Source organism: Pipistrellus kuhlii, unplaced genomic scaffold (genome assembly GCF_014108245.1).
Source record: "Pipistrellus kuhlii isolate mPipKuh1 unplaced genomic scaffold, mPipKuh1.p scaffold_m20_p_68, whole genome shotgun sequence".
In the NCBI taxonomy this organism is placed as follows: domain Eukaryota; kingdom Metazoa; phylum Chordata; class Mammalia; order Chiroptera; family Vespertilionidae; genus Pipistrellus; species Pipistrellus kuhlii.
Window position 1 is genome coordinate 721,004 of NW_023425571.1, and position 131,847 is coordinate 852,850.

The following is a 131,847-nucleotide window of genomic DNA, read 5'->3' on the forward strand; positions in this document are numbered from 1 at the left end:
GCATAACGGTCATCCCATTGGCAAAACGGCCGTCAGATTAGCATAACGGTCATCTCAGCCACGCCCCCTCACTGGAACCTTTTCTCCCAGTCCTCAGCTGCCCACTCCTCAGTCTTCGCTTGAGGTTCGCCCTGGTAAGACCGTCGCCACACCTGCCCCAGAGGCCCTTTCCTTCGCAGCACTGGTCAGTACTGGTCATTGTTTGTTTCTTCTGCCTCGTTAGGGTGAAAGCCAGGGGCAGCTCCTCGGCAGCCATCTCCGTAGCAGGTGTTCAAAAACACGCGTGGGGCCTTCTGTTTGCGGTTGTCCTGTGGTACTCGTATTGTGTGTCTGCGGTCCTTTAGTGTATCCTGCCACCGAAATACAAAGTTTACGGACTCCCCGAATTTGCAGAACTTAATGCGTCCTTTTTCTGTCATCCAGAGGATATCTTTTCCTTCAAACGCACGCTGATTGCAGAGTAGGTCTTTAACGGAAACAGAAACAAGGGGGGAAACTCCTTCGAGGCCCGCGGCCTGCGGTCCGGCCTCCCGCAGCACCTGAGGCGTCGGGGACGGAGAAGGACTGCGGAAGCTCAAAGGTAGGCGCCGGTCCGCCGGGCCCTGGGGAGGCGCGCCGCGTCCTCCCGGCGAGAAGCCGTGGGCAGGGCCGCGTGCCCTCCTCTGGGCTAGCTCCGCCCCCACTGCGCGGGCGCTCCCGATTGGTCGGCCCCGCGGCCCGGAAGTGACGCCAGCGCTAGGTATCGGTGTCGCTGGGCCAAGCACGGCGCGGCTCTCCCCACGCTCCGCCCCTCACGCTCCCCACGCCCCGCCCCTCACGCACCAAAACACAGCGGCGGCGGGGGCGGGGCTTGCGGCCGGCGGGCGGCGCGCTGGGGCCGGACCTCCGCTCGCCGCGCCGGTGGGTTGGGTTGGCTGGCGGGGTGCAGCCGGCACTTCCGCCTTCGCCAGCCTGTGGCGCGGAGGTATGGAGGTGGGCTAGCGGCCCGGCGAGGCCTGGCGAGGTGAGGAGAGCGGCGGCTCGGAGGAGGGTCGCACACGTGGGCAGGTGCGCGGCGGGTGCGCGCGGGGCCGGTGGGCTAACGGGGGGAGGGGCGGCGGGGGGAGGGGCGGCGCGAGCGCGGCGGCTGGAGGAGGGTCGCGGCGCCGCTGGCGGAAGCGCCCCCGTGGTGTCCGGGGGATAGTCCCCCGCCGTCTCCCGCACCCCGGGGTCCCGGGCGCTGGGACCGCCTTCTCCGCCCCTTTCCCGCGTCTACAGGGCGGAATCGCCTGGGCATCGCGTAGTGCCCTCCGGGGTGCAAGGGAGAGGGTCCAGCTGCAGAAAGTCTCGGTCCTCTGGGCGCCCTCTTTTCTCCTGCCCCGGAGCCTCTCCCGTCGGAGGGTGCTTCTCTCCAGTGGCTCCTGCTCCACCTGTTGTTAAATTGGCAGTAGAGGAGCCGTGCCTGCCCAGCGCACTTCCCGTGCGAAAGGTTGGCGTGGTCCCGAGGGGAGCAGGTACGAGGCTTGAAGGGAAAAGAACCCTTGGGTTAGAAGGAAGAGTTTGACGTTTAAAGGGAGAGATGAGTTAGAGATGACGATCCCAGGGCTGTCATACCTGCGTTTGCTCGGTTGGGGGACTTCTGACAGACTGCCAGCTGTTCCGAGTGGGGCCGGCCCCAGTGAAAGGAGTCCCCCGCCCCGCCCCGCCGAGTCAGAATCGCAGTTGCATCATTTCTGCAGTATTTGTGTGCCCACAGGCTAGGGGTCTGATCTGTGAGCGAGCTTTTTCATCAAAGGTCACTTCTGGACCCCCTTCACAGGATTGATGTGAAAGTCGGTTTTTTACTTTTTCTTTATTTCAGAAATGTGCTTTTGAGACCAGAGGCTGGGTATATCTGAAAGAAAATCCTCACCCGGGAATCTCAACGGAGAGGCTCACATCTCTGTAAGCCATTAGACCAGGTATTATTTTTTCAGTTTTTCAGTCACCTAATATGTGCCCAAAGGAAAAGGCACATACAGAAGAGTCCTTGCCCTGCAGATTCAGAACTGCTGAGAATAACAGCTCAGCCCAGCGTGGAAGTGAAGTGCTAGAAACATACCAAGGCCTGAGATGATGGAGAAGGGAGAGTGTGGGTCAGACAGCCCCAGACAGGACGGCACTCAGGGATGGGTTGGTTGCACATGGATAGTTCTCAGATCTGGCTTTCCTTCAAAAATCACTGATGGAATTCTTTGAAAAAATTTAAATCTGAATTTTATCAGTAGTATCATCCCCCCACCCCCTCATTTTTAGTTTCTTTGATGAATTTGATGTACTTTCGGGGTTCAGAACCAGGGAAGAGGGTGAAGGGTGGGTGCTCAAGGCAGATGGATGAGCTTCACAGGGGCAGGGAATGCCGAACACCAGGAGGCGTTTTCGGGAGAGCAGGTGAGGGTTCGGCACGGCGGGAGATGATGCTGAAGCCAGATCAGGCAGGGCCTTATGTGCTGAGTTCCGAAGTGTGAGGTGGATCCCAAGACTTCAAATGACTTCCTCTGGAGGAGTCATTTATGCTTTCAAAGTCCGGCTGTCTTCTTGCCCTTTGGCAGCGTTTGGTGGTGGATCAAAACAAGAGAAGAATCCCATTTAGGCCTCTTCTATAATCCAGAGAAATAACGAGGACGTGCCGAGACCGGTTTGGCTCAATGGATAGAGTGTTGGCTTGGGGACTGAAGGGACCCGGGTTCGATTCCCGTCAAGGGCATGTACCTTGGTTGTGGGCATATCCCCAGTAGGGGGTGTGCAAGAGGCAGCTGATTGATGACTCTCTCATTGATGTTTCTAGCTCACGCTCTCCCTTCCTCTCTGTACAAAATCAATAAAACATATTAAAAAAAAATAATGAGGACGTGTTTAAGGTAGGCAGTGCAGTCTCTCGGGGAGCAAAGGTCAGATGTAACTGAGGAGGTGGACTCTTTGGAACCCCGACAGGTGGGGGCTCAGGGAGAGGACAGGGTCATCCCCAGGTTAGTGGTTTGAAAACTAAAGGGTGGTGATGCCGTGAATATAGGAAACGCCGTATTTAAGGGAAGGACTTTGTTCTTGTTCTGTTTACTTTGAGGTGCCTGGCCGGTGAGTAGAGATCACTGTGCAGTGGGATATTGACTATCTTTGTGGACTTCTAGGCTAGGCAGGCATTTATTGAATAGCTGAATTATAGTGAAGCATTGCATTAAGAGTTTTAACGTACGTTCTCAGTCTTTGGGAAACTTCAAAATAGGGTAGCTGAGGCTGTGGTTTGAGTTGGGTCACCCAGAAGGAGGATACTAAATGAGGTTCCAGTCCTGAGGGCCACCCCTGGAAACGGAAGCTTACAGAGGCAGAATGAGGAGGAGATTGTGAGGGAGACTGAGAAGAACTGAAAGGAGAATTGTGTTGTCTTAGCTAACGAATCCATGGCCAGTATTTTCTTTTGCACATTTAAGAATTTAATCTGCATAAGAAACATTGTCCACCTTCTTTTTTTAAATTTAATTTTTAAACATTGGATTTATTGGGATGATATTTGTTAAAACTATACAAATTTCAAGTGGACAACTCAGTAACACATCCTCTGCACACTGCATCGTGGGCTCACCACCCAAAGGACAGTCCCCTTCCCTCCCCGTTCATCCCACTTTGCCTGCTTCCCACCCGTCCCCAGCATTGGCATATGCTTTAGAGTGCAGAACCTGCTGGGTTTGGTAGAACAGATTCTGAAGGGCTTCCCTGAAAACAGTTAGTCAAAGTAAGGGTAGAAACCAGAGTGCAGAGGAGCTGAAGAAATGAATCTAGGTGATTTCCCCCCCAAGAAGTGTAGGTGGGAAAGAGAAGAAGGTGATTGTTATTTGAAGACTCTGGCTAGCTAATGTGAGAGATGATGTCCCCAGAGTAAATCTGTGGAAAATTCCAGCTACGCCTCTGGTGTGTGATGGATACATCACTGTACAGTATGACATCAGCTCTTTTTGATGCTTGGGGAGTGGTTTTTCTGTCCTATCACTTGATTCTATGGTTCAGCAATGGTTCCAAGCAGTTAAAAAATACCATGAAATTAACACAACATACTTTCAGAAGAACCGAGTTGGGCAAAAACTTGACAGGATTCATGATCTACCCTGGGAATTGATCATATGTCCTATTCAGAATTTGCTGGGCTTCCTATCAGGACAGTGATGATTCACATTTGGGGATGTTAATGAAAAAAACACACACACACACATTGAAACCTATAAAGAATTTCTGTGAGTTTGAGCCAAACTGTCAACATATGCCGGGAAGCAGAACCTCTCTCATTGATGTTTCTGACTCTCTGTCCCTCTCCCTGCCTCTCCGAAAAAATGAGTTGAGATAATGCTCCAGAGAATGGCAGATTACATCTGTATTTATTCATTGCAGTCAAAGGGAAGGGACGTAGGTGAGTTACATGAACTTCATTGGTGATAGATTAGGGAGGTGGGACAGAGCGAAGCGGGGAAACATCTGGGATAGGATAAAAGGTGAAATGATGGATGTGTGCTTCTCTTACAAAGATGTGTACAGGATGCTTTAATGCAATTAACAGTTGACAATTAACTTGATAACAATAACAATGAGGGGATATCCCTGCGCCTTTTGTTGTGCCCTGAGGGATCCAGGGGAAAAAAGGAAGTTATAAGTTACCGGGACATCTCACTGACTAGTTATCTTAGAGGCAAAAAGGCAAATGGGCTCAGGAAAGATCTGCGGTGATCATTGTCAGGGAAAATATCGGCCTAGGACTTGACTACCCACTATAACCTGTTTGTAGTTAAATATTTAATTTTCAAACCATCTTTTGTGGTTAGTTTAGGTTTCTGAGTTCGAAAGACTGCCAAGCAGGCCGCCCCTGAGCTTGTCAGGTTAGTATGTGGCTCCTTTCGTCCTCAGTGACATAACAACACACATGACAGCTGAGAGGAAGCACAGAAGTGTGTCTCTCTCTTATCTTTTTTTTTTTTAATATATTTTATTGATTTTATACAGAGAGGAAAGGAGAGAGATAGAGAGTTAGAAACATCGATGAGAGTCATCGATAAGCTGCCTCTTGCACACCCCCTACTGGGGATATGCCCACAACCAAGGTACATGCCCTTGACTGGAATCGAACCTGGGACCCTTCAGTCCCCAAGCCGACGCTCTATCCATTGAGCCAAACCGGTTTCGGCAGAAGCGTGTCTCTCTTGTTGACGTGTCCTGCAGCACCGTTCTCCGTGTGTTGTAGATCCCGTGGTGCTTATCTCTTACATGGGAGTAACGCCCATGTACTTGGAGAAAAGGCCTACTTTTTAAAAATATATATTGATTCTTTACCGAGAGGAAGGGAGAGGGATAGAGAGAAACATCGATGAGAAACACCAATCAGCCGCCTCCTGCACACCCCCCACTGGGGATGTGCCCGCAACCTAGGTACAAGCCCCTGATCGGAATCGAACCTGGGACCCTTCAGTCTGAAGGCCGATGCTCCATCCACTGAGCCAAACCGGCTTTGGCAAGGCCTGCTTTTGAGTGTGGAAGTAGCCTAGCTCTGAGTGGGGGAATAAAGAGCAGACTCCATAATTTTCTTAATGGAAGGGTCGTTTTACTGACTGCTCTGTTAACATGTGACAAAGTTAGTGTTTTACTTCATTCACTTTTTTCCAAGTTCCAGTTTTCCCTGTCCAGTCATGCTCAAAAAAATGTTTGAGAACCCTCTTAAGTTTCAGTTTCTGTTCTTGAATCTGAATTCACGCTGCATGTTGAATTAGATCACCAGAAAAATAGCTTCTGCAGATTTTCAACTTCCTGGTGGTCTGATGCCTTTCAGATACAAGGAACTCTGCTTTAAAGAAAATGATTTAAATTCTGCAGAAACTAATGCTGTTCAGTGTTACTGTTGTCCCTAGTTCGCAGCCCCCTTGACAGATGTGGGCACTAATCACATGGAAGGGATTAGGATCAGTGCCAGGGCAGGGCGTGGCTCCGGCTGAGCTGCATACTTTCTCTGTTTTTCAAATGACGACTGTACGACTCCTCATGGGATCTTTTTGCTCAGCTTTTCAGGAAGCTCCTAGTTTAGGATTTAGTGAAATTAAATTTCTTTTAAAGAAGTTTGGATTGCTATCTCTTTTTAAATCTTTTAAAATGTCCTTTTTTTATATGTAATACTTAAATATTAAAAGCTGCCCTGAATTATTTTTAGGAGCATGAAGTAAGTACACAATTAATACTTAATAAATTCAAAAAATTTCTAAGACAAATAGATGTATTTGATTATAAGTACACATGTATGTATAAATCTTTAATCATGGATTATTATGTTGTAGGTCTCTCAGAGAGAACAAAGGGTAAAATATGTAACTGCAGCAGTGTTTGACTCTATTCTGGGCAGTGAGAAAGCCTGAAGTCATTTTCAAGGTCCACCATTTCTTTTCAATTGGGTCAAGTTTCTAGCTTTCTAAATGTCCATTTCCCGGCTAATGAAAAGAAAATAGGTTTCCACTGAGTCTCCTATCTCAGTGGTCGGCAAACTCATCAGTCCACAGAGCCAAATATCAACAGTACGACGATTGAAATGCCTCTGAGAGCCACATTTTTTAAACTTAAGCTTCATCTAACACCACTTCTTCAAAATAGGCTCGCCCAGGCCGTGGTATTTTGTGGAAGAGCCACACTCAAGGGGCCAAAGAGCCGCAAGTGGCTCGCGAGCCACAGTTTGCCGAACACTGTCCTATCTCCCTACTCCAGGACTTTTGTGAGGATCAAATGAGATGAGGCATGAGAAAACGCTTCACAGACATTTGATCAAAGTATGAATAGTTTGCACCTGGCTATAAAGCAAGTCATATTCCTGGGCTGAAGAAACTGTAAGGAAGCTAGTTGCTAAGGAGAGGATGTGACATCATTACCCAGACTGCCGGACACAGCATCTTAGTCCTGTATATATGTAGATGACATAGTTTTGAGCCTTTTTAATAGCACACCTGTATTGCCTTATGATGTTTACAACTAACAAAGTGCTTTCATTTTATTATATTTTTCATGTGTCAAAGGAGGTTTTGAGGAGTGGGCTCAGATTTGAGTTAGTCCATTATTGACAGCTGGCCAGGAGGTGGTCTCAATGTGGTTGAGGTACGTTCTCAGTTGAGGGTGATGGTCGTTTGAGGAAGTGTACCATTCTTCACACAGAACAGGCCTGAAGTGTTATTTTGTTTATCTTTAGTCTTTGTTTGTTTCCTAGATCCAGGAGCAGAATGAGCACATGCTGCTGGTGTACGCCAGGTGGCATTTCCGCCGTTGAGTTCCTACGGCGCTATGCATTCCGGACCCGGGCCAGTGAATTCCGGACGGCAGATGATGACCTCTGCTTCTGCTTAGAGTGTGTGATTGAGTATCACAGAGCAAGGGACGAGCTGCCATTCTTGCATGAGGTAAGTTACATTACAGGGGAATGTTTTTCGGAGCTTGAGAACTAGGAAGAGAATAAATTTGAACTCTATTTTTTTTATTTTATTTAAAAAAATATATATTTTATTGACTTTTTACAGAGAGGAAGAGAGAGGGATAGAGAGTTAGAAACATCGATGAGAGAATCATCGATCAGCTGCCTCTTGCACAGCCCCAACTGGGGATGTGCCCACAACCAGGGTACATGCCCCTGACTGGAATTGAACCTGGGACCTTTCAGTCCACAGGCCGACGCTCTATCCACTGTGCCATAACGGTTTCGGCAAATTTGAACTCTTTAGAAGCATCCAGGGAACTGATAGTTTAAACTTTAAAGGCTGATATATACCTCTAGTACCTAATTTATTCCCTGCTATATAGTAGGTGCTGAATCAGTGGCCATTAACTGATGGAATTGAATTGAAACCTAAAACAGAATTATATGACCTCTCACTTTTAGTCATCCTAGTTGCTATGCCATGCATTAGCCACCAGGGGGCAGACGCTCAAAGTAGGAGCTGCCCCCTGGTGGTAAGTACTCTTCCACAGGGGGAGCACCGCTCAGCCAGAAGCTGGGCTCATGGCTGGTGAGTGCAGCAGCGGTGCTGGGAGCCTCTCCCAGTATTACAAATTCATGTGAATGGCTTGGGCTGTTTTTATTGATTTTTTTTTTCTCTTTTCATTTATTTATTTATTTATTTATTTATTTATTTTATTTTTTAATATATTTTATTGATTTTTTTACAGAGAGGAAGAGAGAGGGATAGAGAGTTAGAAACATCAATGAGAGAGAATCATCGATCATCTGCCTCTTGCACACTCCCTATCGGAGATGTGCCTGCAACCAATGTACATGCCCTTGACCAGAATCGAACCCGGGACCCTTCAGTCCGCAGACCGACGCTCTAGCCACTGAGCCAAACCGGTTTTGGTGTAACACTGTCATTTAAAAAAGTAGCTTTGAATATTTGGTTTATCACATTTATGTGGTGAAAATTAGACACTGCCCTGGCTTCTGTGGCTCAGTGGTTGAGTGTTGTCCCAGGCACCCAGAGGGCACAGGCTCAGTTCCTGGTCGGGCATATGCCCAGATTGCAGGCTTGAGCCCCAGTAGGGGGTAATTGATGTTTCTCTCTCTTTCTCTTTTTCTAAAATAATAAAAACGTATTTTAAAAAATAAAATGCAGACCATAGAGATGATATATGGAGAGGAGGAAGTACGGTTCTTAGTTGGGGCATGTGCCAGGCTTGTGGACTTGATCCCCAGTGTGGGACATACAGGAGGAAGCTGATCAGTGATTCTCTCTCATCATTGATGTTTCTGTCTCTCTGTCTTCCTTCTTCTCTGAAATCAATAATATATTTTAAAAAATGATAGCAAAGGAATAACAAAAAATAATATTTGTAAGCAAATGTTGGTTAGAAGTATTTTAAAATTAACAGCGTGTTAATTTTCACATATGACATATGGACTGGAAATTTTATTTTTTTTTATTTTTTTTATTTTATTTATTTATTTTTTTAAAATATATTTTATTGATTTTTTACAGAGAGGAAGGGAGAGAGATAGAGAGCTAGAAACGTCGATGAGAGAGAAACATTGACCAGCTGCCTCTTGCACACCCCCTACTGGGAATGTGCCCGCAACCAAGGTACATGCCCTTGACCGGAATCGAACCCGGGACCTTTCAGTCCACAGACCGATGCTCTACCACTGAGCCAAACCGGTTTCGGCTGGACTGGAAATTTTAACTGTTAAATCTAAAGTCTTTTAAATTGAGGTCTGCAAAATCAAGGGTTTACTGTGCTCATTCATGTATCATAAATGTGGCCGTGGTTAGTGACTATTTTCTTCAAATATGTGATATCTACTTTATTTATTTATTTATTTTTTACATTAAATACTAAACACAGATTTGGCTTCCTTTCTTTTTTCTTTACATATTTCTTTATTGATTTCAGAGAAGATGGGAGAGGGAGAGAGAGAAACATCAGTGATGAGAGAATCATTGGTTGGCTGCCTCCTACTGGAGATTGAGCCTGCAGCTCTGGCCTGTGCCTTGGGCTAGAATCGAACTTGGGACCCTGCACTCCACAGCCTGATGCTCTATCCATTGACCCAAACAAGCAAGGGCTGTGATGTCTCCTTTAAAATTCTGCATCTTGAACCAAAAGATAGATATAGAGACAGTAAAGCAACAGGCAGACTTTCAAATTATAGCAGGGAGGGTAGGGAGATCTGGGGGAGAAAATAGGTCAGCGGAAGGACTTGTATACATGCATATAAGTACAACCAATGGACACAAAACTTTGGGAGGGAGGGTATATATGGAAGGGGAGAGCAATGTTAAAATATGTACACAGATAATTTAATTAAAAAAATGTAAAAAAATAAAAATAAAAATAAAAAATTCTGCATCTTTATGCTTAGGAAAAGGCTTTTAGAAAGATCATGACATCCAGGATATTTTGTTGATAAGATATAAAGCACACTGCCCATTTTTCTTTTCCTGTAGGTTTTATGGGAATTAGAAACTTTACGCCTCATAAAACACTTTGAAAAATGTATGAGAGGAGAGATCGATGACGCTGAGGATGAACTATATATCATAGACAACAATGGAGACGCACAGCCGTTTGACTTCACTGGCCAAGACTTTGAAAATAAGCTTCGAGTTCCTCTTCTCGAAATCCTGAAATACCCTTACCTGCTCCTACATGAGCATGTCAGTGAGTATCTTGGGTGTTCCACAGGTTGTATCAGTTTTATTATATCAAGGATTATAAGAATTAAGTTTATTTATATGAAAATCTGTTTGTTAAACATATAATTAGGATATTTAATATTGTCCCCAACATTTTGTTTCCAAAGTTTCCAAACATAAAGTAAATTATGTAGTAAACACCATGCACACAACACAGATTCCATGGTAGCGAACATCTTGCTGTATTTGCTTTATTACGTGTTGTATTCATCTCTTCATTCCGTTCATTTTTTTGTGTGTTTTGTTTTGTTATTTTTATGGATTTTTAATGACAGAAAGAAAAAATATCTAAAACCGCAGCTTCTGGAAGAACCACTTGTTCTTGCTGGTCTTGTACCTCTCTTCAGGCTTGACTTTGGCCTCCCGTTTGGCCTTGCGTTTTAGAGCAGGGTGTCTGAAAACGTCCTTGTTGACACCAGTTTTGTCCAAGGGGATGTCCACAGAGTACCTGGTGGGCATGAGGTGACTGTAGTTATAAACTTTCACAAAAGACTGGATCTTTGACCTCTTGGCAGTTTTCTTCTTGCCCATGGCAGCTGTCACTTTTCGGGTGTAGCGGTCAATTCCAGCCACCAGAGCATGGCTGTAGGGGCAGTCCGAGGTGCCATCGTCAATAATGTTCTTTACGAAGACGGCTTTGTGTCTGGAGTAGCGTCCAGCCAGGACCAGCACCACCTTCCCGGGTTTCATAAACTTGCCCTTTCAAACGCAGCCACTCGGGCCTAGAGCAGAAAAGAAAGCATTCCGTTCATTCATTTTTATTCTTGTGTTTTTCTCAACCTTGGCACGATTGACTTTTTTTTTTTTTAATATATATTGATTTCAGAGAAGAAGGGAGAGGGAGAGAGAGAGAGAAACAGCAAGGATGAGAGAGAATCATGGATCAGCTGCCTTCTGCACTCTCCACACTGGGGATGGAGCCTGCAGCCCTGGCATGTTCTCTGACCAGGAGTTGAGCTGTGACAACCACTGAGCCATGCCAGCCGGCTGGCACTATTGACGTTTTAGGCTGGATTGTTCTTCATTGTGGGGACTGTCCTGTACACTGTAGGATGTGTACCAGCATCTCTGGCCTCCATCTGCTAGATGCTTTGGTACCCCACTCTCCCCGACCCCAGTTGGAAAACCAAAAACATCTCCAGAAAGTGCTCAGATGCCCCTTGGAAGTTGGGGGAAGGGCTGTGGAGAGGCAGAATCGTGCCTGTTAGGGAACCACTGGGCTGCAGTGGTTTTCAGTAATCACTATGGCATTGAATGTAATGGCTGCCTAGAGTTTGGTCATGTATGTTTGTATTTATTAATATGAATCTCTTAAAAGTAAAAGACATCTTTAGAGTCCAGTCAGGGATCATACATTACATTTGGCTCTTTTTTCTTAGATCTCTTTTAATCCAAGGGTCTGTTCACGCACACATGCCCACACCCTTTTTGTTGGTGTGACTCTTTTCGTCCTTAAGTGTCTTGTTGAGACTGGAGTTGCCCTATAGAATAATGCACATTATGGGTCTTTCTCATTGCTTTCTCATTGCTTTTTTAACTTATGTCAGTAAACTGGAAAGTTGATTTAAAGATTTGGTTAAATCTAAATACATTAGAAATAGATTTTTAAATTCCAACAAGTCATTTTTAGGATATTTATTAAAGAATACTGCATCCAGGAAAATATGTATGCTTGATATTATTTCACAACCAAACACAGCTTTTGTGGCCACCACTCAGCTAAAGAAACGATGTCAGTGCCCGAGGAGTTCCCTTCATGCTTTTCAAGCCATTATCCCTCCTCCCAGGCCAGCCACCTCTCCTGCCACTGTTTTTAGAAGCTTAACAAACTAAAGGTGCTTCATCTGATAGAGTGAGTAGAGAGTCTGTTTTGAAGGAGAAATGAAGACGTTTCCATAAAGCAGCAGGACTTAGAACAGTGCTTACATGGAGGAGCAGCGGAGTGTCTAGACATCAACCAGGTGCATTTGAGGAATGTAGTGTCTGATGATGGTAGCATTTCAAATCAGTGGAAAAAATGGATTTTTTGATAAATAGGAGCCGAACAGCATAGCCCAGTGGTCGGCAAACTCGTTAGTCAACAGAGCCAAATATCAACAGGACAACAATTGAAATTTCTTTTGAAAGCCACATTTTTTAAACTTAAACTATATAGGTAGGTACATTGTTATTAAATTAATAGGGTCCTCCTCAGCTGGCCTTTGCTAAAAACTGAAGGGGCCAAAGAGTTACATGTGGCTCGAGAGCCGCAGTTTGCCGACCACTGACATAGCCAATGGGAGTGAGAGGGAGGGAAGCTGACTTTCCTTATCGTTCCAGATAAAGTCCATATGAGTCAAAATGTAAAATTCTAATGGAATTGGACCTACAATCATACTTCTAAGAGGATACCCTATGGAGATAATTATGCCAGGAGTAAAAAAGAAAAAAATGTACATATTAGTAAAGTCAGAATAATTGATAGGAACCATACTGGGATTAGTTATTTTTTTCAGATAGGTACATAGTGTTCCTACATTTACAAGGGACAGGTTTTCATTTACTTACAAAAAGATTTAGGTTCTCTCGATAAGTTGATAGAATGTGTGTCTTATGTGTACTGCCTTATTTTTCTCTTTAGATGAGTTATGTGTTGAAGCACTTTGTCGGATGGAACAAGCAAATTGCTCCTTTCAGGTTTTTGAGAAACAGCCCGGAATCTATTTGTTTTTGGTCCATCCCAATGAAATGGTGAGTATGAGTGCTAGATGACGGAAGGACATACGGTATTTTTGCTCGTGTGGATAGCTGTATTGGAGGTTTCGATGTGTAGTTTGTTTAAAATGTTGGTTAGAATACTTCTGACAGGTGCTGCTTCAGTTCAGAAGACAATGGTCAAGGGGACAGCTTGCATATTAGCCTTTTTATATAGGATTTTGTTTTTTAATTTTAATTAAAAAAAAAAGATGGATTTCAGAGAAGAAGAAGAGAGAGAGAAACATCAGTGATGAGAGAGAACCATTGATCGGCTGCCTTCTGCATGCCCCCTATTGGGGATGTGGCCTTGACCAGAATCAAACCCGAGACCCTTCGGTACACAGGTGATGCCCTGTCCACTGAGCCACACTAGCTAGGGCTCCATTGATTTTTTTACAGAGTGGAAGGGAGTGGGAGAGACATAGAGTGGGAGAAGTGTGAGTAACATCGATTGCCTCCCACACTTGCCCAAACTGGAGCTGGGGGTCCAGCCTGCAACTCAGATATGTGCCCTTGACCTGAAGGGTCATGGGCTGATGCTCTGACCGGTGAGAAACTGGCTGTGGCTCTGTGTTTAAAAACATTTAAAAAATGTCTATATTTTTAATGATTTCAAAGAGGAAGGGAGAGAGAGAGAGAAACATCAATAATGACAGAGAATCACTGATCAGCTGCCTCCTGCATGTCCCCTCTGCAGGTCCCCCTTTAAGCATGTGCCTTTGTCGGGAATTGAACCTCGGACCCTTTAGTCCGCAGGCGACACTCTGTCCACTGAGCCAAACCAGCCAGGGCTCTTGTGTCTTTTTAAAAAAAAATTATTTTTGTCTTTGTCTTTTTTAAAATTGACTTGAGAGAGGTAAGGGAGAAGGAAAGGGAGGTTGGAGAAAGGAAGAAATATCTGTTTGTTCCATTCATTGGTGATTTATGCATTCATTGGTTGATTCTTGTACGCACCTGACCAGGGATTGAACCCGTAACCTTGGCCTGTCTGATGATACTCTAACCAGCTGCGCTACATGGCCAGGACCTAGTGTTTTGTGTCTTTTAAAATCTGTAGGGAGCCCTGTTCTCTGAAGTAGGTTTTGGTGTACGGAGACAACCGTTAGTTGAATGAAGTGACGAATGTGTTGTGCTTACAGGTTCGCCGTTGGGCTATCCTGACTGCCAGAGGCTTGGGGAAAGTGGACAGAGACGATTACTATGACTTACAAGAGGTTTTGACTTGCCTTTTTAAAGTCATTGAGTTGGGGCTTTTAGAAAATCCAGATATTTATACTACTTCTGTCCTTGAGAAGGGTAAACTGATCATCCTGCCACCACACATGTATGACGCTTCCAACTACAAAAACTATTGGCTAGGTAAGTACTGTCACTACACAAATAGCCTTCGTATTTGCCTGTAGCTCTTATGGGTATCCTGCATAGAAGTGATCTCTTTTGATATTCTTTTCAAAGTTGCTAAATACGGGATTTCATAGTTTCCAATTCTTTTGTCATTAAATTGGCATAAGTACACATTTTGTTTTTAAATATTTATCCTAGAAACAATCTGTAAGAGATACATTTCAAGTATAGCAAATAGATATTTTATTTGAAACAGTATTAGATATAAAAATATTGATAAAGTAATTGACTTTGATAGAGTTTGATCTAGTTTAAGAAAAGGTTTAATGCCTCTTTTTCCATCTGTAAAATATTTCCTGATAGGAAGAGATACTAGCTTTGGTTTTCAACAAGTTCTAAACTGACTCAGAGTAGTTCCCCCCTACTTTATTGAATTGAAGTCTTACAGTCATGGGTCCTATTTGGCAATGGTCGGTACTTGAAATATGATGATCTTAAAAATGAAACCATGAAATACAGATTGTGTGGTAGTCATCTTAGAGATTGTTTTCTAACCAAATATATACCATGTTCCCGTTGTATTCTCAAATTAGTCTGAAGTCCTTTTACTTAGGAATAGATGTCTATGAAGACATCAGCGTTGTTAGAGAAACTGGATTCTGCTTGCTTTGTCTCTCTGCCTTGGTGTTCTTGTCTCCTGAACGAGAGGAAGCATGAGGACGGTGCTCCCTAACCCATTAAAGAACCCGTCACCAATCTTCCAGGTATTTGCATGCTGCTGACCATTCTCGAGGAGCAGGCCATGGACTCCCTGTTGTTGGGCTCAGACAAGCAGAACGATTTCATGCAGTCAATACTTACCACCATGAAGAAGCAGACAGAGGGTGAGATGCTTGATTTGTTAAGTGCTTTTGTACGCTCTGATGATGACGCACTTTTATTTTATTTATTTATTTTATTGATTTTGTACAGAGAGGAAGAGAGAGGGATAGAGAGTTAGAAACATCGATGAGAGAGAATCATCGATCAGCTGCCTCCTGCACCCCCCCCACTGGGGACGTGCCCGCAACCAAGGCACATGCCCTTGACCGGAATCGAACCCAGGACCCTTCAGTATGCAGGCTGACGCTCTATCCACTGAGCCAAACCGGTTTTGGCGATGATGCACTTTTAAAATACTGGTGTTGCTGCAAGAATTGTGTGTATGGTGTGGAGGAAGGAAAACATTTTATGGTTTAGGTCACAGATTCAGAATCCTGAATTGGGAGGGACCTTTAGAGTTAATTCAACACCTTTCATGAAAGAAGAGGTGGAAGCCCAGGGAAGTCACTTACATTACGTGGTGAAACACCCGGTTAGCGGTAGGGTAAAGAGTAGAGTCTATAGGAGGTCCGCGTTTCTAATGGCAACCTAGTTAAATTGTACAGGAAGTCTCCCTGTCCCAGTCTTCCTCTTTCCCTGGTTCTTCATTCATCTCGTTCTCGTTCTCGTAATAGTCACCAGCATGGTGACTGTTAGCCAGAGGTGGCTGTTTCAGTTACAATGAAAGTAAAAATTTAGTTCTTCAGGCCCCTCCTCATATTTCAGGTACGGAGCCCCACGTGCCAGGTGGCTCCTGTACTGAGCAGCCAGTACGGCTACAAGCATGCGCAGCGCACAGGACCTGCGCTGGCAGCGCTGCTCCGAGAATCCAGAAAATGGGTCTGCGCCATGTGCTCAGGTTATCCTCCGACCAGCTTTCTTTTGCTCATGGTTGTATCAAGGGAGGATTTATGCTTAAGTGTTTCTCATCTTTCTCCTTTATGGAGGACTGGATCTATAATAAAGACCAAGCAGCCAGATCCTACAAAAACATTGTGAATATAATTTTCCTTTAGGCAACTTCAGTGTGGATACTCAATTGTGGGAGATTCAAAAATATATAAATGTTATTCTTTTTTGCTAGATTATTCCTAATTAAGGTTTTTACGAGTTTGTTTGCTGGCATTTACTACATAAATTGTTCATTTCTTTCTGAATGCCTTGCACACATAATTTTGTTCTCTCTGTTAATCCCCTAACCTTCAGAATGCCACACCTCTGAAACCTTTCTTGTCTTCACCTAACTGATGACCTGTTTCCTTAATCTGACAGTTTACGAGACATGTGTCAGCTGAAGTAAAGCATTAGGAAAGGAATTATATGGGAGGTTAGAGCTTGTCAGTCATGAAAATTCTATTTGACTCGGTGGATAGAATGTCGGCCTGCGGACTGAAAGGTCCCAGGTTCGATCCACTAGTAAGGGGGCGTGCAAGAGGCAGCCAATCACTGATTCTCTCCCATCATTGATGTTCCTCTCTCCCTCTCCCTTCCTCTATGAAATAAAAATATGTTAAAAAAAAAAAAAAAAAAAGGTACATGATATGGCCTACATGACTGAGTGATGAAAAACTAGACTCTAAGCGTCCCGAGGGCAATAAAACTGGAGGTTCAGGGTGACTTCACAACAGCAGTCACAGAGCCGGAGCATTTGCCTTCGAAGGAAGGGCACCTAGAAGATGGCGTGGCGGGTAATGTGTGACGGAAGCTTTGGAGCTGGACCTGGGTGAGCAGGTTTGGAGGCATGGCACCAATAGTGAAGGCATTCTGGTTCTTCTTTTTTTTTATATATATATATATTTTATTGATTTTGTACAGAGAGGAAGGGAAAGAGATAGAGAGTTAGAAACATCGATGAAAGAATCATCGATCAGCTGCCTCTTGCACACCCCCTACTGGGGATGTGCCCGCAACCAAGGTACATGCCCTTGACCGCATTCTGGTTCTTGTTTGGGAAAAAGCGAGCTGTTAGTTTGTGCGGTAGCCAGGGAGTGATTCTGGGAGGGTGACAGGTAAAGCAGGAGAAGAACAGTAGAGGAAGGCTAAGTGCTTGACTGAGACTTTGAGTTTCCTTAGAAGACATTCAGGAGCAATTGGAGGTCTTTGAGGGGGTGGTGGTGGGGGTGGCAGTATCTTGCCACTGCGTGTCTGATAGAGAAGAAGGGAAGGACTTGAGGTTAGAGCTTGTCAGTCATGGGAATTCCTGCCACTGGAGGAAAGTAGATTCCAAAGAGCCATGCTGCAGTGGGTGGATAAAGGCTGCGGCTCTGCTTACCCGTTAGCCTTGGTGAATCCTAGGCTTTGCTTACATCTGGAAATACCAAGTTTTTCTTTCCTCTACTTCTCTTCTGTGATTTATTGAAGGGAGTTCTGGGAGAAGGTGAGTTAGATAGAAAAGATGGCTTCAGGTGTGGCAAATGGTGGAAAAGTCTTATCAATTTGTTCTCCATTTAAAATTTTTTTACGGAGGTGTAGAGTATTGCTTGAAAAAAATTCAAAAACAATTTAAAAATTTGCCAGCTTTTTTTGTTGTTAATCCTCACTGAAGGATCTTTTTTCCATTTTAGAAAGAGAGGAAAGAAAAAAAACACATTATGCGAGAGACTCTCATCAATTGGTTGCCTCCTGCACTCAGCCCAACAGGAGTAGGGAACCTGCAACTCAGGTATTGACCAGAATCGAACCCGGGACCCTCAGCCCTGTGGGTCTCGGGCCGATGCTCTAATCACTGAGCCATGCCAAACAGGGCTTGCCAGCTTTTTAAAACCTGAAATTGGCAGTGCTTTGCTTTCAATTACTTGCTGCTTTGTTTTAAGATAAAGATGCTTAATTCCTAGATATTTTAGTATCTTTTCTAATTGCTTTGTAATTTGGCAATAACTCTATTCTATTTCAGATGATAGTGAAGATCCTTTCTGGCCAGCATTGCACTGTTTCATGGTCATTTTGGATCGCCTGGGATCTAAGGTCTGGGGTCAACTTATTGATCCTATCGAGGCCTTTCAGACCATTATCGACAACGCGAGCTACAACAAAGAGATCCAGAACATACGGAGAAGCTCTGTGAGGTCAGTTCCGTATATGTCAGGAGCTCAAATTATCTGTAAGGAGCTCTGTTGTATCTTAACAATAGGGGTTTTCTTTCCCCCTTCATGTCTGTAATTTCTATTTTTTCTTAATATTTAAGGGCCAAGCCAGAACCAGAGTCGTGTCTGGATGATATGGTGACTTGCAGCCAGATTGTGTACAATTATAACCCAGAAAATACCAAAAAGGTATAAAATAGTTTGAGCATTTAGACAACATTCTGTAACCTTTGCATTGTAAGACCATGGTTTACATAATTAGTTGACTTGCTGATTTTATGACATGTAACTAATACCGAATTGGTTGCTGCATAAAGGCTTTAGGGTTGAACCAGATCGTGCACAGGAGAAATTAATTTTTAAGTGCAGTTAGTAAGAGTAGAAAGTTTATGGGAATGGGGGAGATAAGTTACATGACTGGAATGGAAAGAGGGTCAGAGTACATGGAAGTGTTGTAAATTTACCATTACATGAAAACCGCACCTCAAAATTGAACTATATTTTCAATTTCTTGGGGCTATGTGTAAATCAAAATCAGAAAATTGAGCCATGTATTTTTTGTTTACAACTTGTGTGCTAACCTTGTCTTGAATAATGCTTGTTTGTCTGAATGTCAATATTTCTTTCATTTTAGGATTCAGGGTGGAGATCAGCCATTTGCCCAGATTATTGTCCTAACATGTATGAAGAAATGGAAACATTAGCCAGTGTGCTTCAGTCAGATATTGGTCAAGACATGCGTGTTCACAACAGCACATTTCTGTGGTTCATCCCTTTTGTTCAGTCCCTCATGGATCTTAATGATCTGGGTATGGCTTACATAGTGGAGGTCATTCACCATCTGTACTCCCAAGTCAAGGATGTTCTCAACCAAAAAGCTGTGGTGTGTGACAAAGTCACTGAATTTTTTCTACTAATTTTGGTTTCGGTGGTTGAACTGCATAGAAGTAAAAAATGTTTGCATTTGCTGTGGGTTAGCTCCCAGCAGTGGGTAGATGCCCTTGTGAAATGTGCCAAACTTCCCACTACTGCATTTGCGCGAAATTCTGAGAAGTCATCTGCCAGCAGCTCCAAAGGAGCAGTGATGATAACGTCTCTGTCACTGCATTCAGTGCCATCTAACTCTGTCCAACTCGCTTGTGTGCAGCTGATTAGAAGTCTCCTTAAAGAAGGTTATCAACTTGGGCAGCAGGCTCTTTGTAAGCAATTCTGGGATAAGCTCAACTTATTCCTGCGAGGAAATTTATCTCTAGGTTGGCAGTTGGATAGTCGGGAAACACAAGACTTACAAACTTGTTTAAAGCAAATTATTAGAAACATAAGACTTAAAATGCCTCAGTACACTGCCTTGGCAGAGCCAGCTCCTCCATGTAAAACCTCTCATGCCTCTAATGGTAAAGAAGAAAGTGAACAAGTAGGGAAGGCATGTGAAAAAGACATCCCCTGTCTGGAAAGTGGCAGCCCAGTGTGTTCTAAAGAACCATTGAAAGCTGACGTTTGTCAAGAGCAAGAGAGTAGTGCAGTAAGCAAAACAAGTAACACTATAGAAGAAAAAGTTAATGAGCAAAATTGCATAAAAGATTTGAAACTAGAAGACCATCTTTCAGCTGAGTCACACTTAAAGCAGAGTAGTAAAAACCTTTCCAATGAAAGAACCCAAGATCAAGTGAAAAGACACACAAGGAAGCAGAAGTCTGTAAAAAATAAATCCTGTATGCCACAGAACTGTCCTTCCAGAAATGATCCAGAAGAAGGATGTGACAGAGGAGTAACTAGGTCAGCACATTTGTTGACTGATTCTAACACTGATTCTCTGGATAAGGCACCCACATCAAAGGAGGATTTCTCTCTAAAGAATGATGTTGGCAAAACCTCAAAGGCAAAAACTAAAGCACAGAAAAGTGAAATTTGTGCTAAGTTAGCCCATGTAATAAAGAAGCAAAACAGGAAAAGTGCCTTGGTCAAAAATACTGTGGACTTAAAGGGAGAAGTGACTGTCTCCGACCCTGAGAATTTCTGTTCAAGGATAGATCCTGCAGGTCAGAACGGCGATAGCTTCATACAGAACTCTTCTTTAGACTTTAATGATAGTCTGGATCATAAAAATGAAAAACTGAAATCTCCTAACAGTTTATTGCTGAAACAGTTGAAGAAGGAAGAGTTAGATGTTCCTTCTGCCCATGAGAACGATTGTCAAATACAGGAATGTCATGTTAATAAAGTTTTTAATTCATTTACTTTGATGCCTAAAGCATCTTCCTGTAAAGATCCTGTGATTTTACTTGGATCAAAAGACAAGGAGATTAATAAGAGCACTGATCGTGTTTCTTCTGACCTGACAGAACAGGCCCCTAACAGTCCTCAGTGTGACATCCTAACAGATTCTCAGATAGACAGAGACCTCCACAAGTTATCTTTAATAGCTCAAGCCAGTGTCAGTAACTTTCCATTAGATTCAACTCAAAAAAGCTCATCCCAATTACAGAGAAAAGTAAAAGATAAAAGAAGTTTCAGAGCCAATCAAAATCATGTCAGGGAAACCTGCAAGGAACAAGTTATTATTATTTCAGATGATGATGATGATGATGAACAAATTCTAGATTTTGAGAAACACATGAAACAAGATAAAATGTGCCTTGAGAAAGAATGGCCAAGGCAGGATACTTCAATAGTTAATATGAATGTGGACATGAAGCCAACAAAGGAAGAAAAGACAGAGGAGTTTGAGGACTCTGGTTCTCAGCTTTTTGAGTTTGAAAGCCAACAGAAAGTGTTTTCAGTTTGGCAAGATCAGAAACCAGACAATGGGAATTCAGTTCAAGAGGATGAAAAAAATCCATGTTTGACTTATATAGCAGATATCACAAACGATTGGGGTTATGATACAGATTACCCTATGTCTGAAGAAGTTACTAAAAATGAAGCAGAGGGCACTGAGCATGCAAAACCACAAAGTGGTAGTTCTTTTGAGGAAGTTTGTGAAATTCAAGTAAAAAAACACAAGAGAAAACAATTAAAGAAAACAAAGGCCGAAGATTCTTTAAGGCCTTCATCTTCTGTCAGAAACAAGGACCAATCTGATACTCTTCATGAGAGCGATCGAACTGAAAATGATACTAAAATTGCAGACATAAGGACATCTCCCGAGTCAGGTGTTGAGAGAGCCACTCGAGTTTCCCTGAAGAAGTCACCTCGAAAGCATCGAACTTACTCCAAAGTGGATCGGAGAGCCTCCTTTTCTAAAACGCCTAAGAAAACCCATTCAGATACTAAAAAAGGGCAGAATAAAGGTTCACATTACATAAGTTGCAGGAGCACTCCTGCTATCATGCTACCAAAAAAATCTCGCCATTGTCCTGAACCAACCTCAGTGGCTGAGAAACTTGGTCTGAAAAAGGCTCCTCGTCGGGCATTTGAGTTGTCTCAGCGATCTTTAGACATTATAGATAAGTTACGCAACCATGGCAAAACGGTTGGAGAAATTGGTACTCCAAAAAAGACTAAACTAATTTCTCCTCAGAGTCTTCCTGCGAACGATAAGAAACTGCTCGTGAGTCAAGATCTTCAGTTTCAAAGGAAGAGGAGATCAAAATCTCATCGAAACAGACAAGGACTTTATGACAGCACAGACAGTACAAGAGCAGGCCCACATGCGGCCCAGAATTCTGACAGTGTTAGACCAGATACAGATAGGGCAGATGACAGTAACAAAGGAGGAACTGAGGTCATGGCAAACGGTAGTGGAAATCAGTCAATAAAATGTGTGTCTCCTGAACAAGGACCTGGGAAGGAAAAATATGTTTCTCAGGTGGCTGGTGATGCTTGTCTTTTGAGTCCTTATAGTTCCCCCGTGTTAAATGGGAGAATACCAACCAGTGAAAATACAGTCTGCACTCTGGCGGACCCTTTAGGCGGTGGCAATCTGACTGGACATCATTTAGGGGTGCCAACTGGGAAAAGGGGACAGCTTGACCCCAACGGTGATATGGAAGGAGATGATATCTTTTTAACCCAACACGATCCCGAAGATATGGACTTAGGTTCACAAATGCAGAATGGTGATGATGGACTCACTGAAGAAGTCCATCAGAAAAGCGTTCATGTAGAAGATTCTATAAATCGGCCTCCGTCAGAATCTTTGAGTAGTACAAGATGTAAGAACAAAGATTGTGTGGAAACGGTGAAAAGCCAGGGTGAGTACTGCTCAAAACACTCTGAAGCTAAAGCAGCAGATGAAGATGTCTTTCGTAAACCTGCCCTGCCTCTTTCTATGTCTAAACCTTTGAGACCTTCCACTACGAAGATTTTTAGCTCAAGCAGTACTTCACGAATTGCTAATTTTTCCAAGTCTTTGGAAAGTGCCTTGATACTTCCAGGCCCCAAAAATAAGTCAAATGGAAGACAACCTGCTTCAAAGGTACCACAGCCTGCCTCTCTGTCGTCTCCAAAGCCAAGGGTTGAACTGAGTAGTTTATGCAATATTCTTAATTCTCCAACTCCAAGTAATTCCAGCAGGCAAGCTTTCAAACTCGCATTTGCTGAAAGCAGACCTTTTTCTTCTTCTCCGATCAACATGCTCTTATCATCACAGTCCATCTCTGACACCTTTGTCAAAGAGGTCTTGAAATGGAAATATGAGATGTTTATGAAGTTTGACCAATGTGGACCCCCAGCAAGTCTTTGTCAGGCCATCTCAAGACACGTGCCAATCAGATTTCAAGATTGTGGAGATTACTTTGAAGTTTTCTTCCCTTTGCTGTTACTGAATGCCTTTGAAACAGTGAGTATGAATTTTAATTGTACCATTCAGGCTTTGAAGTTGCTTCTTTTCTCGACCCTGCTAAGCAGTGGAGTGCAGTTAAAACAGCTGGCCTTGGGGTGCTGATGTTTCTAGGTTTCACTTGAAGCAGACATCTGTGCCAGGTATTGCTTGAGATGCTGGCGACCCACCGGTAATGTTTCTTTGCCTCTGCCCTCGGGAGCTACAGGCACACTTCAGCTAGCCCTGGAAGACACATTTGTTGGTGCAAAGAGGTGATAGTCTTCCATATGCTTTTTTTTAAAAAAAAAACAAAAACCAAAAACGCTTTTATTGACTTTTAGAGAGGAATCCTAATATATAAAAACCCTGGTCATAATGACCAAGGCTCGACCAACCGCAAGTCAGTCCTTCAGTCAACACTAAGTTGCCATGGAGGCTGCTGAGTGGGCTGCAAATTAGAGCCAGAAAGAGGCCTGAAGAGAGAAGCAGGGATTGATCCATTGCCTCTCTGGCAGTTTTTGATCAGCACTTACCTCTCTCTTTCTCTCCCAGTCTGGGCAGCAGCTGAGCCTCCATTTCTCTCCAGGTCTCCACCAGGGCTGCTGATCAGCCTGCCTTTCTTATCAGGCCCCATTGATAGGTCCAGAGATGTTGACTGGCATAGAAACTAACCAATCAGAACCAAATCTTAGTGAAGTGTGAGGAATCAATAGCTACCTAGGAGGCAGAGCTTTTGATGCTGACTGGCATAGAAACTGACCAATCAGAACCAAATCTGAGTCAGTTATGAGGAGCCAATGGTTGCTTAAGAGACAGAACTTTTCACACTGAATGGCATAGAAACTGACAAATCAGAACCAAATCTGGGTCAACTGTGAGGAACCAATGGCTACCAAGAAAGCAGAGCTTTTGACACTGACTGACATAGAAACTGACCAATCAAAACCAAATTAGCTGGCAGAGGAGGGCAGTTGGGGGCAAGATCAGGCAGGCAGAGGCAGTAGGGGAAGAAATTAGGCAGACAGGAGAGCAGTTGGCGAGATCAGGCCAGCAAGGGAGGGCAGTTAGGAATGATTAGGCAAGCTGAGGGATTAGGGGCAATCAGGCCGGTAAGAAGAGGCAATTAGGGGCGATTAGGCAGGCAGGCAGATGAGTGGTTAGGAGCCAGTGGTCCCAGGGATGTCTGGCTGCTAGTTTAGGCCCAATCCCAAGGGGTCCCCATTTAGAGAGGATGCAGGCTGGGCTGAGGGAACCCTTCCCCTCTGTGCACGGATTTTGTGCACTGGGCCACTAGTAGAGAATAATGTCCTCCTATACACCCCCTATAGGGTATTGAGCCTGCAATCCAGGCATGTGCCCTGACTGGGAATCAAACCGTAACCTCTTGGTTCATGGGTCAATGTTCAACCACTGAGCCACACTGGATGAGTTGGGAGTTTTTTGTGTATTTTTTTCTTCTTCTAAAGTAATGGAGGCCTTTTACTTACATTCTTTTGAAGAGGTGGCAAAGGATAAATTACAGAGCAACAAAAAAACAGTAAATCCTACATTTCTCTTAGCACATTTGTCTTTCAGTTTCTTACCACAGCAGCTTGCTCTCTCCCTTCAGCTCCTCCCTCCCCTCCCCAGCTCATCCAGCTTGGTTCTCTCTCCCTCACTCCCTGATGAGGACTGCCTAATGAAAAGTCCAATTCCCAGTTAGGTTTGAACCTCAGGAAAACAACTGGTGGTGGTTTTAATTTGGGGAAACTCTCAGTCCTTATTGCTTCAAATATTCTCTGTTCCTCCCTCTTCTGGGATCCCCTTATATGTCTGATGCACTTTTGCGGTTGTCTGACAATTCTGGGATATGCTCTTTTTTCCCTTTGTATTTGAGCTTTGATCGTTTCTGTGGCGATAGCCTCGAGCTCAGACAGTCTTCCTCAGCCAAGTCTACAATGAGCCTGCCACAGGCCTTGTTCTTCATCTCTGCTCCAGCGCTTTGGATGCCAGCATTTCTCTGATTGTTCTTACCGTGTGTGTCTGTTTACATTCTTCACCTGTTCTTACGTGGTCTCGTTTTTTCAGGAAACTCTTAGTATATTAACTGCAATTTTTAGAATTCTTTGGTTTGATAGTTCCACCACCCCTGCCATATCTGACTGGTTCTGATGCTTATTCTTCAAATTGTGTTTTTTGCCTTTGTGCATGCCTGGCAGATTTTGTGGCAAGGTGGCCATGATAGTCTGATGACAGGAGCCGCAGGCACTAGGCCTTCGGTGATGTGGGAGTGTCGGGAGAGCCAGTGTCTGCAGTCCCGTGATCTCCCCGCCTCTGGACTGAGCCTCGTGCATGTTTGACAACCCCTCACCTCCGAGCGGGACACGAGGCTAGAGCGGCTGAGGTGGCTATTTCTCTCCCCGCACATGTCTGAGGTTCTCTCTCCCCCAGCGGGTTAGGCTCTGGTAGAACATTTCCCCACACAGCAGGCTTGTGAGGAAGATTGGAGTGGGATGCTCTGGTGGGTTTCAAGATGGATTCTCTTCCCCTCCGGCTGCTGGAAGCAACGGGATTTCCTAGTGTTCACGGAGCACCTGGCAGCGCTCCCGGCGTAGAGCCCACCGCGTGCGGCCCCTCCCCTGGGCCCCGCTAGGCCTCGAGTTTTTAACGTTAGAGTTGTCCACGCCAAGCCTCCGGCAGCTTGTCGGTGAAAGTTCAGGTTTTCCTACCTGACAGGTCTTTACCAACAGGGCCTGCTCTGTGAGCGTGGCTGTCTGTGTCACCTGCCTGTCCCCAGCTCTGAGGGGCAGCCTCCCTCTGTTGGTGGAAGAGGAGTTGTGATGTTCCGCTTTGTTCAGTTTTTTACTTTGTTCTGATGGAGCAGCCACTTCTAAGACCCTTAGTGCTGATCAGGAAACTGGAATCCCCAATTAACTGTCAGTGTCTCTGGCACCTGGGCTTCTAGGTGTGGATTTTGCTGTGGTTTGGGGAAATTTTGCTGTTTAGCATTGGCTTTCCAGGATGTGTCTGTTTTTTTCAATTGGGTTTTTTTGTTTGTTTGTTTGTTTTGTATAGGTAGCACAGGAATGGATCAACTCTCCAAACAAAGGAAAATTCTATGAGTTGAAGTTAAGAAAATTTCCTGCAGAATATAAAAAATACTGGGAGTTTGTGGGTAAGTTCTTTCTTGTGTAACTTGGAGCATATCCTGTAGTAATTGGACATTTCTATTTGAGGAAGTATCACTGGTTTTTCTGGTGCATAGGTTTCTTAAGATGAATTTGTAACCTCTTACAAAGAATCTGTTTAAAGCCTTAATGAGGACAATTACTGGGACATTTATGAATAGAACATTTATGGATTTAATCATTCTGTAAATAGGATACCACAGGCAAAGTGTTCATGGAAGCTAGGCATAGGAGAGAGGGCGAGTGAAGGGGTGAGATGGGATGAGCGGTGGGTTGTAATGTAGTGTTTATAGATTCTGAGTAAATATTCCTACTGTCTGTCTTTCACGATCAGTGTAAAACACCCAATTGCATTTATGTATCAGTTATAAGCCACATATTCAGAACTCTAAAATGAGAGCATGGTGATGAGGGACAGACGGTGTGCCTCAGTAACCGCTTGGGGGAAGTGCCTGTTGGGGCTCTTTTCCAGCTTACTTTATTTCTGTTGTCTTTTTCTTATGGTTCCAGGGGTTCTTCATACGATCCCATGCAAGCCCTTCTGCCGCTGTGGCTTGCATTTTGACTCTCAGTGATGTCCTAAAAATTCTTACTTTATTCTTTGTAAGAATGTATTTTTAACATAACAAATGTAGTGTGTGTGTGTGTGTGTGTGTGTGTGAGAGTGAGAGATGCGCTGTGCCTGCTGCAGGTCACAAAGATCCCCCTCACCATCCAGAGAGGAGGCAGCAGACGGCGGGGTGAGAGCTGTCCGCACCCTGTGTGCGGATCGGCCTGGGCTAAGCTTTCCGTGTTAAAGGCGTGGGGCCTGGCTTCAGGGAGGAGGTTTTCGGAAGGACAGAGGGGACGGGAAGCTGGGCTGCCCACCGGAAGGCAGTTTACTTCCGCTTCCCCCTCGGGTGTGGTCCTTCATGGCCCCACCCTGCAGCGGGGGGCCCTGGACTGCAGCCGTCGTCTTTTTAGAAAATTGTACGTGTGTTTAGAGGTTGTCTGTTAAGGCTGGGGACGGTGAACAAAGGAAGGAATTAGGGAAGAAGCAGCAGCAGGAGAGCCGCTGGGGGCTCTGGTTGGCTCCCGAGAAATGTTACCGCGAAGAAGGGAGCCAAGACTGGGCTGCGGTCAGCCCCTGAGCAGTCAGAAGGGGGCCTGGGACCCGGGTTCGGGGCTCAGGGTGAGGGCTATTCTACCTGGTTGCAAGTCCCGGGGGGCCCTTAGGACTTGGGGAGAAAAGGTAAAGATACACACGGGGAAGAAAGGCACCGTGTGCCCAGTGAGAAGGTCGGCCCAGGTGCCCCGGCTGCTGCTTCCCGAGGAGCTCAGAGCTCCTAGGGAGAGGCGGTGGCCCCTCTGGATCTCAGCGGAGGAATTCTTCATTCTTGTCTGTGCTCTGAGGACTTCAAGCAGACACTCCTTATGTGCTGCATCAAAAAGCATGTTGGTTTAGTGGTTCCGTCTGCCTCCTGCCAGGACTTCCTGCTTGAGCTCAGTGTGGCGCTGTGGATTTGGCGATTGGCACTGAACGTGGTAATCTGGTGCTTGCTCTGTTTTCCCGCCCATTCACTTTACAGCTGCTCTTTGCACTTGTTTGAAACGCTACCCATAGGCTCAGCATTCTTATGTGTACTGGGGCTGCTTCTGGGTTTTCCCTGGGGTTTTGGAAGTGGGGAACAAAAGGTAAAATTTCTTAATTAAAAACAAATAAACGTGAAGGGAAGTAAATGTTTCAGCTACTTCTAAACGTTAAGTGTTGTATTTTCATCTGTCTGGGCTTTTCAGCGTCTGTAAGGAACATGATGGTCTGTAGTCAGTCTTGTAGACTGCCGATCTGAAGTGTGGGAATCGCTGGGGCCGCCTCCGCGCTGGGGCTGGCACGGCCTTGGCTCCTGCATTTGCCCTTAGGATACTGGGGGCGGGTTCCTGTCCGCCCTGCTCCCCTGGCATGCTGTCACCTTTGCCGTCCCCTCTCCGGAGCTCCTGGGCCCTTTGGCCTCTGCAGCTTTCTATGTGCCAGCTGGCTCACTTCCCTACCTCTTTCTGAATAAAATTCCTCTTATAGTTTGAAAAATAAAACAATTCCATTAAGGTAAATGCTGACTTCTTCTTGTCCTCTAGTTTTTCTTGAGGAATATGAACTGTCTAAACAGCTTCACCCGAAGGAGAATGACTTGGTGTTTCTGGTTCCTGAGAGGCCGAAAGGGGAGAAGAGGGATGTGGAGCGGAACTCCATCCCGGCTTCCCGGGACTATCAGTGTGCTTACGTCCAGAAGTTTCGCCGCACGTCCGTCAGTAAGTACCTAACAGACACTGGAGACGTCCAGTGTCAGTTCCCCTGTTTCCCTCAAGGCGTCTGTCCCAGCCTGCGTTTGCTCTGCAGTTGACCTTTGAACAACACGTTTGAACTGTGTGGGTCCATCTGTGCACGGATTTATTTTAGAAACTGTAACTGTATTTTCCTTATGGTTTTCATAATACATTATGTTTTTTCCAGCTTACTTTAAGAATACACTATAAATACATGTAACATTCAACATATGTACTAATCACCTGTGTTATAGGTAAGGTTTCTGGTCAACAGTAGGCTATTAATAGTTAAATTTTTGGGAGTCAAAAGTTATACCTGGGTTTTTAACTGCGAGGAGGGGGTTGGGCACGTCTAAGTCCTGTGTTTTTCAAGGGTCAATTGTACATTCACTGGACCTCTAGGTTGATGACTTGCCATTCAGAGTCCTCTTTTATTTTTTCTAGACTCATCTGGAAAAGATCAAGTATTTATTGCTCTAGACTTATAACTTAAAAGCTTCCTTTGCAATGTTCTCTCTTTATGGTATATGTCTTCATCTGCATTGTATTTGTTATGAAACAGACAACTTGTAAGCCACCTGTTTGTTATATCTTACATCACATTTTAACCTTGGCTTTGTGGCTCGTTATGAATGCGAAGACTAAACGTGTGACTAAATGTGAGGCAGCGTGACGGGTTTACTGTTTACATCACCCCATCTAATGGTTGTCTCGACTTCTTTCCCTGGGTTAGTATTTAATGAGCACCTACTGTGTGCCTCATCCTCCCAAGCCCTGCAAAGCAGTAAGAATTATTTGTTCCCACCTGTCAGGAAGTGAGAGTTCAGGCATGCCAAGTGCTGCAGCCACGGTCATTCTCAGCATTACATGGAAGCCCAGACTTGCAGCCTCCTTTTGTTCGGCTGCAAAGTGCTTGTCCTTCATTGTAGGCCAGGCTGCCCTTCTGACATGGATGCTTTTTAGTCCCAGGGAGGAGAACATGAGTTTGTTATTTTTTGCCTTTCACATCACATTTTAAAAACAGCAACGAGGCTCCTTTAAGTTCAGCATCAGGCTGTGTTGTAGCTGGTCGTGCTTACTGTCGGTGTGACCAGAGCGCAGGCTCCGTGCAGGATGCGTTTAGAGAGCAGTAACGGAACACAGGCGTGCTTTTGACGCTTGCAAATGTTTACATTATCAAATGCATATTTCTAAAGTAGTCTCTCTCCCTGAACTCCTCATGTAGCCAACCATCAGACATCTCTGCCTTTCAAACCTTGTCCAACATCTGCTCTTCCTTTGCTAGGCAGAGCCTCTTCATCTTACACTCCCCACCTAACCCATCAGCAAATCCTATCAAATCTTCCTTTGTAATGTCCCCGAATCCAGGCCCCAACTCCGCTCCTGCACCCAATCCCCCCGGCCATGAACTTGCCCCTGGATGACTCAGGAGCCACCTGAGTGGCCCTTCTGCAAGTCCTTGCTTACGTATGGCCGGATCAGGAAGACCTTCCCTGACTTGTGTCTGCTGCGGTCCCCACCTCACCCCCTCGGTACGCCCTCAGCCCTTGCTGCTTTCTTCAGAGCACTCGCTCAGCACCGCTGAGGTGTGTGTTGGTTCTCTGCCTCTCTGCTAAAAAAGAAGCCTCCTGAGGAGAGGAACATTGCCGCTCTGAGAAGGCCTGTAAGAGGTAGTTATTGAGTGAGTTATTTATGTAGCATGTCCTAAGAAACCAGACGCTATAAAATACCCAATTCTGAATAGCCTTTTAACTGGACATTGTTACTCCTGGGAACTGAAATGGCTTTTTCTCTGTCTTGCTCTAGTGCATAAAGGGAAATACGAGTGCTCCCTCTCCATCCAGACGCAGGACAGCTTCCCAGCCAGTGTGAATGACACCGTGAAATGTGTTGTCGTCAGTTCTCTGGTAACGACACAGAGGAAGCTGAAAGCGATGTCTTTGTTGAATAGTCGAAACCAGCTGGCCAGAGCTATTCTGAATCCAAACCCCATGGACTTCTGTACGAAAGACCTGCTGACCACGTCGTCGGAGAGAATTGTGAGTGAGGACTGTGATCACAGAGAAAGCCTCCTGTCAGGGGGGAAGCCCGTGCCGTGGGTGTCCGCTGCCTGTCTCTGGTCAGCAGCAGACACACACTTTGTGCACAAGGAGGGTTAGTGCTCAGCGGTCTTTGGTGTCGCAAAGTGTGTGTGAGTGGGTCAGCTTGCTCCTCAGGAGGAGGTGTGGTGCTGTAAAGATTGGAAGTGTGCTTGAGGAGCAACATTAACATGTTAGGTGAGCATTGCCTTGATGGCATTAGGTGTTAAGGTTCTGGCGTAGGAGCATTGAGGGTTGCAGGTACGCATAGCTCCTTGGAAGAGCCTCATATAAATTCCAGGAAGCTAACACAGAGGAAGGCAGAAGGAGCATAGTATTGTTACCCCTGCAGTGTGCTAGGGCTTTCACGTGTGTCATCTCAGTCCGTTCTCCCCCTTCAAGGAGCCCTAGATCTACAAAGTCGGGGCTGAGAGAGGGCCAGAGTTTTCAGAGCCATCGCTTGTGAGAAACACGGAGGTTTAGGCTCAGATCCGCACCACATCCATGCTCTTTCCACCGGATCACTTGTTTTCCTGTCTGAGGAGAGAGGTGACTAAAATGGGAAATCCGAAGAAGAAATAGCAGAGTCGTATAGAACAGCTGATTGTCATCGTTAGGAGAATCCCAGTGAAAATTCGCTGGGCTCATTGCGGGGCCAAAGCCTGCAGACTACCTTTCTGTCCGTGATGGAGGCGGTTTTAGGTGGAGGGGGCCTCTGGGCCCTGCCCTGTCATTCTCACTCCTGTCTTGTGTGCAGACTGCCTTCCTAAAGGATTTCAACGAGGACCAGAAGAAAGCAATAGAAACCGCGTATGCCATGGTGAGACACTCCCCGGCGGTTGCCAAGATCTGTCTGATTCACGGGCCACCGGGAACAGGGAAATCGAGAACCATCGTTGGCCTCCTGTACCGCCTGCTGACCGAGGTAGAGACGCCGGGGTCTGTGCTGTGGCGGAGGGCGTGCCGCGCTGCCCTCGAATTGACCGATGTGTGCCTCTTCCTGTCAGTGTGCCTTGTCACTGTGTGGGCCTTTACCGGGGCGGGGGGGATGGGGGGTGCAGGAGGGGGTAGCAGAGAGAGAGGTTCTCGGAAATAAAAAGGGCAGAAAATGCTGTCTTGGGTGAAACCAATCCTAAGGGCCAGAGCGTGGTCTTCCGGTTGCATTACAGCCACACCTGCCAGGCAGCCGTCTGCGGGTCTTCCTGCTGCATTTTGGCCGATTGAATTCTGAGCAGAGTAAGGCGCAGGAGGTTGGGAGGAGATTGTGTGCCAGGGAATGCCGGTATCAGTGCGAGCTGCAGATGCTTGTAGACAGGGGAACTGCCTGTTGGGAGCATGTGGACATGGAGGAGAGATGCGCTGGCACGGCGGGCTCACCGCTGTTTTGCTTGTTTGGTGCACGTGGCGAATGCGGAACCAGAAGAGGGGGCAGCTGGATGAGAACTCCAACGCCAAGATTAAGCAGAACCGAGTGCTTGTGTGTGCGCCTTCCAACGGAGCTGTGGATGAGCTGATGAAGAAAATCATCCTCGAGTTCAAAGAGAGGTGTAAAGACAAGAAGAACCCTCTGGGTATGGCACTTCGGGGCTGCGCGTTAGTGTTTGTTTTTACTGTTGAGTGTGGGCAGCTGCGAATGATAAAGAGCAAGTCCTGCCGTGGTAACCTGTCCCCTCCGTCCTTAGCATCCCTGAGCAAATACTGCAAGCGCTTTCCCGGGGCCGGGCACTGCTGGGTGGGAGGTTTCAGCAGTGAAGCCTCTGGAATTAGGTGACCAGACGTCCTGCTTTTGGTGGGACAGTCCCAGTGTTTGGAAAGACAAATTGTTAAGAATCGGGACGTCTGGTTACCTTACTCTGGAAGACAGTCCCGGAGGAAGAGGATGGAAGTGTGGGAAGTGAGAGGACCAGCTGTAAGCTCTCTGTCCAAGTGCTTCTCAACTTCCTAACTCAGCGACCCTTTAATACGGCTCCTCATGCTGTGGTGACCCCCAATCATAACATTATTTTCGTTGCTACTTCCTAACTGTAACTTTGCTCCTGTTATGAATCATAATGTAAATATCTGTGTTTTCTGATGGTCTTAGGCGACCTCTGTGAAAGGGGTCTCGACCCACAGGTTGAGAACCGCTAGCAGGATCGCTTAAGACCATGGAATGTTCTAAAAAATATAATTTGAGAAACATTAGGATAATGGAATCTCAACTTTGCAATGTCATGTGTTTTACAACCTCGCCAGCTTTCATTAAGTAGAAATGGTAAGTACTTATCTTATAGGGTTGCGACGAAGACTATCTAAAATGCTATGGAATTCCAGGCATCCAGCTTATTAGTTCACATTAGCTCCCTCCTCTGATTGATGTATTTGCTTAGAAGTACACATGGCAATGGAGAGGGGTTGGCTGTGTCCTCATTAATCTCTAAAGTGTGATTCTTACCAACAGGAAACTGTGGAGATATCAATCTAGTACGTCTGGGTCCAGAAAGATCTATTAATAGTGAGGTCCTAAAGTTCAGCTTGGACAACCAAGTTAACCACAGAATGAGTAAGTCCTGAATACGGTTCATACTAACGTTAACTCTGCTTCCTTTTGGACAGTGGACAGTGGCTTGGGCATTTAAGCTAACGGGGAGACCTAGAGGTAGGGTGGCTTTGACAGCTAGTTTTTCTTCTCATTATGCATGTGTGTGTGCGCGTGAATGAGCATACAAGTATTTATCTTTTTTTCCTTCTTTTTTTTTTAAGAAAAAGACTTACCTTCTTACGTTCAGGAGATGCATAGAAGAAAGGAACATCTAGACCATCAGCTAGATGAGCTTTCCCGCCAGCGTGCTTTAAGCCGATATGGAAGAGGAATCCAGGTAGCTAAACAGTTCTTGCTGAATGTTTTTAATATATCATAGGTACACAAACTAGTTGGTAAGTATTTGATGCCATTTTTCATTGTGGAATAGCATAATTTGTTGATAAAAATTTAGACCAAAGTGGTATGCCTTACAAAAAAGTTAAACTTTTTTGAAAAGGACAAGATAGTAAATGGTCTAGATGCAGATCTCTATTTCGACTACTCAGCTCTGCTGTGGTAGCACAGAAACAGCAGGAGATAGACCATCCTAAACAAAGGGTGTGGCTATGTTCCAATAAAACTTTATTTACAAAAACAGATGGCGAGTTGAATTTGGTCCATAGGCTGTAGTTTGCTGTTGCCTGCCTTGTACTAAAATTGTACTAAATTCACTAAGTATCTTTCGATTACAAATTAAATTTAATCCAAGTTAAGTTAGACAAGTCCTGGCTGGGTAGCTGAGTTGGTAAGAGTGAGGTTCCAATATTAAGGTTGCAGGTTCAATCCCTGGTCAGGGCACATATAAGAATCCAGCCAGTAGAGTGCATAAATAAGAGGAACAACACATCGATGTTTCTCTCAAATCAGCATATAATTTTTTTTTTTTAATATAGAAAAAAGTTAAGTTAGACAGAAACGGAATTCACTGGCACCTAGACCTGGGATATCTAGAAGGTTTAACTTTAGCAAATGACGCCATTTCTCCACCTTAATCTGTTTGTCTGTGAGTCAGCATTTCTTCTCCCAGAGCAGGCTGATCGCCAGCATCTTGGGCTCCTCCCCAGCTGAGAAGGCCTTAGCCTGGGTGTGCAGCAGGCACATCCCTGTGCTGGGAAAGGTGCCGAGGTTGCCAGGCCTGCATTACCGCCTGAGCTGTGGCCAGAGGTGGCGGAGGTGTGATTGGCAGCCTCATTTGACCTGCCTGGAAATGAGTGAAGGAACGACAGCCCAAGGAGCACAGGCCATGTCCTGGCCCTGGCGGAATTTACACAGTGCCTGCTGCCAAGAGGAGCCTGGGTGCGGGTGCTGAGAGTGCCTGCAGCAGCCCATGAGAGAGGCGGATCCCTCACAGGCCCCAGAGGAAAGACACAGCGCATCCTGAGGGGCCACGGAGGTCAAGGCAGAGTGCAAGCAGGGAGGCAGGGTCTGGGGTGCGTGCCTTTATTAGGGCCCGTGAGTTGGAGTGCTTTGGGGTTCCCAGGCTAAGGCCAGATTGGTCAGTTCAAACAGCTCAAACTCCCGAGGGGTATAAGTACAGGATGGTCAAGGCAAACAGGCCCTGGGGCAGGAACGTTGGAGAAATCTGTCAGGAGCTACAGGTGCTGTGACGGGGCTACTGCTCCAGCACGGGCACGCGGAAGGCCAGAGGCAGCTGGAGGTGTGCAGGCTGCTTGGCCAGACAGCTGGTGTGGATCCCTCCGCCCACTTCTGGAGCCGCAGTGTGCAGCGCCAGGCCCTCGCTGCAGAGAGCAGACTTGGGAAGAGGCTCCCCTTTGAAGGGCGGCAGTCCCCTGGGGAGCGTTTAAGTGCTTACTTAACTTTGATTTTTTCCAGAGGCACGAATTAGATGAAAAAATTGCCCAAGTTTCAAAAGAAAGGCAGGAACTTGCATCTAAAATTAAAGAGGTAAGTGCTTTACGTAGAGCATTTTCCTGTTTTTTCTTTTCTTTTTCTCCATCATGACAGTTGAGAAAACCTCTGGGCTTTTATCAATTGCATTTAAAGTTTTGTCCATTCTGAGAAATTTCAAACAAATATAGAAGTGGAGATGGTGTAATTACATGTATATTTACATTTGTTTCTTTAGCCTCATAATGAGTTCTTATCACTCCTGAGATTTCTAAGGAAGAAGTGATTATAGACTAGCTTTCCTTTTCTAGGTGTGGGTAAGTAGTAAAGCCTCTTGTCGGGGCCTCTACTCCGCTTCCCCCCGAACTGCAGCACCAGCTGTCACTGGCCTGATCGTATGAATAAAGGGGAGGTGTGGTGTTTTCCTGTTTAGAAGAAAGAAAACTACGCGTGTCTGAGCCCAGCGCAGGGCCTGGCAGCTCCGTGTTGCCTGTCCAATAGCACAGGGTTCCCGTGGGGCCAGGGAGAGGGCGGATACCCACCAGCGAGGCTAGCCGTGCTTCTGAGGGACTTCTCTTCTGAATGTATCGCCAGCCTTCTCTGTGGCTGTCATGCTGCTGGTTCCTTGCTGCTGGCTGAGAGCAGTGGGTGCTGAGCCCTGGGCCCACCGTGCCACCCCTGCCCAAGCTCACAGCCTGGGTCATGGGGTCAGCAGACACAGGCTGACCGACTCTGCTGAGTGTGCTGGCTGTGCAGTGCGGTGTCATCAGACTGCCTGCTCTGCCACAGCCCGTGTGTCTTTGATCTGAAGTTTCTGCTGTTTTTCTAGATGGTAGTTCTCCCCTGACATTTGCTAAATGTTATTCTGTCACATAGTAAAGATGGTGCTTTGTAGGAAAGTCGCCTGCCGTGGCCTAGAATTCACAGACAACTGAAGGGTAACGAACCTTTGTCGTCGTCTCAGGTTCAAGGGCGCCCACAGAAAACCCAGAGCATCATCATCTTGGAGTCCCACATCATCTGCTGCACCCTGAGCACGAGCGGCGGCTTACTGCTCGAGTCCGCTTTCCGGGGGCAAGGAGGAGTCCCCTTCAGCTGTGTCATCGTGGACGAGGTCAGTGAGCGGCCGCTGCAGCGTGGACTAGTGCTTGCCGCGGCGGAGACGAACAGGGCTGCTGAGGCTGGACACGGTGACTGCGCACCAGAGTGCACCTGCCGTTACCTAGTCCTTCGCGGTGACACGGGCTGCCCTCCCCGGGCACTCCCAGTGATGGGGTTGGACACTGCCTCCCAGACCCTCCCAGGGCCTGTCTGAGCTGCTCGGAACAGCCAGGCTGCCTTTGGCAGCATTTTAAATGTGACTGGACAGCTCTGAGCCCGTGTTTTCCTCGTTCATTCGCTGAGCATTTGTTAGGTCCCTGCTCTGTATCAGAGGTAGAGCCAGAGGACAGAGGGGTGGGAATGAGACACGGAATGGGTCCGGAGGCCACAGGTCTCTAGTCCCCAGTGAGAAGGCGCATGCGGGCTGCTGAGGACCAGGAGAAGGCGGGGGGAGGGGGGAGTCACAGACTTGCAGCTCCGGCAGGAACAGAGGACCCAAACCTGGGCAGTCCGTGGCCTGCTGGCTCGTGGCTGGCTCCCAGGTGTCTGTGGCACCTGAGTGGATCCTGACTTCAGCATCCACGTGTGGTCTTCATTGAGTGTTTTTATTGTGTTGGTGTTCAGTGCATAGGGAAAAAGTGTGGTTCTTTCTGGCTGGGTAAAGCTGTTGTGCAGTAAACTGCATGTGGGTGAATGGAAAGGTGACTGAGCTGGTCTCTCCCGCGCTTTGCTCGCAGGCCGGGCAGGCTTGTGAAGTGGAGACCCTCACCCCCCTCATCCATCGCTGCAACAAGCTCATCCTCGTCGGGGACCCGAAGCAGCTGCCCCCCACCGTCATCTCCTTGGTGAGTCCCCCGTTCCCCGCTTTACAGTGGACGGGCTTTTGGGGGCGGGCGGAGGGGCAGGAGGGTCTTTGCTGGACCATCGTCTCTCATTTGCAGGGAAAGCTGTCGGAATGGCTGGAAAAAGAGAACCACCATTTGAGTCTTCAAGTATCTAACAGTTCCCCCTTCTTGGTAATTGTGCTGTGTTTGTGTGTGAAGGAGCTGCGCCAGAGGCCAGAGAGCCCGCTCCATGAGCGCTGGGCTTCTCTGAGACACGCAGAGCACAACTGCTCTAAAGGCTTGTCTGACTTATTTTAATAATGAAACCAAAACAACTTCCAGCGAGGGAAAGAACCCACCTCCTGCTTTGTTTACATACGTGCACACCTGGGGAGACCTTACACAGATACAGAGTACATGTGCAGCTTTAGTTCTGTGCCCTGTAGTCCAAGTGCCCGTGGCCTCACCGCGGGGCGGAAGGTGACGGGAGGGCGACTGTGCTCTGTCCGGGAGACTTAGTGGGTGTTCGGGGTTATCTGAGGGCTGGACCCTGATTTGGAATTTAAATCACGTATTTCAAAGTGGTGCGGGTCCGTTTGGCGAAGAGCCGCAGCAGGTAACGAAAAGGGCTGTTGATGGCCTCAGTTTGCTGCCTGCCTGGTGATGGATGAAAAATAAAAGTGAGGAAAACCCATTTGGGTTTTTTTTTAATTGCAAAAATAATACAGGCTTATTGAGGAAAGTTCAGAAAATAAGTACCAAGCTCATTTCCTCCACCTATTTCCAAGGACAATACTGAACCAGGTAAGGGAGTGTTTGAAATGGCATTTGTGTGCTCACGGACGCACCTTGTTCAGCCTTCACTTATGGAAGCCGCCCTGCCCTCGTGAGCTTGCGTCCTAGCGGGGACAGACACGAAAGTCCCCGAAGGATGGCGTGTCCGGTGGCTGTCAGGTGTGTGCACGTGTGGACATGTGTAGGGCTTGGCCTTGTCTAAAGTGCAGAATCCTGTGCCGGTTGGTTGATTGCCACCCAGGAGTGTCCTTCCGGGTCAGAGTGTGCACATGGATGTGGATTTCTGGGGCAGGCTCAGCTGTTTCCTGGAAGTAGGTGTGTCGCTTCATATAAGTCCCCTCCCCTCCAAGAGAATGTTTAAAATGAGGTTTCAGCTAATTTGAATTAAACTTTTGGGGATGTAAATGGAATTGTCGAATGATTACTAATATTTATTTAGTTACAAAATCCTACTTAAATTCACCTATACAAACTATTATTTAGAAGTAATGTCTTTTTCTCCACTCTCCAGTTTGTGAAGCAGGTATGTCCAAGCTTTGCACGTACAGCTGCAATGCCCCTGTCCACACCACCGCTCAGGAACAGTTGCCCTCCTAGTGTGTTTGTCAGAGCACACTTTTGCTTCTAGATCATTTGGCAAAATGCTTTTCAAGTCTTGGTCTGATGGCCACATTGAAAAGTATATCCCAAAGTACAGCCACGATAACCTGAGGTGCCTGCCTTACTGGGGGTGTGAGATCACCCCAGTCAGTGGTCAGCTTCCCTCACAGGTGTAAGTTCTGTGAGGCTGGCTCTGGACGGCGGAGATGGCTGCATATATGAGGGAGGACAGTCCAAGCGATCAGTCTTTAGAAGGGCTTGTTTACAGTGACAAGGAATATTTCTGTTTGTTGAGGGCCTGGCACAGAAGTAACGGTTAAAACCTGTGTTACAGTTTTTGCTTTTTTCATCACTGGGTCTGTTAGCATCAGAGCAGCTTCAGTGTGGTCATTCACAAGGTCATGTCCTTTCATGGCAGTGTGAGCGCTTCCACATGGCCAACCTCCATGGCTTCTCAAGGTCAAGGTCAGAAACATCTTTCTCTCTCTGGCCGGTTTGGCTCAGTTGATAGAGCATTGACCTGTGAACTGAAGGGTGGTGGGTTTGATTCCGGTCAAGAGCATGCACCTCAGTTGCAGGCTTAATCCCCTGCCTTGGACAGGTAGTATGCAGAAGGCAACCAATCGATGTGTCTCTCTCACATTGATGTCTCTCTCTGGCTCTCCCATCCTCTCTTCCACTCTCTCTCAAAATCAGTGGAAAAAATATTCTCGGTTGAGGATTAACAAAAACACGCCTGTCTCTGACTGGTGTTGGTAATGGCCCGAACCTTGCCAAGTACCTCAGCTCAGTGACTTTCTAACTGGGACCCGCACAGCGGAGCAGTCTGATAACCAGGTGACTGCTCCTTCTCTCCTGCAGACGGCGCAGGAGTTCGGCTACGAGCAGTCCATGATGGCCCGCTTCTGCAAGCTGCTGGAGGAGAACGTGGAGCACCACGTGAGCGCCAGGCTGCCCGTGCTGCAGTTGACCGTGCAGTACAGGATGCACCCCGACATCTGTCTCTTCCCCTCCAACTACATCTACAACAAGAGCCTGAAGACCAACAGGTGGGCCGCTCCTGCCGAGCCGGTTTGGCTGCAGGACTGAAGAGCAGTTTACTGTGTTCTTAAGTCTTGTCATAAAAAGTATACATCCAAGGTTCAGTAATATTCCCTAATTACAAAAGTCGCAGATAAGCAAAAAGGGAAAACCACTGAGGTTTATTTACACTACCCAGAAATGGTTACTGCTGCCATTTTGGTGTGTCTTCTGGTCTGGGTACTATTCACATATTTTTTAATTTTTTTAACTAAAAAAACCCTACTGGATCCAACATAGAATTAAATTGCTTTCTTTCTTTACGTGGTGTGTCATGAGTAACTTGCCAGTTGTAATGGCTGTGTTTAGTTACACAGCTCATCCTCCCTAGCACTAGACTAGAAATACGGTAAGATGTATCGTGTGCCTTTCACAGAGCACACTGCATTTGAAGGTCCTTCCTGTGCCCTCGCTTCCCAGCCTCCTCCGAGCAGGGGAAATGGTACTGATAGTAAAGCGCTTCCTGTAACCTGACTGCTCCGAACGGGGCTGCTTTCTCGTAGAGGGACCGAGAGCACCCGGTGTCTATCAAAATGGCCGTTCCAGCCCTACCTCGTGTTTGATGTCAGAGACGGCTCGGAACGACGGGAAAATGAGTATGTTCTCCCCTTAGCCACCCCCCAGGGCGGTCTCAGCATTGTCGCACTATTTTTGTTCGTGTTTATATTTAAAACACTGATGTTGTGCACGATCATTTCTAGTTAGCCAGGTTTGCTTCCCTGGCCGTTAGTGTTGTGTGGCTCAGGCGGCAGGGCTGAGGGGCAGTGTCAGCCCCGGAGTCACTGCGCGGGGAGTGACCTGCCTGCCTCCGGCAGCTGTGGCAGCCACGTGGCGCTTCAGTTAGTGGCTGGGCTGCTGTTAGGTTTTTGTTGTGGTTTTTTCGCTGCTGTTAGTTTTGATGTGCTCTTTTTCCCCTCTTCTTTAGCTCATATGTAAATCTTCAAGAAATCAAAGTGGTGATAGAATTGGTTAAACTTCTCAAAGATAAAAGGGATGTCCGTTGCCGAACCATTGGCATCATCACCCATTATAAGGCTCAGAAGGTGATGATTCAGAAGGAGCTGGACAAAGAGTTTGAAGAAAAAGGGTGAGGCATCCAGTTTGTGCAGACTTTTCCAGCTCCTGTTTGCTGGAAGGAGGGGCTGCACGGAAAGGAAGCGTGTGGGGCGGCAGCCGGGCCAGCACAGGACACTGGGTCGGGTGGGCGCACTGGCAGTCCTGTGGACAGCCTCCTACCATCGGGCTCTCGGCCTTTCCCTGTAGTTCCAGACGGCCGGTCCAAGTCCTGACTGACCCGGTGCAGGTCACATTGTCATGTTCCTGTCTCCTTTCACCTCCGCAGTAAAACTAAAGACTTAACATTGGAAACCATTAACTCAAATGTGCCTTACCCTTGAAACACACAAACTGCTGACATTGATGCTAGAAAAAATAAAGAGATGGAGTTAGTAATCAAATACTTCCCCACACAGAACTCGGGGCAGGTTGTCGATGGGGAATAGATGTCGGTCCACCTGTACGGTCAGTCAGACAGGCAGTCGTAAGAGGAAGGACGCGCTGGCATGCTGCGGCACAGGGGAGGCCACGCATGGCGATCCACTGACAGGAAATGTCGGTGTTGGAGTCAGAGATGGACAGCAGGTCGTGGAGCCAGGGCCTGTGGGGGAGGGGAAATCAAGACAGGGGCTCTCCCTCGGGCCATGGCAATGCGGTGGAATTAGTGGTGATGGCTGCACCCCACAGCGAATGGGCTTGAAGACGGTTGAGGACCGTGTGCTTTCCGATGTAAGTTCTGTACACGTGAAGCACATGTCTATAGGACAGCCCCATGGAAAGGCTTCTGAGGAGCAGTGCTCTGTGGCTGTGTCCGTTTACTAATCCTCTCTTCTTACAAACCTCTTCCGCCAACAGGCTGGCAGAGGTGGATACTGTGGATGCATTCCAGGGCCGCCAGAAAGACTGCGTCATTGTCACATGTGTCAGAGCCAACGCCATGCAGGGCTCCATCGGGTGAGTGAAATGGCTCTCCTGTTGCACTTTCTCCTCTGATACCTTGTGTGCTAATTAACCATGGCAGAGTGAATCTGTTGTTCTGTTTAATCAGAGTGAAATAGTCATTGGGTCAGTGTGTCCTGCAGGGTCTGCTCTTCTCCCGGGATGTGTCATAACGTGGTTTTTCCTCCTCGCTCTGTGTTCCCTGCTTCGGCCGAGTCTGTTAGCCCCAGCTGCGGTCCGGGACTTCCCAGAGAAGCTCGGGCACTGTGGTGGGTGTCAGGAAACTCTCCTAGGCCTCGGGCTCAGAGTTTTCTCTTCTCATAACCAGCAGATGGACTTTGCAGATTGTAAGTGTTTCCTTGTTCTTAAGGAAACGCACCTTAATTTCTCTCCGCCCCAGAGGTACCTGCATATCCACACGGAGAGGCTGGTTACCTCTGGACCATTTTGTAAACAGCCTCTTCTTTCCCAGCTACCCTGACATCTCAGCTTCACCGTGTAGCAAGCAGTTCTGTCATTTCCCAGGTCTTTCTGGCCTGCTGTTAGATTTGTCTCATGTTTGTGTGCTTCTGCCCTAGTTCCCCCGTATTTTCGTAATCTCAAATACACTTATTTAAGAATAATCAACCTAATATCATCTGTTTAGGACGTCTTTAAGGCTTAAAAATCACACTGTTAAAATTTTCAGCATCTCATTTAAGTCAAGATGGGAAGATGGACAGATGCCCCCTTTGAGGGAAGCACGGGGAGTTTTGTTCCCTTTTTTTAAGGGGGATTGCTTCTGTGCCAGGGGCCCTGCGGTGGAGGACGAGTGAGAAAGGACTGTGACTTTAAAAGTCAGAGCCCACGAGAAACTCTGAGTCTCCACAGAAAGAAGTAACTGTTTTCTGATCGCTTAGGTTCCTGGCCAGTCTGCAGAGGTTGAACGTCGCCATCACTCGAGCCAAGTACAGCCTCTTTATCCTCGGGCACCTGCGGACGCTGATGGTAGGTCCGGGGTGACAGAGCCCCGAGTCTGTCTGGTGTCACTGACCTGGGGGTGGTCGATGGGTAGTTCTGATTCTCCGTCAGCATGGAAGGGCTTAGGGGCACATGGCGGCAGGAGAGAACAAGCCTCTTTCCGGAGCTGTGTGTCCCCAGCAGCTTCTCCCTGGAGCTTTACATGGAGCTACTCACCTGCCTCAGCCGGAGGCCAGGTAGCAAGTGTCCTCTCAAGGTGACCTCTAAAAAGTGTGCCTGCATCACAGGGCGGGTAGGGATGTGTGACTCTCTATCGTGAAGTGCTAGCTATTGTCAGTGTGGCTGTGCCGGCCCCGCTGGACACCACAGCCAGGCGCGCCAGAGCTGCTGTGGCACACCCGCGGCCTGCAGGCTCTAGAGGTGGCGGCCAGCAGACCCGTTTGGTGGACAGATGGCAGCCTCCTCGGTGCCAGCACTGTCAGCCAAAGCTTGTGTTTGCTCCTCGTCTCAGTGGGGGTGGCTTTCAGTTTTCTTAATTTTTCTAAGTTCTCTTAGGCGAGATTTCCCCATTTTGGTTAGTACCACCAGAGGGCGCTCAAGTATAGTCTTTCTCATTGAACTGTTCACCGATCTTCAACGACTGTGTTGTACCCTTAAAAGGATTTTTTAAAGCTCTGCACCTCCTGTTCTTAAGCTTAAGTGTTGCTAAAGGCCTGACACTCAATCTTGAATGAAGGGGTTTTGCCCTTTGGGGTTTGGGAGGCCCCTGAGAATTTGGTGGGAGCTCGGTGCTTGTCTGAGCAGTGACAGGCCCTCAGAAGTTGGCCTTTTGGAAGCCAGGTGTCAGTACCAGTTCCAGGTGTCAGTACCTTGCGCAAGGCTGGCAGGGCCAGACCAGTGGCCAGGGCGCTTCCTGGGGTGAAAGCGAAGTAAGTGCCCTGTCTGCAGTGCCTGCACGCTGGTCGCTGGTCACGGCGCCTGCGGAGCCTGTGAAGGTGCTGGTGCTCTGCAGGCCTCCTGCACTTGGTTTTAAGTAGTCTTCGTTTAAACAGCTCCTCGGGGCTGCCGTCCAGGTGCAGCCTGGCTGCAGGGGGGTGGGTTCTGCAGGGTGGCCTCTCTAAGGGGCATGGGGCCATGTACTGGCTGGAGAATCTGTTCCTGAAGGTCTGCTTCTTTGTTCATAAGCGAAGCTGGGCCTGCTGCTCCCCAGAGTGTGCGTGTTTGTGGGTCTGACTGCCCGCCTTTCTCTTGGTTTTAAGGACAATCATCATTGGAACCACCTGATCCAGGACGCACAGCGGCGGGGTGCCATCATCAGGACCTCCGACAAGAGCTATAAGCATGACGTCACCAAGACCCTAAAGCTCAAGTCGGTGCTGCAGCGGAGTCTGACCTACCCTCCCTCGGCAGCCCCCGAGGGCAGCAGCCCCCAGGACAGCAGCCTGGACAACGCCCCGAACCCCGCACCCCTGGACCCCAGGGAGGCTGCTGTCTCCGCTGCTGGAAAGGACCCTGAGCGGCCTCCTGCCAAGGACCAGCCTCGGGACCCACGGCTGTTCAGGAGGATGGAAGCCTCAGCGAACTCCCTGCGGAGCCTGGAGCCCTGGAGCCCCCAGCAGCCGGGAGCAGCCTCCCCCGCCCCCTCCGCAGAGCCCAGCTTCCCGCACGGGCCAGGCGACCCTCCTGCCGCCAGCGTTGACTCCACCAGTAAAAGCGACCAGAAAGGGCGTCAGAGCCGCCAGAGAGAGAGCAGGGCCTCCAGGGACAGGGACCAGGAGCTGCTCAGCCCCGGGAGCCATCGCCCCAAGAGGAGCTCCAGCTGGGACGATGGGCGGACCCAAGCGGACGACAGTGGTTGGAAGAGAAGGAGGCTCTAGTGAGCCAGGGGCGCGGTCAGCCGCACACAACCCGCAGGCGGCTACGGGGACCGTCAGCTACAGCTGCTTTTTCTCGGAGGAGTGCGGGTGCCGTGGGGGGACATGGGAAATGGAACTGAACCTGAGCCTGTTGCTCATCCTCAGGGCTTTTTGTCCACTGCCAGAACTCCAGAGGGCGATGTGCTAGGACAATGCCCTGAGGTGCAGCTTGCAACGTTGACCTCTTGTTCTTCCATAAAAGGCTGGGTCAGACTGGAGTGGGTATTGTAAAAGCTGAAGTGTATATTTGTACAGCAGAGAGCAGAATCCTTTTAAGATTTAATCTAGCAGACCACTCTTCTCCCTGCTTACAGTGAGTCCTTCCGCCAGGGCACACTGTGACAGAGGAGGAGGGCAGAGGCGGGCTGAGCCCTCTGCTGCAGGTGCCACAGGCGGGCCTGGGGCAGGCAGGCACTGCTGGCCAGTGTGTCTGGTTCTGTTTACAGAGTGAGGGCAGGGCACTGGGAAGCAGGGATCTGTTAGGTCAGGTTCTGATGGACGTTTCTAGGCTAGGCCCGTTGGCACAGACAGGACGTGTCTGAGGGATTCAGCGGCCTTTGCATAGGCACACAGCTCTAACAGAAATCCTCCTCCTTGCTGACACAGAGGACTGCCGTGAAATGAGCCTTGAGTGAGCGTTCAGACACCAGCATGTTGTGAGCTCCTGTAACGGGGAGTTCCCAGTTTAGGGCTGGGCCAGGGCGAGGCTGGTGCTGGGCAGCTCCCGGCCCTCTCAGCCCTGAGAGAGCTGGCAGGCTGCCAGGGCCCAGCTGAGTGACCAGTTTAGGTGGAACCTGGAAAGCTCCATGTTACACATCGGGGCGGAGGGGCAGCGAAGGGGGTTGGGGGGGGAGGGAGATTCCGGCAGCGTGGGAGCCACGAGGCAGGCCGGGGTAATGCAGGTGTCCCGGAGAAATGGACACACTCGGCAGCTGCTGGACGGGTGTTTCCTTCTTTGCGGATGTCACCATCGGGCTGTATCCAAAGTGTGTGCCTTCAGTGTGGACACCTGACCTTTGGCAGGAATGAAACCTTTCAGAGGCTAGGGGAGGGCGTGGGGACTGGGAGTTGAGAAGCAGGAAGGCGGCACACTCCGTGGTGGTGGGGTGCGGGCGCCCGGTGAGGAGCTGCTGCTGTCGGGGAGTGCAGGGGGTCAGACGGGGAAGGAGGGTGCCGCTCCTGAGACCACTTTCCCAAACACGTACAGAGCCACTGGGGTCTCAGACAGGAGCGCAGCCCTTCCCCCACCGCGGGCTGCAGCCACTGGGGGCGGGCTAGGAAAACAAGCCCTGAGGGGAGCGCATTAGAGGTTTCTGGGCCTCTGCTTTAAGCAGAAAGGGCTCTGTTAGTCAGAAGCTACTCCTATGCCGCATGGACTCCTATGAGGTCCTTAGAAAGCAGCGTGTGGCTGCCACGAGTTTAAACAGTCTACTTGTTCACTGCCTGCTCCTCGCCGGCGCGGGACAGTCCCGGCGGGGAGAGCGGCCTGGCTGGGCCGCGGGGGAAGGTGCAGGGAGGGGCAGCGTTACTTTCAGTTTCTCTCCTCTCGGGGTAAAACGCTCCGCTCAGCAGATTCTCGGAGAGTGACAACAGTCCAGAGTCTAACGCTCTGCAGGCTAGCAGTGGGCAGACAGGATGGTGAGGTGGTCACCCGCGACTGCAGCAGGCGGCTGCCATGCTCCGCAGTGTCCTTTCAGTGAAGTTGGAGCCTGTTCTCACGTGTTGGCCCCCCTGGTGTGATGGTGCGTGCTGTAGGGGGAGACCGCATCATCCTTCCCAAGAGTGAGCCTGTGCCGGCAGCTCTCCCGGCAGGGCACATGGCACTGCCCTTGCCTTTGGAACCCTCGATGGCTCGGTCGGTAAAAGCATTTGCATAGAGCGTCCCACGTGTGCATGTGGCTTCTCGCCGTGGCTGCCAGGGTGGCGCGTGGCGCCAAGCGCACGTGGTGGAGGGGCTGCCTGCACCGTCCAGCCGGGGCGTCGCAGGGAGTGCCTACTTTCCTCCCAGATCCGTCATGAATGTATCCCGTTGACCTTGTTTTCCATGTGACCTGCCTGGGTTTCCTGTGCACAGCTTGTTTAGTTACATGTCCTCATGTATCAGCAGGAGAGTTTTGATAAATACATGTGAATAATCTGTAAATGAGTTTTATAACCAAAATGTACCTAAACTATTTTCTAAAGTGAGTTGTGCACATTATATTTTTGCTGGAGCTTTGACTTTTTCTATGCTCTGAATTCCCAGGTGGGATTTGGCAAACTTCAGGCCTGTCATCCTTGTTAAAGCCTACGTTTTAAGAGAAAATAGCAGAATTAAAAAGTGGAAACACAGCTGGCGTGGGCTAGGAGTTCTCTGTTACTAAATGAAGGTGCAGCGTGCCGCCTGGCCGACCTGCCCAGGCTGCTTTTGGCATTGTTTTATGCCAGGTTACGTGGCAGGTCTGTTTTATTCAGCGTGTCCTCCAGCCCCTCCTCTCCGGCTTCCCAGCTCTCTGGAATTGTTTGCAAGGCAGTGAGTGCGCGGCCCCCGCAGGAAGGCACGCTCCCATTGGGCAGGGACACGTGCACGGGCATGGCCCCTGGTGCCAGGTCAGGGCACTTGCTGACGGGCACAGGAGTGGACCCAGCTTGATGAAAGCGGGAACTTCAGGGATGGAGTCAGACTTCGGCTGTTGGGAGGAACGTGCCCTCGGCCTCAGAGACACTGGCCCAGGGGAGCGAGCAGCCAGCCGCGGGCACAGCTTCCCAGGGCGGGGTCACGTGTCTGGGCGTTCTGGGCGTCAGTGAGGGTGGGTGCCCTGCGAGGACCGTGGCGTCGGAGGACTTGTCACACTGGAGCGGTGGTTTTACAGCCCTCCTGCCCAGCGCAGGTGCAGCCCCTGCTCCTGGTATCGCCCTGCATTCGCCGTTAGTGGAATAAACGGAGGAAGCGGAAACAGCCCAGCTCAAATAGACATCCGTGCTGTGTGGCAGAGGGCGGCAGTTCTGCACGTGGGATTTCTGAGTGCCCGAGCGTCCTCCTGCACAGGACATCGGTCCAGACACGGGCGTAGATGGCCGCGGCGGCCGGGTGTGGGAGCACTGGGCCTTCCCGCAGCCCGTCCCCAGCAGCACGGCTGTGGACAGTCATTAGCCCGGTGCTCAGCCACGGGCACTGTGGTGTCACCAGGGAGCTTTTGAAGCCTCCGCTCCCGGGCTCCGGCCTGGAATGTCTGAGTGAGTGAGTGCAGCCAGTGCATTAAGGTGACCTGGGGCCAATGTGTCCAGGTGATTCTCGGGCCGCTGACCAACGCGCACTCCGCAGCTCTCACCCCTTCGGTGCCATAAAGCCTCCGTTAGAGGTGAGGCCAATGGAAGTGAGAGGCCGGCCGTGGAGCCACCAGCAGACTGGACACCAGCATGGGAACTGGACGTTACTGATGGGAACAGCCACTCCACGCCCCTCCCCGCCCCACCTAGTCGAATGGTGTAGAGCACATGTGTCAAACACAAGGCCCGCGGGCCAAATCCGTCCCGCCAGGCCTTGCAATGTGGCCCGCAACGCTGTCATCACTGCACTCTGCTGCGTTTCCATCACAATGACAGTTTATGACTGTTCAGTAAACCATTTGGCCCGCGATTTAGGCTGGATTTTAGATTTTGGCCCCTTCTCTGGTTGAGTTCGACACCCCTACGTCTAGTTGGTGGCATGGGGGATGCTGGACAGGCAGGGGTGGGCACGGGCGGGCACGGGCAGGCCAGGCTGCCAGCTGGAGGCAGGCCCGGGGAAAGGGTGGCGACAGGCAGCAGTGGGGCTCCGGCCCCTGGCAGGGTGCGGGGTGCTGCTGTGGCTTCCCTGACGTGTGTGGGCGTCCTGAGTCCCACCCGTGCTCCTTCCTGCCCGGGTCGCCGGGCGGCCTTTGGGTGGAGCCTCAGCTGCCGGCCAGGACAGGGAGCCGGGTTCTCAGCCCACAGGCTGAGCATGGAGCCTGCTCAGCGCCCGGCACAGCCCTGGCACGAGAATGGCCCCTCTGCACAGAGCTGCCAGGGGGCTCAGCACGTGGGCGGTCTGCGCCGCGTGCTTTATGGAGAAGCTGGAGACATACATCAGAAGCAGGAACAGTTATGAGCTCGGGATGGAGGATCGGGGGCGATTTTCATTTAAAAATGATCATCTCGCCTCTATAACTTCCCTACAGCCGTGATTTGTGTTTTAAAAAGGAAAAATTAGCAAGTACAGCTTTTCTTCCGGGCCCTTTGCCCTTAACTCTTCTGGCCCGAGTCATGCTGGGAGTCCCAGGGGCATGGGGGTGGGAGGGTCGGCCCATCCCAAAGCCGAAGTGCTGGGACCTGCTGAGACCAGGACGGGTGCAGGCATGGCGTGGGGCCCCCCGTCCCCCGTCATCCCTGCTGCTCCGACCTGGCCGGCCTGCTGAGAGTGCGAACAACAGCCCCCGGACCCCAGAAACCGCCCCAATGGACGGCATGGCAGGAGGCAGGAGCTGGGTCTGCCTATTGGGGATGAGGGGAGGAAGGCATTTCCCCTGGCAGCAAAGCCATTCTGATGGAGCCAGCTCCCCAGGGCGCTCACTGCAGCGAGGGGGGGGGGGGGGCAGGAGCCATTAGGTCCAGCCCTGGGGGTGCCCTGTCTGGGGCACTGGTCTGAGTTAGACTCTGGGCTCTGGAGTCAGGCTGTCCTGAGTCAACTCCTGCCCCTGCTTCTTACCAAGTGGGACTTCAGGTGAGTTTGGTCCCCTCCTAGCCTCCACTTCCCCTTCTGTAAAATGGGTATGATACTCTTTCTGCCTCGCTCAGTGGTTCTAAACCTGGGGCAAGTTTGCTCCCAGTGTTCAACTCCTTTTTGGCTATCACATGGGGAGGAGGAGCTGCTGGTGGCCAAAGGCTCAAGGCCAGGATGCTGCAAACATCCCATGAGGCACCAGACAGGCCCTGCCCTATGCAGCACTGGATCACACAGGCGCCGTCCTAGCAAAGGCCTCATCCTTCAGCGCTTCCCCTTCCAACCCCTGCACTGCCCCCGCCCCCTTGGCCATCCCTCCTGTGCCCACCCGAGACTGTGTGTGCACCCGGGACACTAGCCCACAGTGGGTGCACACACACTTTTGACACAGGGCATGAGGCTTGGAGCCTGGAAGCCCCGCTGTTGGAACGCCGGCCCGCACACCTGGGACGTCTCGGCAGATCACCACCACGTGCGGGCGCGTGCGGACAGCTGAGCACAGTGCAGTAAGCTGGTTTAGTCTAGCTTTAGTGGAAGGGGATGGCACCCCCCAGGTGTGGGGAACGGGGGGGGGGGGTGTCAGTCAGAGCTTTGCTGGCCACGCCCACGGCGGGCAGCTGCCCCTCCTCCACAGAAGGGCCTGGGAAGTTGCTTTAAGGCTATCTCATGAGCTCCCTTTAAATCCCAAATGAACACATAAAAAAGGGGGGCCTCTAGAGGCAGCAATGAGCAGAATTACTCAGAATGTACACCAACTAGAGGCCCAGTGCAAGGACTCATGCACTGGTGGGGTCCCTCGGCCTGGGGTGCAGGGATCAGGCTGAAACCGGCTCTCTGACATCCCAAGGGGTCCTGGATTCTGAGAAGGCGCAGGCCAGGCCCATGGACACCACCGGCACACAATTGGGCAGGGGAGGGACCATGGGAGGGCGCCAGAGTGTGTCCTGCCTGTCTCGCCCTTCCCAATCAGCCAGACCCCAGTAGCAAGCTAACCTACTGGAGCGCCTGCCCCCTTGTGGTCAGTGTGTGTCACAGCAACTAGTAGAATGAATGGCCAGACACTTAGCATATTAGGCTTTTATTATATAGGATGACCACCCATGGTGACCAGCGTCGCTCCTGTCCCTTCTCATAGGGGACGGTTATTACAAACAAAAATAGTTCTCTACAAAACAAAGTTCCAGCCTTCCTCCGAACTCCCTCCCCAGACGGTGATTCTCCGCACCAGGCCGCTCCCGAGCCTGGGGTCTGGTGGGTTGCAAAGGAAAACCAAGAAAGAATACAAAAGAGAATCAGGTCAGCGACTGGAATTGTAGGCAACTGGAGTTGAGGGTCCGTGGCTGGTGGTCAGCCAGGGACAGGCGCAGGGGTGTCTGCAACAGTCAGAGTGTGTGTGTACCTGGGGGTGCTCGGTGAGCAGCGCTTCTCCCACCCCGTCTCATCGCCAGCAAAAAAATTAAAAAAAGGAAAGGGGTGGCCGGAAATAGAAAAACTAAGACCCAAACCGGAGGCCACTGGGGCCTGTCCCACAGGGCCCCCTGCTGCAGCCCGGGGCCGGGCAGGAGGCGCGGAGGCTGCCGAGTAGCACCTGGGAGCAGCCGGCCGCACCCTCCCCGCCGCGGCCCGGGGCAGGTGCAGGGCGGTGGGCCCGGTCCCGCGGCCCAGACGGCCCCGGGCTCAGCGGCCCAGGCGGGCGGGCCCGGTCCCAGCGGCCCAGGCGGCCCCGGGCTCAGCGGCCCAGACGGGCGGGCCCGGGCTCAGCGGCCCAGGCGGGCGGCCAGCGCCGGCAGCAGCAGGCAGCCCAGCAGCGTGGCGGGGCGCGGCGCGGCGCCGGGCGCGCGGTCGCAGTCCAGGCCGCCGTCGGGGGCGCAGCGGGGCCGCTCGCAGCGCGGGCCGGTGAAGCCGGGCGGGCAGGCGCAGCGCTGGTTCTGCACGCAGGTGCCGCCGTTCCGGCAGAGCAGCTGGTCGTCGTCGCACACGTTGGCTGCGGGCGGAGGGGCGTTAGCTCGGGCGGTGGCTCACGGCCCTCAGGGCCCCGCACCGCCCACGCTGGAGCCCCTGCGCCGGGTGTGCACGCCGGGGCTGCGGGGGCTCAGGGCGCCCCGGGTGCGGGACGTCCCTGCGCGGAGGGGAGACCCCCGGGACCCCCGCCTCCCTCCCGCCTCTGATCGTGGCTGCCCCGCTCCGGGCACCGGGTGCTGCTCCTGTGGCCCCCCGGAACGCCCGCCTCCGACCCCTTCCCTCCACTAAGGGCGGGGCTCGGCCAGGCCGGCTCCCTCCCCCCCGCCCTCCTCCCCGGACAATGCACCCACCCCGCTCTGGTTCGCCTCCAGCTCCTTCCCGAGCAACCAGCTCCGCCGCTCCGCTCCTGGGTCCCACCGACACCGACACCGACCGCTCCCCCGGCACAGGCCCCACCTGGCCCCGCCCCCAGCAAGGCCCCGCCCCATCACAGGCCCCGCCCCTTGCGGGGTGCCCCGCCCCCGGCGGCCCCCGCACTCACGGTAGCAGCCCTGGCGCCAGTGGTGCGTGGGGAGGCAGTCGTCGCACTTGGGCCCCGCCGCGCCCTCGCGACACTCGCAGAAGCCGGTCTCGTTGCACCGGTCGTGCACGGCGCCGATCTGGTTGCAGTTGCACTCTGGGGCCAGGGGCGGCGCGGTCAGGGGCGGCGGGGGCCGGCCCTCACTCCCCCCACGGGGCTCCCCACGCGGGTGGGCTCCCCACGCGGTGAGCCCGGCGGGTCCAAACCTCCAGACCCACTTTGTTCCCTGGCACCGTCCCCGCCTCCTCCCTCCCGGCCCGGGCTGTGCGGCCTGGGCCCCTGGGGCAGACCCTCCCGCTGGGCCTCCGTCTCCGTCTCCGCACCTGGGCCTGGAGCGGCCGGTCCCTCCGGCTCCCCAGAGCTGTGAGGGGGGCTGTCGTAGGTGTGTGTGTGTGTGTGTGTGTGTGTGTGTGTGTGTGTGAGTGTGTGTGGTATGTGTGTGTGTGAGTGGGGGCTGTTGTAGGTGTGTGTGTGTGTGTGTGTGTGTGTGGTATGTGTGTGTGTGAGTGGGGGCTGTTGTAGGTGTGTGTGGGGGGGTGGGGGTGAGGGAGTGTGTGTGTGTGTGGGTGTGTGTGTGGGGGTGTGTGTGAGTGGGGGCTGTTGTACGTGTGTGTGGGGGTGGGGGTGGGGGTGAGGGTGTGTGTGTGTGTGTGTGTGTGTGGGGTGTGTATGTGTGAGTGGGGGCTGTTGTAGGTGTGTGTGTGTGTGGGGGGTGTGTGTGTGGGGGTGAGGGAGTGTGTGTGTGTGTGTGTGTGTGAGTGGGGGCTGTTGTAGGTGTGTGTGTGTGTGTGGTATGTGTGTGGATGTGTGTGAGTGGAGGCTGTTGTAGGTGTGTGTGTGTGTGTGTGTGTGAGTGTGTGTGTGGTGTGTGTGTGTGTGTGTGAGTGGGGGGGTTGTTGTAGGTGTGTGTGGGTGTGTGTGAGAATGTGTGTGTGTGTGTGTGGTATGTGTGTGGGGGGGTGAGGGAGTGTGTGTGTGGGTGTGTGTGTGTGGGGGGGCTGTTGTAGGTGTGTGTGTGGGGGGTGAGGGAGTGAGTGGGGGCTGTTGTAGGTGTGTGTGTGGGTGTGTGTGTGGGGGGGTGAGGGAGTGTGTGTGGGTGTGTGTGTGGGTGTGTGTGTGGGGGTGAGGGAGTGTGTGTGTGGGTGTGTGTGGGGTGTGTGTGTAGGGAGAGGGGGGCAGCCCTCACCCATACTCCCCTTTCCGGGCGGGCGGAGGAGCAGCTGGTTTCTTGGGGCCTCTGCTCCGGGGGAGGGGCGTGTCCATAGCCCTCGGGGTCCCACCCACCGCTGGGCCTTCCGTGTGCCCATCGCCGAGGCGAGACAGGCACGTGGTCCAGCACATCTTGAGCTGGGCCTCCCAGGGTTAGGGTTGTGGACAGGGTTAGGGTTGTTAGGGTCAGGGTTAGGGATGGGTTAGGGATAGGGTTAGGGATAGGGTTGGTATTAGGGTTGTGGACAGGGTTAGGGTTGTTAATGTTAGGGTCAGGGTTAGGGATGGGTTAGGGATAGGGTTAGGGATAGGGTTGGTATTAGGGTTGTGGACAGGGTAAGGGTTGTTAATGTTAGGGTCAGGGTTAGGAATGGGGTTAAGGCGGTGAGGGTTAGGCCCCCATCCCGCCCCCTCCTCACCGATGCACACGTTCTCGTCGTCCAGCTCGGCAGAGCCGTTGCGGTAGAAGCCCAGGCGGCAGTGCTGGCAGTGCTGGCCCCGAGTGTTGTGCTTGCAGCTCACACAGGTGACCACGTTGAGGAAGTCGATGTAGCTGCAGCGGTTGGAGTGGCCGTAGCACTCGCAGTCTGGCCGCCGCGTGGGAGGAAGGTCAGTGAGCGAGGGGAGCGTGCCTGCCTGCTGCCCCCGACCCGAGCACCTGGGAAGCCGAGGCCCAGGGCGAGGAGGCCCTGCCCCGGACACGCAGGGGCCTCCAGCACCCCTTACCATTCGGGGGAGAGGGCGCCAGTTTTGAGCTCGAAGGAGAGCTCAGTGGGCTTAGCCCACAAACTGCCCCCTGGCCCTGCGGCCGGGACCCAGGGAGGCCCGGTGGGCAGTGCCTGGGCGAGTTGCTCTGTGGGGATGCCCAGGAGATGCCAGGGTGCTCAGCAATGCTGCATGCGGGGAGGGGGGTCATGCCAGTGCGAGCTCAGGGAGGGCAGCCACGGTGCGTGACCCCACCACTCAGGGTGGATGGGGGCGGAGCCTCCTCCGTGCTGCTCTGGAAGATGGAGGGCTGGCTGCCCTGCGAACGTGATGGCCACCAGGGGGCCTGCTCACGCTGCCTGCTCCTGGGCTGGCCCAGCTCCGCCCTAACGGGGGGCCAGCCATTGCTGCCCCCCCCAGCTGTCTCCAACCCCGCACCTGCTCCAGGGACTGAGCGAGCCCGTGACCCGGGGCAAGGCCCCAGGGACAGCAGGCGGATTCCTCGCCCTCATGAAGGGACGGGGTTTGGTGCGGAGGGTCACCTTCCCTGACTCAGGAGGGGGGTCATTTCTCCGTGTCCCTCCTAAGGGACGCGGCCCCCTGTGAAGAAGAAGCCGGTGTGGTCACCCTCCGACCACCATCGCTGTGGCTCCAGAGGACGCGACCCCCCTTCCGCGATGGGAGAGGGAGGATGACCAGGGTCAGGGGTCAAGGGCATGGGAGACCTTGGAGAAATGAGACCCTGATGGGCCTCCTGGGCCTCCCCCTTCACACTGTCTCTCCCGGGAGAAGGCGGTCACCCTCCAGCGTCCGAGGAGCAGGTCGGTCACCTCCGCGCCCCAGATCTTGCTTCAACAGAGACGGCCCCGGGCCACCTCCCCGGGGAGCGGGACTGGCTATTTCTGGCGGCTGCTCTGCTGCCCACTGAGCTCTGACTCATCGGCTCCGCTCCCCGGGGAGGCTGGAGGGAGGCCGGTCCGTCCGGTCACCTTGGCCCAGCTGCTCCGGGCGGGGAGCCCCCAGAGGAGGGGCGGGCACGGCGTGAGGAGAGAGCGCAGCCCGGCCGGGGCCTCCCCCACCTGGAATTCCGTTGGCAGCAGCCGAGGAGATCGGGCGGCAGCTGGGAAGGCTTGGGGCCTGGGCGGGGGCGGGGCCGGGGCCCGGGGAGGTTAGGAACCAGCTCTTCCATCAGCCCGGCCCCCTGCCCCCAGCAACGGCTCCCAGGAGCCCTGCCAGTTCTGGGCAGCCCCGCACCTACCTGCTCTGACATGAGTGACCGGGCTCATGGGAGCGTGCAGAGCCAGCCACTCTGGGCCCCTCGGGGACCAGCTGCCACCCAGCCGGACTCACCCTCCCGTCTCTCCTCCTGCCACCCGCAGCGCGGGCCGCAGCCGAGCTGGACCAGGTGACAGGGTGAACATCCCTCCTGCCCTCCAGCCTCCGGCTCCGGGAGCATCACGTCCAGGCTGAGCCTGGCGTCCGGCCCCGGGCATCTCCCTTCCTTCCTGAGGCAACACCCTGCTCCATCCACCGCGTGAGTCCTTACCCCCCCACGCCCCGCGATTAGCGGAGCTGACTGTCCAGACCCCCCCACCCTGCGGGAGCAGCGTCCCTCAGCTTCCCCCTGGGAGCCTTTGGCGCCCCAGCCAGTGCAGGGCGCCACCCAGCCCAGCGGCTCTAACTGCTCCACCACCTGGGAGGGTGCGGGCTCAGGGCCTCCAGGTTGTTGGGAACTAACTGCAGACCCGGTCTCACTGCTCGTGGTTCCAGGTCCTGCCAGCAGAGGGCGCTCAAAGCCCTGTTACCGCCCAGCCGCAGGGCTGCTGAGGGGACAGGTGAGCTGGGATGGGGGTGGCAGGTTCCTTATGTCTCCTGTGTGTGTAGTTAGAGAATGAGGGTCTCAGCCTGGTATCAGGGCCTCTCCCCTGCACCCCCCAAGCCCCTGCCAGCTCTCCTTTAACCAACACTCTGCCCTTGGTCAGGTGGGCCACTCACTGCCCTCCCACTGCCAAGCCTGTGCCCGGCTGGTCCTGCCGCCAGGACCATGCTTCCTTCTGATACATATTCCCCACAAAGCCTCTGGACCTGAGCGCCATCACTGCCCCAGAGGATTCTCCACTTGGGGGTGGGGTAAAAGGGGGAGGTGAGAGGTGAGAGGTGTGGGGGGTAGAACTCCAAGTCCCTCACCTCAGCCCCCTGGGCCCACTCCCACCCAGTCCCCACCACGCACTAGTACCCTGCCACCCCCGCTAAGGGGGGGCTGTGGGTGGGAGAGGAAGAGCCCCCGTACCTTCTGCGCGGGAGGACGCTTGGGGCCGGGGGGGGCTCGCCCCTGGGGGGGCTGCTGTCGGTGGCCTGCTCCACTCTTGGGGGGAAGCAGAGGAGAAGAAGTCACGCCGGGGGCTGGGGCTGGGGTGTCCTGGGGACACCCCGAGGCGCCACACTGCCAGGCCCTGGTCAGAAGCGGCTCTAAGAAGCGCTGTCTACATGGCCACACCGAACGGGTCCGAATCTACAGCAGAGGCAGCGCCTACGGGACAGCAGCTGCAGTGGCCGGGGACGGGAGGCCGTGGGAGGGCCCCCTGCCTGGGAGTCTGCATACTTCGGGGAGTCCTGGCTGGGGACTCCTCCACCCGTGTGGTCCCGCTCCCACCGCCGGGCAGAGCTCTCTGGGCCGAGTCTCAGGCTGACGACGACGGGGCGCCATCACCGTGTCCACGCAGGAACGGCTCCTCCAGTGTCCGGCCTGCCTCCGGCCACCACCTCTCCCTCCACCCCCTGGTCTGCGCCATTTCCACGGGGACCCCCGTGTCAGTAACCCCCCAATGCCACAGCTGGGGAGCAGCCAGGGCGGAGTCGCATTGCTCTGCGCCGGATTTCAAAGGCCAGGCCGGAGGGACGGGAGAAATCGGATTCTTTCTGCTGCCAAAGGGGTTTCTCGGACGCCGGTCTGCCGGACGAGGGGAGAGGAGAAGAATGTCTACCGGCTGATGAGTGGGGCCTTTCCACGGAGCCGAGCTGACCCCCCAGGCGTTCAGGGCTCAGTTAGAGCCGCATCCGCCCGCCCGCGGCTCCCGCCCCCTCCGGGCAGGATTGGCGGGGGGAGCGGCTTGTCCCCTGCCCTGCGGACAGCCGCCTGGAGGAGGGAGAAGCCGCTGGGCCAGCGGGGCCCGGCCAGCTGGACTCTGGCCAAAGCCTGCAGCGCCCGGGGCGGCATCTGGAGCCTCCGGACCTTCCGGGGACGGGGGACGGACGGGGTCCGGGGACGGGAGAGGCCCCCTGGGCGGGGGCAGGCTCGGCTGTGGGAGGAGCTTCCTGGCAGGGGCCCGTGTCCGGTGCCAAGAGCAGATGGAGGCCCGTCTGTTCCTGCGGAATCGCGAGCTGTGTGAGCCAGGCCTACGCCGCACTCCCTCAGCCCCAGGCCGCAGGGCCAGGCTGGGCGGCTCAGTGGGCAGGGAGCGCCCGTCAGCGAGCCCGAGTGTGATGCCTGCCCAGTGCCTGGCCGTCCGTGAGCAGCTGCTCCTCCGTTTCCCCGGTTCTCTTTCCGACCGCTTGCTTCCCTGAGGTGCATGGACCGGCCCAGCTGCCCCCTGAGCCTGCCTCGCCAGTGGGTGGGGGAAACCGTGGCCCATCTCGGAGCTGTGGGCCCTGCAGCGCTGTCCGTCTTAGCGGGCGCCAGGCACAGGGGGGTCCAGTCAGGGGCTGCAGCTGCTAAAGAGGCGTGAAGACCCTAAACTGTGGGCGCCTCAGGTCACTGGCTGTCACCCTGGAGCAGCCTCCTCCCCTAACGCCCTCCTGCCTGCCTGGCTCAGGTCACACAGCTGCCACGCCTCCCCGACAGCGAGGGGGGGCTCCCTCAGGGCTCCCCGACAGTCAGCAGGTGGGGGCTCCCGCTCAGGGCTCAAGCCTGACCTGCCTCGCTGGCTGCCAGGCCCCGGGCCCTCTCCTAACTCCCAGCTGTGCCCTGCGCCCTTACCCCGGTCAGCAGCAGCTCAGCCATTGGAGCCGGGTTCCTTGTGTGTGTGTGTGTGTGTGTATGACCGGCCCCACCCACACAGGCCGCCGCGTACAGGCGGACACGGCACCACCTGGACGGCTCTGTGCCCGGTGGATGTGGGGGCAGGAGTGATCGCCCCCTTATGGCCCAGAGCCCCAGGGCCCTGCCCGTGCTGCTGAGAGAGAAGCGAGCGAGGTGGGAGCTGGCGGGTGGGGGCAACGCAGAGCAGCATCGTGAGCCCCCATGATAGACCTGGGCCCCCTCAGACCCAGCTTTCTGTGGTGCCCTCGGGGCCCCTGGGTGCCCCCTGGGTCAGGTGGGGCCCCAAAGAGCCCTGGTGGGAGAGGCGGTGCCTCCAAAGCATTTCTGAGATTTGGGGTCTCCCACCGCTGGCCGCTTGGCACCGGCAGTGCTCAGAGCAGCCAACACACCTGCTGGGGGAAGCCGCCCAGGCTGACTGTGGGGCCTGCGCTGCACTGGCCGCCTTAGGACCCCCCTAACCAGCCCCAGAACAACACTCCCCGCCTCCAGCCTCTCCGAGCGACAGCTCAGGTGCCCAGCGGGGGGCCGGCCCAGGGTCAGGCTGGGGGTTCTGCTGGGGAGAAGGTGACCCCACTCTTGCCTGGCCCGAGAGGGAGGGGCCTTCCAAAGCAGCACTGGGAGGAGCTGGTGGGAGGAGGGGGGGCAGGAGGGAGCGGGAGAGGCGATGGGACGCACAGGGCACAAGTGGAGGGAGTGGGGCACATGCAGGCGGCGGGCACTGCAGGCCAGGCCGGGCCCGGCGTGTACTCACTGCCAACAGCGGAGCCCGCGGCGGCACCTGTGGAGAGAGGGTCTCGGCTGCAGCCGGGCCGGCGTCTCCGCCCGAGGGGCCGGGAGCCCTGGGCGTCCCTCTGGGGGGCGGGGGCACGAGAGGGGAGGAGGGCCAGAGGGAGGAGTGGCTGGGCTCCTGGGAGAGGAGCAGGAGGGGCCGGCCATCACCAGCCTCCAGGCCCGTCCGCGGCCACGGCCGCCACCCTGTCAGCCAGAAGTCACCTCGCCTGTCTCTCCCGTGGGGGGTGCTGGTGGAGGGGGTAAGGCGCCCAGAGGCCCAGGAGGGCGCTGAGGGCAGGGCCTGGTCTGACCGTCTGGAGGACGGGGAACAGTATCGCCACCGGCGGGGTGGAGGGAGGCAGATGTCAGCGCCTGGCAGACGTCAGCCACCGACCATGAGCCCAGGCCGCCGGCCGGCCCTGCAGCTCAGAGCGCCCGGGACACCGGACTCCGCGGGCCCGGGGAGCGGGGTGTCTGTGATGCAGGACCTGTGGCCGCACTGAGGACGGCTGTGCAGGGGGCCGGACCCGTGACAGCGTCACAGGACCCTCTGAACCCGCGAACAGGAGCCCTGCCTCCGGCGGCTGGGGCAGAGGGGCTGGCACTGCCCGTGAGTGCCGGCTGGGAGGGAGTGCCGATCAGTCAGCAGGAGGAGGGTCCCCACCGCCCTGCCCTGCACCCAGGGCCTCCTCCCGCCCCAGCCTCCGGGCAAGGAGGGGAAGGAGAGAGGGAGATGCCAGCAGCTCACCTGAGCCCCGCCAAGGCCCCATGCAGATGAGGCTTCCTGTGTGTGCACACATTGTTGTGTGTGCATATATGTTATCGACTACATGTGGGTATATGTGCATGCGCACAGGTGTGCTTGCGTGTGCATGTGTTTGTGTGTGCACGTTTGAGTGTGTGCGCGTGCAGGTGTGTGCGCGTGTGTGCATGTGTGTGTGCGCGCATGTGTGTGCGTGTGCGTGTGTGCGCGGGGTTGGAGGGTGGGAGGGAGACCAGGCCGGCGGGCTGGCGGCCGGGCGGTACGTACAGGCGTTGGGGGAGCCGTGCGGTGGCGGCAGGTAGGAGCCGGGCCGCCAGGACCGTGTGCGGAAGTTCTTGCGGCACCGGCCGCAGTCGGGGCCCGTGGTGTTGTGCTCGCACTCGCACTGCAGGCTGCCCTCGCGCACGGAGCACAGGTTGGCGTGCAGGTTACACTTGCACCTGCAGGGACACAGCACAGTCAGTGAGCTCGGGGGGGCCTGGGAGGTGGGGGGCTGCAGGGACCCGAGAGGCCGCCCCCCTTCCCTCCCCCCGGCCAGGATTCCCCCTCAGGCAGTGGCTCCCGGGAGGGGAGGGACGCCGTTCAGCCTCCCGGACTCGGCTGCCCGGGACTCAGGTGGTGGGCCCGCCTCTGACCTTGGTTTCAGGGCTTCTCAGCCTCGGTCGGGGTGGGGGTGCCAGCAGCCCCGCTCCGGACCCCTCTGCTCCGGGGTAGGGAGCCTCTGGGTGGCAGACCTTCCCTGGCAGGAGAGGGCCCTCGGGCCTGGGGAGGCCCCCAGAGACCAGCACACCACCCGCTGCCCCTGCTGTCGGCCCCGGCCGGACCGGCTCCCCCAGCCGGACACTGGCCGGCGCGGCTCTTCTCAGCTCGGCGGGGGGAGACACCCATGGGAGAGCCGGGCCGTTCCCTCGAGCTCCCGCCACAGCTACGTGCACCGGGCGGGGCCCACACAGGCTCACGGCTTGTTCTTGTATGAACGATGCATCACTTTGCCTGCCAGCGACTGGAAGCCTGCTTTTGCCTGCACTGAATCCCGTGGGCTTCTGGGAAAAGCATGGGGGGCCTTCCTCCTGGGGACCCCAGAGATGACCCTGCGCTCAAACCTACAGGCCGACGTGCCCTCCTGGTGCCCCCGCACCCTGCCCCCCCCCCCGGCACTCGGAGCACGGGCAGATCAAAGGCCCTGACGAGGCCCGCGGGAACGAGCCACCTGCCTTTGTCTAACAGAGTTAGTTTGCAAAATGCATTTGACCTGGGAAGGTCTCAGGTGTGTGTTCTCTCCGTTCATGGAGCCGCTGGAGAGGAACCAGCTGTGCGAGCCGGGGAGGTGCCGCCTCTGGCCCGGGGACGAGGTATTTTTAGATCCAGCGCCACACGGAGAGATTGCCATCCCAGCGCCGGGCGGGGCCGCTGACCTTGGCTGGTTAAAAAACGCGCAGGAGGCCGGCCAAGCCGGGGAGCACGCTGTGATGCCAGCGGCGGGATCCCGGGGGGTCGGGGTCACGGGCCTGCGCACGTGGGCGTGCGGGGGTCGCCGCCAAGGTCACGGGGCTGGTTACTCCTCGTCCAGCCCCCCACGCTGGCCGGCTCCTGCCCGCCACCTCCCAGAGGCAGTCCGGTGCCCGCCCGCCCCGGCGGAGCCGCAATGAGCACGGCTCCTCCGCCCGCAGCCCACAGGGGGCGTCACCGGGGCCGGCACAGAGCACAGCCGAGACGTTCACCGTGACCTCGGCACAATGCTGGCTCACCCGGCCTCAGCTTCCCGTCCGGGATGGGGAGTGATTGTCAGGGAAAGTGGAAGAGGACGGGGGAGAGACAGAAACATCGAGGGGAGAGACATCGACGAGCTGCCTCCTGCACCAGCCCCGACCAGGCCCGGCCGGGAGCCGGGAGGTGAGGTACATGCCTTTGACGGGAGTTGAACCCGGGACCCTTGGCCTGCAGCTGGCGCTCTATCCACTGAGCCAACCAGCCAGGGCCCACTGGCTTTCTCCTTCTCCTCCCCTGAGCCTCTGGAGGCGGGTTTGGAGGCTCCGGGAATGTCACCACCCCTTCCCCAAAGCCCTGCGCAGGGCGGGCCTCGCTGCATCTCCGTTTGCAGACGAGGGAGGGAGGGAGGCTCAGAGACTGTGGGTAGGTGGCCGAGGCCACACAGCGGGGCAGCAGGGGGGCGGGCCTTGGGAGGCGGATAAACCACGGACATGCGTGGGCCGCACACGGAGCTGACCGGCCTCGTGTGAGCAGGCGCTGACTCCGCATCAGCCCTGGGCCCCTGGGAAACCCAGACGCGCCTCTCCCCGCCCCAGGAGAGGATCAGGACTCCAGCGGTCACGTGCATCCGCTCACCCCGTCCCAGGCCGCAGGAGGCGGGTTTGAACCCGGGATGTTGGGCGCTAGAGCTGGGCCTCATGGCCACCCCACCCCCACCCCAGCGGCGCCTTCTGTGGGCTCCGCATGGGGGAGGGGGCGCTGAAGCAGCCCCAGGCCCTGCTTCCCGATCCATTGGCCCGGCCTGGGCCTGGGAAATGCAGCCACAGAGGCGAGAGGCCTCTGCCCACCTCCCCCCACAGCCAGCTCCACCCGCTCAGGCCTGGGGGTGGCCCAGATCTTCCTGCACCCGTGCACCGTCGGACCAGTTCTCCCGAGGAATCGCTCTCTGAATCTGACCTTGGAGACCCAGCAGCCTCACTGGACACATCACCTGAGCCCGACCCCGCAACACAGCCCTGTGGGCTCGTCCATCAGGAGCACCTTCAGCAGTGACCAGAGGGGGTGCGAGGCCGGCCCAGGGCTGCCACCGGCCAGCACCCGCCAGGACCTGCTGTCCCTCCTCCCCCTCCCCTCCCCTCCCCAGCCCAGCCCACCCGTCTCAGAATCCCATGTCTTTCACTTGAGGTGGTAACAGTTGGGGGGGGGGGGGGGCGGTGGATGCTGAGCCAGCAAAGGCTTGTCAGGCTGCTGCAGACGTGCCGGTGACCTTGAGCAAGTCCCTTCCCCGGGCCCCAGACCTTCCACTCCAAACCGGAGGGTCGGCCTGTGTCTCAGGCTTCCCCTCGCCACGTGCTTGTCTGTGTGTGCCCGGCCCGCTGCCCGGCCCCCTGCCCCGCGCACAGCGGGCTCTTGGCGTCTAACTGACCCGTCTTAGAGTCACTGCTCCTGTCACTGCAGTTGCCAGATTTAGCAAATGAGAATACGAGACCCTGGCCGGGTGGTTCAGTGGGTTAGAGCATTGTCGGGATACACCAAGGTTAGGGGTTCAATCCCCCGTCAGGGCAAAAGAAGAATCAGCCAAGGAATGCATAAATACGTAGAACAACAAATTGATGTCTCTCTCTCTCTCTCTCTCTCTCTCTCTCTCTCTCTCTCTCTCTCAATAAAAAATAAAGATATAGAATGCCTGGCTAAATTTGAGTTTCAGGCAAGCAACCAGTAAGGTTTTTAGTGTAAGTACATCCCATGAGACACACTACACTGAACAAAAAATTGTTCTTTATCTAAAATACAATGTCACATGCATCCTGCCTGTTACCTGCTCACCCACACGGCCGAGTGATGGCCTCAGGCCTGATCCCTGACCTCTCGCGAGGCCTGGCATGGGGCACCCGCTCCCCGCAGGAAGCTGGCCCACCGGACAGATGGCCAAGCCACAGGCCCCCATAAGCTGCTCCTTTCCCTGGAGCCGAGGAGCCCTAACGAGCCCCCGGAGAGCACGGTTTGGAGGCAGCGCCCGGCTCGCCCCTGGGGGAGGCGGTCCCAGACGCCCCGAGTTCTCCGAAACGCTCTGCTCCGCCCGGGGCAGCAGGCACGAGAACCCCGCCGTCCTGCCCATCGGAGGCCGGTGGGTGCCCGCCAGCCCCGCGAGGGGTCCTCAGGGCGGCGGGCACCAGCAGGCGCCGGCGGTGTGTGCCAGGCCTGCGGGGAGGGCAGGCGGTGCCCGGGAGCTGCCGGCAGGAGTGCCATCTGGACACGGGCCTGGCACCACCGCTCCGTGAGAATCGTGAGCCGGCCCTCCCTCCGCCGGGAGCCGGCGTTTGGAGCGCCGCCCGGAGGGAGCGGAGGGGAGGGATGTAGGTCAGCTCGGGCCTGGAGGGATGATGTCATCGCCTCCTGGGGACGAGGGAGCGGGAGTTTGGGGAGCGGGAGAGGGTGCCAGAGCCGGCCAGGGAGAGGGGCCGGGGCCGACACCCTCAGAGGGCCACCCCACCGCGATCTGGGGCATGGCCAGGAGCCTCGCACACGGGGCGCACGGGGGCGCAGGGAGCACCCCGGACCCCGGGGCTCTTGGTCATCGCTCAGCTCTGCCCGGTGACATCAGCTCCTCTGGAGCAGAGGGGGCTGCGGTGTGCGGAAGAGGCACAGGGTGACAGGGAACTGGAGGGGCTGAGCGCAGGGGCGGGGCGCGGGCACCTGGCGGCCTGCTCCCCGTAATGCGGATGAATGCGGCGGGCGCTCCTCCGGGAATGCAATCAGGCCGGCAATTGAGTCCATCGGCCAAATCAAATTGGGGCGGCTGTGCGAAGTCCTCTCTATTAAGTGCTTTCACATGCATCACCCTCCGCTCGGTCCTAATCCCATTTCCCATTACCAGCGCGGCGGCCCAGGAGCCGGACCGGGCTACGGAGGGGCTGGCGGCCCCCGGGGCACGGCCTGGGGTGACCAGGTGGACTGAAGCAAACCACTTCTGCCCTGTGGAAGGCCCCCCACCCCCCAGGGCAGGGCCAGGCCCGGGTGCTGGCCCGGGTGTTGGTCTGGGTGCTGGCCTGGGTGCTGGTCTGAGTGCTGGTCTGGGTGCTGGCCCGGGTACTGGTCTGGGTGCTGACCCACGTGCTGGCCCGGGTGCTGGCCCAGGTGCTGGCCCAGGTGCTGCCAGGGGAAGTGAACGGCCGCAGGGCATGCTGGGGCAGCTCTGGGCGTGGTGCTAGGAGCCCGCCGGCTTCCCCCTCGCAGTGCTGCCGTGTCCGGCCCTCTCTCCTCTGGAAGCCGCACTGACAGTGAGTGAGGCTCCTTGTGCACGTGCGGAAGTTTGTTTGTGAACGAGTGAGTGCGAGTCAGAGGTGTGTGGGGCCGGGACAGCCTGCTCTCCTTAAGGCCGGAGAAGGGAGGGAGGGAGGAAGGGGGTCCCCAGGCCTGCAGACCCCGAGCCCAGGGAGCTGCTGTCTGGGCCAGGTGTTGGGGGACGGGAGTTTTCCAGGCGGAGGGCTGCGCCCCGGGCAGAGGCACCCCCAGAGGCGGGTCCCAGGACCCAGCACCAGGGGCCTGGTCCCAGAGGCCTTGGAGGTGGGGCGGCTGGCGTGGTTCTGAATCAACGGGAAGCGCGGGAGGCCCGTGCAGCAAAGTGACACGACGGGGTTTGTGTTGGGAGAAAAGTCAGAGGGTGGGGGGCTGGCTGTGACCCCACAAACTCCTGGTGCCGTGCGCCTCCCCCAGGGCGGGTGGGTGGTGACACTGCCCGCGTTAAAACCTGCTGGGCTGGGCGATGGCGAGAGGGACAGGAGGAGCAGAGGCGATTCCCACGGCTCTGGGGCCCAAGGCCCTGAGTGGGCGGCTCCCACGGGGAGAAGCAGCGAGACTCCCCGAGGTCAGGCCCTGGCTGGCCTGGCTGCTGCGGAGGCTCAGCTCACCTGGGGGTGCAGGGAGCAGGCACTCTGTGGCCTCCAGGGGGCGCATGTGAGGCAGCATCTGGGGGTCTAAAACGGGCTCCCTCTGTGGAGGGGAGAAAGGGTCAGAAGAGAGCAAAGGACCTGCCTTCCACCCTGTCCGTCTTGCCCTGGAACGAGGTCCTGCCGGTCCCTGGAGGGAGGCGGCCGGAGCCTGTCCCGGGCCCGGCAGGCAGAGGCCCAGCCCTGGTTCTCCTGTTCACGGTGGGCGCTGGGCAGTGGCCCCTCCCGAAGCCGTGCGGCTCCGTCTCCCTCCTCACCCGCTGGCCGGCGGAGGGGCTCCCGGGGGGAGGCACCAGACACGGGTGTGCTGGGCACTCGGACCGGCTTGTCAGGATCACAGGAGCCCGGGCCTGCGCGCTGCTGTGCGTCGGCCTGGAGCTCGCCTTCAGTGGGGAGACTGAGGCCGGGCGGGACGGCCTTGCCCAGGGCCATAAACTGCAGATGAAAGAATCTGGATTCAGACACAGCTTCTCTTTGAACCAACACCTGGGGCTGTGGACGGATTACAAAGAGGCCTCGGACCCGGGACTGGCGAGGGTCCCTGAAGTGTGAGAAGCAGGATCTGACCTCAGTGTTAACTCTGGCAGCTGCGTATCTGTGCTCACCTGTTGGGTGAGGTCGGAGCTGTGCTCATACGTGTACACACACACACACACACACACCACCTCGGCTCCTATCCTTGGCCTGAGCTGAGGAATCTCCAGTTTCGGGGGATCGATAGGAACCAGATGTCTAGGGAAGAGGAGAGGGGCTGGGGAGGGGGAGGGAGAGGGGAGAAGAGGAGAGGCCATGTCTTCGCCCAGGGACTTGGGGGAGCAGCCCGGCCCAGCAGAATCTGGGGGAGCCGAGGGCTCAGACACTCAGGGTCATGACCCAGCAGCGCCCGTCCGCCTGGGGCCTGGCAGGTCTCCTCTCTCCAAGCACTTAGCCTCCTCCTGGGTGGCAGGGGGTGAGGACACAACGCCTGGCACCCAGCACCCAGGCATCCTAACGTGGTTTTCCCTGTTCCCTTAATCGGCGCTGGTTATTGTTGTACATCGCCGCCATGCCCCCCCCCCATCTCCCACAAACATCACCCTGCCCCTTGCACTCCCCTCTCCCTGCCTGGCAAAGGCCCAGCTGGACTGGCTCCCTGGAACCTCCAAGCGAATCCTGGGCAGGAGGATTTCCCCTGGGCAGGCCTGCTGGACAGGCAGGACGGCCAGGCCCCTCCCCTGTCCCACCCCCGGAGTGGGCAGACTGGCCGAGGCTGCTTGCCTGCTTCTCTGGCCCCTGACATTCCCGAGGAGCCCAGAACAGCTCAGCCTGAGAGACCCCGGGTGCCTAGGACGGGCCCACGCCCACCGTTGCCACCCCGTCCTGCTCTGGGCCTGCCTGGCTCCCGGCCCAGGTGGCTCTCCGCCCAGGACTTTGAAGAGGAAGAGTGGAGACCAGCCCAGCCCTTCGGGGGACCACCTAATCAGGCCTGATCAATCGATAAGCCGCGCTGCCGCTTCCCGCCAACCAGCCGGAGTGCTCACGGCCTGTGGACTGACTGTCCTTTCGCCACGTCTGCGCCGCTGCTTGTGCCCGCGAAGGCTGGCTGCCTGGGGAGCTGGGAGCTGCTGGGCCCTCACGTCACAGAGGGGAAACTGAGGCTCAGAGAGGGGCACCGGGGGCTGGGACCCGCCGGTGGGTGCTCTTCACCGGGATGGGCTGAAGAGCCGAGGCCTTTCCCGCCCCACGGCCCTCCCCCTCCGCCCTCTGGGCATGCTCTGACCATGTGCTCATCTCGGGGTCCCCCCCAGGAGGCAGCCCCCCACAAGAAGGGCACTGCAGGCCCCGACTGCCCCACTGAGCCGGGCACTGCCGCCTGAGCCGCCTCATGAAGGGCAGGTGCCCCTTGGTCAGATGAGGGTCCCGCCCAGCCCAGTGGCTCAGGGCTTGAGCGTCCACCTCAGAACCAGGAGGTCATGGTTCAATTCCCGGTCGGGCGCATCCCCTGGTTTGGGGTTTGATCCCCAGTGTGGGGTGTGTAGAGGGCAGTCAATCAATGATTCTCATCATTGATGTTTCAATCTCTCCCTCTCCCTTCCTCTCGGAGATAGATAAAAATATTTAAAAGAAAAAAAATGAGGGTCCCCCGTAGCAGCCCAAAGCGAGTCAGAGAAGGCCGAGCCCCCAGACGTGTGGGTTTCTGGTTCCCGCCTCGGAGCTGCTAAGTCTGGCGGGTTTGAGCCAACAAACGCTGCCTCCCAAGGGCAGGCAGAGGTCACCGAACTGACCAGAGTCCCGAACCGGACACACATTCAACAACAGCCCAGGAGCTGGATCCTTAACCCCCAGTGGTCACAGGTTTCCAGAATATTCCTGACTTAAAACCTCCTGCCCCACACGGCGGGTTAGGAGTCAGTGTGAGAGCCACAGGCCCTGCTGGCCGCCCGCCCGGCCCTGAGCGATGCTGCCGGCCCGCCTGGAGCCCACATGCAGGTCCCAGGGAAGTGAACGGCACACAGCTGACGGCAGGGCCCTGCAGCCTCTGCTGGCCCCGCCCGCCCGCCCCCGGGGCCACGGGAGCTCCGGCCTCTCCCACACCCACAGGCCGTCCCGGGAGGAGGGACCGCCGGCGAGTGAGTGCCGCCCCCACACGCACACTGAGGCCCTCACAGCACCTGCTCCAGGGCGCAGTGGGCGAGGCCCGGGGTGCTGCCCCCCACTCCCTCCGCCCTCCTCGCCCGCACAGGCTCTCAGTCCCGCCTTCCCGCGCCCGCCCAGCTCGTCGGCGCCGTCGTGTTCACCTCCGCTTATTTTACCCACAAACACGGTCAAACTCTGAGCACGTGCTGTGCGGGCCAGGCACGCACCTGTTCCTAGGAACCCGATAACTCTCACTCGGATCCGAGAGGAGCATGATCTGATCCCTGCTCTGCAGGTGGAGAAACGGAGGCCGGGGAGGTCCTGGCCCCACAGCGGGAGGGGAGGGGGCAGGCTGGGACCCAACCGGGCTGGCTGGATACCGGTCCACGCTCCTACCCGTCACAGCAGGCTCCCACCCTGGGTGCGCCCTGCACGCAGGCGCTCAGGGAAGCACAGGCGGCCCCCCACCCCTGCCCCGTTCAGAGGCAGCGGGGGCAGGAGGAGTGGGGTGCGTCTCCAGCAAGTTTCCCAGTGATGCTGACACTTCCTCGGGGAGCTGGGAGCAGCCAGGCCAGGCTGGCCGTCCACACGCCGCTTTCTAAGGAGAAGCGGGCCCTGCGCTGGCTCCTGGGGGACCTCGGGGCCTGGAATGCCGTGCGCCGGGCCACGCCAGGCGGTTGTGCCAATCGGGGGTACCTGGGGGGGCTCTGGGCACCAGTATCAGCTGTGCCTCTGGTCAGGGCCTGGCGGCCAAGGTCCAGCAGGGGCAGTGAGCCGTGCCCACGCGATCCAGCCCAGGCAGAAACCCTGACGCCAGGCTTGGGCGGCCTCCCCGGCTGGCACAGTCTGAGCGTGTCCTCGCACATCCGTGCTGTGGAGCCGAGGGCTCTCCGACGGGGAGGGGACGCCGGCCCGGGGGGCCCTGGAGCCGCCCTCCGCCTGGGCCGCACGGCTGCTCTCCTCCACCGCTCCTCGTCGTGAGCGAACTGTGGCCGTCACAGTTCTGCTGGGCTCTGGGGCCCTCCTAGCAAACCCTGGCTCTGAAGGCGGCCTCGGGGCTCCCAGACACAGCGCCCTGTTCCTGAATCATCACTGGACAGGAACAGAGCACCCCAACCGCCACGCGCTGGGCGTGGGCCCCAGCCCGCCCGGCACAGCCAGGCCCTCAGCCTCTCCCGTCTCCCAGGTCCGTGGGCAGCGGCAGCCTGGGCTCAACGGACGATGCCTGTCACCCCCCACCCACCCCCACCTACCCCCGCCCCACCCTCCTGGGGGAGGCCCTGGCGGTAACATCCCGGCACCGGGCAGCACCCAGGAGCCAGGTCACGCCCGGGGACCACGCAGCCCCCGGCTCACGCCCCCCCCCACCTCCATGGCCTCACCTGCCGGTGACCTCCACGTTGGAGATGGCGTAGAAGTACTTGTACAGGTTCTCCCGCTGCACGTAGGTGCCGCCCAGCGCGGGCCGCAGCAGCCGCAGCCGCAGGTCGGTGAGCGTGAAGAAGTCCCGCAGGCCCTTGGCGCTCTCCAGCCGCGCGTACAGCTGGTCCATGTGGCGCAGGCCGGGGCCGGCGAAGATGGCGAAGCGCTCCCGCACCTCGAAGCGCACGTGCTTCTCCTTGCGGGCGCCGGCCCAGCGCGAGTACTCCTCGGTGCACAGCACGCGGTGCGCGCCCGCGGCCGCCAGGTCGCGGGCCCGGCGGGCGGGCATGCCGAAGGCCTCGGCGCAGTCCTCGGCGTAGAACTGCCAGGGCTGCCAGGTGCGGCCGTGGTCCAGGGACTTGTCCAGCACCATGGCGGTGGGCCGGCCGTACTCGAAGGTCACCACCACGTCGTCCGTGAGCTCCACGCTCTTGTTCCAGGACAGCGTGATGTTGGCCTCCAGCGGGCTGGGGTAGCGGCTCCAGGTGACGCTCTGCCAGTAGGTGGCCAGCCCCTCGTCCTCCCGGTCCAGCATGAGCCGCGGCGGGTGGGCCAGGTCCGGGTTGGAGGCGTCGCACTCGTTGCTGCACAGGTAGGGGTTCTCCTGCGGGGACGGGGTTAGGGGGCACGGTGGGCGCTGCTGCCCAGCCCGGCCCCACGCGAGTCCAGGCATCGGCCGGAGGTCACAGGGCCCGGTGCTGTCCCGCGTCCGGGCACCAGGAAGCGCCCCCTGGGCCGGTGATTTGAACCCATTCCCCCGGAGCTCGCAGAGGCTGTCACATGGAGGCAGCCCCGGAAGCAGGCTCGCTCTATGTGGAGACCATCAAGGTGGGTGTGGACCACCTCTCCACTGTCCCCGGCTTCCCCTGCCCGGAGGATGGAGGGCTAACTCTTCAGCACACAGACCCCGGTGCCTGGAGCCCCATCCCCACCTGCTGGGCGCCACCCACTGAGCAGCCCGGCCTGCAAGCCCACTGCCCGCGCCTCTGAGCCTCTGCAGACGGCACTTTCTCCCCCGGCCCTGCCCTCCGCTCTGTCTGCCTGCACAGCTCCTCTTTGAGCGCCTCCTCCCCGAAGTGTCTTCCTGGCCCTTAAACTTACCTCCGTGGCTGCCCCAGGCACAGGGTGGAGGCCACTCACCACACACGTTGGCCCTCGATCTCACGTACAAATTCAACTCCCTTCTCTCGGTCCACACCCCGCCTCCCGCCTCCCGCCTCCCGCCTCCCGCCTCCCGCCTCCCACACCCCACCTCCCGCCTCCCGCCTCCCACCCCACGCAGCACGGGCGCTGTCCTCACGTCCGGGGAGGCAGCCTGGCCTCAGGGGGGCGGCCCTGCCCAGGTGGCACAGAGTGTGGTGGCCGCGCCTGTCCCGGCAGAGCCCTGTGTCCGTCTCATGCGGAAGCTGGGCACCTGGGGGTGCTGAGTGTTTAGGGTTCCCCTCAAGGGGGTGCATTTTGGGGCAAGTCAGTTCTAGGTCCTTGGCACGTTCCGGGCAGGCCCAGTGGGGGGCGCTGGTTAGCATTGCAGGTCCTGGCCCCTCTGCTTACAGTCCTCCCTCCTGGGGGTGGGGGTGGGGGTGAGAGAGGCAGCTGGCGCCTGCTCCCCGCCCAGCCAGGCTCCCCACCACGGCAGCTCAGATCCATCCCGCATCTGGCCGGCCCTGTGAGCGCATGCGGAGCCCAAATGCCGCCGGCACAGGCTGCCCAGGGGCGGGTTTGAGGGCAGGGAGGGGCCGGATGGGCTGTCACGGTGGGTCCATGGCAGCGGGCCTTTGTCACAGCCACACCCGGGACCCTGTGTGAACTGCGGTCAGTGAAAAGGCACGCGTTGTGGGTTCATCGTTGTAACAGACGCCCCCCTAAGCCAGGAGGGGTGGGTGGGAGGGGGCAGCGGGGAGTCCTCCGCTCTCTGCTGTCCAGCTGAACAGCTCCAAACGCCACATCTATTCATCAAGAGCCAAGCCTGTCACCAAGGCCCGCAGCGCCGGCCCCTCGCGGCGTTTTGATGAATATTTCAGGCCTCCCGTTCGCGGGGTGACGAGCGGCTTGGGTCTGAGACAAAGCTGCTCACTCAAAAGCGAGCCATCCAGCCCGGGCGGGGGTGGGGGGCAGGGGGAGTGAAGTGGGCGCCCTCTCCAGAGGGGCTGAGCGCTCAGGACCCCACTGTGACCCCTCCAGGGGAGGACCAGGCCCTGGGCCCCGACTCCTCAGGGGACGGCCGGTCTGGGTTCGCCGAGGCAGCTCCCTCAAAGCGCGCTTGACCAAAACAGCTGTCCTTGGTCCCCCCACCCCCAGGCTGCCTGTCCACCCCACCCTCCAGCCCAGGGACTCACAGGACCCACAGACCTCGGGGCCGAAGGGGTTCCCTCCTGAGTCCAACCCCTCAGTGGGCACAGGGGAAACTGAGGCCTGGCCTCCTTGTGCGTGGGCTGTGCTCTGGGCTCCGCCGGCTCCTGTCCTGGACGGTCTCAGGGAGTCCGGCACGCTGGCGTCCCACCTGAGACACCCGCTGGAGTGGAGCTCCCTCGGGCTCCAGCTGGGGGACCCTGAGCCCGGCTTCTGGCTGAGGGCGCCACCTGTGGGAGCACCCTGACCACCAGGGGGCAGCTCCTGCGTTGAGCGTCTGCCCCCGGTGGTCAGTGCGCATCATAGCGACCGGTCATTCTGGTCGTTCCGCCATCACGGTCACTGGGCTTTTATTAGATTGTTGTTACGTGACTTAGTTGTTAATATAATTAGTAGATTAATATTCATAAATCTCATAGAATGTTGCTATGATTCTTGTCAACCTCAGCTCCGGGAGTCCCCACGCCCCCTCCGTTTACCTTGGTCCTTCTTTGTCCCCGGCCTCCGGCCCCTCACCGGACCCGGCCTCCTGGCGGTGCCCAATGGGGGGGGACACGGGGTCCCTCCCCCCAGCCTCCCAGGCCTGTCTGTCACTGGGAAGACTGACACAGCCGGTCCTGGCAGAGGACAGGGGCTCCGACCCGGCTGCTGTCGGGCTGCCCTCTCCTGCGGGTCGGCTGCTCCCGCCCGATGCCAGCCCGAGAAGCAGATGGTCAGAAACTAATGAATCAGCCGTCCCCGCCCGCCGGCTGCCGAGCGGCCTCACAGCAGAGAGCACAACAGATAAATCCCAGGCGTCGCCAGCCACGGTCCCTCCCGCTGTGTTTCCTCCTCCCTCCGCCCTCGGCTCGGGATCCCACTTAACCGTTTAGGCGCGGAGTGTGGCCTGGCCGCAGGGCTGGCAGCGCTGGGCCGGACAGGGTCCTCCCTCCCGCCTCCGCTGACGCCGCTGACAGCGCCCGGAGGCCGGGCCGGGGGCCAGCGCCTCCGCTTCCCGGGAGGTCAGGTTGCATCAGGAAGCAGCGGCGCAAAGAAGCGGCCGCACAGGGAGAAGGTTCCGGAAGCTCGAGGCACAGCTCTCGCCTTTCAGAATGGCCCCGGAGCCAACCCCTGATACCGGAAGCAGCGACCGTTTCTTAGACAGTTCACCAGCCGATAAAACACACGTCCTGCCCCAACGGAGGGCGGGGACCGGCTCCGGGGAAACGCCAGGCCGCACGTTCTGTGCGCTCAGGGGCCTGTGTGCCACCCCCTCGGAGCCCGGAGCCCGGAGCCCGGAGCCCAGAGCAGGAAAGGAAACGGCTTTGGGTCCAGAAGCACAGGGCCGGGTCCCAGCACTGTCCCCGAAGCTGTGTGTCTGCCTCTGAGTCTCCCTCGTCCAGCACCGGCGAGAGGCTGTCTGGTGCCCAGGAAGGGCCCGCTGGGCGGTGATGAGCGGCCGCTTCGCCTGGGCTCTGCCGGGAGGATGTGACGACCATGGCATCATGATGGCACCACGTGCCAGGGCCCTCCTGCCTCCTCCGGCAGCCCCGGCGCCCACAGCGAGCCCTGGAGGGGGCTGAGCAGAGCGGCCCTCTCCTCAGACTCCTCACCACGGGAATGGGAAGCCCGCCTCTGCACTCCCGGCTCTGCAGGCCCCGGTCAGCCTGTGAGCCTCAGCTGCGGGCGAGGGGCAGGGCCGGGCCTGGGGCCGGGCAGCCAGCCGGACGCCAGCCCCCGGGCCCGGGCGGGAACAAGTCTCCCACGTGGACAAGGGCAATGTGGGGAGAGACCACACACCCGCGCTTCTCCCCCCCGGAGGGTCTCAGCGGCTCCTGTCTGCGGTGTTTCCTGTGCAAAGGCTGGGGGGGCGGGCGCGGGCTGCAAACACAGCAGACGAGCTGCCGGCACAATAGGCGATGGAGGCGGAAAGCCACTGCCAGCGGGACGGGGCGTCCCGGGAGGTCTGGCTGGCTGGCCCTCCGGCCTCCTGACCGAGGAGCCAGGGGAGGGTGACTGGTCCTGTGCCGTCTGGGGAAGAGGAATACCCCCTCCCCGCTCTGTGCCACGCTCCTGAGATGCCCACAGTTCAGAGCGCTGCTGCCAGGTGTGGGCCCCCAGGGAGACCACTGCAGCACCTTCGACCTTTGTCTGGAACCCCGGCCCTGCAGCCTCCGCTGGGGCTGGAGGTATCTGCGGAGGAGCACCTGGGAGGGTGCCAGCGCCCAGATGGGGGGCACGGAGGGGAGGCAGGGCGCCCAGCTCCCTCGTGCTGAGCAGGCGCAGCGGAGCGAAGGGCAGGGAGGACGACAAGGCAGGTGCTGGGTGCCCTTCGCCGGGCAGGACGCCCTGGGTTTGGGGAAACTCTTGGGGCCTGGGCGCCTGCAGACCTGTGAGCGCCTGACCACGGCCCTGGAGTGAGGGTGTAGGCTGTCCCAACCCCAGGGGTGACCCTGGGCTGTGCCCACTCCGTGCCTCAGTTTCCCCATTCATGAAACATGGAGCCCTGACAGGGACACCCCAAAGTCTAAGTGCCACTCGGTAGAGGGGAGCAGAGCAGCCGGGGCCGGGGAATTCTCCCCACAAACCTCCTCCTACTGATGGTAAGACAAGATGCCGAGGGAAATGATTAGCCAAGCGGAATGGAGATTCTGTTGGAAGGGCATCCTAATCCCAGATGCCCTGCCAGGCTCTGTGGCTCCGTCTCTACCTCTCCTCCCTCCCTTCCCTTTCCCCTTCTCCCTCTGTGTCTCTCTCCACACGCCCCCCCCCCCTTTCATTGATTCCTGCTCGCTGCCTCTAACGCCCTCCTGCCCAGCCCACCGCTTCCCTTCCCCGCTGGAGCTGAAGCGAAGGCCCCAAGGCCTCTCAGGGCGGAGCACGGCGGCTGGGACTCTGTCACTTTGGAGCTCACTCAGCCAGGCCAGGCGTCTTCCAGGGACTCCTCCGACCCAGGGAGAGCCTCTGGCAGCCGCAGCTCGGCCCCAGCCCACCCAGCACCCTGACCCCGACCCCGGCCCCGACCCACCGCCTGGGCACCTCCGGGCAAAGCCCGCTCAGACCCAGAATCTCCGGCGGCCTCCAGCCCGTCTGACCTGGCTGCACTGGAAGGAAGTGAAACCTCCACGCTGCCCCGGTCTCCACGTTGTGGGGAGCCCAGGGGGCCTCCTTCCAGAACCTTCTGTCTGAGACTGGACCCCAGGACAGCGGGAGCTGGGCCACCCTCGCCCCGCCCCGCCCCCACAGTTGTGTTCGCCCAGTGGGTGCTGAGCGAGGGCCTCCACCATGGGATGGGGGGTGGGGGGGAGAGGAAGGGTTTGCTGGGCGCCCACTCGGCGCCCTTCCGAGCTCACCCCACTGCCCTGCTGGCTGGAGGGAGGGCTGTGCAGAGGAGCTGGGGGCAGCCCCAACTCTGGCTCCCCCAACAGAGGAGCCGGCCTTCCCCACGCCCTTCGACCTTGGGAGGGGGGGCGGGAGAGGGCAGAGCTGGGGGGGCGGGGCTAGCAGGGGAGCAAGGTCAGGGGCAAGGACACCAAACACTGCTGCCTGGCTCCCCTGCAGCCAGCAGCAGAGGGGGAGGGGCGGCTGGTGCTGCCCCGGCTCCGGCTCCGGCTCCGGCTCCGGAGAGAGAAGGTGGCTCTCCAGGAACCCACGTTTGATTCTTAAAAAGGGAAGAAGGGCCGAAACCGGTTTGGCTCAATGGATAGAGCGTTGGCTTGGGGACTGAAGGGTCCCGGGTTCGATTCCGGTCAAGGGCATGTGCCATGGTTGTGGGCACATCCCCAGTAGGGGGTGTGCAAGAGGCAGCTGATCGATGACTCTCTCGTCGATGTTTCTAACTATCTCTCTCCCTTCCTCTATGTACAAAATCAATAAAATATATTTTAAAAAAAAGAAAAGGGGAGAGGGGTGGTCTGCTTTCCCTGGCAGATGTGGCCTCTCCCCTCAGCCGGCTTCTGGGAAAGGCTGGGGAGGGAAAGGCATTCCTGCTGGTCCCTGCGCCCCCCCTCCCCCCGTGCCAGTCACTGACCAGATGCGCGGGCATCCGCCTGGAAGAGGAGTGACTCCCTCTCCATCCCCCCCCAGCCCTCCCGCCCCCTCCCGAATGCAGGGGAGCTCATCACCACAAACACCGGGCATGCGGGGTTTGGTAAGAGTCTGGTTCACCCGCCTTTTCTTTGCTCTAAGCGCCTCCTCTCCGGGGGGCCTGTTCTCCCTGGGTGTGCTGTCCACGCTTCTAACGCCCCCCCCCCCCGCTCCTCCCCCAGGGCCTCCCCCCTCCCAGCCTCACCCAGTCCGCCCAGGAGCCGCCTGAAAGCAGCTGCCCGCTCCCCGCCGCCTCTGCTCCCCCTTCCTGCCCACCCTGCCCACCTCCACCCCTCGAGGCTCCCACCGAAACAGCTCACCGCTTCCATTTAACACACAGCTTTTAAAATAGTAAAAGTAGCCCAGCCAGCGTGCAGCAGTGGTTGTGCATCAGCCTATGACCCAGGAGGTCACGGCTTGATCCCCGCTCAGGGCACAGGCCCGGTCCACCCCCAGTGGGGGGCGTGCGGGAGGCAGCCGATCAGTGATTCTTTCTCTCACTGATGTTTCCATCTCCCTCCCTCCCTCTGTGAAATCAATAAAAACATATTGTTTTTTTTAAAAAAAGCAATGAGAGAGGGAAGAATGAAGGAGGAGTGAAAGAATCAGAGAAAGTGGGGCAGGGCGGGGACAGGGGCAGGAGGGAGGGGAAGGAAGCGGGTCCGAGGCCCAGCCAAGTGCGTTATTGATCAGGACTCTGAAACTGCTTAGCGAGGGGAAAGGCGCCCGCTCTCTAAAAGCCCGAGCGAGGTCCGCCAGGCAAGGCAGCTTCCCGGGGCGGCCTGCTCTGCTGACATAAATATTTTATCAGGAGAGACGCAGCTCGCTGGTTTAAATGCTGGGGTGGAGGTGGGGCGGCGGGCAGGGCAGAGGGGCCCTGGGCTCTGGCAGAGCCCCCACTCAGGGTGGCTGCCTGCCCCAGGCCCCTGGGCCTGTGCAGCCCACCCTCCCCACCCCCGCCCTCTGCCCAGGCACCTTGGCTTTCTCACTAACCAGGAGAGCAATGGGGGCTCCTGGGTCTGGAGGGAGGCCCGGGATGACGGCCCTGGAAGGGGAGGGACAAGACGGAGTGAGGCTGAAGCTGCCTTTGCTCTGTCCACCAGCTGCCCGCCCCCCAGCCACACCTCAGGGAGCCAGCGCTGGGACCCGCGTAGGCGTGCTGGCCGTTCTGCAGGGACCACCTGAGACGTCGTTCATTCACGCTGGGCCTGGGAAAGGCAGGGACAGAACCCGGAGGGGAGCTGGCGGGGAAATCCAGGAGGGCTCCCTGGGGGAGGCGAGCTCTCAGGAGGCTGGGAGGGCCGGAGTGGACGGGTGGAGAGGGCTGGCCACGCTGTGAGGAGTCCCCGCATCCAGGGACCACTCAGAGGCCAGGCCAGACACGCAATGAGCTGCAGGGAGAGGGTCTGTGCTCTGGCGAGGCCAGCAGCTGGCGGGCGGGGGCAGGAGACCGGCCTGGGGAGAGGCCTGAGGCAGCGCAGGCCTGACATTTAGCAGCTGCAAGAAGGCCACCCAGGCCAGCCAGCCTCCTTTCAGGAAGAGGCTAGGAATCCGGGGACAAAGGGAGCCAGGCCCCAGAGCCGGAGCCAGAGCCAGGATAGAAGGGAGGGTTCTGAGCACAACCCCCCCTCTGGTCTTTGGATTTAAGCACCGGCACGCTCCAGGCTGGAGGGACTGTGCTTCCCGGGAAGCCTGCATGCGGCTCTCAGCTGCGCCCGGAGCCTAATAAATGCCGAAGCCCAGCTCACCGGGCTGTGCTGCAGCCTGCAGCTCCGCGGTGCAGCCAGAGCGCCGCACGTGGGCGGGGCCTTCCCCAGGGCCCTGGAAAGAGACAGCCACTCCATCACCCCCTTCCTACTAAGGAGACACCTCTTCTCAGGTGAGACTCGCCTGGGGGTGCCCCGGGCCAACCCCCAGGGACGGTCCGGCCCTGGGCACCGAGCCAACCACGGCTTCCTGGGGAGCTCCAGGGGCCTGGCCTCCCAGCCTCTCCGAACCCTCCTGCTTGCCAGGCCCGTCCCCTAGGCTGAGTGGCAGCTACATCCCTGGGGCCCCAAGTGGGAGGGACCTGCCCGTGCCAGGCAGACGGCTCTCCCGCTCTGTCCTCCCCCCGCTGCCCGCTCCGTTCTATCTTTAGGTCCATTATTGTCCGTTGGTGGGTGTGTCCCCCTCCCCCTCCTTCCCCAGAAAAGCAGATCAGGTTCCCCCAGGCACAGGCCTTCCCTGCAGCTGGTGCGTGGGAGCCAGCACGTGGCCAGGCGGACGTGAGGAAGTGCCCAGCCGTGTCCCCAAGGGCAGCCCTTCCCGCCCTCCCTCCTGCTCAGGACGTGCTGGGGAGGAGGTACGCTCACCCAGCACAAACGGCCATGCACATGCACACACGCACACACACACATGCACACACACACACACACACGCACACACACCAGCCTGTCTGTCAGGCGTTTGCTGAGACAGTGTCACCTGCAGCCTGGTTACGGGGCTGGGCTTGGGCAGCCTGGGGTGTTGGTGCCAGGCTCCTCCACTTAGAAGCTGTGTGCCTTTGGGCAAGTAGCTTAACCTCTCTGAACCTCAGGTTCCTCACATCAAATGGGTATAAATATGGGATCTACCATACGTGTTAACACCTGTGAGGGTTCAATGAGCTGGTCAGATCCAGGGCTTGGTATACAGGAGGCACTCAATAAATGGAAGCTGGTGCTGGTCGGAGGAGGAGGAGGAAGGCGTGGCATCAAGGAAATCCTGACTGCCCTGGCTGGTGTGGCTCAGTGGATAGTGTTGGTCCTTGGAATGAAGGGTCCCGGGTTTGATTCCAGTGAAGGGCATGTGCCACGGTTGTGGCCCCATGAGGGCACCTGGAGGAAGCCACCCAGTCGATGTGTCTCTCACCCATTGATGTTTCTCTCTCTCCCTCCACTCTCTCTAAACATCAATGGAAAAGTATCCTCAGGTGAGGAGTAACAAAAAAAGAATTAATTGATTTATTAATTAAAGAAAAGGAGCAAATCCTCAGACAGTAACGGGGCCAATCAGCTATGAGAAGACAGAACCGGGGTTTCCTGAGCTCCAAGGCCCACAGGTGAGCTGGGAGCCCTGCAAGTGTGTGTAGCTCTGCACTGTACACATGTATATGTATGTTTCTGTGCATGTGTATACATGTGCAGGTATGCCTGTGTGTGTACACATGTGAGTGCTCAATGTTCTAGGAAAAGCACACGGATTCTCAAAAGGGCTGTGACCTCCGAAGGTGGAGCCCTGCTCGGGGGTGTCGCTACAGATGTGGGGTTGCTCCCCTGCCTTTGCCCTGAGTCATGCCCGTCCCCCCTCCGTCCCGGAGCCTGAAAGTCCGAAAGCGGGGTACACCGGGAAGCGGGGGCTGGAAGATGACTGCTCAGACCCCCCAGTCACAGCCGAAATCTATGTCCCAAAGGGGGGTTGAGACACCACGGTCACCAGCTCCTGGCGGCCCATCCAGTGGGGAGCCTGGTCCCCAGAGCCGGCCCCAGCCCATGCCAGCCCGGCGCTGTGGGCAAGGGTTTGGTTGGCACCAGGCTGGGGACAGGGACAGGGACAGGGACAGCAGGCCCTTGCCCAGCTGCTGCTCCTGCTGCTGCCGCTGCCTCCGCTGTCTCTTGATCCCGCAGAGGGAGGGCCCATCCTCAACCCACAGCCCGGGGGCTCCTGTGGGGGGCAGCCCTGCGCCCCGGCCCTCACTGGCCTCCTGTTCACCTTCAGCAGCACCGGCCGCTGCTCATGTTTCATTTCCTTCCATTTCCCCGGTCGATGCTTGGAGTCAGGCGGACAAATGACTCAGCGGCAGGAGGGAGCTGGATGAGGGACTGCGGGGTCCCAACGGTCCCCGAGCTCCAGGACAAACTGCGGGGGGGCCGGGGGGCGCGGCTGGGGGATCCAGGCCTTGGGACCGTCCCTCTCCCAGGAGGGGGAGCGCTAGGAGCCCGGGCTGAGGTCTGGACGGACCCACGAACATGGACCCGTGTCATTCCTTTCCACGGAGACCCTGAGAGATGACCGCTCTGTCATTGCACCCCGAGATCAAGGGCCCCCTCTCCCCACCCTCAGAACAGCCAAAGGGCTTGTGTGTATAGAATGGGGAGGGGGGCAGTGGTCGAGGCCCTGAGGGTGTCACTGCTGCAAACCCGGGTGACCCGTCCTGGCACCGCCTGGTGCTGCGGGGGACACGCTGCCCAGAGTGCTCCCCCGGTGCCCGCCCTGCGCACTGCGTGTGAAGACGCGCCAGACCCCGAAAGCGCAGGGTGTACCCCCTGGCCCCCTCCCTGCGGCTCCTGGCGGAGGGCTGGGGCCGGACCCGCATGCACCCACAGCTGTCATGGGGGGGGGGGTGGGCATCGCGGGCGCTGACCGGGCTGGGACCCCTAACGCTCTGCCACCATCCCGCCTCACCGTCCGCCCACCCCTCCGCACGGCACAGCAGGAGAACGGTGTGCGGGCTGGGCCTCGGTCAGCTCTGAGCAGCGCCCCATCCTGTCCCCAGAGGCCTGGCACAGCCTGAGCTCAGCTGAGCAAACAAGCCTCAGCTGTGGCCACGCCCCCACAAGGTGGCTTTCAGACCGCACCCCACTTCCCCCAACCCCATCCCCGCACCCCGCTTCCCCCCAAGCGTCCCTGTGAGGGCGCCTCCCCAGGCTCCAGTCCACTCTTTCGTGTTGTTGTTGTTGTTTTGGGTTTTTTAAAAAAAATATTTTTATTGATTTCAGAGAAGGAAGGGGAGAGAGAGAAACCTCAATGATGAGAGAGAATCATCGATCGGCTGCCTTCTGCACGTCCCTAGTGGGAATTGAGCCCTAGCACATGCCCTTGACCGGAATCGAACCCAGGACCGTTTGGTCCGCAGGCCGATGCTCTATCCACTATCGCTCTGCACTGGGGTCCCCTGTGTGGTCTGTTTGTGAGCAAGGCAAACCCTCAAACCCCAGAATGTATCTGGCCACCTGATAGATTGATTCTCAGGATCCGGTTAGTCTAACCCCGTGGTCAGCAAACTGCGGCTTGAGAGCCAGCCACACATGGCTCTTTGGCCCCTTGAGGGTGGCTCTTCCACAAACTACCACGGCCTGGGCGAGTCTACCTTGAAGAAGTGGCGTTAGAAGAAGTTTACGTTTAAAAAACGTGGCTCTCCAAAGCAATTTCCATCGCTGTGCTGTTGGTATTTGGCTCTGCTGACTAACGAGTTTGCCGACCACAGGGCTAGCCAACGCCCAGGGCCGCCCAGCTGAGAAAGCCCGAGGCTGGAGGCTGGGCCTGGCGTCCCCGTGGCAAGGAGGCTGCAGGCCTGGCACCGCTCGCTCTGCTCTCACACGCCGCCCCCCGCCGGCTGCTGGCGTGAGCTCAGGGAGCGAGAAACACATTTTCATATATTTCAGCAAATCTGCTGCTGAGGAGAAACAAACCAGAACCGCAAACCAAAGCCCAGCGGGACGGGAGTCCGCCTCATCTGCCACCTCCCACTGTCGGGGCCCCTCCAGGACGAGGCCTGGTCTCCCCGGGGGCCACGGGGCCGGCACGGTCCCACTGGGAGCGCCGGGGCTGGGGCCGGGGGCTGCATGATGGGGACGGAGCGCCAGCCACAGCCGGTTCTGGGGCGGCGCCGCCTGGGGGTAGGGCGAGAGGTGCAGCGTGGAGCAGCCCTGTGAGCCTGCCAGCTCTGTGCCAGCCTGGGCTCAAGGTCTTCCAGACCCCAGCCTGCCCGCGGGTCCCTCCTCCCCTCCGTGCGGCCTAACCCCCAGGCCCTAGAGATTGGCTATGAGCCCACGGAGGAAGGTTGACCCATTTGGGGGGCCTTCGGAAGCCTCAGTTTGTTCATCCATCAAATGGCACAGTAACATCCCCGCCCCCAACGGAGTACCGGGTCTAAGGGCGGGGAGGGCTTTCAGGGACCAAGCAGGAGAGTGTTTGTCCCCGTCACCCGCGCCCTCTCCCTCACACCACTTCACCTGCCCTCCCCATCGCTGCTCTTACCCTCCCGCCCCTCAGGCCAGAACACCCCCCCCCTCGCCCCAGGCCACCCGCTGCCCACCCCGGGACCACAGCCCACGCGCCTGTTCCTCACAGGACACCACTGGCCGTCCGGACCATCCTCAGTCTGTATTCTCTGCTTTTTCTCCTCCTTTCGTCTTTCAAGCTAAACCCTAGGACGGACAGTAAATCCCCTTTCTGGAAGGTTCATCCGGTGCCAGGCCCCCAGCTGAGGCCTTTTCATGCTTGTCTCGTCGCGTTTGCACAAGCTGCCTCCTTCCACCTGCCCGCATCAGCCCCGTTGTCAGATGAGCAAAGCAAGGCTCAGAGCCGCAGGGCCTTATCCGGGCGCCTCACCCAGAGGCGGGAGGAGGAGCCCCTTTGCTGCACCCGAGTCCTCATCCGCCGGGTGCAGCCGCCCGCCTGCCCCTCGCCCACCCCTCCCTCGTCACCCGTGGGGGCAGAGGCAGCTGAGAAGACACACGCTCTGGAGGAGAAAGTGCGAACACACCAGCAGTCAGGGCTGGGGATGCAGACACACGAAGACGAGCCTGCGGATGGTGGGGCTACATTAACTGGAAAGTTCTAGGGCCTCTAAGTCTTTTTTTTCTTTTTAATATATTTTATTGATTTTTTTACAGAGAGGAAGGGAGAGGGATAGAGAGCTAGAAACATCAATGAGAAAGAAACATCGATCAGCTGCTTCCTGCACACCCCCCACTGGGGATGTGCCCGCAACCAAGGTACATGCCCTTGACCGGAATCGAACCTGGGACCTTTCAGTCAAGGGCTGATGCTCTTATCCATTGAGCCAAACCGGTTTTGACGGCCTCAAAGTCTTTGGCTCTTTGGAAAGATGCCCCCTCCAGCCCCTTTCCCTCCCTGCCCGCCCCCCTTGCTCCAGCTGCACTGCCCCCTCCCCTCCCTGCAGGAGGTCTGGACCCAAACCCACTCTCTTAAGGGGCAAGGGTCTCGCTCAGGTGTCCCCAGACCTCTCAGGCACCTGTCTGCTGTGGGGGAGGAGCCATCCCCGTGCAATGAGGTGTCACATGTGGGACTCCTGGTGTCATCTGATCACAGTGCCCACAGAGCAGGGACTCCGGGGCAGAGAAGCAGACTCAGCGCTCATCTCTCCTCCCCCGAGAAGCCTTCCTGGGTTACACCGCCCTTCTACCCACCCATCCTGAGCACTAACCGAGCCAGGAGGGCGGGAGGTGAAGCTGAACCCTGCCTTTGAGGAGCTCGCAATCCAGGAAGGAAGCAAACAGCAGGCGAGTAATAGCTCACGTGAACTGAGCATCGACTGCCTGCCAGGTGCTGCTCGTGACAGTCCGGGGTGTGTGTGTGTGTGTGTGTGTGTGTGTGTCTCCTATCAACAGCTCTGGTTGAGGAAGTAAGGCTCAGAGAGGTCAGCCTCACGTCAACCGTCACACAGCCTGGGATGCTAACCTCTACCTCTGTGCCCTCGGGGCCCAAACTCCTACCCAATGGGCCGCCTCCCTGAGAACCATGACGGGAGGTGCCCAGGTGGGGTGCGCTCACCCCCTGCGCTGAGGGTGGGGAGCCCGGGCACAGGTGATGCAGGTACACGGGGAGCCCGGGCACAGGTGATGCGGGTACACGGGGAGCCCGGGCACAGGTGATGCGGGTACACGGGGAGCACAGCACAGGTGATGCGGGTACACGGGGAGCCCGGGCACAGGTCATGCGGGCACACGGGGAGCACAGGCACAGGTGGGTACACGGGGAGCCCAGGCACAGGTGATGCGGGTACACGGGGAGCCCGGGCACAGGTCATGCGGGTACACGGGGAGCACGGGCACAGGTCATGCGGGTACACGGGGAGCACGGGCACAGGTCATGCGGGTACACGGGGAGCACGGGCACAGGTCATGCGGGTACACGGGGAGCACAGGCACAGGTGGGTACACGGGGAGCCCGGGCACAGGTGATGCGGGTACACGGGGAGCCCAGGCACAGGTGATGCGGGTACACGGGGAGCCCGGGCACAGGTGATGCGGGTACACAAGGGAGCCTGGGCACACGGAGAAGCCTCAGAAGCGAGGAAGCAACGGAAGGCGGAGGAGAAGGAGACAGGCCAGGAGGGGAAATGGCGGGAGGGGAGCCGGGAGGCCTTTGTCTCTAACGTCCGTTTCGTGTCTCTCGTTGCTGACTTGGATTTGCAAGAGTTATCTCCCTTTTCCTCCCAACTCCTGCCTGATGTGAGGTCAGACCTCAGGTCTAGGACTGGGGAGGGGCGCCAGAGGGAGGAAGGGAGGTTGGGAGGGACGCCGGAAGGAGGGAGGGAGGCTGAGAGGGAGGGTGCCCCCACTCTCCTCTGTGGGCTTGGGCCAGGGGGAGCGCGGGGAGGGGGCTGGTCACCTCGGAAACACTGTCTGAATGTGGAGGTCGGGCAGGAGGTGGGGCACCACATGGTGCTCAATGTCACGTGGGGAGGGACGTGAGGCCTCCAAGGCCCACCTGGCCCCTGCGTTAACCAGCTGAGCAGACCCCTGGGCCTGGGGGAAGGATGAGGGCCATTTGCTCTGCATCTGGGTAAACTGAGGCAAGAGAAGGGAAAGCAGGGGTTGAGGGAGGTGTGTGCTTAGAGTTGTGCTGTCACGGCTTTCCCGTCCACCAGACCAAGCCCCTGTGTGCTAGCGCCCTCACACGCCGTGCAAGGCCATCCGTGTCCCCGTGGGAGGAGCAGGACTGTCGAGATTGGGTGAATGAGCATTGACCTACGAACCAGGAGGTCACGCCCGGATTGTGCGTTTGATCCCCAGTAGGGGGCAGCAGGAGGCAGCCGACCGATGTTTCTCTCATCGATGTTTCTCTCTCTCTCTCTCTCTCTCTCTCTCTCTCTCTCTCTCTCTCGGCCTCTCTGAAATCTTTAGAAACTATTAGACAAAAGCCCGAGTGGGCGGGAGCAGGAAGCCTCAGGGGGATCAGAGCGTACGCCCTCCATGGGCAGGAGGAGTTCTGAGAGGAGGTGGTGGGGAGGGCCCAGCCACCGCTGTCCCTCATCGCAGACGGGGAAATGGAGGCTCCGGCAGCTTCAGACTCGCCCAGGTCACCAGCCCCAGTGGAGTGCCAAAGCCGGGATGCGGGCTCAGTCTTCAGATCCCAGGCCTGTGGCTCTTGCTGGGGTATCAGGCCTCCTCTCTCTGGAACCTTCTACCTGTCTCCAGCATGCAGGGGTCTCCGCTCCCAGCTCCGTCCGCTCAGCCCCAGGCCCCTGCACTCTGTGCGTTTCTCCCTCAGCAGCGACCGCCCCCTTAGCTGGAAAGATCCAAGGACCATCAGCCATCGGGACACTGGCCGGCATCTCCAGGCCACGCCCGCCTGCATCCCTGTCCGCAGGCGGGTGGGCACTCTGCACGCCCAGCGAGGAGCCAGGCTGCCGAGCCCAGGCCTACACTCGGGTCGCACGTGGGGAGCTGTGGGGTGGCTGTGAGCACCACCTGCCTGCTGTGGCTGGTGCTATGCCCACCCCACGCCCCATCTCCCTCCTGGAGCTCAGGGCTGGCTTCTGTCTCAAAGACAGGGGAAGGTTCCCCCTTCCTTTCTCGGCAGCTGCCATCTCTTGGGGAGCATGCTCCTTGTGCCCACTGCACCCCCATCCCATCGGGGTCCAAGCGGCTGCCCCCCAGGACCGAGAAGCCTCTCCCGCCCCCCCCCCCCGCCTCTCCTGGGCCCCAGGCCGGGCTGGGAGTGAGGGCTGGGGGCATCTCCTCCCCAGCAGGCTGGTTGAAACCTTGTCTCGCCCAAGAGCCCTCAGCGGGCCGCGCACCCCTATTAATTCTCATTGTGCACTTAGAGCCATAGGCTTCTGTTTACTCATTTATCTTGGTCTTCCTTCTCCCTCCCCTCCTCACCGGCTGGAATTTACAATGCGGTTCTCAGGGGGCTTTGCTGAAGGACAAAGCCTGGGCGGAGAGGGTGTGCACCCTGAACCTTGAAAAGAGCAGCTTCCGCTGGCCCTGCCCCCTTCACTCTCAGGGTGCTCTGGGGCTCAGGCTCCTGGTGGCTGGATCTTGGGACAGCCCAGCACTCACTGCAGGGGGGCTGCCTGGGAAGAGGGGCCCACTGGGCCATGGCTGGGTTAAGGGGGCAGTGGGCAGCCTGGCTGTCATTGGGGCGCCCCCTGGTGGTCGGTTAACAGCCCTTGCTGGGCTGGAGGGGTTGGAGCTGCCTGCTCTGACTCTGGAAATGCTCCTGGCAAGAGTGAGGCAAAGAAAAAAAGACAGGGAAGCCGCCAAGGGCATAACAACAACAATGGAAGCAAATAACAGTACCGCACCCTGAGCGCCTACCGGGTGCCAGCACTGCACCCTGGGCATTCGGCGGGCTGCGTCCTTGCCCAGCACCATGGCACAGCAGGAGCCCTCAGTGGGGAGAGGGGAGAGCCAGCCGCCTGGGGGGTGGGTTCCCAGCTGCCTCCCAGCCCCAGTGACCTTGGCAGGATTTAGGTAAAACCTCTAATCCCTGGACTGGGATTAGGATGGTGCCTGCGCCACCGTGTCTGAGAGACAGCAGGCCCTGCTGGAGGAGCTGCAACCAGCTAGGGGGTGTGGGGGGTGGAATCCATCTGGGGGGGACCTCCTCCCTGCAGAGGCCAGGCCCCTGCCCAAGGCAGCCTGCCCTCCACCCAACATGGCAGCGTCCCCACCCTCCTGGGCCGCACGTCTGTCACCAAAGACAGAGCCGCCGGCCGCCTGGCATGAAGCAGCTACGTCCATCAGACCGGAGGCGAGACACCAAGGACCCGCGAGGAGGGGGTGCTGGGCGCCCTTCTCCTCCCCTGCCTCCTCCCTCACCCCAGGAGGAAAGCGGGGGCCGGAAGCCTCTTCCCAAGCCCAGGGCTCCCGGGCACCTGCCTGGACTCAGGCTGCTGGGCCTCAGGACTGTGAGGGTGACCCGTCACCTGGGCAGCTGTGCTGGGCTCTCTGCGGAGGGCTGAGGTCCAGGGCCATGGGCACCCGGCCGCCTTGGTCAGGAGAGGCCGTGGGCTTGCAGGCGATGGTCATCCCCTCTCCTGCAGGCCTTGACCACAGCTGCTCCAGGGAATGACGACTGAGCGGCCTGCCCTCCCCCGCCAGTACTTTAAGGAAATGATAAATATTTAAGAGGAGAAATACGGTTAAGACTAATCTGAGAGGCAGAGGCTAACTGCCCGGGGAGCATTCACAGAAGTCCTCACCTGAGCTGGGTGGGCAGCCAGCCTGGGGTGCGGACACGGAGCTGGGGTCCCCCCGGCCTTGCCCCTGACCCTCAGGGACCAGCCTCCTTGCCAGTGCCGCTCTGGGGTCCCCAGTGCCCTGATCCCCACAGACGCTGCAGCCCCAGCTCCCAGCCTTCCCGCTGTCCCTCCTCCCCAGCCCGGTGCTGCCACAGTGACAGCTCACGACTTCACCGCCGAGCGGGGACCGACCTGCCTGGCCGGCTGCCCTGGCAGAGGACGGAAGCATCCCTGGGGACCGAGCCTCCGCGGGAGCCTGCAGGGACGCCAGCTCAGTCCAGCCATAAACCCAGAGATGGGGGGGCAGGGAGGCCCTCCCCCAAGGACACAGAGGCCGGTGCTGAGCCCTCCCGTGAGCTCCCGCGGCCTGGCCGCCCTGCCCGGCCCCTGCCAGGCCCGGGGCTTCCGGAGCAAGCCCAGCGGGAAGGCATTCTCAGACGGCGGTTCAGCTCAGTGACTTGCGGACCAGAATACTCTCTGGTGTGAGAGTGTGGGCCTCAGTTTCTCCATCTGTATGGTGAGAATGGCAACCGCTAACATCTAGGGGGCACGCGCCCTGTGCCAGACACTAGCCCGAGCACTTCACACATACAAAGTAGCTCACGCATTCCTTCCAGTGACCGGAGTGTGCTATCCGTGTGCCCCTTTCACAGATGGGGGCATAGCCTGTGTAAATGACCCCTGCTATTATTACTGTTGTAACGTTACCCGAGCACTCACATACCCTGTGGCACAGGGGATGGAACTGAAAAGGGCCCTCTGTCCTCCTATCACAACCCTACCCCCACTCCCCCTGCCCACCGCGAAGTGCCAGCTGTGGGCGTGGCACACCCTGGCCTGGCTGCACTGCTTGCTGGATTGGATCAGGTGGGATAGGACGCTGGGAGGCTGACAGGAGGGCAGCAGGTAGCCTTGCTCACTGGCCCAGAATGCGGACTTCCTACCAGGGGGGCGGGGCTTGTCTGGTGGGCGGGGCTTGTCTGGGAGGCTGGGTCTGGGACGACAATGGTTTTCCCAAGAGAAGAGGATCTAGCGATCCCCTGGGCAAGACCCCCCCAACCCCAGATAATAAGTCACATGACCCCAGGGTCCTCAGGGCGGCCTTCGCGTTGGCACGTTTCCAAGGAGGGCCCCCCCAACCATGCTCACCCATTCCCGGGGTCTGTCCCCGACGCCCCCATTGGCTGAGCAAGCAGAGCCCCGTGGGCTGACTTACGTGGGAGCAGAACCTCTCCGGGGGGTCTCCGCACGTGATGCCCTTGGGCTCCACCTTCACCTTGACATAGTCCTTCAGGCGCATGGCCTTGGGCTGGCAGGCGTAGAACTCCCAGGTGGGGCCCTCGTCCGAGGTCACCCAGGACTTGCAGATGTCATAGTCCCCGGCAGCCAGCGGGAGGCAGTGCAGGAGGAGAGCCAGCAGGCCCAGCATGGCTGCGCAGGCCGGGGGGCGCCCCGAGGGGCCCTGGAGCGGTGGCTGGGTCAGGCGGGACTGGAGGCCTCCGCATGGAAAGGCCTCATCTGCCGGGCGTGGAGGCGGCGGAGGCGGAGGTCCCGGCACGGCGCGGCCAGGAACAGCGAGGAACTTGCTTTCTCCAAAGGCCGGGAGGAAAGCTCAGAGCCAGCGTTTCTCAGACTGCTGATGGGCAGATCAGACAGTGGCCCATCCCTCGGAGTCCTCCTGACCTTGGCATTCCACCTCTCCCGCAGGGGAACATGATCAACAACGGCGGGCGCTCCGGCGGTGACAGCGGGTGGAAACGGGATAGGGAGGCGATCCGCGGGGACCTGGCATGGGGCCGGCTCAGCGCGCCTTTAGCTTCTGTCCTTCCAGCCAGTCCCGGGCTTTAAAAGGCCCTTCGTGTGCGATGTGCTCGCCACGCCTGCAAAACAGCCCTCTGGCCTGTGTAGAGATAAAACGGAATCAGGGGGTGGACGCGTGTGCTGGGAGCCCCGTCCCTCCGCGGGACTGGACGTGGGGTCTCAGGCCCGTGAAAGGGTTTCCTTTCATGTGAGTTGAAAGTGACCGCGGCTGTGCGGCTGGACTGGCACATAAAAAAAGCGGCCGAGGTGCTAACCGGGGGCGGTTATTTGGCTCTGTCTCGGTGGAGCCATGGCTGACCTTGGCCGGTAGCCATGGGCAACTTATTAGGAAGTTTCTGGGCCTTCAGCTCCGTCCGTGCGGGGACCCGGGGTCTGGCTGGTCTCTCATTGTAAGAGGGAACGAGAGCTCATTAGCCACAACACCTGCAACAAATTAAACGGAGAGGAAGGGGGGACGGAGACGTAGAAGAACAAAGCTCGCTGGCAAAAATGTGCAAAGAATGAGGCTGCATTAGCGAGGCCTCCGGAGGAAACTGGGTTATTTTTATTAATATCGGAGCTGCACACTATGGAAAAGGTGCTGCGTCTTCTCCTCCCCGGATGGGGGCGTCAGGCCGGCACAGGTGCCCTTGCTTGGGGTCGGCGACTCCCTAAAAAACGTCCCCAGCAGCAGAGAGAGAACGGTGGCTTTAAAATACCCTGATGGACCGGTCAAAACGTCAGCGCGGAGATGGGGCTGTGGGGACAGGTGGACCGAGGGCCCAGGTGGAACACACGCCGCTCCGCGCTCGGAGGCGGGCGTGTTGGGTCCCACACGGAGGAACGAGGGACGGGAAGACTTGGACAGAAGTGACAGCACTCTGTCATTTGGATTTTCTGATCGAGGCCAACAGTTTGCAAACCATCCGTGGAGGGCCTGTTTACAAACGGATCCCTATTATGATTATGGCTTTCCTATTTTAAGCTCCTGGCAATTATCTTAAAAAGCCCAAATAGATGTGACTAATACGGATGTCCTATTGCGAAACACGAGAGCCGGATGATGTGCTGTGCTCCAGGCGGGGGGCAGATACATCACCGGGGGGAGTCCAGCCAGAAACGGGAGCCAGAGGGGCAAAGGTCACCGCGGTGAGTCACAGCAGGGGCCCTGCCTTACTAAGGATCCCGTTCTCATGTCGGCAGTAATGGCTGCTAAGTCCCCCAAGGGCTGCGGCAGGTGCGAGCCAGCCAGGCTCCCCGACATGGACATCGCTCCAGCCACTGTACCCAGAGGGCCCCTGAGGGGTCAGCTCGTGTCCACCAAACCCCATTCTCCTCCCAGACACAATCGCACTCCTGCCCATCGGACACACTGGGAGGGCCGGCATGGTCCCCGGGGCCTGGCCACTCAGCAGCCAGCGCCCTGAGCTGGGCCGGTCGTAAATCTGAATTAAGGAGGCGGCCCCTGCCCCGGGCTGGCTGGAGCCGCTCAATGGAGATGGATGAGGGGGAGGGGGCTGCGTTTTCCCGGCGCACCGCTGGCCGTTAAGAGAAACCTGCTATCGAGGCTGCCCGGCCTTGAATCCGCTCCTGGCTGGAAAACTCTCCCAGAGAACCCGCCTGGCGACTATTTTTACAACCCGAGAAACTGTAGTAAAAATAAAATAAGCGCGGCCTGCAAAGGCTTGGATGCTTCTACCCAAGTGAGCTTTGTGCCGCCCCGAAGGCAGCGGGTCCCCAGTGCATCCTTCCAGCCCCGTCCCAGCGGTTCCCTAACAGGTAGGGGCTCCCCGGACAGCTCCGGCTCCTGCACCTGCGGGACAGGCGGGGCGGGCGCCGGTGGGCACGAGGGGGGGGGGGAGGCCGGGGCAGGCAGCGCCCGGGCCACTGGCACATCCAGTCCCCGCATGGCATGGCAGTTCTGTTGGCTTCCTTGCCACGCATTCCCTGGAAAATGGGGCGGACAACAACCAAATCCGGGTAATGGATATGTTTACAACTAGTCCATCAATTGGGCGCCGCCGTAGGGGAGTTGTGAACTCAGCAAGAGAACATGACAGTCCTTTTTGCCAAAAAGCAAAACAGGGAGGGGGCGGAGGGACCACACTCCCGGATCGGATCGGGATCAGGATGGGAATGGGGAGGCGGAGAGCCGGAGGGGAGCCGGCGGCGGGGAATTTCAGAGGAAGAGCTTGAATCCAGAGGAACGGCTTCTCCCCGGAAAAGAATCTCACCTGCTGTTATTAAGAAACTGCAGCCCCCGAAACAAATCGGATCGATGCGCTTTATTTTCTTTTAAGAGTCCTCGGAGCCGAGGGGGGCTGATAGCCAGGGTATTAAAACCCGAAAATTAGATTTCACCAGGATTTCTGAACTCCGCTCTGTGTCTGATTGAATTAGCGCCTCGCGGAGCCGGGAGCGGCTCCTCCGGGACCGGCCGCCGCGCCCTCGCCTCCTGGGGATCTGGCCGCCGCCGCCAAGGGCGCGGGACCCCGGGGTCCCCGGAGGGGGTGCTGGAGGCGGTGCTGGGGCTTCTCCAGGGACCCGGCCCCCGAGGTCCCCTCTCCCCTCCCAGCGGGGCAGCCGCGGAGGGTGACCCTGCCTCTGGGGGTGGTGCCGGGAAGAAAGGGGGGTCCCCCGGGGCTACCGCCCGTCCCCGGCCTCTCCCCTCCCCGCCCCGGGCCGGGTCCAGGGGGCGCCCGGCTCACCGCAGGCTCAGCAGGCATCCGGGTGCGGAGGCGCCGGCGCCCCAGTCCGGGACCCCTCTCCGCCCTCCGAGATCGCGGAGCCCCGGAAAGTTGGGGGCGCGGACGGGGCGGCGGCTCCGGGGCCGGGGTCCGCGCTCCGCTCTGGGGGCGCCGAGCGGCGGCGCAGCGCACGGAGGTGCCGGGGGTCCCGCGGCTGCTGCTGCCTCCGGAGTCGGGGGCGAGGCCCGGGGACGATGCAGAACCGGCTCTGAGCGAGGCTGGGCCGCCGGGGTGCGCCCTGGCCGGTACAGCCTCCCCGGTTCCGAGGACGCCGGGCGGAGCGCCACCCGGAGCCGCACCAGCTCCCCGCGCCTCCCGCCTCCCCGCGGGCGGGCACTCACTCCGGTGGATGGGGAGCCGGAGCCCCGTCCTCTTCCCGCCGTCCCGCGGCTCCTGCCCCCATCGGCGCCGCCGTCCGAGGCCCCTCTTAGGTGCCCCGGGCCCCCTCCGCGCCCCGCCCCGCCCCTGCGGGAAAGAAGTTTCCAGTCCGGGCGGCGGAGTTCCCGCAGCTCCCAGTCCCGGGTGCAGGGGAGCGGCGAGGGGGGCGCGGGCTGCAGGGAAGGGTTAGTTTCCTCTTTGCAAACACACCCAGGCGTTCTCGCAACACCCCTGGGATCCAAACACACACATGCACACACACACGCACACACACGCACATGCACACACACATATGCACACGCTGGAGAGAGACCCGGGCGGGGAAAGCCGGCCCCCAGACCAGCGACCCCCTAAGGCGCCGCTGCCGTGCGCCCCGCACCCCCTCCGCCCGCCCCGCCGCGGCCGCCGCTGAATAACTTTTGCCTCCGAGCCGCCGGCGGCGTCTGCCCGGCCCCGGAGCCCGCCCGGCGGCGGAGCCCTGGAAGCCGCAGCCGCTCCCCGCGCCTCCCGGCTCCCCGCCCGCCTTACCGGCTCCCCGCCCGCCTTACCGGCTCGGCTCGGAGCGCTGCCCGCGCGGAGCCCCGGAGGCCGAGGACGGAGGACGGAGGACCGAGGACCGAGGACGCCCCGCCGCGCCCCGCCTCCCTCGGGCGGCGCTGGGGGGAGGGCGGAGGCTGCAGGCCGCGCTCCTTCCCGCTCCCGCCGCCGATGCCGCCGCCGCCGCCGTCAGCGCGGAGCCCGGGAGCCCTCGGGCCGCCGGGGGGGCCGCGCGCCGCCGTCCCGGAGCCGCGGGCCGGGGCCGGGGGCCGCCCGCGCCGCCCGCATCGCCCGCCGCCCGGCGCGGAGGGCGCCGCTAACAAGTGCAAACTTTTGGGTCCCCGCGGGCGGCGCGGAGGGGCCCCGCGCCCGGGCGCCCGGCGGCCCGCGGCCCCGGCGGGCTGGGCGGCTGGTCCCCGGGGCGCCGGGGCATCCCCCGCGGGCGCGGGCCAGACGGCGGGGCGCTAGGGTCCCCCTGCGCGCGGCTCCAAGTTGCAGGGTCCGCCTGCCATCGCGCCGCCGCTTTTATCTCCCGGTCCGATCGGGCTGCGTAACTTCCTCCGTGTGGCCGCCAGCCCGCCGCCCGGCTCTTAAAGGTGCAGCGAGGCAATGCTGCGCGGGGACGCCCGGCCGGGGAGGGGCGCCGGCGGCCCGCGGCCAGGAGAGCCCGCAGGCGGCGCGGGAGCGAGCCCGCCCCGGGGGGTCGCCGCGGAGCATCTCCTCCGCGCGGGGCGCATCCCCAGCCGGCGCGGGGCAGGCGCGGGGCGGCAGCTTCCTCTCCCCAAACCCGGGGGCCTGACGGGTGCCAGCGCCCATGGGCGTGAGGGCTGCCCCATGGGCGCCGGGGAGGGGACCGGAGAGGGGACCGAGCGAGTGAGTCAGCCCGCCTACCCCGCAGGCCAAGGGCGCGGGGCGCTGCTCTGCCGCCCCCCGCCAGCGCTGCCGCCCAGAAGGCCGGAGCAGTGGGTAAAGGGTGGGTGGGTGGGTGGATTGGGGAGATGGGGGGGCCGATGTGAGCGCACAACCAGAGCCTGAACACCAGCTGACACATGCCGCCTCCACCCTGCTGGGCCTGCTGGGGAGCCGCGCGGCTGGCTCCGGAGGGAGAGCAGAGTAGGGGGGCAGGAGGGGCTCGGTCCCTGGTTAGCAGGGGAGGAGGGCGTGGGAGGACTCCTGCAGGGGCCAGGGCAGAGGCCACCAGTGGGCAGCCCTGGGCAGCCCTGGGCTCTCGGTCCCCATGGGGGTTTCCTGCCAGGCTGCCTGGCAGGGCAGAGGGCAGAGCTTCAGGCCTTCCTGGGGATGGTCAGGGGCGCCCGGCCCCTTCCAGGGCTGTTTCCTCCGCAGCACACAGCAGGCAGCACCCGCATTTAGATGCATCCAGAACAAAGAGCCTGAGGCTAGAGAGAGAGAGACAGAGAGAGAGAGAGAGAGAGAGAGAGAGACTCCTCCAAGGTCACAGAGGGTGTCAGGCACAGGGGCAAGGTGTGACCCCTTGGGGCCCACCCTCTGCCATCTCCTACCTCCACTCTCACTCCCCTCAGCTTGGAGGGGGCTGGGCTGCTGGTCACAGAGCAGGCAGAGGGTGCAGTCAGACGGCCATGTGCTCTAATAATAATAATAATAATATCTGATATGTACTGATACCTGCTTTATGCCAGGCTCCGTGCAAACCAGATGGTGCATGAGCCACTGACTTCCCAGCAGCCCTGTGATGTAGCTCCTGTTAGCCATGCGCCGAGAGGTACGTGAGGCTCAGAGATGTTAAGTTACTCGCCCAAGGTCACACAGCCAAGGAAGTCTCTCACCTGGGAGGCAGAGTTCTCGGGCCCCCAGGCTGTCCTCTGTCGCTGCCTGGCTTGCCGGTTAACTCAGGGGGCACCACATAGACGGCTTGTGGGCCTTGGTTTCCCCATCTGTGAGATGCAAATAGTGAGATTTCTTTCCTAAGGAGGGGTTCCCCCCCCCCCTGCCCCCATGGAGCTTCTGTGGCCAGAGGCTGGCCAGCCCAGGCTGCCTGCCCCCAGGCCTCCAGCGTCCAGCCCAGCGGGCGGAAGCTCCTCCTCCAGGAACACAGCTCCCCGAGGTGCTGAAGCCTGGGCCTGCAGGCAGCAGTGCCGCCAGCCCAGCGTGGGGCTCCCTGGCAGGCAGGGTGAGTGATGCCCCCGCCCCCCAGGCAGGGCCATCGATTCCTGGGAAACGCCCGGCTCCTCCATCACCGCTGAGACTGGCTGCTGTCAGCACGGCCAGCAGGAAGCGGGGGAGGACCTCACTGCGGTTCTCTAACAGCCAGGGAGGGACGGTGTGTCCTGGCACTGCCAGGGCTGCTGGGTGCCGCTGCAGACCAGCTTTCAAACGGCTCTCCGCCCCTCCCGCCCCCAGGACCCCCTGCCTCTCCCTCAACCAAGGCCAACAGGCCTTTTTGGGGACCCATTCCAGAGCCTGTCTTCCGGCTTCCCATTTCCAGGGAAATGACGGGGCGTGGAAAGAGCACGGCCCTGAGGGCCAGGACGGTGGATTTCTCCCGGTTTGGCCCTTCACTAGCTCTGTGGCCTGGGGTCCCCACATCTCTGCTCCTGGCCTCAGTTTCCCCATCCGCATGATGAGGGGCTTGGCTCCGGAAGGAGGACCCTGGGTGCTGACCCTTGCTGGCCACAGGCCAGGCCGTAGCAACCTCCAAGAGACGAGTTTCAGGTGGACGATGAAGTGCTGGTCCCCAGGATGGGAAACAATAGGGTTCCAGCCACGTGGGGCAGGTGGGCAGGGGACGCTGTTCTTAAACTTCATTACGGCCCTTCTGACAAATGACCTTTCCCCGCAGCGAAGAGAAGCCAAGCGCCAGGGCAGAGAAGCGTTAATGAGTCTCCCCTCCCCCCTCTGCCCCAATAATCACTGGCTCCCTCTCGCTGCAGCCTAATCGCCTTCTTCCTTGGTGGGATTTGGCTCCATGCACAGTTTTAATTTGAATTGTGTATGTGGAATCTGCTCTCATAAAGCATCTCCAGAACAATGCCTTTATTTCTATTCCATCTGTTTTGTTTTTTTAAAGGAGATATATATAAAAGGACCTATAAGGAGATATGTGAATATATCTCTGCCTATGTAGACAGACATGTATACAATAAAGATACCAAAGTATGAACAGGGAGATGGGGCAACGGCAGGCTTCATCTCATATGTCCTTTCTGTGTTGCAGGACTCCTTGGCATACACGGGGCAGATGTGTAACGGGGAATTATAAAGTCACACCCAAAAGTGATCTGCTCGTTTTGCAATGAGAGGTAACAGGTGAGGTCCAAGCCCTCCGGGGGGTTTCTGCCAAGCCTGGTGCCAGCAGACAAAAGGGCAGACAGACAGACAGACAGACAAAATGAGCTTCCGCCACTGATGAAGGGCAAGCCACGCCCACGTGTCCGCTCCCTCTGCCGGCTCTCTCTGTCTCTGTGAGGCCAGACCAAGAGTTTGATGTGTCCCCTTGACCTTGAGCCGTTGAGATGCGGCTGTCAGTCGGTGCTAAGATCCTGGGAACCAGCCCAGGACTGTCTGGGAGTTTGCAGGCAGGCCTGGGCCCTTTCCGGCCACGCCCCCGAGGCAGGGGCAGGGAGAGAGACCAGACCCGAGCCCAAGCCTTCCGCCCCCAAGGTGACACCTCCAGGGGGGACAGAGGCTCCTCTGCGACAGGCCTCCGCTCTAATCCCCAGACCACACTCCCATTAATTATTATTACCTTATTAATCACGCTGCGATTAATTCCGTGATGGTGATCCATAATTGATTGCATTTGCTATGGCGCCTCAGCCACCCATCTCCCGGGATATGCGCCGCCTACAACCAGAGAATAAGCAGGACGTGTTCTCTGCTCGCCTGCGTTTGGTTGGATAAACTCCCCTCCCAGAGGCAGGGGGCTAATGGCGTCGGGCAAACTGGGCTTGCCAGCCCCAGCTCCGTGCCATGCCCCTGGGCGGCAAGCAGCTCCGCAGCGCCTGCCCAGCCAGGGAGCCTGCAGGCCCCATTCCCTTGGCAGGGCGGGTGCCAGGGCCGGGCAGCTGGGCAAGCACGGCCTGGGCTCTGCGGGGACCGGGGCTTGGTTTTTGGGTGTGAGTCCTGCCACTCCTGGTAATTAGCGGTGTGACCTTGAGTGAGCCACTGCCCCTTTCTGCCTCGGTTTACCCCCATGGAAATGGAGATGAATCAGTCTCTCTCTTCCGAGGTGATTGTAAACTGTGCCTGTGATGTGGCACCAGAAGCACACAGTGAGTGAGTGCTCAGAACTGCGAGCAGCTGCTTCTGGCAGCAGCAGCAGCAGCAGCAGCATGTGACTAGGGCCAAGCTCTTCTCCGAGCCTCAGTTTTCTCAGCTGTAAAATGGGATGAACCTGCCCACCTGCTCCTCAGTTCCCGCCACAGTTATTTATTGAGCGCCTGATGTATGCCGGCTCCGTGCTGAGGCTGGAGAGGCAAGCCAGCATCTGCTCTAGGTGGTGCCCAGCCGGGGGGAGGGGGAAGGGGGGACCAGCAGGCTGCACACAGCTGGGGGTGCTGCCTCAGGCAGGATGCACCCTGTTCTGCTGCTCCCTGAGGCCGCCCTCCGGGGACCGGGCAGGGTTGCCAACATCCTGCTGAGTCAGGGGCTCTTGAGCTTCAGCATCACAAGATGGGAAAGCTGCTGGACCCCAGAGTGCCCTGTCCCTCCTCCTCCTTCACTGCTCACCCCCTCCCTGCCCCGGCCTCCCCCTGCCCCAGCCTCTCCTGCCCCACCTCCCCCTGCCCCACCTCCCCCTACCCCGGCCTCCCCCTGCCCCAGCCTCTCCTGCCCTGGCCTCTCCCTGCCCAGATGGTGAGGGGCAGCGGACTCGGTGAGGGGCAGCAGGCCTGTGAGGGGCAGCGGGCGCGGTGAGGGGCAGCAGGCCTGTGAGGGGCAGCGGGCGTGGTGAGGGGCAGCAGGCCTGTGAGGGGCTGCGGGCGCGGTGAGGGGCAGCAGGCCTGTGAGGGGCAGCAGGCCGGTGAGGGGCAGCGGGCGCGGTGAGGGGCAGCGGGCGCGGTGAGGGGCAGCGGGCCTGTGAGGGGCAGCGGGCCTGTGAGGGGCAGCGGGCGCGGTGAGGGGCTGCAGGCGCGGTGAGGGGCAGCAGGTGCGGATGGAAGGGGGACTGGTTTTGGAAGAAGGAGGGGAGGGGATAAGACCTGGGGAGAGAACAGCCTCAAATCCCTGCCCCGCCCCTCGTTCGCCCACCTCCCTCAGCCCCTCATTTTTCTCAGGAAGGAGACAGGACAGCAGCTGTTGGTGAGAAGGGCTGACCCCTAGGAGGGGTCACAGAGAGATGGCCTTCACCCAGGGCCCCCCTGGACCGTTCCAGTCACCGCCGGGGGTTCCATCCTGTAAACGCGGGAGGCAGATGCCATAGGGGGCCTGTGATGGAGACCCCATGACCCTGCAGCTCCCACCAGATTCTATGCTTCCCCCCCCCCGCCCCCCGTGGAGCCCTCCCACACTGAGTCATGATTTCCTGGTCACCGTGCCCGTCCCCACATCCCCCCCTCCAACCCCCTCCCCCAACTCTCCATGGGGCGGCTCTGCCTCTGGCTCAATACAGACTCCCAGGGCCTGGCCCATCGTGGTGCTCAGTAAACATTTGCTAAATGCATGCACGGACCAGCGATGAGTGATGCTGCTGATTTTAAATGACTTCTGTGTACACAGGAAAGGCGAGCAATTAGTGGATTAATAAGATCAGCATGGCTACTAATTGGAATAGTAAAATCAGGTTCTTCTGGTTGATTGTGTTCTCTCTCCTCTCCCTCTCTCTCTCCCTCTCCTGAGTAGCTGTCAGCTTTGCCGAGATACACACTGGGCTCCTCTCACTGATCTGATAACAAAGGAGAGACAGGTCTGAGTGAGCTCCTTCAAAACCGCCCGTCTGGAACAAGTGAATGGTTGAGAAACCAAGATGGCGGCATAGGGCAGACACCCGAATGCAGACACCACAACAAATTTGAATTTAGAACTGGAACACAGGAAAGGCATTGCCCTGAAGCACCAGACAGCTAGCTGAGAAGAGGCTCTGCCATCCGGGAAGGAGAGAGATGGCACGCTGAACCTCAGGAACTGTGAAGGCAGCCCCAAGCGAGGGGAAGGAACTGATGGGAGCTGTCCTCTCAGCAAGTGCCGGGGTATCTATGTCCACCACCCTCTCAGGGGCGGGTCAGGACAAGTCAGCCCTCAGACTGGCTGGTTCCTCAGGGCCAGTGGCCTCTGGGGATACCCAGGACGCTTGCACTGTGGGTTCGTTCTCTCTCTCTCTCTCTCTCTCTCTCCCTCTCTCTCCACGTCAGCAGGTTTTCTTCCCCCTGGCTATTTTACTTTACGATAGAAATAAAGAGGAGAAACCAAGATGGCGGCATAGGTGAGCAACTGGTCTGCCGCTCCCACAACAATTTAACAATGAAAACTAATATGAAGGACATCTGTCATCCAAAACCACAGGAAGGAGGTACTGGGAAGTTAATAGTCAACAATTAACATGATAATAAGAGCAATGAGGGACCGATGGGGCTCTTAAAATGTGACCAGCTGGAGAAATGGAAGAATGGCAGGCTCGGAGCAGCAGCAGCCAGGCCCAGAGTAGCCAGGCCCGGAGTGTTGTGGGGTTGAACCCTGGGTTCAAAATGAAAGGAAAGAAGGAGCAATGCAGCCAATTCAGGTGCCAGAGTGTTATGTCCGTCATCACAATGGACTCAGAAGCTCCTGTGTCCCTTCACCCAAAAGGACTGAGAGTTGCCCAGACGACAGCAAAGTGGGAGAAGTAAACTGAAGGCTACACAAGGGACTGAGATGCCAACATGGAGTCATCTGAAGAAATTAAAGACTGAAGTGGAAGCTGCTTCTTTAATCATGTTCCTGCTCATGCTAGCATCTGTTAGCTTCCAGTCTTCTGCAAAGTCTTGTGCAGCAAGTCCAAGGATTCTGAGTAAATCTACACCAGCAACAAAAGAGACTTGTTTAGTAGCTAAAAATATTAATATGTCCATAATTTCGATTTCTCATTTTGTTGTTTTGCATTGGCATTGTTGTTATTATTTAATAGCCAGAGTTTTGCTCTTGACATTCAAGTTTAATGTCATGTATGTATATACATGTATGTATGTAAAATAACATGTATGTAATTTAGTTTTTGCATTGGCAAAAAAGATAGAAATAAAATCTGCCAGGGAAAGAAAACAAACAAAAACAAAAAACCTGGCTCGTCTGAGCTCTGCTGCCCGCCTGGAATTCCCATGTGGGTCCGGGCCACCAGGAACCTCCCGCACGGAGAAGGCAGAACCCAGCCGTGTCCGGCCAGTTCCCTCCGTCACACTTCCAGGAGCGGGGAGAGGAGAGGGAGGAGGAGAGGGAGGAGGAGGAGGAGGAGGAGAAGAAGCAGAAGAGGAGGGAGAGGAGAGGGAGGAGGAGGAGAAGGAGAGGAGGGAAAAGAGGAGGGAGAGGAGAGGGAGGAGGAGGAGGAGGAGAGGAGGGAAAGGAGGAGGGAGAGGAGAGGGAGGAGGAGGAGGAGGAGAGGAGGCGTGGCCTGGGCAGGAAGATGGAGGGCCAGCTGGTGGACGGCAGGAGAGATGCCGTCGAGCAGCACCAAATCATTGGACCTCTGACCCTGATGCTCCGAAAGGCCAAGAACTGCCCCTCCACTTGGCCTGGGGGATGCGGGGGGGAGGGGGGCTCTGTGTGAGCCGGAGGGGAAGGCAGCCACAGCGCGGGGCGGCTCTGTCCGTTGGGAAGGCACGGGAAAGCCCTCAGAAGACAGTGCGTGCCCAACACCTAACCCTAACCCTAACCTGTCCCCGCTGCCCCTCTTACTCCTCGGCCGGCCGCACTCCGCTGCCCATCGCCTAGACAGGGGGCCAGGTCACCCTGACACGCTAGCCCAGTTCACCTCGCCCTCCCCATCATTTAGGCAGCGGGAGCCCGGCTGGTCCCCATACACACCCAGTGTCCCCTGCTGGGGCTGTCGGCCACTGGGAACAAAACAGAAGGGGCATGAGCCTCGAGCCCAAGCCCCTGTCTCCCCCGTCCCAGGGCCTCCTGTGTGGCTCAGAGGCTGGCACCCACGCCCTCTCCTCTGAGAAGCTGTCCCTGGCCTTCCATCCTGGAAGGACCTCGAGGCCCCCCAGGCTGCTCTTCGGGGAGATACGCAGTGGGGGACGAAGCTCACGGTTCTGCAGACAACCAATGGGCCCTGAGTCCCAGCCCCACCCTCGGGCAGTGTGTGGCTTTGGACACATTAGCTAATCTCCCTGGACCTCAGTCTCCTCATCTGCAAAATGGGAATAAGACGAGCCCCGCCCACAAGATTGTCCTGAGTACGGAAGCGACGGAGCAGGTGCACACAGCACATGCAAACGGCGTGTCACATGTTGTCAGCGCTCTGCCAGCACTGGCTCTGTGTTTGCTGTGATCACAGCCGGCGTGCACTGCAGCTGTCGGGTGTGTGGCTCAGGTCCTGTCTCGGGCGGTGAAGACCACGTAGGACGCACTGGAGTCTTTTAAAACTCTGTTATCTGCCGTGGGAATTCCGGGAGACCTGTCTCTCCTTTGCTATCTCATCAGTGAGAAGATTCAGAGTTGTGATGGTCAGAGCCCAGTGTGTATCTCAGCAAAGCTGACAGCACAGCTACTCAGAAGAGCGAGAGAGAGAGAGAGAGAGAGAGAGAGAGAGAGAGAGAGAGAGAGACCAGCATGCACACCATCAAGAACTAGAAAATCTGATTTTACTATTCCAATTAGCAGCCATGCTGATCTTAATCCACTAAGAGAGGAAGGGAGAGAGAGAGAGGAACATCCATGTTGAGAGAGAATCATGGATCGGTTGCCTCCTGCATGCCCCACGCTCGGGCTGGAGCCTGCCACCTGGGCATGTGCCCTCACTGGGAATCGAACCGTGACCTCCTGGTTCACAGGTCAAGCAGTGCTCAATCACTGAGCCCTGCTCACTGCGCACCCACTATAGTCTTTTATTCCCTCCAACCTCCCACCCACCCCCTTCGTTAAAGAGGAAAGGAAGGAGGGAGGGAAAGAAGGAGGGAGATGGAAGGAAGGAAGGTAGGAAGGAAGGAAGGAAGGAAGGAAGGAAGGAAGGAAGGAAGGAAGGAAGGAAGGAAGGAAAGAAGGAAGGAAGGAGGGAGGGAGGGAGGAAAAGAAGGAAGGAAGGAGAAAGAGAGGGAAAGAGGGAGGGAGGGAAGGAAGAAAAGAGGAGAGACGGAGGGAGGGCAGGGGGAGGAGATGGAAAGAGAAAGGAAGGGAGATGCTATTACAACCATCCCAGCAGCTGGCTCCCGCAGGCCCTGTGCTCTGAAACCACCGCCCTGCCCCCGCCCTGTGCCCTCACTGTTCCCCCCTGTTCACACATGAGAAAACGCGCTCAGAGCATTTGAGTAACTGGCCCCAGGCCGCCCAGAGAGTGGGAAATGAACCCAGGACCGCTGACCCTGAGCTGGGCCTCAAGGTCACCGCGCAGGTGGCTGGAGGAGGGCCGCCCTGTGGTGCTCGCCAAGCCAATCCTCCCGGGCCCCAGCCTCCCCCTCGTGGAAGAGACTTTAAAACAGCGGCCCCAAGGCGGGGAGGAGCCGTATGGGGGCCACCACCCCATGGAAAAAGGGGCGATTTCGGCCACCCCTGCCCCACTCTCCTGGGGCGCTATTGTTATGCACGGTGGGATCATGAGGCTTTCACCCCTCCTGCCCCAGGAGGGGTGGCGGGTGTGCATGTGTGCGCGTGTGCGTGTGCCTGTGCGTGCGTGTGCGTGTGTGTGTGTGCACGCATGTGTGTGTGTGCGAGCACGTGCCAGTTTCCCAGGCCCAGGAAGATGGAAACCCGTGGGGAGACACAGAGGACAGTGAGATTTGGAGGTAGGCAGAGACAGCCCGGAGTGGCTTCTCCCGCCACGATCCTGCTCCCTGGGTACCAGGCTGCATTCCATGGCAACAGCATTCTCACTTCGGCAAATAAAAGCTCCTACCAGCTGGGCCCGGTGCCGGGGAGCCCGAGGATTAGCATATTCCGTGTGAGCGGCACCGTGGCACCGGCTCTGGAGGCACAGGGGCCTCCTGGGCCGCCCACCGGCGATCTTGACCGACCCCGGACAAGGGCCCCCAGGACCCGGCAGTGAGGAGAGCCTGGTGGGTAAGGGCGAGGGCAGTGGAGGCTGAGCTTGAATCCTAGCTCTGCGACTACCTGGTTATTCGACCTGGAGTGAGTCACTCCTCCTCCCTGTGACTCAGTCTTCTCATCTGTGAAATGGGTACAACAGCACATTTCCTCCAAGGGTTGTGCATGATCCAGTGAAGAAATATATGCAAAGCGCTCAGCACCTAGCAATCACTGATCCACGCCAACTTTCTGGTGCGTTCTCCCCCACAGCCAACTTTTCAGGAACACACCTGGTGGGAAAAGGGATTTTTTTTAACGCTGTGCGCTTGGTGAAAGTTTTTATCCTAGCCAATTGCTACATATTGCCATAAAGCTGTGTGTCTGAGTGTTTGTACGTGTGATATGTGTGTGTGTGAGAGAGAGAATGTGCATGTGTGACACTCAACGTTGAGCAGGAGGGGGCCTTCGGGAGCCTGAGTGACGGCTGGAGTCCCGCCTCCTCATTTCTGCTGCGATCTTGGCCAAGCCAGGCCCCTGCACCGCATGGCAGGTTAGGGGGAAGCTGAAGTAACCCTCACCCCGGCGAGCCTCGAGGACGGAGCATGGCCGCAGCCACGTGCCCAGTGGGATCCTGGAACAGAAAAGGGGCATTCCTGGAAACCACGTGGAGAGTCTGAGTGCCATGACCGGCGTGAGCCATGTCAGGGTCTTCGTTTGGATGTGGCGCCGTGGTCCTGGGAGGGTGACGACCAGAGACCTGGGGGCGGGGGTAGACTTTGCCTTGAACTGTCCTCCGAGCGGCCATGGGGCCGGAACCTGGCGGAGGCGGTGGGGAATCGGACGCGTCCACGCTGGGCCTCAGGATGAGGGCCGTCCCGGCAGACGGTGGCCAGGTGACAGCAGGCTTCCTCACCCAGGCCCTGTCCTGGGCCCGGCCTCCAGGAGCTGCGGGACGGAGGTGCCACGGAGACCCAGAGAGCCAGCCCGAGTGATGGGGCTCCAGGAGGCTGTGCTGCCTGTCAATCCTCTGCGGATGTGGACAAGTGGAGAGTCCCATGGCAGCGGGGCCTGGGGCGGGGGCGGGGGTGTGTGTGTGGGGGCAGGCGGTGTGCAGCCATGGGGGCTCTGCACGGGGAAGCAGGGGGAGGGGGTATTTGGACAGGGAAGCTGGTGGAGGGGGTTCTGGACGGGGAAGCTGGAGGAGGGGGTATTTGGACGGGGAAGCAGGTGGAGGGGGTTCTGGACGGGGAAGCAGGTGGAGGGGGTATTTGGACGGGGAAGCAGGTGGAGGGGGTATTTGGACGGGGAAGCAGGGGGAGGGGGTATTTGGACGGGGAAGCAGGTGGAGGGGGTATTTGGACGGGGAAGCAGGTGGAGGGGGTATTTGGACGGGGAAGCAGGGGGAGGGGGTATTTGAACGGAAGCAGGTGGAGTGAGCGGGGAGGGCAGGAGGTGTTCCCCTCACATCCATCACTGCTCCTCATTCATGCTGGTTCCTATTTGAGCCCCATCAACACCTGAGTCACCAGAGTTCCTGTGATAATGATAGCAATCAGGTTAGGAGCACATAATTGGATAATTCAATTGCTTTCCAGGGAGAGCTGCTGCTTAATTAACGAGGACGAGGACTGAAGGCGGACCAGGAGGCTGGGGAGCCTGTCTGGGCGTCAGGAGGGACGGCAGCCATCTGACAAGGTGAGGAGAGGGCTGAGGGCGGCACTGCCACGGCTCCTGGCTGCCCTGAGCAAGGCGGGACAACACCAGCTTGCTCCCTGGAAAGGCTGGGGGAGCGGCTCACGTCACAGCCAATCAGAAGGCCGTCCATCAGCCCAGGTTTTAAATAAATTTGCATTTAAAAATAAACACCCTATCCCATCGTCCGCCAGTTCCTAGCTTGTGTGACCCCAGGAAGCCGCTTACCCTCTCTGAGCCTCGGTTTTCTGCTCACAGTCACAGGCAAGGACTATTGGGGAGGGGGAGGGATTCTTTCAACATTTGATGCTTCATAACCCTTTTTATATCAGCTAACTACTCAGTGTGGCCACGAAGCGGCGTGCGCGTGCGTGTGTATGTGTGTGTGTGTGTGCGGGTGCATGTGTGCAGGTGAGGGGGTGCTTACCTCTGGGGCATACCGGTTAGGTTGTGCTCGGCTGGCTGGTGTGAGGCTGCTATGCCTGCCCTCCACTGTGCAAGGACTTCGGGGACTCGAGGAGGAGTTCCAGAGCAGCCTCAGAGCAGGCCGGGTGCGGGCCCAGCGTCCACTGAGGGTCAGTTATCGTTAAAGGAGAAAAGTAATCCACACAGAGAATGCCTGCTCGATTCCTGCTGTGCATACGTTTATTGTAAAGTCTCAGCTCAAGGGACACGCTCCCTGGATAGAGACGTCTAAGTTAAGGTGACCAGACACCCGCTTTTGGCGGGACAGTCCCGATTTTTAACAATTTGTCCCGCGTCCCGAGGCGTTTTAAAAAAGTCCCAATTTTTGGAAGACACGGGACAAATTGTTTAAGTGGTCTCCGCCCTTTTCAAAGACACCCCGAGGGCTGTAAAATGAATCAGGGAGCTGCCCCCTGGGGGAGGGGTGTCCAGCTGGGGCGCGGAGGAGGCTGCCCCAGGTGTCTCCCCCTGCCCCCCACACGGCCTTTCCTCCCCCTGGTGAGGCCTTCCTTCTCGTCCTCTCTCTGCTGCCGTCCCATTAGGGAGGCGTCGCTCTCCCCCAGGGTCAGGCATTGTCCCTCTTCCCAGAACCTGGCCTGTGCTTCACCACCCAGCGCACCCAGCCTCCGGGCAGAGTGGCTGCCCAGTGAGCTGCCCAGTGCGGTGGCCGGGGGTGGGGAAACAGTGGTGACAGACCTGAACCGGTGAGTGGCAGGAGCTCTGGCTCGGGCCTGCAGGGGACAACGTGGGGGAGAATCCAAGGGCTGCAGAGGCTGCAGCAGGGATGAGGGGCGGAGGGGGTGAGGGGTTGAGGGGGTGAATGGATGAGGGGGTGAGGAAGAGGGGATGAGGGGGTGAGGGGCGGAGGGGGTGAGGGGTGGAGGGGGTGAGGGGTGGAGAGGGTGAGGGGTGGAGAGGGTGAGGGGTGGAGGGGGTGAGGAAGAGGGGATGAGGGGTGGAGAGGGTGAGGGGTGGAGAGGGTGAGGGGTGGAGGGGGTGAGGGGTGGAGGGGGTGAGGGGTTGAGGGGGTGAATGGATGAGGGGGTGAGGAAGAGGGGATGAGGGGATGAGGGGTGGAGGGGGTGAGGGGTGGAGGGGGTGAAGGGTGGAGGGGGTGAGGCAGAGGGGATGAGGGGATGAGGGGCGGAGGGGGTGAGGGGTGGAGGGGGTGAATGGATGAGGGGGTGAGGAAGAGGGGATGAGGGGGTGAGGGGCGGAGGGGATGAGGCGCAGCAGGGGGAGCAGGAGCAGAGCCGGAGCCTGTGTGGGAAGCATGTTTAAGGCCATTAATATTAACAGCATTGTTCCAAATAGAATAACGAGCAGGCTGTAATGAATCGTTCCTAATGGCAGCTTTGCTTCCGCTTCCATGCTGTATTTTAATCAACGCGTCTCCCGAGGGCCTTTCGCCACAGAATGCGAACTGGGGGCGCCTGCTCCCTGCCTCGGAGGAGCCAGGCCTGGGGTCTGTGAGAATCCCCGCGGCTGCACCGGGCCTGGTCCCTGCAGAGGTGACGGTCCTGCATTCGCTCGACTGCGTTTTAGAAATCACTCTGTGCCCCGGGGCAGAACACCGGCTACGGGCACCGAGCGCTTTCCCTGGCCCAGACGTGCACGCCAGACTCCGCCTGTGTTACTCCCTCTAACCCCCCACCAGCCCGTCAGCCAGGCACTATGAGGAACCCCAACTTACTGACTAAAGAAACACCTCTCAGCTCAGAGAGGTTAAGTCACTCGCCCCACATCACACAGCTGAGAAGTAGTGGACCCAGGCCTGGCTCAGGCTTGTCCCGCTCAGGCTCTCCACCACTGTGCTCTGTCCCTTCCTAAAGGATCAGCTATTTGAAAGGCCCTGCTCCTCCCCACCCCACCAGGCCCTGCCTGGCCCTGCCTGGCCCTCTGCTCCGAAGGCCGGGACGGTCATCTTTTTATCCACATTGCATCGCCATCCGGAGGACACGGACGAGAGCAGCGCGGGGCTCCTGCTGCGGGCTCCGGGCTGCGTGATGTGTGTTCGTGGCTGTGATGTGTGTGGGGGCAGGGCATGTGCCCACAGCCCGGGAAGCGGCCCCGAGGCCAGCACCAAGTTGGAGATGACCCTCGTTGCCACTCTGTCGGTGGGAGAATGGACAGCGGACAGTGGACGTTGCAACTCACAACCAGAGCATTGATTGGCCATAGGAGTGTGACACGATGACCGGCCAGGAGCCGGCCCGGCCGCTCCCTCTGTGTGCCGGGGGTGGGCGCCCGCCAGGGGCCAGCTCTCCTTCGGAGATGTCCCCTTGGGCAGTGACGGACGGTGCTCTGCATGCAGTCACTCTCCGGGGCTGGCTTCCTGGCACAGACTGGAGGCTGCCGGTGGCAAACGGGCAGACGCGGAGCGCCGAGGCGCGGACACGCGGGCCCTGAGGTCGGAGGGGAGGGAATGGGCTGGGGCAGAGGCGGGCGGTGCGTCGTATGAGTCAGAGATGCCGTGTGTAGACTCGGCTCACTCCCCGGGCCCGGGCCACGGGAGCCCTGCTCGGCGCGGCGCCTGTTTGCAGCCCGTCGGAGGGCTGCGCGGCTCCAGCCTCACATTGATCTGAAGGCCATCGCCGACGGGGGAAGGCGGGGGCCCGTGTGTTATTGACTTCGCTGTAAGGGAAGCGGGAATCAGAGGCAGGCGGCCAAGGAAACGGCTCCACGTTGCCGGGAGTTTGAATTCCATGGCAACAGACGGCCCCCAAACTGCCATCATCGCCCGCCCCGCCTCCGGCGAGGAGCCCGGGAAGGAGGCGGCAAACACTCACAATGACACGTTGGGGCGCTGCTTTGGCGACAACAAAGGAAAGAAGGCGCCGTGCTGTGTGGAAGCCCCACTACGGGGTCCCCGTTGGCCAGGACCTGGAGGGGAGTGGGGTGCTGGGACTCAGCAGGCACAGGAGAGGGCTGGCCCTCGTGGGCAGCCACCCAGCTGCCAGCAGCCTCAGGGGCCTGGACAGGGGCCTGGACACAGCCATCCCCGTGACGGAGAGGCCTGGGCCGCGGTCGGCTCGCTTGTCTCCCCGTTACCCCTCTCCCCCTCCCCTGGAGGAGCATCGATCAGAGTGGGGACCGAGAAGGTCTGACAGCAAAGGCCGGAGTAATGGGCGGCCAGGGGAGGCGGGCGGAGGGGGGCAGGCAGAGGGGGGCGGGCGGAGGGGAGGCGGAAGCAGAAGAATCCCATTAAGGGGCAAGGCGGATCAATACTGCCGCGACCAGGAAGGTTTAAAAGCCTCTCGGCAAAGCCGAGGGGAGAGGGGGCTGCAGAGCCGGGGGCGAGGGGAGCTGGAAGGAGAAGCCGGGGAAGGGGTGGGGGTCCAGGGAAGCCTGGGCTGTGGCAGGTGCCCGGCTGGTGCCAGGGCCCCTGGACTCGGGGCTACAGCTCAGCAGCAGGCAACCCCCTGTGCCAAGTGCTCAAGGCGGCTCGTACTGATCGGGCAGGGAGGCGGGACTGGCAGTCACAGGGCCTCGGGGTTGGCTCCCCATCCTGCCACTTAGTGACCTCAGGCCAGTCACTGGACGTGCTCCCATTGTGTCTCCCATCCGAAGGAGTCCCCCGGTCACGCATAGGACGCTCCCAGGCCGTGCACAGGCCGCGCTGACCACGCCTGGCCCTCAGCGCCCGGCAAGCTACGATGACTTCCTCTCTCTGTCATCTGTGCCCCACAGGAAGTGACACAGCATACCCACGTTTCACTTACGCTGCCTGCAAGGGAGCGTGTAATTACTAATTCGTCCTAAACCGAGCAGATGGTTTAGGATGAGTTAGTAATTATACGTGACTAATCGGCGTATTGAGACTCCCTGTGCCTCGGTTTCCTCATCCGCGAAGGGGCATGGCCCCCACCTCCTGGGCGGGGCAGGATGCCAGGAGCTGGGCACGTAGGAGTGGGGCACGGAGCCCAGCACCCCGGGGGGGCACCAGCGAAGGCCGGCTATTGTTCTTGTCAGTCCGTGGGCAGCCGGTCACCCGGCCCACGGGAGGCCCATGCCCGCCTCCTGTGTGCATGCAGACGGCGAGGAGGCCACTGGGTACAAGGCCAGTCTCGGGGGCAGTGACCTTCAGAGCCCTGAGACACGAGCAGTCGATGAGTGGTCCCCGGGGACTGTCATGGGCGGAATGCCCTGAGGCAGATCAGAAAAGGCACCGCTCTGCCTGGGGAGCTCCCCCCCCCCCCACCCATGGGCCCCTCCCCCCACACTCAACCGCCGGTCACCTCTGGCACTGAGCCACCCCTCTGCCTTCCTGCTCCCCTGATCTGCATATTTAAATTCTATGCAAAATAAAAGGCCCAGGTCCAAAAGGGCAGCGGGGGTCTCTGAGGTCCTGGCTCTCCCTTTGGTCAAGAACCGTCAGCTGGCAGACGGGTTCCGGGAAGCAGACTCAGAGGCAGGGGGAGGGTCTCCCAGGTGCAGGGACTTGGATAGGATGGGTGCGGGGTTCTTTCTGCCTCTCTCTCCTCTCAACGCTTCTCTGTGGGGAGCCCTGTTCTCTTACCGAGGGAAAAAGAGGACCCCCTCCCCCGTTCAGTACGAAAACTTTCAGGGAAGAGCTCGTGGTCTGGCGTGAGTCACACCCACGTATGGCCCAGCCAGGGCTGCTCCCGGAGAATGGGAGGCGGGTGCCCGGCGGACAAGAAGCATCTGTTGTTCAGTGTGGGAACCCCTTTCACGTCCCATGTCTTTCAGAGTTCCGGTTCCGGGTTCGGGTTCTGGAGAGGGCTGCACACAAATGAAGAGACTAGAAAAACATTAATTTGGGAAATGGGGGCCAGGTGGTAGTCCAACCCTAGTGGGAGGACTGCTCCTCGCTCTGGCTTTTCCATCCTTTTATTAAGATTAAAATGATGGGATACACCCATATCCTCTGGGCAGGAAACTCCTATCACAGCCAATCAGTGGATGTAGGACTAACCAGTGGGGGCTGCTTCAGCTGCCAATGTCTAGTCATTAGCTCCGACCCTTCAATTACGGTGGACCAGCCCCCGGACTCCCTGGCCACGGCTGTGTTATTAAGACAATGACTGGCTTCCGGCAGTCCAGTACCACCCCCCCCTTCCCCCCCCGTATCGGGAGGTGAAGGACGGGGCGTTCTCAGTTTCCCCGAACAGACCCCCCTTCTCCTCCCAGCACCACTCGGGGCAGTTCCCAAGGGCTCTGTCTCCTGTGGCAACTTGAGCTGAGCCAGGTTTCCTCACTCCCCACGCCCCTTCCCATGGACCGGGCGGGGCAAAAGCAGGTTTACAGCTGTTCGCCTGGAAAAGAGTAGAGTAATTAATAAATAATAACATGAGAATAAACACTGCATTTCAGGTACTCAACTGCAAACCCACTTCCACCCCTCCCTGTATGGTTATATCCATATACCACCCAGATAAGCACTTTATTATTATTATTATCATTATCATTGTTTTATTGACTTCAGAGAGGAAGGAAGAGGGAGAGAGACAGAAACATCAGTGATGAGAGAGAATCATCATTGGCTGCCTCCTGCACGCCCCACACTAGGGATTGAGCCCACAACCCGGGCCTGTGCCCTGACCAGGAATCGAACCCGGGACCTTTCGGTCCACAGGCCAGGGCTGATTTACTTTTTAAATGTTGACTCCTGAGGTGTTTACCTTGATTGTATGTGCTTTCAGCGGGAGCTCGGTATCATGAAAGCAAATGGGAATCCAGGACAACTTGCTGCAAACGTAAGGTCACTATGGAAACAAGTATCGCCGAAGCCGAGCGCAGCTGCCAGTGGCAGAGTCCCGTTCCCACGGAGCCGGGCGAGGACCACCGTCCGCGTGGAGGAGGGAGTCCGCGGGGACGGGAAGACGCAGAGTCCGAACGCCCCTCGGAGCCGTGAAGGTTGAAGGGATTGGCACGGGCCCTGCTCGCTGTGCCTCACGTTACTCGGCGGCCTGCCCGGTGCCTCCGGGCCGGCGTCCCCGCGTTGGCAGGCGGCGAGCCGATCCATAAGGAGGCTCCACGGGGCCCCGTGCCGGGTTCCAGGAGTCCTGAGAACCGCCACGTCTGCGGCACCACCCAGCGCTCCTTTGCCCTTGGTCCCTGAGGGGGTGTGTGTGTGTAACTGCCACCAGGCCGGAGCCAGTCCTCTGTGGAGGGTCCCAGGAAGGCCAGGGGCACAGCCAGGCCAGGGACTGCCATCGGCCACGGTGCCAAGGTCGCCTCTGTTATGACGGGCGCCCCTGCCCACGACCTCTGACACTCCATCCACCAGGGCGGATCCGTCGGTCGCATTTAGTATTTTGATACCTTGAGGCCCCGAGGCCACTCGCCAGCAGAGACCACCCCCAGGGGGGCTGAGTTATTACCAAAGGGGCGATGTCGGGGGGAGCAGGGATGGGGCCTCCACGGCCTGGCTGTGGGGGGGGTGAGCGTGCGTGCTTGCAAATCTCTGCCGAGGCGGCAGGCCTGGCGAGCTGTCCCTGCTTTTATTCTTGCAAACACAGCTCCGGTCCGGTCCGTGCTTTCGGCCACGGGGGTCGCTGGCAGAGGGCGGTGGGAACTCCCACGTTAAAGGAGAAACTCCGGTGGGCAGTGCCAGGCCCCGGCGGGGGAGGGGCTCCTCGGGAGCGGCTGGGTTCACTTTGGAGGCTGCGGAGGGCGGGCGGACGGGGAGGCTTGCTTATTGAGAAGAAATTATTGATTACGGGCGATCGCTGGCAGTAGACAGTTCTGTCTGAATGGCTGGCCTCGAAGGGCGCAGCCTGGCTTCCCCCTGGCTCTCTCCCCGCCGGGGTGGAGAGCCTCGGGAGCCAGCCGGTGAGTTGGGGCTGAGACAACAAGGCTGGTGCGAGCCCGCCTGGCTCTCAGCTCCCGCGCAGGAGGCTTCCTTCTGACATCCGACGGCTCACCGAGTCCTGTCCTGGGTGCCCACGGCCCTTTTCCCTCCGGAAACCACATGGGGTTCTTGATACAGGATCTTAGCGGCCACGGTCACGGTCACGGCCACGGGAGAGGGCGGGACTGGGGAGGAGGCAGGCGAGGACGCTGTAAAGAACGCGTTTCCAGTGGGCACGGAAGAGCTTTGTTGTCGGACCCTCTGGTGGCCTCGGGAAACCAAGCCATCTGCTGGGGGCTGGCTGCTGAGAAGGGGAGACGGAGGGGCGGAGTCTGCTCACGGAGGAGGAGGGACCCCCCCTGGTGCCCGCCGCCCGCTGACCTGGTTTCTCAGAGCTGATGCTAACGCGGACTGGCGGCTGCTGGGAGTTAGGAAAGCCCCTAAGAACACGGACCTGGGCTTTCTGAGCCTGCTCCGTGCAGACGGGGCCAGGAGCAGCCTGTCTTCTCCCTCCAAGTCCTTTGTGGAGGGGCCGGAGGGGCGTGGGGCGGGCTGAGGTGGGTCTCTGGTCTCAGGGTGCAACTGGCGGAGGCTCCCCCTGTGGGGAGTGGACTCAGAGGGAGGCGGGCGGGCTCGCTCACCTGGATCCCTCTGGGTAAACAAGTGCAGCATCAGCAAGGCAGGCACGGGAGCACCCAGGGCCCCGGAGGAATTGCCTAACCTACTTAGTATTTCGGGAAAAAACAATCCAGGCGAACGCCGAGACCGGAAGTGCAAGGTGAAGTGCAGCAAAGCCGGAGGGGTTGTTCTCAGGCCGCCCCGAGGCTGGAACCACCGGCCGAGGCCCCATGGGCACTGTTTTCCCCTCAGGAGAACGTTTTACACCCCTCACTACGCCCACCCCCCACCTGCCGCCAATCAACCTGATACCACATGTGTCAAACACAAGGCCCGCGGGCCAAATCCGTTCCGCCAGGCCTTGCAATGTGGCCCGCACCGTGCTGTCATCACTGCACTCCGCTGCGTTTCCATCACAATGACAGTTTATGACTGTTCAGTAAACCATTCGGCCCGCGATTTAGGCTGGATTTTAGATTTTGGCCCCTTCTCTGATTGAGTTCGACACCCCTATGATAGACCGTTACAAGAGCCAGCCCATTTGATAGATTCTCCCCCGCATCCACCTGCCCTCCAGGGGCGTGAGCAGGCTGCGTGTCTGGGGGGGCCGGCAGGACTGAGCCCCACCAGCGCACACACAGCTTGAGGCGCCCGGTCGCCCTCTTGCGCCCGTGGCTTCACAGGGACAGCGACCCCCGCGATGAGAGGTGTCCGCCCAGGTCACGAGAGGAAGCTTGGGCCCAGGAGGTGGCCCGGAGGCAGAGTCCCAGGCAGCAGCCGGGCATGGAGCCGTGGAGGCTGACGGTGCGCACGTGGCCTTGCCTCCTCTCACCCCAGCCACTCCGAGCCTCAGAAGAGTTGAGGGGAAGCAGGGTCACAGTCAAGTTCCACAAACGTCATCGTCTTTGGCTTTTAACCACCACCCACCCTCGGCCTCCTCCACCTCTCTGACTCTGGCTGGGATGTCCTTGTTTCCCCGACACCTGCTTCCTTTCCTTTTGTGCCGTCCCTTCCCTCTCCTCCCTCTTCCCTTCTCTCAGGGTCCTTCCAGGCATAGTGCCTTCGGGCCAATAGATTTAATATATGTATATATATTTCCATTGAGAGGAAGGGAGAGGGAGAGAGAGAGAAACATCAATGATGAGAGTCATGGATTGGCTGCACCTGCACCCACCACACTGCAACCCGGGCAGGTGCCCTGACCAGGAATCGAACCCTGACCTCCTGGGTTCATAGGTCGACGCTCAACCACTGAGCCACACCGGCCAGGTTGGGCCAATAGATTTTACTATGGATTTGTATAAATGAATTTTGTAATCGTTGCTAAGCCGAATAATATATTTTTTAATCTACCAGGGAATTTTGATTTCCCTTCCAAAAGAACCCCAGAGGGAGTTCCCTGCAGAGTGCAGGGGTGGCAGCGGTCAGGGCCAGTGCCCCCGGGGCTGCCGCCTCCTGGGGGAGGGTGCCTTACAGGGTGGGGAGGAGGGTGCCTTATGGGGAGCACCCTGTGGGCTTCCTTCTACCTCTGAGGGCCCTGTGCCACCTCGCTCGGCTTTTGGGGTTGATCCAGAGTTTATCTTAGATGATCTCCTGGTCTATCTCTCTGTCTCTGTTTTACATAACAAACGCCCTTTGGGACGAACTATATTTGGAAATTCTACAAGATGAATGACTTCACCTCTCCCACAACTAAATGCCATTTAGGATGCTGCCGGTTCGGAGGCAAGTCCAATGTCATCCTTATGTGGGTCCTGATTCAAGTGAACCAACTGCGGAAAGCCGTGCTGTTAGGCCATCGGGGACAGAACGGGCAGGAGCCAGGCGGCAGAGGGCCCGGCGCCCGGCAGTACCGTGACTGTTAGAGGCTATCGTGTGTCATGCCGTGCTCCAAACGCCTGGCCTACTGGAGGTGATTTCCCAAGCGAGCACTGATGCAAGACACCATGTCTGGAACTGGCTTTAAAGTGCCCCCCCTCCCCAAGAAAGAAAAAGGAAAAGAAAAAGAAAAAGGAAAAAGAAGAACATAAGAATAGCAAACCGTTCCAACCCTTGAAGCTGGTCGATGGCTTTCTGGAGGCTCCTATTCCTTCTGCCTTTTGTGAATGGGGGGCATTTTCCAGAGTAAAAAGTTCAAGTTTTCAAACACGTGCCCCATTCGAATATTGTAAAACGCAACCTGTACCTGAACGGCGCTGCTTCTGTCAGAATCCTCACTGCTCACCCCTCTCCGCGTGGGGCGAATGGGGTGCACCTGTGGGAGCGCCCTCTGCTCAGCGGGGTGGCGGGGTTCCTGAGGACAGCGCCCCCTCCCCTCTCCCACGTGGCTCCCGCCCCAGCACAGGCGGCACCTGACCCCGGGAGGAACTGTGCTCGGCTGGGCGGCCAGGGGGCGGCCAGGGAAGCTCAGCGAACGTCCCCACGGCCCGGACGCCTGGCCACGGGCGCGGCAGGCAGGTGCGGGTGCGGGCGCTCCTCCCGCGGGGGCCTGCGGAGAGGGCGGAGGGCGGTCGTATGAAGGATCGCCGCCATCGAGATGCAGGGCTCCTGGGAAGTGAGCTGGAGCCGGGATGGAGAAAGCCTGCCTTCGCACACGGAGCAGAGCGCACACAGCACAGGTACCGGGCAGGGCGCCGTGGCGCCGGAGGGGGGGACCGGTGTTTGTCCTGCTCGTGTGACACCCCAAAGGCACTCTGTGGGACGGAGCACACGGCACACGCGTGAGCTCTGCCTTCGGGCCCTCACGGGGCTGTCGCCTCGCCAGGGAGGGCAGAGGAGCTGTGATGCCTCAGGGGGCTGGCGATGCAGATGGAAAAGAACAACATGAGACCTGGCTCCGAGGGAGAAAGGCAAATCCAATTGGGAGGAGCGTCCGCAGCGGCTAGTCCCTGGAGAGGACAGGGCAGGAGTAACGCTGCCGGCGGCTCAGGCAGAGCCACGTTCGCGGGAAGCGCCGGGGGGAATGGCCGAGCTGGTGAAGGACATTCAGAAAGGAGACATCTCCACGAGCCACTGGTGGGCGCCCCCCGCCCTGCCGGAGTGTCCTGGGCCTGAGACTCCGTCCTGGGCCCCGCAGGCCGCCAGGCAGTGTCCGCACAGCCGCAGGGGGCTTCCACGGTGAGGCCATCCTGGTGCCCGAGGCCAGACCAGCGTTTCCCAGAAGCTGCCCCGCTGGGCCAGCTCCTGGACGGCCCCTGGACTCGGACTGGTGAGGTTGACCCTCTGAGGCTTTCTGGGCCACAGGGAGAGCGATGGTGGCTTCTGGAAACACGCCCCGGACTGGATCTCTCTGCTCAGAGATAAAACTCGTATAAAACTCAAGCACTCAGCCAATCCGCTGTGAGCGCCCACTTCAATGCCAGGCATCCAAGCCAACTCGGTCTGCAACCCCAGCTTAGACTGGGCTGCACGTTCACACTGGGGCTTCGAGGCCCCGCCCCTGAGCCTCAGTCTTTCCAGCTGGGGAATGGGGAGAACAGGCCCTCTTCCCGATGCTGTGAGGAAGGAGGGGATGAGTTACGGCACCTGCCTCGGGAAGTACCCCGTGAGCAGCGGGCAGTAAGCTAACAGCTCTAGTCCAATGACCTTGATGGGGACAGGAAAATGCATTATTTCATCCAACAGAATCCAGTGACTTATTTCATTATGGTTAATTTTTTATCTTTATTTCTACTTAAAAGGCCAAACTGCCTTGAACACATTGACCTTGCCACACTGTGGAGGCCATCCTTTCTCTGGGCCTCGGTTTTCCCAGCTGTAAAGCAGGGGGCTGGATGCTCAGTGACCTCAGTGACCCTCCTTTCTCCCAAAGTTTGCTGACTGTGTGTCAGGCCGTTCCTTTTTGCCCCTGGAGCCGCAGGGGCTTCGGGTGCAGACTAAACGGCAGCTCCCCGCCCCCCCTCCCCACCTCAGGCCTGTGACGGTCGGCGTGGCTGGGCCTCCTGGTGCAGGACCTTCTCGGCGGCGCCCACCCAGACGCTGGCCCAGCAGAAAACTGGGAGCAGGCTTCCTGCTGCCCCCTTCCCCCCCCACTTGTATTGCCCCCTGGTTGATGGGGCCAGGTATTTATTTGCAAATTGCTTAAGCGTGAGCGCACACACACACACACACACACACACACACAATCGATATCACAGAGCATAAACCTGCAGCGATTGAGTCCGGCTGCCCTGCCCCGAGTGACAATGAAAAACGATCGGCGCTCGGATACTCCGTGTCTTTATCTGTGAGCCTCCCTCCAGCAGCGCGTCGAAGCCCGGGCCCTAAATACTCTCCGGACAGCGGGAGGACGCAGCGTGTTTCTTTGTGCGGAAGATGCATGCGGCTCTGCGCAGGCCTTAAACACGGGTGCGGGGAGCGAGCTCCAATGCCCGCCGCCTGGCCGCGTGCGTCCGCCGAGGCCGCGCTCCATCAGCGACCCTTAAATAACAGCCCGGCTCCGGGGCCTTTCCCGCCCGAGGAGCCCCCCAGGCCAGGCCCGCTGCGCCGTTCCTCCGGCCGGGCTCAGGGAGCCCATGGGGACACGGAGGCAGGGGGAGGGTAGAGTCTGTCTGATGGAAGTCACATGGCAGCTCGCTTTCCCAGGATTCAGTCCTGTGGCCCAGGAGGCGAGAGGACAGAGCCAGAGCATGGCTGGAGCCACAGGAGCCATCAGGTGGCTGGGATCGGCCTCAGAGGCTTGTAGGTGCCATATGAGGTGCCAGTCATTGAAAACGGGAGAAACCAGCCTCACTCCTTCAGGCTCAGAGGCACTGGGAGGAAGGACGCTGGCTTAGAAATAATAACAGCTGCATATGCTGGAACCGGTGTGGCTCAGTGGATAGAGCATCGGCCTTCGGACTGAAAGGTCCCAGGTTTGAGTCTGGTCAAGGGCATGTACCCTGGTTGCAGGCACATCCCCAGGAGAGGGTGTGCAGGAGGCAGCTGATCGATGTTTCTCTCTCATCAATGTTTCTAGCTCTCTGTCCCTCTCTCTTCCTCTCTGTGAAAAATCAAAATATTAAAAAAATAATAATAACAACCGCACAGAGGGGGGCAGTAGACCAGGTGTCAAGAGCTCCACTCACCCTCTCAGCTGGGTGGGCCTCCCGGAGCCGTGAGGTGGGCATCACCAGCCCATTGGCCCATGAGGCAACACTGCCAGTGCTGGGAGCCAGGGCAGGGCAGCGTGTCAGGCCCTGTGTGAACTTGGGCAAACCACGACCCTCTTTGGCAGGCTCAGTGACCTCATCCTCGATCAGGGCTGACTCTGTGAATATTCCAATAGCTGGGCACACCGTGTCCGCAGCCTCCGCCCAGGGCCTGCAGCAAGCCGGTCACGGGGTGGGGGTGGGGGGACACAGGCTTGCAGAACTGCTGCGGAGCAATGCGTCTCAGAGCAGAGAGAGAGGCTGGAGACTCCGTCCCTCCCCCATCAAGTTATGGCCAAAGGCAATCAAATATTAATCTGCTCTGGTGTGCCTGGCACGGTCGGGGCCCGATACAGAGCACCCAGAGGAGGAGAAAGCAAAGTTCCTGACTTGAAGGACTTGGCAATGATGCTGGAGAGGAGACTGGTGCCCAGTAAAAGGCCCTCTACTATCGAGGATGGGAGCAGGGCCCGGAGACTGGGGGGCAGGAGAGCACTGGAGGCGGGACCCAAGCCCTCCGGTCTGCAGTCAACCTCTGGGGGGCTGGGCCAGGAGCCCCGGGTGGATCTGAGTGCAGATCTAGCACGAAGCGGCACAAACATGTGCAGTTAGACGTTTGCTCCCTCCAACAAAGAGCCGGGAATGCCTGGCTGACTCAGAAACACTCAGACCTAATGGAGGGACCAGGGTATACCGTCCGGACTGACTAAGAAAGCAGGAACCTGCCTGGCCGGTGTGGCTCAGTGGTTGAGTATCAACCTATGAAGCAGGAGGTCACAGTTCAATTCCCGGTCAGGGTGCTTGCTGGCTGCAGGCTCGGTCCCCAGTGCGGGGTGTGCAGGAGGCAGCCGATCAGTGATTCTCTCTCATCAGTGATGTTGCTGTCTCTCTCTCCCTCTTCTCTCCTCTCTGAACCCAATACAAATGTGTTTTTAAAAAAGAAAGTGCTGCCGAAACCGGTTTGGTTCAGTGGATAGAGCGTCGGCTTGGGGACTGAAAGGTCCCGGGTTCAATTCCGGTCAAGGGCATGTACCTTGGTTGCGGGCATATCCCCAGTAGGGGGTGTGCAAGACGCAGCTGATCGATGACTCTCTCTCATCGATGTTTCTAACTCTCTATCTCTCTCCCTTCCTCTCTGTACAAAATCAATAAAATATATTTTAAAAAAAGAAAAGAAAGAAAGTGCTTGGTCACTGCCATGTGAGGCAAGTGCTTTCATGACCCTTGTTGAACGTGTGTGAAACACAAACCACCACAAGCGGAAAAACAAAGTCAAGGAGAGCAGCTGCTTTAAAACCCACTCGAAACGAAGAGGCTGCTGAAAGCAGGGTCCGGCTCCTCTTGAGCATGGCTCCTGCTCCTCGTCCCTCTCCCAGACCACACTCTTTCATCTCAGCGGTCCCGGGAACCCGGGCTTCGGGGAAATAACACCTCCATCCGAGCAGAGTGGGAGTGCTGTTTCCCATCTCGGGGCCCAGGTGTCTGAGGAGACATTTTCTGGGCCTGTCTTTCTAGCCAAGCGATTGATCAGACCGTCGGCAAGGAGGAGGTCAGCGAGCTGAAAGCGTGTGCCCCCTGGTGCCCCAGTCCCGCCCCACAAAGCGGCCCCGAGGGAAGCCGCTCACGGCCACAGACTGGACCGACGTCTTTCCACAGCCGCCGTTACTCCGTGTCTTCTTGTTGACGGCTGCTTTCCGAATCCCAATCCGGTAACTTTGAATGGGGGGGGGGGGGTGTTGCCTCCCCAGGATGGGAAACACGCATTCTAGGGGGCGTGTCCCGGGAAGATTCCGTCGTGATCCCTGAGAGATTTCACTGGTGCAGCTGGAGGTCTTCACCAGGGCTCAGAGCCCGCCCTCCGGAGTCTCATTGTCACCCCGGTTCCTAAGGCGTGTCTGCTTCCCTTGTAAATGGTGGGGTTCCCACACGGCGCCCCCACCCCTGAAATCGCCGGATGTCCGAGGAGGGAGCTCAGAGGCAGGCTTCTGTTTGGTGGTAGACAGTTCTTGTCCTCATCGCCGCCTGCGCTGCCTGCGGGGCACAGGCGGACGGGATCGCGGGTTTGGCTAGTGGATGCACCCACAGGTGTCACTGGTGCGGGTACCTCACAACCACTGCGCTGGGAAACGGGAGAGACGCCATTTCATCACCAGAGTGGCGGTGTGCGGAGTTCTGTTTTGGGGGGTTTGGGCTTATTTATTTGTTTGTTGTTTCTCATGAGTATGTATTGAATGGTATTTAGTACAGAAGTGTTTGAAAGTTGGGGGCAAAAAAAAGCCCTTTTCTAAGAAGACAGCTACTCGGGTCTGGATGTAAACGGGAGAAAAGTAGAGCTGCTTCGGCTGAAGAGGCCTGAGAACCAACCCCCCACTCCACACACATTCCCCCCCCCCCCCCCCCCCCCGTACCACCCCTCCCCTCCCCTCTTGACTTCTACCCTGAGACAGAACCTTCATGCTGCTTCTGAGGAATGTTGGCGCCTTGGGGAACCCACTTTGAAAACCACTGGGGCAGCCCTAACCGGGTTGGCTCAGTGGCTAGAGCCTCGGCCTGTGGACCAAAGGGTTCCGGGTTCGATTCTGGTCCAGGGCATGTGCCTGGGTTGCAGGCCCTGGTTGGGTCTCGTGTAGGAGGCAACCAATCCATGTCTCTCACATTGATGTTTCTCTCTGTCTTTCCCTCTCTCTCTCCCACTCTCCGTGAAAATCAATGGAAAAATATCCTCAGGCGAGGATTAATGCAAAGAAAAAAAAGAAAGAACGAAAAGAAAAGCACTGGCGCAGAGGCACAGCAGGCTTTGAAGCTGGGAGACCTGGCTCTCTCCTAACTCTGCCCTTCGCTGTTGACCTTGAGGGAGCCATTCAGTCCCTGTGGGCCCGAGTCTGTTAGACTGGCAGGTTTCTGAAATCCTGGACTCTCTGCTTTGACGTAATGAAGATCCCATGACGATAAGATTTGGATTACACAATTTTATGATTCTCAAATTCTAGAAGCCTAAAACTTAAATTCCCTGAGAGTGCTTGTGCCCTTTAACAATAATTTTATAGTAATGACTTCTTTTTTAAAAAGTTAAACAGGCTTGAAGAATTACCTTTATTTTTTTATTTTTGATATAAGAGCAACACCACCAATCAGGTGTCTCCATGCCCATCGCCAGGGGGTAAGAGTTACCTTTTAAAAAAAAAAAAAGAGTGATCAGAGAATAGCTCCACGGAGAAAAAGCATGAGTTATACAGAAATCGATGGAAAAGGCATTCTCGGGAGGAGGGTCAGCATATGCAAAGGTCCTGTGTTGGGGAATGAGCGAAGCCTGTTCGAGGAACAGCCAGCAGGCGGCGGGCTGGAGGGGCTCAGCACAGGGGAGGGTGTGGAGGGAGGGGCCCAGCAGCGCTCCGTCCTCCTGGGCAGGCAGGGCGCGGAGCCGGCTTTTACCCTGAGCGCCGTGAGGAGCACAGCAGAGTTCTGAGCAGGGGATGACCTGACCCGATCTGCAGTTTGGAAAGACACTTTGGGCATGGGAAGCAGAGAGACCAGAGCGCGCATTCCAAACGAGGGCTGACGGGGACGTGGGCCCGGAGACACCAGAGGGGGTGCTGAGTGACGGCTGGGTTCCAGCCACCTGATGACTGATTGGGCGGCACGCTACACGTACCAGGTGATCGTGGACGCAGGAAACGAAGAGCCGATTCTAACATGAGCCTTAAAGGTCGAGAGCGTGAGGCTCAGGATTGCAGATGCCGCGCTGCCGTTGGGCTGCTCCTCACGTGGGCGCGTCCGGGGCCCGCCGTGGGGGCGGGTAGCAGGCCGTGTTTCTGTAACCGCTGTTCAGGGCTCCTCACCACACGGAGGAAGACACATCTGCAGGACATAGACCGAGAGCCTGAGGGCCAAAGGAGGCATTGCGAGCCATCTGCTGCTTTTCCACGCACTTCTCTGTTTTCTAAGTTGTTTTAAATAGGGAATGCCTATCATTAATCAGCTGCCTCCTGCCCACCCCCTGTCCACTGGGGATGGAGCCCACAACCTGGGTGTGTGCTCCGACTGGAAATCAAACTGTGACCTCCTGGTTCATAGGCCACTGCTCAACCCCTGAGCCACACCAGCCAGGCTGAAACTCCTTTTTAAGAGGCGGGTGCTAAAGAATGGTCACGTCCACACGGACTGAGTGACTGCGCGGTGCCCAACTGCCAGGCGTCCGCTGGTGGGACCCCACGGAGGGTACGGCCGGAGCTGGGCTGCCTGCTCTCCAGGGGAGAAGCTCAGGCCGGGGAGGCAAGCGGCTCGCTGAGGTCCCACAGGAGCGAAAGGCAGCGGGACGTTCGCCCGGGGACGGAGGCGGAGCCGTGCCCACAGCCTGGCACCCAGCGTGCCTGGCTGCCTCGGTGCTCAGTGGGCACTTGCAAGAGAGGCTCCTGGGGAATCATGACTCATTTTAATAAGCACCGAGGTGACTCATTTACACATGGAAACGTGAGAGGCACTGAGTCCGGGGGGACGCGGGTGCACACACACACATACACATACACACTCACACACAGTCTCTCTCTCTCACACACACACACAGTCTCTCTCTCTCTCTCTCAAGCACAGAGTACACTTTGGAAATACAAGCGTACGTTGCATTCCCCCAGTCTGTCTTCAACAGTTTCTTAAATGCTATGATGTAGTTAAAAAAAAATAAAATATATATATATATATTATTGATTTTTTTACAGAGAGGAAGGGAGAGGGATAGAGAGTTAGAAACATCAATGAGAGAGAAACATCAACCAGGTGCCTCCTGCACACCTCCCACCGGGGATGTGCCCGCAACCAAGATACATGCCCCTGGCCGGAATCGAACCCGGGACCCCTCAATCTACTAAGCCACACTGGTCAGGGCTGTGATGCAGCTTTTAACGAGTACTCGCCCCCAGAGTGAGAAGACATGGGAGCCAAGTGGTAAGACTTTGCCAGTGGCCACTGTGGACAGCGGTGTGTCCTCCGAGGTATCAGGACGGATCAGGGTCATGGGGCGAGTGTGCGGGGGGAAGGGGCGGTTTTAGTTACCAAGCTGAGTGCCCAGTGCCACACCGGGAGGCCAGAGAGCATGAGCCCGCTTTCGGAAGCAGTTGGCACCAGTTCTAACGTAACTGGTGAAGCTGATGCAGGCCCACTCTCCTTTGTGAGGGTCTAACAGCCGCTCGGCTCAGCGTTGGGGCTTGAAGACTCTAAGAATCACCAGGAGTCACGGGCTTGGGGCTACCCGTAGCCTCTGCACCTAAAACCTTACAGGAGTCGGAGTCACTGTAACCCACGTGGCAGCCCCCGGTGCGAGGCAGGAAACGGTGCACCGCTGGGGAGATGCCCCTGCAGGCCTCGTGGACTTGGTGACTGGCCACCGGGGGTTTCAGCTCCCACGTGTCCCCTGGCCCGGAGCCCCTGCGCGGTGGCCGCCCCGCACGGCCACACTCAGCGCAGCTGCAGAGCGTGGTCGGCTATGAAGTTGGAGTGTCGACTCCACCAGGTGGGAACTCCGCTCACTCGTTCGGCACTGTGTTCTAGCCCGTCGCCCAGGGCCCGCTCAGCTGGTGCTTAACGGAGCACACGTCGCACAGACGGGCGAGTGGATGGAGCTGAGGCGTCACCAGACACAGGCGTGCCAAGTCGACGGCCTCGGGGACCCCCGTGCGGTTGCCTCTGTCATCGCAACTTTCCGTGGCCTGGAAGGCGTGGCCGCTGCGTGGCAGCCTCTGTCCTGGGGGCCCTGTGGGTTCTGCCTTTGGAAAAGGCACGAGGGCTCTTAGCAAATGCATGTCTGGGCTCTTGAGAGCTACCAAGAAGGCCGGAACCAGACAGCTCTGATGCTCAGGGCGGCGGGCCTGAAAGCATCTCATGTTGTCTTTTGTTGGTGGTGGCGGCGGTGATTTTTGTTTTGTTTTGTTTCGGTGGGGGTTTGAAGCGAAATCAAGAAAGAACCAGAAGAATAAGGCTCTTAAGGTCTCTTTCCCAAGGCCCTTCTCCAGGCCTAAGGACATCGATTCAACACAAAGACACCCTGTGTGGAAACCAGAACCCTCACGCCGGTGCGGAAAAAAGGACAGAGTCCCCCCCCCCTTTCTCCCCCCCAGGCTGTCCCCTCCTCTGAGGTCTCTGAGTGGAGACGGGAGCAGAGAGCTGCGCAGAGAGCTGCGGACGGGGACGGCGGAGGCAGAGGGGCCTCTGGCTGCAGAGGAGATGGAATTGTATTCACATCCCCGGCGAGTGTCAGGGTGGAATCAGGGCGGAGCGCCCAAGCTCTCAGGCCTCCCTCTCCACCTCCCCACCCAGGTCTGTCCCCGGAAGCCTAGTCACCCCCAAGCTGACCCCTGCACCGCGGCCACCAGGCTCGCTGGAGGATTCCGAGCAGTGACAGGTGCCCGCAGCTCCCGGGACCCTTTTCTCCACCCTCTGCTGTCATAGCAGCAGCTGCCATGATCCCTGGGGAGGGCGGAGGGCAGAGGGCGTCTGGCCCTGCAGGACCGCCTGCAGCTTTGCAGCCCTCTGCGGAGGTCAGCTCCCTCCTGCGGTCTGAGGCTGGGCCAGAGCAAACCTGGAACCACCGAGGGGCTGCCTCCCAGCCCCCCCCCCCCCCCCCCCCCCCCCCCCGCCTGCTGCCTTTCCAGAAAGCATTCACGTCCTTTCTTCTCCTTAAGCCAAACGTTTTTCCTTAAAGTCATACATGGCCATGATTTAACTAGACCTACAGGCTTATATTTTGAAAGAGCCCCACCCACTGACCCTAATACATTGCCCCAGAGGTAGCTATTGTACCTTCCGCTCCTCTAACTCCATCTTGGCTTGTTCCTTGTAGGCACCATCTACTTGGCGTCCTGCTAAAGAAAATAAGGTTTGCTCTCTTGAACATACACACGCAACCCCCACACATATGCACATGGGCACACATACGCACACGCACACGCACACACACACACATACACACACACTTGTGCGCACACACACCATCCCTCTCCTCACCCTCCCAATAGCATAGACTCCAGTTAGATCAATAGTCAGTGTTTACTGTCCTGTGATTTATGTAAATATCGTTTTCCACGATGCACTCTGATGGCATTTTTTGTGCAATTTTATGTTTCTCGGGGCTAGTCATTTTTTGGTCGCTTAGTTTTCCAGCTGTAGTTTATCTCTAAGCTCCCCTCCATAACTATAACGCTCCGGTTAATGCAATAAAAACCTCCGGAGCCTATTGGTCTTGTAGACACACGTCCGGCTCCGAGCCCCACGCCCGTGCGGGCGCTCCGAAGGGCCCTTAAATCTTGGAACACATTGCCGACAGAGCTGGGAAATGCCAGACAGGGTTTTTAAAGTAATTTCCCCCTTCTGTTCTCCCTGCTCTTTTTGCCTGCAAACCCTAATTTTGGGCATCGGCACACCTTGGTGTGGCAGACAGAGCATTGCCCCCCAAAGGTGTCTGCACCCCAACCCCTGCAACCTGCATGTTCCCTGACAGGGCAGAAGGGACTTTGCAGAGGTGATTAAGTTAAGGGTCTCGAGATGGAGAGGAGCTAGCCTGGATGACTGAGGTGGGTCCAGTGTCATCACCAGGATGCTTCTAAGAGGGAGGCGGGGAGGTCCGAGGCAGGACGCGGAGAGGGGCGGGGAAGCAGAGGTCACAGGTCACAGCGCTGCGCTTTGCAGGCGGAGGAAGGGGCCGCGAGCCAAGGGATGCAGGAAGGGCCCTTGCCTGGAGTCTGCAAACGGAGCACAGCCCCGCTGCCCCGGCGTTCAGCCGAGGGAGGAGGTTACGACCCCCCAGAACCCTGAGAGAAGGTGCGTGTGTGGTTTTAAGTCACGGGGCCTGTGGCCATTTGCTACGGCAGCCACAAACGACTAATGCAGGGCCTGACAAGTACCTACTGCGAGCCCAACAGTTTACATGGATTAACGGTCGCCCAAACTCTCTGATCCTTCAGGTCAGGAGGGGCCCCGCGTCGCAAGCTCCCCCTCGTCGCCTTCATCGGAATTCTGGTTAAATGACGACGGCTCCGCCTCTCCCTCAAGCGTCTCCCTCCCACTGGACCCCGAGGGCTCGGACTGTGGGTCTGTCCACTCGAGCCACCACTTTGGTGTCTTCGATGGGAATGAACGTGTGCCACGTGAAGGACTGTCATCACCAGGAGCCCTCACGGCAGCCCCGTGTCACAGGCCCGGACACCAAGCCATGCATGAGGCCCTCCCCCTCTCCCTCTTTTCCCAAGGAGGCGTGGATGAGGGGGCGGGGCCCGGATCTGCCCCTGGTATTGTCTGTCTGAGCCTTAAATCCCACGAGTGTAGCCACTAAACTAAAGACGTCCCTCCAGACTGGCTGCTGGGCCCTGCCTCTGGCTGCCTTCCCCCAGACCTGACACTGGGGCCGGTGCGTCTCAATCAGGCCGCCCTGCAGCCTCCGGGCCCCGGGGGAGGAGGCGGCAGCAATGGCACTTGGCTGGGCTCGGGGCACAGCGCTGCGGGGATTGTGAGCTGCTCCGGGCAGGGCTCCAGATTCCCGGTGTCATCGTCCTTATTATTGTGTTTATTGAATCTGCTCTGCAGAGCAACCATTTTGAAATCGGGCAAAAAATACAGCCTAATCTATTTAAACATATATTCTTATTTTTACAGAACTTAAAAATAAAACGCATGGATGTACATTTTCCAAGTGCCTCTGCCTGCTGCAAAACCCTAATGTAATACAACATGAGTCAGAGCTAAATTTAAAGAGAGGAGCACATATGTTGGGAGCAGGCACCAACTTTCCGTCGGAGGAGAAACAGAGTCAGGAGGGGTTTTTTTAGCGGGGAGCGGACTGAGTGCAAAGTGAATTATCTCCCAGCCATCTGGCAAGTCTGGTGTTTTTCAGTGCCTTCTCGACTCTAATTTTAAGCCGTTATTTGGCCTTTAAATAACAATATCTCTTCTCCCCGTTGGGATCTGCACCAGATTCCGCATTTATTGCGCCACCAGCTCCAAAAAGAGCCCAGGCTCTGAGAGCAAAAAGAGCAAAAGTTACTGCGCGCATCGCTCCGCAGACTGGCTCCGGGAGGCACGCGGCTGCCTGATATTGTGCAAACGAAGGTGGACTTATTCCCGGCGGCCGGGGCGCCTGGAGGGGAGGGTTTGACGAGAGCCCCTCGGCCGCGCAAAGCTGGAGGAACAAGGCTCGGGGTGCAAGGAACCGACCTCCACGTGTCCCCCAGGGCTCCGTTCACGCTTGGGCTTGGTTTTCACCTGGAAGGCAGGCGGTGCAATGGGGTGATAGCGCCTCAGCCCCCAGATACATGTCCCCCGCTTTCTGCTTGGAACCAGCCAGGGAGCTCAAGGCCGCTCCCACTGTGAACGATCCTTCGAAGCATGAGGCTGCCATCTTCCTCCACGGCCTCCCGGGAACGGGTCCTGTGATCGGACTCTCCCCAGCGGTGGACGTGAAGGTGAGTTGAAGGTCACCGTCTCGACCTTTCTCTGCTCCCAGCTGAGCACATCAGCTCCTCCCAGGACAGGGAGCGGGATGGCTCGGACCGGCGCTCGAGTGACAGGCAGTCACGCTCCGGGGCCGCTCAGGGTGGACAGCACAGGAGGCACCGGACCTCCCTGAAGCCGGATGTGCTCGAACCCTAAACCTTCCGTGCCTTCCGCAGCCGCTCAGTATGTTCTCTCCGGAGACCAGACTGACTGGGGCAGAGATTCTCGGACACAGGGGCCTGCGACCACACCGCGCGGCCCACGGACCCTCAGGCCCGCTCCTCCCCGCTCTCCCTTCCGCCACAGGAAGAAGACACGCCAGCCCGCGTGTCAGAATCGACTCGAAAGGCCTCCCACTGCGACTGGATGGGATGCGTCCATCATCCGCGTGGAGGCAGGTGCGGCCCGTCAGCGCTGTCTGTGTGACCTCGCCTCCCGCGGCCTCTCCCTTCCCTTCCCTTCCCTTCCCTTCCCTTCCCTTCCCTTCCCTTCCCTTCCCTTCCCTTCCCTTCCCTTCCCTTCCCTTCCCTTCCTTCCCTTCCTTCCCTTCCCTTCCCTTCCCTTCCTTCCCTTCCCTCCTCCCTTCCCTTCCCTTCCCTTCCCTTCCCTTCGAGGACGCTCTCCCGGCTGCCCACCCCGCCCCGGCCCCACCCCACCCCGCTCCCCGCTCAGAGGTCTCCTTGCCAGACCAGCCTCCCTGATCCCCCATCGCCCTGTCCACGCGTCCTGCTTTATTTTCCTCCTTAACATCCCTCCCGACGTGACACTTTATGGATGGCTGCAATAAAAAAGGCAGCAATAAAGCGCTGGCAAGGACGGGAAGAAATTGCATTGCGGGCGGAGATGTAAAATGACGTGGCCGCTGTGAAGAGCCCTGGCCGCGACTCAAAAATTTTAACAGAGTCACACGGTGACCCAGCAATTCCACTCCGGGCGAGCCTCCAGGGGGACTGGCAGCCGAGCCCACTCCACGGCTCCTGCGTGGATGTCAGAGCGGCGTGAAGGGTCACAGCCGGAAAAGTGGAGACACCCAATGCCCGCCAGTTGTTTATTTTATTTTACTTCATAGATTTCCAGGGGAAGGGAGAGGGGAAAGAGAGATAGAAACATCCATGATGAGAATCATCAACCGGCTGCCTCCTGCACACCCCTACTGGGGGTGGAGCCCACAACCCGGGCCTGTGCCCTTGACCAGAATGGAACTGGGGCCCTTTGATCCGCAGGCTGATGCTCTATCCACTGAGCAACACCGGCCAGGGCTGTCTACCGCTTGTTAAAGGTGCACAAAATGCTTATCTTCCTTTGTGGCCTCCCTGAGGCCGGAGGAGAGGCCACAGGGCTGGAGGGGGTGTTGGGAGGTACAGGGGCTGCTGCCCCACCCGAGGCCCTGATACCGAGCCCCCTGTGCTGCCGAGACCACCCACACGCCTGGCCGTGCCCTGGGAGCTGCAAGCGGGCATCTGCCCTGTGCCCACGGCTGCCGGGGGTGGGAGTGGGGGGCGGTTCCAGGTTCAGTAGCTTCCGGCCGGCGCCCATCGTCCTCTCGATCCTCACACACAGCTGGCCTACCGTGCGGGTGAAAGCTCCGTCCTGAGGTGTCTCACACTTAATCACGCGTGAGCGTGGCGGCGAGCGGAGGCCCCTAGGAGCACGCATGGCGGCGGATGAAGTGAGCCTGCAGGTGCACGATTAATCGTGGACTGAAACATTGAAACGCCTCCGGCTTCCTGGGATGGCAGGGTGCGGCTGTGTGGTCCCCGGGCGGCCGCCCTGCAGGCGGGGATCTGCCTGCCTTCCGGGCCTCGGCCCACGCTCCCCACAGCCAGGCCGGTCACACGCACCTCCCCACCCCTCTCACTGGCGGGCGGGACCCAACACCCCTCTGCCCAGGACACGGATCTCTCTCTCTAGAGACCCCAACGCTTCTGGGCAGCTGTCTCTGCACTCGAACCTCCTCACGCTTCACGTTGCATTTGTGGCTGCTACCCCTGCTGGGCCGCGAGCGAGCCCAGGGGAGCAGGACCTCGCTCTGTTTGGATCCCCCGTAACCCGTCTGTTTGGGGAATGCTGCCGAGCTCATGAAGGGGCTGGGAGTGCAGGGGTCCTGGGGCCGGGCTGCCGCCCGAGCTCACGGTGAATGGTGCTCCGTCCTCTTTCCTGAACTAAGCGCAAGCTCCGGGGTGGTGACCTCTGGAGGGACCATGACCTCTGGAGGGGCCGCCGCCTGCTGACTGGCTGAGGCCAAGCCTGAGATCCAGAGAGATAGTGTCAGGACGGAGGACCCAGTCTGAGCCGCATCCTGCATCGGCTGGTCCTTGGGGTCGAGGTGGTCCTCACCGTCACTGTCATGTCAAAACGGAGACAGGCAGGAGAAGAGAGAAACCCCGAGCGGGGAGGGGCGGGCTCGCCCTTCTTGCTTTGGGTGGATGATGACAAATCGGATTCTCAGCATCTAAATATATTTTATGGATTTTTACAGAGAGGAAGGGAGAGGGTTAGAGAGCCAGAAACATCAATGAGAGAGAAACATCGATCAGCTGCCTCCTGTACACCCTCCACTGGGGATGTGCCCACAACCAAGGTACATGCCCCTGTCCGGGAATCAAACCTGGGACGGGACCCTTCGGTCTGCAGGCCGACGCTCTATCCACTGAGCCAAACCAGTCAGGGCGGATTCTTAGCATTTAAATGTGACCGATGCCCTGAGGCTGAGGCAGGTAGATGGAGCCGGTCCACGCTGGGCATTCTTGGCAGCCTGGACTGGGGTGACACTGGGCCCGAGTTCATCATGGGCTCCCCAGACGTCCGGCAAACGGAGAAGCACAGGAAATACTCGGCTACTGAATGGCCGACTCGAGCGCCCGCCACGGCCCAGGCCTGTGTGCTGCCTCCAGCTAATCCTCGGAGCAAGTGTGGATTAGGCCACGCTTAAGCCACGCTGATTATGGCGGTGACTTCCTGCCTGGTGGCTTATCCAAGGCAGATTGCTTTTCAATCCTCCCGGTGACATTCTGGCCTGCCGTCCAGCGCGTGGCCCCGCAACGAGTGAATCCTTAATAATTATTAATTGATGAGGCGCTTTCGCCGCCCGAATGCTTAAACCACGTGCCCTCTGAAGACGGCGCAGGCTGCGGCATATTTTAATTAAATACTGACGACTTTAATTCGACTGCTCTCTCAATACTCTCGGGCCGAGAGCGCCGGGCAAATGGCCTGCTCATTTCGGAGGATATTAGCAGCAGGGTGCCGCCTTCTACCCAAACATGAGATCATCGTAATTAAAACCCGGTATTGTTGGGAGTGAACTCCTTTAAGGTGATTTATATCCCACAAACACACACCGAGGCAATATAGGTGCCAGCGTCCCCGGGAATTTACAGCTCCTCGGAGGAGCTCTGTCCGCTCCGTTCCGAAATGAAACCTTCTCTGGCCAGGTGATGAAAGACTCCTTACTGGGTTCAGGGGAAATGTGTGTTTCCACCGATCAATTTCCGGGTCTCCCCGAAGAGCAGGGCCACGGAGAGCTCCGGGAAACGAATGGCGGCGGGAGCAGAGTGCATGTGGACGTTATTGCGCCAACCCGAGTCTCAACCGCTGAAACAGAGCCGGAGACAAAGGAAGGCTCACTGTGCATGTGTGTGTGTGTGTGTGTGTGTGCGTGCGTGCTTGTGCGTGTGTGTGTGGGGGGGAGCTGAGCAGCAGGAAGGAGAGATGATGTCTGAGTAGACAAAGACATGAAATAATTTGGAACGAGTATAGCAGTGTGTGTGAACTCTCCGCTTCAGCTTAGCCGGAGCTCGGATTGTGTCCCCGGGCGTGGGAGACCCCGAGGCCTGAGCCATGCCCCAGCGCGCTTGCCAGGAGCATGACTCTTAACCAGGGGCCCAGGTGTGGGGTTTAGGGGGAGTATGATCGCCCTGAAATTATATGCAAAACCTGTTTTATAGGAAGATGTTGGAATGGGCAGAAATAGATGGGCACTTCTTTTCCCACGATAAGGTCTACGGTGTGGGCCACATGCTCTAAGCCTCCCAGGTCCCCCAGAAGATGCATCAACTCAAAAGTGGCGTTTGCTTTCTCTAACCTTCCCCTGAAAAGGATGGCCCAACCGAAGCCAAAACCGCAACCAGCCAAGGAGCACAGATGTTTCACGTTGTGAAGGTAAAGAAAAAGATTTTCTACAAAAACCTTAAAAACAGCACGGCGACTCTCTAAACAACACCACATTGCATATTGGAACATTGCTAAGAGAGTACAACTTTTTAAATATGTGTTTCTTTTAAAAAAATTGATTTTAGAGAGAGGAAGGGAGGAGAGAGAAAGAGAGGGAGGGAGAGGAACATCAATGATGGGAGAGAATCATGGATTGGCTGCCTCTTACACACCCCTCACGGTTTGTCTCACGGGGAGCAACATCAGGCCAGTTTTTGTTTTTGTTTTCAATATATTTTATTGATTTTTTACAGAGAGGAAGGAGAGGGATAGAGAGCCAGAAACATCGATGAGAGAGAAACATCGATCAGCTGCCTCCAGCACACTCCCTACTGAGGATGTGCCTGCAACCAAGGTACATGCCTTGACCAGAATTGAACCTGGGACCCTTCAGTCCCCAGGCCGACGCTCTATCCACTGAGCCAAACTGGTTAGAGCAGGCCCAGCTTTTTTTTTTTTTTTTTAAGCAGAACTTATCCTCACGGTTCCAGGAGCTACACCGGTGGAATTGAGATGGCTCAGGGTTGGGGGAGGGGGAGAGAGGTTGGAGAAGAAACGGGACTATTAAGGAGGAGGGTTTAAGATAAGCTTCATAATTTTTAAGATCCCTGTCCGAAGAGCCTGGCAAACAAAACTTTTCTTACCCCCTAGGCTGTGCCTGCACTGTCCATGCTCACTTTTGATGGCCATTGGAAACAATTTACTTAGACACAATTTCAGTCCTACCCTTGCAAGAATATAAATAATTTCTATATATTTTCCATTCAGATTCCACAGCTGTTACTCTCTCACTGCCTTTGCTTTCTCGTTCTCTAAGTAAACATATCCACCCCCAACCCTTCCTCCTCGTGCAGACATAATGATGCCCCTTTAGCTCCCAGGGTGCATTTCTCCAAAATGAGGATATCCTCTTCCAGAACCACAACACAACGATCGAGATCATAAAGTCCCCGCCGATAAAACACCAATTACTCCTCCACAGCCTGACTCGGGTTTCACCGATTGTCTGGGGCTTGTCAGCAAACGGAAGCCCGGGTCCTCCAGCTGTCCTGCCTCTCCGTCTCTCTGACGCTGGAGCTGTTCCCAGCCCTGTCTTGTCTTTCACGGCACCGGCTTTGTGGGAAAGTGCAGGTCGGTTGTTTGGTCGAAGGTCCTTCCGTCTGAGTAGCCTGACGTCCTGAGAAGGTCCAGGTTTTGCGTTTTGGGCAGGAAGGTCACAGAGGTCATGCTACCCTCTTCCTCAGGGCATCAGTTCAGGAAGTGATGTTGACCTTTGATCTCTTGGTTAGGGTAAGGTCTGCCAGGTTGCTGTGCTTTGAAGTCACCAGTAATCCTCTCCCCCTTTTACATTACTGAATTTAAAGATATATGGTAAAATACATGTTACATAGAATTGACCATTTTAACCACGGTTCAGTGTTTAAGTCCGTAGCGTCGAGTGCATTCACGTTGTTGTGCAACCTTCACCACCATCTGTGGGATTTTTTCATCTTCAACTGAAACTCCATCCCCATTAATCACTAACGTC

General features: G+C 57.3%; 3 protein-coding genes across 6 annotated transcripts; 1 reads left to right on the forward strand and 2 right to left on the reverse strand.

Moving 5' to 3' along the window:
* The first annotated feature begins 862 nt into the window (after window positions 1–862).
* Window positions 863–44,823, forward strand: SETX (senataxin). The gene is made up of 26 exons (XM_045575190.1): window positions 863–1,003; window positions 1,841–1,923; window positions 7,238–7,427; window positions 9,960–10,173; window positions 12,829–12,938; window positions 14,084–14,303; window positions 15,053–15,172; window positions 18,043–18,214; window positions 18,334–18,421; window positions 26,049–26,148; window positions 28,274–28,447; window positions 30,269–30,501; window positions 31,298–31,465; window positions 31,961–32,111; window positions 32,981–33,085; window positions 33,280–33,398; window positions 34,937–35,008; window positions 35,916–36,065; window positions 36,790–36,897; window positions 36,994–37,068; window positions 39,133–39,320; window positions 39,855–39,947; window positions 40,277–40,438; window positions 41,263–41,361; window positions 42,246–42,333; window positions 43,566–44,823. Exons 3-26 carry the CDS (start codon window positions 7,251–7,253, stop codon window positions 44,181–44,183), a joined length of 3,804 nt encoding a protein of 1,267 aa, XP_045431146.1. The 5' UTR covers window positions 863–1,003; window positions 1,841–1,923; window positions 7,238–7,250; the 3' UTR covers window positions 44,184–44,823.
* Window positions 10,461–10,949, reverse strand: LOC118708872 (60S ribosomal protein L27-like). Its single transcript, XM_036420390.2, has one exon. The coding sequence runs from the start codon at window positions 10,896–10,898 to the stop codon at window positions 10,497–10,499; it is 402 nt and encodes a 133-aa protein (XP_036276283.1). The 5' UTR covers window positions 10,899–10,949; the 3' UTR covers window positions 10,461–10,496.
* Window positions 44,824–50,678: 5,855 nt separating the features above from the next.
* On the reverse strand, window positions 50,679–91,979 carry NTNG2 (netrin G2). 4 transcript variants are annotated; one of them, XM_045575191.1, is made up of 9 exons: window positions 91,793–91,979; window positions 91,070–91,074; window positions 87,536–88,219; window positions 68,630–69,273; window positions 59,239–59,411; window positions 58,189–58,215; window positions 53,113–53,280; window positions 51,446–51,580; window positions 50,679–50,926 (listed from the first exon to the last, which is right to left on the reverse strand). In XM_045575191.1, the coding sequence occupies exons 3-9, from the start codon at window positions 87,746–87,748 to the stop codon at window positions 50,700–50,702; spliced, it is 1,587 nt and encodes a 528-aa protein (XP_045431147.1). In that variant the 5' UTR covers window positions 87,749–88,219; window positions 91,070–91,074; window positions 91,793–91,979; the 3' UTR covers window positions 50,679–50,699. The 4 variants fall into 4 exon arrangements, with proteins under 4 accessions (XP_045431147.1, XP_036276282.1, XP_045431148.1 ...); XM_036420389.2 differs by lacking the exon at window positions 91,070–91,074; XM_045575192.1 differs by lacking the exons at window positions 91,070–91,074; window positions 91,793–91,979 and adding an exon at window positions 90,354–90,552.
* Window positions 91,980–131,847: the final 39,868 nt, after the last annotated feature.

Bases quoted from the DNA above. Each gene is read 5' to 3' on its own strand.
- SETX (XM_045575190.1), top strand. From the start codon at position 7,251: ATGAGCACATGCTGCTGGTGTACGCCAGGTGGCATTTCCGCCGTTGAG. The intron at 35,009-35,915 runs GTAAGTGCTTTA...TCGTCGTCTCAG, and splicing joins TTGCATCTAAAATTAAAGAG to GTTCAAGGGCGCCCACAGAA. The intron at 36,898-36,993 runs GTGAGTCCCCCG...TCTCATTTGCAG, and splicing joins CCCCCACCGTCATCTCCTTG to GGAAAGCTGTCGGAATGGCT.
- LOC118708872 (XM_036420390.2), bottom strand. From the start codon at position 10,898: ATGAAACCCGGGAAGGTGGTGCTGGTCCTGGCTGGACGCTACTCCAGA.
- NTNG2 (XM_036420389.2), bottom strand. From the start codon at position 87,748: ATGCTGGGCCTGCTGGCTCTCCTCCTGCACTGCCTCCCGCTGGCTGCC. The intron at 59,412-68,629 runs GTGAGGCCATGG...GTGTCCCTGCAG, and splicing joins AACGTGGAGGTCACCGGCAG to GTGCAAGTGTAACCTGCACG. The intron at 51,581-53,112 runs GTGAGGAGGGGG...CCCTGGCCCCAG, and splicing joins CGACGAGAACGTGTGCATCG to AGTGCAACTGCAACCAGATC.